Genomic DNA, 144,179 nt, shown 5'->3' on the forward strand with positions numbered 1-144,179 from the left:
AGAAGTGGGATGGTTACGCTGATAATAGCGTTATCGCCGCTCACCATCTGTGTTGATTCCTTAAAGTTGCATAAAACCTCACAAAGGTCAGACATCAATGGCCACTCGTCGCTTGTGAGGAGCGGAAGCTGACTGAAAAGGCGACGACCATGTTGCAGCTGGTATTCCACTACTGCCCTCTGCTGCTCACAAAGCCTGGCCAACATGTGGAACATCAAGTTCCAGCGCGTGCTCATGTCACAACATTCGGTGAGCTGGCAATTGCAAGCGCTGCTGCAGCATTGCCAGACCGACGGAAGCTGTCGATGACTTGGGGAAATGGGCACACACGCGGCCCACCTTCACCAGTAGCTCAGGCAAATTGGGGTATTTTTTTTTAGAAACCGCTGAACCACTAGGTTGAACACGTGGGCTACACATGGTATGTGTGTGAGCTTGCCGAGCTCCAAAGCTGCCACTAAGTTACGGCCATTATCAGACACAACCATGACTAGTTGTAGGTTGAGTGGCGAGAGCCACAGCTCAGTCTGGTCCCTTATTCCCTGCCACAGCTCTGCGGCGGTGTGCTGTTTGTCACCTAAGTAGATCAGTTTAAGCACGGCCTGTTGCTGCTTCCCCACTGCAGTTCTACACTGCTTCCAGCTACTGACTAGTGCTGCAAGATGAAATTACAGAGGTAGAAGTGGAGGAGGAGAAGGGGAGGTTGCAACCACTAACGTAGGGTACGACTCACTCCCAGCCTCCACAATGTTCACCCAGTTTGCCATCAGGGAAATGTAGTGTCCCTGGCCAAAAGCACTTGTCCATGTGTCAGTCGTCAAGTGGATCTTCCCAATAACTGCATTGGTCAGGGCACGGGTGATGTTACGGGACACATGCTGGTGTTAGGCTGGGACTGCACACTGTGAAAAATATTGGTGGCTGGGGACAGAGTACCGTGGGATAGCCGCCACCATCAGGCTGTGGAAAGCCTCAGTGTCCACAAGCCTAAATGGCAACATTTCCAGGGCCAGCAATTTGGAAAGGTGTGCATTTAGTGCTATGGTCTGTGGGTGGTTGGCTGGGTATTTGCGCTTTCGTTCAAAGGCCTGGGGTATAGACATCTGTACGCTGCGCTGGGACACAGAAGTGGATCTGCTAGCTGATGGTTCTTGCAAAGGTCTAGGTGCATGGCAGGAGGCATCCGGGCCTGCATCTTGGACAGGGGATTGGCCAGCATGTAACACAGGGGAAGAGGAGGCAGTGGTGTGACCCGCAGAAACTGGTTGTGGACCCAGGCGTTCGGCCCACCTATTAGGTGCTTTGATGCCATGTGGCAGATCATGCTGGTGGTGGTGAGGCTGCTAGTGTTCACGCCTCTGCTCATTTTGGTACGGCACAGGTTGCAAATGACAATTCTTTTATCATCCGCACTTTCCTCAAAAAAGCGCCAGACTGCGGAACACCTATCTCTTGGCAAGGGAGATTGCCGCAAGGGGGTACTCCGAGGAACAATTGCGGGCCTGTTTGGTGTGGCCCACCTTCTCCCTTTTGCCACCCCACTCCCTCTTTCAGCCTGTTGCAGTGCTGCGAATACCTCCCCTCTGTACTGCTGTCCTCGCTCGGCTTGCCAACTTACCAGGTTGGGTCAGTGACTTTATCGTCCAGCACCTCCTCTTCCACTTCCTCACTCAAATTAAGGAATGGAGATGAAAACAGCACCTCGGGATATCCGAGTGTGGGATCACTTGTTTGCCAAGACTCTCCATGGTGGGTGGAAGGAGTATCAGGGTGAGGATTCTGTTGACCAGACTCTTGACTACTGAGACTGGACTTTGTGGAAGACAGGGTGGTACTTAACCGACTGGAAGCATTATCTGCTGCAATCCAACTTACCACCTGATCACACTTGTCTGCAAACTGGGACATGAAGCTAGGTATCATGGATGAGTGTGTTTCTTGTGCTCTGGCAGCAGGCATAGTTTCACCACTCCCCGGCCTCTGCATGCACCATCAGAAGCACGGCCACTTCCCCGTTCCTTACTGCTCGCCTTGAGCATATTAAATGGTATATATGTTTGCAAGTATGTCACACATACAGTAGCGTAGGTTTTGTAAGTATATGCGCAAATAAAGTACACAGAATGTCACAGATATTTTTAGGATGTGCACATGTTAAACAGGAAGCGCAAATAATGTTATAGTCACCACCGCCTAATAAAAAATTACACTGAATGAATGTCACTGATATTAAGGATGCACAAACGTTATACAGAAGGCAGATGCATTGCTAGGGTCTGAAAACATCCGGGCACAAGCCAACTGTGTTGAAATTGCTCATTAAAGGCATACTTAAAGGGGTGCTCTGTTTTATGCAAATGAAGTGCAGTACAGAAGACTGCAGTCATTATATAATACAACATTTAGTAACTTTCCAATATCTGTTATGTTTCATTTCCTCACCACTGCAGAAATCTTAGCATGGGCCCTTTAATATTGATGGGAGTAAACCCTGGGCAACCCCACAGATCATCCCCCTACCCCCTTGTACTTGTTCTGCTGATCTGCTACTTACGGGCTGCGCAGGCATGAGTTCAGTCACTTCGGTGCGCAATCCTGTCCTGCGGCGCGTGATCCCGCGAGACCCGTGACCTCTCGCGGTGTTTCTCGTGGGATCATGCGCCGCAGGACGGGATTGCGCACCGAAGTGACTGAACTCATGCCCGCGCAGCCCGCAAGTGGCGAATCAGCGGAACAAGTACAAGGGGGGTGGGGGGATGGATCTGTGGTGGGTTGCCCAGGTCCAATCGATATTAAAGGGCCCTGGAAGAGCCAAATAAAAAAAATGCTACCAGGCCAGCGTAACATTCGGGGCAGTGGACAAAACATCCGGGAGTCAAGCCCCGAATGTTTTGACCTAACGATGCGCCTGACAGGAGGTATAGCGCAAGTAATGTCGCTGTCACCAGTGGCTAATAAAAAATGACATTGACGTAATGTCAAACAAACTAACCAGCACCTCCATAAAAGTAAATTTGAGAGCGCAGGTGTACGCTACCTTGGCTGAAACACAATGGAATTAGAACTACAAGTAACAGCACACTGCTAGTCAATTGCACCAAGATATAAGCAAATACTGAATACAGAATTGCTGTTTGGTGGCCATACTTACTGCAAGGGAAGTTAGAAGCTCTTTGTGCATATAATTGATCAAGAATATGTTGGGCCCATCTACCGGACGACAAGGCGTAGTTCTACTAATTCCATTGTGTTTCAGCCAAAGTAGCGTGCACCTGCGCTCTCAAATTTACTTATTATAGAGGTGCTGGTTCGTTTGTTTTTCTTTCCTATTGTCACTGCCACTGGGGGGGTGGGGCCCCCTTGTGGCGAGATTGAACCGTGCACCACCGCCCATTAACCATGTGCTTTTAATTAGATAGATTGTACAGCTGTATTCTACTTTGCCCATATTGCAGGCTGACAGCCTGGGAGAGGCATGTGTAGGATATACAGTTGTGTTCAAAATTATTCAACCCCCCAATGCTGTAAAGGGTTTTAGGGAATTTAGTGTACATTTGTAATTGTATTCAGAATGAAATCTTACAAGGACTTTTTAAAGAACCAAATGCAACTAAAATGACATCAATTGTTTTTGTAATACAGTATTAAATGTTTTTTTTGTGATTTCTTCATTGACACAATTATTCAACCCCTCAAAGACTACCACTCTTAAGAACAGAGGTCCATTCAAGTGTTTTCGATCAGGTATTGAAAACACCTGTGGATGTCAAGGAGCAGCAATCAAGCATAATTAGCACCAATTAGGCAGATTTAAAAGGACTGTGATACTCAGCTCCTTCTAGACATTTACTGGTGTGTTTACAAACATGGTGAAGTCAAGAGAATGGTCCAGGAAGACAAGAGAAGAGGTGATTTCTCTTCACAGGAAGGGCAATGGCTATAAAAAGATTGCAAAGATGTTAAACATACCAAGAGACACCATAGGAAGCATCATTCGCAAATTCAAGGCAAAGGGCACTGTTGAAACGCTACCTGGTCGTGGCAGAAAGAAGATGCTGACTTCGACTGTTGTGCGCTACCTGAAGCGCAAAGTGGAGAAAAGTCCCCATGTGACTGCTGAGGAACTGAAAAATGATTTGTCAGATGTGGGTACTGAAGTTTCAGCTCAGACAATAAGGCGCACACTGCGTAATGAAGGCCTCCATGCCAGAACTCCCAGGCGCACACCCTTGCTGTCTCCAAAGAATAAGAAGAGTCGAATTCAGTATGCCAAAAGTCATGTAGACAAACCACAAAAGTTTTGGGATAGTGTTCTGTGGACTGATGAAACAAAATTAGAACTGTTTGGGCCCATGGATCAACGCTATATTTGGAGGAGGAAGAACAAGGGCTATGAAGAAAATAACACCTTGCCTACTGTGAAGCATGGCGGCGGGTCAATCATGCTTTGGGGCTGTTTTGCTTCTACAGGTACAGGGAAGCTTCAGCGTGTGCAAGGTACCATGAATTCTCTTCAGTACCAGGAGATATTGGATGAAAATGTGATGCAGTCCGTCACAAACCTGAGGCTTGGGAGACGTTGGACCTTTCAACAGGACAATGATCCCAAGCATACCTCCAAGTCCACTAGAGCATGGTTGCAGATTAAAGGCTGGAACATTTTGAAGTGGCCATCGCAGTCACCAGACTTAAATCCGATTGAGAACCTCTGGTGGGACTTAAAGAAAGCAGTTGCAGCGCGCAAACCTAAGAATGTGACTGAACTGGAGGCTTTTGCCCATGAAGAATGGGCGAAGATACCCGTAGATCGCTGCAAGACACTTGTGTCAAGCTATGCTTCACGTTTAAAAGCTGTTATAACTGGAAAAGGATGTTGTACTAAGTACTAAGATTAAATGTCACTAGGGGGTTGAATAAAACTGATAATGATGTGAGCACAGAAAAGACATTTGTGGTTATTTCATTATAAATGTTATGTTATATTTGTCTGACTTACAAGTGCCTCTTTGATTTAATTGTAAACAAGATGACTGAAATGATCAAAAGCAATGTCAAACTGGCCAAAACACTCAATTTCAGTGGGGGTTGAATAATTTTGAACACAACTGTAACTGGGTGCTACTTTGCCCAGATTGTAGGCTGTAAGTCCAGGAGAAGCATGTTAGAGTAGGCCCCATCTGATTAGAAGCCACCTTGTCGTCCGGTAGATCCAGTGGACTGTGGCGATGCAAGACGTCATTAACCCCAGGATTTTCATGGCCATTCTTATAGACCAGACTTCTTTCCGTTGGAATAAAGAAATCTCCTGGTGCATCTTTTGCCTGTTTCTTTATTTGCAGGAATGAACATTGTTTTTCTGAGTCTAATAGGGTGCCTAAGAAAATCTTCCTCGTTTCTGGAATAAGGTTTGATTTTTCTAGGTTTATGATCCATCCCAAGCGGGAGAGACTCGTCAAGGTGAATTTCAGCTGTCTCATTAGAATGGTGGCAGATGGAACTGTCAATAGGAAGTCGTCCAAATAAGGTATAATTATTATAGCCACTTCTTTCCTCAACCAGGACACGACTTCTGCTACTATTTTTGAAAAGATTCTTGGTGCTGAAGATAGGCTGAAGGGTAGACACTGGAACTTGAAATATTGAATGTATGAATCCTTCTGAACTGCAAATCTCAGATATTTTTGATGCTCTGGAAATATTGGGACATGATAATTAGCATCTTTTAAGTCCACTGTGCACATTAGCGTTCCTGGACAAATCAACTGAATAGCGGATTTTATCAATTCCATTTTGAATCTTCGATATTTCACCCACTGATTCAGTATTTTTTGGTTTAGAATGGATCAATATGTCCCATTTGGCTTTTTTACAAAAAAAAAAAAAAAAAACTCTTGAGTAATGTCCCTGACCGATTTCTTTTGGAGGTACTGGCTTGATGGCTTGTAGACTCAATAGTTTTTCCAAATCTAACATTATTGCAGAATTCTGTTCTGGTTGAGCGAAATGTGTCTCAACAAATTTCCGTGGGGAAGGATATAAAAATTCTATTCTGTATCCTTCCTCTATTGTTTTTCAAATCCAAGTATTGTGAGTAAATGTTTTCCACTGTGGAAGGAAGGTTTCCAGTCTTCCTCCCACTGGAAGAACGTCATTGTTTTTGTTGAGTAGTATTGGGATTAAGGAGGAACCCTCTACCCTTACCTCCCTTTTGGGTAATTCCACCTTCCTGATTTACATTTGCTTCTGTAGGACTGAGATGTATATCGGGGTCCTGGCTTCCGAAAGGACTGGGACTTTTTATTTTTATCCTCTGGAAACCCTTTCTTTTTGTCTACCCTTTCTATATGTCTATAAGTACCAGAAAATGGCATAGTACAAAGCTTATTTTTTGACGTAATATCCCCAGACCAAATTTTAAGCCACAACACACATCTGGAGGCATTTGAAAGGGAACTGCCTCTCGCAGCGAATCTAATAGATTCCACCGGAGCATCAGAGACAAACACAGTTGCCATTTTTAAGAGTGGAATGGACTCCAGAATTTCTTCTCTGGAGGTTTTCATCTTTATATGGTTCTCTAGTTGGGAGAGCCATAAAAATAGCGATTGAGACACTGAGGTAGCGGCAATATTTGTAGTGATCAATACAGAAGATACTTGACCAGGATTTTTTTTTAAAGACCATCTATTTTTCTATCTATAGCATTCTTAAGTTGCGAGGAATCCTCTAAGGGCAAGAAGGGTTTTTTTTTAATTTACTTTTGCAATGGGTATATCAATTTTCGGGGCATCCACCCATATTTTGTATATTTTGCATTAAAGGCTTACAAGATATGTAAAGCCTCTTTTATTTTTTGCTTTTAGTCCGCCAAACATCTCGTCCTGTATAGAACGAGGTTGGGCTACTTCCTCTACGTCCATTGTCTAATGCACAGCAGAAATCCTTATTTCCCTCTTCCGCAGTACAAGAAGCAATTTAATCTTCCTCAATATCATCTATTTTCCCTCTGATCTAATGTTACTAGTTGATTCATCCTCTGAATCTGAGTCCATATCAACTCTAGGTCTTATAACTTGAGGCTGCGGAACAGATTTTGGCATTAATTTGACCACTGAGAAGTGTACTTCCTCCTTTATAATCTTCGTAATGTCAGCTAATAAAAATAGCTGTTCTTTTATCAATGCAGGAGCAGCAAAATTGTTTAGAGTAAGACTCTGCCAGCTACTTAGCACAAGTAGATCATCTTTTCACTTTTTTAGGCTCAGAAGGATTTGTATTCACATCATCTTTATTATATTGAAATTACAAAACAAACTGCTAGCTATGCAGAAATCTAAAGTATTATTACAGGGCCAATACAGCACTCCTGACTTGCATGACCCTGGGTAGGAGGTTCTGAACCCGGCACAGACTGACCAGTCACCATACTTTTATAGTCCTGCCACCGCCAGTCTGCTCCTCCATATTCTGGGACTCCATCCTACAGGAGAATCCAGATATGGATAATGCGAGTCCATTCCTAATGGGGACTCCTGCATTGCTAGGCCATCCACACCACACCAGGCATTCCAGCGTGACCTCTTGCGAGAGAACGTCACCCGGCTTGCAGAAGCGCTCCAAAGCAGCCGAAGTGACACTCCTGGGACCGCCTCCAACATGGAACGCCGACGGAGAAGGAGATGCAGTATGGAGCCGTGAGCCTCTCCAGAGAGAGACCCTGCAGCCTCAATGGGACTAGCCGAGCCCTCCGGTTTAGGGATGGAAGGAGAGGCACAACACCACCACCACCACCACCACGGACCTATCCTGGGCTCCTTAGCATAAACTTTTTCCCATAAGGCCTCATGCACACGACCATATGTATTTTGCGGTCCGCAAAAAATATGGATGACGTTCGTGTGCATTCCGTATTTTGCGGAACGGAACAGCTGGCCTCTAATAGAACAGTACAATCCTTGTCCATAGTGCGGACAATAATAGGCCATGCTCTATTTTTTGGGCGGAACGGAAATACGAACATACAGAAATAAATGGTTCCGTATACGGTCCGCAAAAAAAAGCCGAGCGGACACGGAAGGAAAATACGTTTGTGTTCATGAGGCCTAACAGGAATCCTCTGTGTTGGCTGCTGACCTGTAAGGGACAGGAAGAACACTGTAGTTGGGGGGGAGGGAGGGGCTTTTAACCTCTCTGTGCTTCCTGTCCCTTTAGAAGTATTTAAAGAGGACCTTTCACTAGAATAAAACATCTAAACTAACTATACAGACATGGAGAGCGGCGCCCAGGGATCTCCCTGCACTTACTGTTATACCTGGGCACCGCTCCGTTCTAGCCTCCGGTATCTTCGGCGCCCAGGTATAACAGATCCCTGGGCACCGCTCTCCATGTCTGTATAGTTAGTTTAGGTGTTTTATTCTAGTGAAAGGTCCTCTTTAAGGACATCCTCCATGTGTGCTGTCATGGAGGACGTCCTGGAAATGGGGTTTAGTTGCAAAGGAGCAACCAACTCGATATTAATTCCTGTGGGTGTAGAATGGGATGTCATAAAAGCTCATACATCGTAGCTGTAATGTGTAGGTTTCCCAATACTTTTGTCCATATAGTGTATTTAGCATTGCAATGTTGTAAGGGGAGTCCACAACACAAGTGTGAACAAAGCCAAAGGTCACAGAAGAAAGGGAGCTGTATAGCTTAATATGTAATGTAGACAGAAGGTTTATATTTAAAAGGGTTATCTAACATTATATCAGACATCACAGAGGGACCAAAACACGGTGGTGACCCTACTTACCTGGTCCTCGCTGCTGGATTCAGGCTGGTGTCCTGATATTAACATCCTGTTGTCGGGGCTGACACACATGCCCTATGCAGCCAAAATGGTTATGTGACACAAGGCGAGCAGGTCACTGTTACTGCTAAAGATTGAATGCAGAGGGCACGTGCATCCTCCCTTGTCTACAGAACCAGCACATCAAGGAGAGCCGGCCAGAGGCCAGTATGATCGCTGAGGGAGAACTTGGTGAAGTCTGATATATTGGATATCCCCTTTAATGCATTTCTACAAAATATTATGAATCCAGTTGAAAAAGCGGCAGCACACTCTAGTGGCAGACTACAGGTACTGCAATAAATAACTGTTACAGGCATTCATCCTCCGCCATACAAGTTTATTCACACGGGGAGCAGGACGAATGATACTTCAGGGAAATGCTATTATGATGATTTTTTTAAATGTTTGCTGTTAACTTTTACCTCAAGAATGTACAGCAACCTTAAAGGGGTTGTCTCACTTCAGCAAATGAAATTCATCATGTAGGTACAGTTAATACAAGGCACTTACTAACGTATTGTGATTGTCCATATTGCCTCCTTTGCTGGCTGGATTCATTTTTCCATCACATTATACACTGCTCGTATCCAGGGGTTATGACCACCCTGCAGTCCAGCAGCGGTGGCCGTGCTTGCACACTATAGGAAAAAGCTCCAGTCTCACTTTTTTCTATAGTGTGCAAGCACGGCCACCGCTGCTGGATTGCTGGGTGGTCGTACCCATGGAAACAAGCAGTGTATAAAAATGAATCTAGCCAGCACAGGAGGCAATATGGACAATCACAACACATTAGTAAATGCCCTGTATTAACTTTGTCTACATGATGAATGCCATTTGCTGAAGTGAGACAACCCCTTTAACACCTGCGATGATCACACATTAACGGCACATTCTACAGCTATGCCATGAATGTTTAGCCCCACACAATTTAGGAGAAGGGAGCTGAAATCAGGACAATATTCAAAATTAAAGTGCTTTTTTAAAATTCATTTATTTCCGTTTGCAAAAGATCCAGATTATGTTCTGAGAAAACCCCATTGAGTTTGCCACTATGAAATTCACAGGTAAACCATGCATGGTGCCTTGTAGGGCTAGCTAAGCTGAATGTAATGATGCCCTTCACATAGTGATCCACTGCTTTATTCTGAAGTACTTTTAATCAATATGCAAATGAGCAGTAATGTGCACCGAGGGCAAGCCCGAGTCGCTCTGTGCACCTCGGCTCCTCCCTCTCCTTTATTGACAGGTCCAGGCAAGATGACTATGCTTGCACCTGGCCCTCTCAATAAAGGAGAGGGAGTGACAGGAAGAGGAAGCAGGAGGAGTAAAGGTGCACAGAGTGGCTTGGACCCTTCCTCCATGCACTTAATTGCTCATTTGCACGTGGATTAAACAACTTTTTCTCCAGAGTGAAACAATGGATTAGTAAGTGAACGATATTATTACAATTAGCTGAGCTAGCCCTACAAAACACTGTCTGCTTTACAGGGGTTGTCCATTTTTTTTATATTGATGACCTATCCTCAGAATCGGTCAACTATAATCAGACCAGCAGGGGTCTGCCACCTGGAACCCCCGCCGATCAGCAGTTTGAAGAGAAAACAGTGCTCGTACAAGCACTGCCTTCTCTTCACTGTTCATCTGCTCACCGTCACAACTGCAGCAGTGAGCAGGTGTAATTACAACTACGGTGTCCGCATTCACTTCAATGGGATGGCTCCGTCCTATGTAAACAGGAAGGAGCGGTCCATAGAAGTGAATGGGAAGGCTGAGATGTAATTACATCTGCTCACCATTGCAACGGCGCGCAGGTAAACAATGAAGAGTAGGCAGCGCTTGTACGAGCACTGCTGTCTATTTAACCCCTTTCTGACTGCCATACAGCTATATACATGCCCAGTGCAGCTAGCACGTACAGTCAGGTCCATAAATATTGGGACATCGATGCAATTCTAACATTTTTGGTTCTATACACCACCACAATGGATTTGAAATGAAACCAACAAGATGTGCTTTAACTGCAGACTGTCAGCTTTAATTTGAGGGTATTTACATCCAAATCAGATGAACGGTGTAGGAATTACAACAGTTTGCATATGTGCCTCCCACTTATTAAGGGACCAAAAGTAATGGGACAATTGGCTTCTCAGCTGTTCCATAGCGAGGTGTCTGTTATTCCCTCATTATCCCAATTACAATGAGCAGATAAAAGGTCCAGAGTTCATTTCAAGTGTGCTAATTGCATTTGGAATCTGTTGCTGTCAACTCTCAAGATGAGATCCAAAGAGCTGTCACTATCAGTGAAGCAAGCCATCATTAGGCTGAAAAAACACAACAAACCCATCAAACATAGCAAAAACATTAGGCGTGGTTTGTTTTGGAACATTCTTAAAAAGAAGTAACGCACTGGTGAGCTCAGCAACACCAAAAGACCACGGAAAACAACTGTGGTGAATGACCAAAGAATTCTTTCCCTGGTGGAAAAAAAAAAAAAAACCTTCAGTTTGGCCAGATCAACAACACTCTCCAGGAAAAAGGTGTATGATGTGTGTCAAAGTCAACAATCAAGAGAAGACTTCACCAGAGTGACTACACAGGGTTCACCACAAGATGTAAACCATTGGTGAACCTAAAAAAACGGAAGGCCAGATTAGTTTGCCAAACGACATCTAAAAAGGCCTTCACAGTTCAGGAGCAACATCCTATGGACATATGAGACCAAGATCAACTTGTACCAGAGTGATGGGAAGAGAAGAGTATGGAGAAGGAAAGGAACTGCTCATGATCCTAAGCATACCACCTCATCAGTGAAGCATAGTGGTGGTAGTGTCATGGCTGGGCATGTATGGCTGCCAATGGAACTGGTTCTCTTGTATTTCGCATACTGCGAAAGCAACCAAAGGTGTATAGAGCCAAAAATGTTAGAATTGTGTCAATGTCCCAATTTTATGGACCTGACTGTATATACAAGTGCTGGCAGCGCTTTAATCCAGGGCTAATATTAAAGCTCCTGCAATCTAGCAGGAGCAGTTCGGGTCCCAGCCGACAGGCAGAGCGGGGACCCTGAGGAGAAGACAGGAGCGGTTTATTACCGCTTCTGTCTTCTCCTGTGTCGGCAGGAGGATAGCGCTGTTAGTCCCGGTGGTCGTGTGACCGCCAGGCGTGTCTAGAGCAGGGGCAAAGCTGTAGGGTCTAAGGAGACCTTGATCAGCTCTGCCTGTGTGTCATTCCCCCTGTAACTGGGGCTCATATGGTTGCCCCAGTTACAGTGGAAACAGTGAAAAAAAAAAAAGTAAAAATAAAAGTTGGTGTCCTCCAGAGGTCTTTTAATGACCTCCTGGGGGACAGATTATGTGCCAAAAAAAAATTTGTAAAAAAAAAATATTAAAAATGCCGTCGCTAACAGAAACCGTTACCATAGTCGCCCCGTTTTCTCAAACCTATACATGTTATATATGAAAAGGATAGTCACAAAATAGGTAACCCATTGCAATAATTAATTTTTGTCAGTTTAAATATTTAAGAAATAAAAAGCTATAATCATGCTGCCCCATAGGAATGAATGGGTCCGCAATTCCGTTCCACAAAATGCAGAACGAAATTCCGAATGTGTGAATGGAGCCTAACAGCAACTTTACTGAGGACAGACTCCCAAAAGGGCAAGCTATAGATAAGAAGTATTGCCTGGGTAATCTGAAGCTGGGTGTGTTGGGTTTTCCTCTGAAAACATATCAAAGAGCTACAGATGATCTACAGTACTGCACAGAGAAATGAGTGTAAAATTATAAACTGTGTAATTATTAATACAAATAAAATAGACCAAGTCCAATAGGTTTAACATAAAGGTAAAATAAATATTTTATTATCCAGAACCAAAACCTTCTGTAATCCTATATGGTCCTTAAAAAGTTAAAAAAAATTGTGTCAGTCATTCATAGAAAAAAAAAAAATGTGCATGACATGTACTTATATTAACCTGAAATGGACCTTTAAAAAAAAAAAAATGTAAAAAATAGAATAAAAATAAACTATGTACAGTTCTTGAGACCAGTCACAGCTACTTCAAGTTTAAAGACGTTCTCTGGATTGCAGAAAAATCTGACCAGTAGACGGAGAGCAAAGATTAATAATTGTGTTGACCTGGTTGCTAGAGATATCAGGAGACGTAACTAGAAAAGGCCAATAGCCACATTCTGAATGCTGCCCCCTCTGAGAATGAACATTTACTAGCTCCATGTGAAAAGTTGTAGCGGTTTTCTAGTGCTTTACTACCGATGGCCTATCTTTAGGATAGGCCATCAATACATGATGGATGGTGGTTTAACTTCTGGCACCCCCACTGTTCAGCTGTTTGCAGGAGCTGCTGTGCACCAGAAGCAGTCACAGCGCCGTATACGGTGTAGTGGTCATGCCTGGTTACTGCAGCGCTGCTCCCATTCACTTGAAAGATAGGTCATCAATATAAAAGTCACAGAAAACCCCTTTAAAGTTAGTGGCACACCTGGCCAACAAGTTGCACAAAACAAAATACAAGTAAACCATCAAGTGTGTCCTCACCCTTAGGCCTCTTTCACATGTCTGTGTCCATGACACCACCTGTGACAAGATGGGAAGATGTCCGAAAAATTATCCGCGTGCCATTCTATTCTATGTACACTGCTAGGCTGAAAGTTTCCTTCCAGAGCATATCCTAGCTACAATCTGTAAAAAACACATACCAAACACGGATGGCCTGTGTTGTGCCCATGGTTTTCATAGACTATAATGTGCATGAGGGATCCGTAATCACAGACAAAAACAGGGCCTGTGATGTCACCATGGCCCCACCACCCGTGGAGACCCCAGACAGCACACATCTGCTACTAACTGATGTGTGATAGAGGACTTATATGCTGAAGAATAACATAAGCTGCAAAATACCAACATCACTCGGGAGCCTAAATGAATCATACCCCAGGCAACACCTCAAAATTCATTTAGACTTCAGACCCGTTGAGATTGCGGGACCCATAGCAGCTGCCATGGTAGCTACAGCAGTTTGTACATTCTGCTTTCATATGGGATTTCTCACTAGTCTTTTCCAGCTTTCCATATTTATGACCTATCCTTACAGGATCAGTGGTGGTTTGACCCCCTTAACTAGGCAGCCGCTACTAAGAGTCACGGCCACCGGGACAAACACAGTGTACGGAGCCAGAAGCTCTGTGCAGTATGTAGTGGCCATGCCAGGTTAGTGCAGCTCAACTCCCATTTTTGTCAGTGGAAGCTGAGCTCAGTATTAAAACACCTTTAAAAGGAGCTGTGCACACTTACCTGCTTCCCAACGCTGGATCCCGCCTCCTGAGCTCTCCTTCCGGGTTTGACGCTGCTGCAGCCAATCGCTGTGACCTGTCAAATGGTTACATGATGCAAGAGGTGCTGGTCACCGATTGGCCACAGCGGCGTCAAACTGGAAGTTTACATTCAGCGACCTGAGTGGAGCCCGAAGAGGGAAGGAGGTAAGTATGCCTCCCTTTGCAGGTCTGCCCAGGAGGCAGGGTATGCCAACTCCGCCCATCCCCAAATGAGCACAACCCCTTTAAGTGAGGATGCTTCCTGACCATGCGTGGAGAGCATGTTGAAGACCTAGCACATTCAACTACTCCAGGATCTCCTTTCTTTGCTGTACGATCTTCGGTGATGCTTCTTCTCTTTATGATTATGCCTAGTCTTTTCCCTCCCTTTGTTTTTGCTACGTTCTGAGCTGACACTTCTTCTCCGTGGGCTATGATCTCTAGAGGAATGCTTTTTGTGCGACTTCTTCAACTTTCTGTGATCATCCTCCTCTCCACTCAAGTCCCTTTTGTGTTTTGCCTTATACATGTGCACTGTATCCTGAGTGTGGCTATGCTTACTAGCTTTAGACTGTCTATGAGTGTCGTCTATTTTACTAGGACGCGTTTCACTTTCCTTCAACAGTACATCTAGATCTTTATTTCCTGAATTTTCCTGATGCATCTTATTGCCTAGAATGCTGGTGAGTGAATACAGAGGGCGGCCTGGATTCATGATATTCATCTGTTTGTATTCCTGGAGTCGGGCGTCTTCTACACAGGCTCCATTTACTGCATGAAGAGTTGGAGTTGCATAGTGGATATAAGGCCGGAGTGGCTCGTAGTCTGGTAGGGTTTGTGTTGAGGTAGATGTGACATAGTTCATAGCGTCAGGAGGGAGGTTTTCACTGGGGTTGAGAGGGTAAATCTGCTGTGGTTTAGGGTCTTCTTGCATTTGAGAAGCAGAGTACAAGTTCCTGTTGAGTAGACTGTTTAACAATTTTTCTCTCAACTCTCTCTCCTTCCGATGTAAGCTTAGGGTTCGTTGCTTCTCCTCTTCAACTCGCCTAAGTTCTGTCTCCTGTTGCCTTCTCCGTTCTTCCAGCTGCAAGAGACGAATTCTCTCTGCTTGTTTCTCCTCCTGCTCACAAATCTTTGCAGCCTACGAAACAAGGCCAAGATAAAGTCTATTCAATTAATCTGAATGGCTTTCCAGAGTACACAATGTAACTGAAGTGGGGATTATTTCACCTTAAAAGGGTTGTCTCACTTCAGCAAGTAGCATTTATTATGTAGAGAAAGTCAATACAAGGCACTTACTAATGTATTGCGATTGTCCATATTGCTTCCTTTGCTGGCTGGATTCATTTTTGCCATTACATTATACCATGCAATCCGTCAGTGGTGGCTGTGCTTGTGTGAGCTCATATAGGCTGCTGCTTTTTTCTATAGTGTGCAAGCACGACCACTGCTGCTGGATTGCAGGCTGGTCGTAACCATGGAAACAATAACTGTATAATGTGATGGAAAAACAAAGGCAGCCAACAAAGGAAGCAATATGGATAATCACAATACATTAGTAAGTGCCTTGTATTAACTTTCTCTAAATAATAAATGCCATTCGCTGAAGTGAGACAGCCCCTTTACTGGACGATTCTTACTAAATTAACTAGAAAACACGTTCAAATCTAATATAGAAAGTTGAGTGTGTGTGTTTGTGTATTATTTGATGGAAGAGAAGATGGTTTGGATTGGTACCATTTTGGGGCACGTATGAATTTTCAATAGCTTGGTATTACACTTTTTGTTATGTAAGGTGATAAAAAATGGCTCTTTTGGCATTTTCTTTTATGGTGTTCAACAGATGGGTTGGATCACATGCTATTTTTATAGAGCAGGCCGTTACGGACATGACAATATCTTTATTTTATTCAATAAAAGCATGTTTGAAAAAAAAAAAAAAAAAAAAGTACCCTTATCGTTTTTGTGTCTCCATTTTCTGAAAGCCATATTTTATTTTATTTTTTTGGACAATTGGCTTATGTAGGGGCTCATTTTTTGTAGGATGAGGTCACGGTTTAATTGGTGCTAATTTTGGATACATATTACTTTTTTGATCACTTTATACCATTTATTTTTTCTTTTTATGGTGTTTACCATGCGGTAAAAGTAACATGATCATTTTATAGATCAGGTCCTTACGGACGCGGTGATACCAAACATGTTTAGTGTTTTTTTTGTTTTTTTACATTTTTAACCAATTATGTGTGTATATAGAAAGTTTTATTTGTTTTTGTTTTACTTTTTTTGTGCCCAGACCCACTTGAATCTTGAAGATCCAGTGGGTCTGATGGCTTACAATACACTGCAGTACACTATATAGTGTACTGCAGTGTATTGAACTCACACTAAGCCGGATCAGGCTTAGATATACCACAGCAAGCCAGATGCATGTGAAAGCTTCCGGTTGCCATGGTAACCACCGGGATGCTGCCACAACAGTTGTCCCTAAGGACCAAGGCATGGAAGGGGTTAAACGGCCATTTCAAGCAGAGTGTTAGCTGGACAGTACAGCTAACACTCTGCCATCCTGAAAGGGGTAGGGGGTGCTGCGCACTCTGCATCTTTGGAGCCGAGAGAGGAGTGGACGGCGGCGGGGGAACTGTGGCAGGAGCAGACGGCGGCAGGGCAGCCGTGGCGTCGGAGGTATATATGGGCAGTCAGGCTGCAGGGAAACTTGCGTATAGCGCTGTGTCCTGATTGGATGCCACGCATGCCCAGTGCAAAACTGGTGACACACACACTGACACAGCGCACTCACACAGGGATTTTATTATAGATACAGACGTGGACAAAATTGTTGGTACCCTTTGGTCAATGAAAGAAAAAGTCACAATGGTCACAGAAATAACTTTAATCTGACAAAAGTAATAATAAATTAAAATTCTATAAATGTTAACCAATGAAAGTCAGACATTGTTTTTCAACCATGCTTCAACAGAATTATGTAAAAAAATAAACTCATGAAACAGGCATGGACAAAAATGATGGTACCCCTAGAAAACACAGAACATAATGTGACCAAAGGGACATGTTAATTCAAGGTGTGTCCACTAATTAGCATCACAGGTGTCTACAACCTTGTAATCAGCCATTGGGCCTATATATATGGCTCCAGGTAATCACTGTGTTGTTTGGTGATATGGTGTGTACCACACTCGACATGGACCAGAGGAAGCAAAGGAAAGAGCTGTCTCAAGAGATCAGAAAGAAAATTATAGACAAGCATGTTAAAGGTAAAGGCTATAAGACCATCTCCAAGCAACTAGATGTTCCTGTGAGTACAGTTGCACATATTATTCATAAGTTTAAGATCCATGGGACTGTAGCCAACCTCCCTGGACGTGGCCGCAGGAGGAAAATTGATGACAAATCTAAGAGACGGATAATCCGAATGGTAACAAAAGAGCCTAGAAAGACTTCTAAAGAGATTCAAGGTGAACTTCATGCTCAAGGAACATCAGTGTCAGATCGCACCATCCGTCGTTGTTTGAGCCAAAGTGGACTACATGGGAGACGACCAAGGAGGACACCATTGTTGAAAACGAATCATAAAAAAGCAAGACTGGAATATGCCAAACTACATGTTGACAAGCCACAAAGCTTCTGGGAGAATGTCCTGTGGACAGATGAGACAAAAATCGAAGTTTTTGCCAAGGCACATCAGCTGTATGTTCACAGACGAAAAAATGAAGCATATCAAGAAAAGAACACTGTCCCTACTGTGAAACATGGAGGAGGCTCTGTTATGTTCTGGGGCTGCTTTGCTGCGTCTGGCACAGGGTGTCTTGAATCTGTGCAGGGTACAATGAAATCTCAAGACTATCAAGGAATTCTAGAGAGAAATGTACTAGCCAGTGTCAGAAAGCTTGGTCTCAGTCGCAGGTCATGGGTCTTGCAACAGGACAATGACCCAAAACACACCGCTAAAAACACCCAAGAATGGCTAAGAGGAAAAAATTGGACTATTCTAAAGTGGCCTTCTATGAGCCCTGACCTCAATCCTATTGAGCATCTTTGGAAGGAGCTGAAACATGCAGTCTGGAAAAGGCACCCTTCAAACCGGACACAACTGGAGCAGTTTGCTCATGAGGAGTGGGCCAAAATACCTGCTGAGAGGTGCAGATGTCTCATTGACAGTTACAGGAAGCGTTTGATTGCAGTGATTGCCTCAAAAGGTTGCGCAACAAAATATTAAGTTAGGGGTACCATCATTTTTGTCCATGCCTGTTTCATGAGTTTATTTTTTTACATAATTCTGTTGAAGCATGGTTGAAAAACAATGTCTGACTTTCATTGGTTAACATTTATAGAATTTTAATTTATTATTACTTTTGTCAGATTAAAGTTATTTCTGTGACCATTGTGACTTTTTCTTTCATTGACCAAAGGGTACCAACAATTTTGTCCACGTCTGTAGAAGCTTGTATGCCCTTAGTCTCCACATATCATTTTACACCAGGTTTCCATAACAACCCAGCCATTTTTCTTCACTGCTGTAGGTCAGCTTTAAAGGCGTGCCTAATAGCACTTACAATTGCAAGAAAAGGTATGTGAACCCTTTGGAATTATATGGATTTCTGCACAAATTGGTCATAAAATGTGATCTGATCTTCATCCAAGTCACAACAATAGACAATCACAGTCTGCTTAAACTAATAACACACAAAGAATTAAATGTTACCATGTTTTTATTGAACACACCATGTAAACATTCACAGTGCAGGTGGAAAAAGTATGTGAACCCCTAGACTAATGACATCTCCAAGAGCTAATTGGAGTGAGGTATCAGACAACTGGAGTCCAATCAATGAGAGGAGATTGGAGGTGTTGGTTACAGCTGCCCTGCCCTATAAAAAAAAAAAAGAAAAAAACCACACACACACACACACACACACACACACACACCAGTTCTGGGTTTGCTTTTCACAAGGAGCATTGCCTGATGTGAATGATGCCTCGCACAAAAGAGCTCTCAGAAGACCTACAATTAAGAATAGTTGACTTGTATACAGCTGGAAAGGGTTAAAAAATGGATCTCCAAAAGCCTTGCTATTCATCAGTCCACGGTAAGACAAATTGTCTATAAATGAAGAAAGTTCAGCACTGCTGCTATTCTCCCTAGGAGTGGCCGTCCTGTAAGGATGACTGCAAGAGCACAGCGCAGACTGCTCAATGAGGTGAAGAAGAATCCTGGAGTGTCAGCTAAAGACTTACAAAAGTCTCTGGCATATGCTAACATCCCTGTTAGCGAATCTACGACACGTAAAACACTAAGCAAGAATGGATTTCATGGGAGGATACCACAGAGGAAGCCACTGCTGTCCAAAAAAAACCATTGCTGCACGTTTACAGTTTGCACAAGAGCACCTGGATGTTCCACAGCAGTACTGGCAAAATATTCTGTGGACAGATGAAACCAAAGTTGAGTTGTTTGGAAGAAACACACAACACTATGTGTGGAGAAAAAAGAGGCACAGCAACATCAAAACCTCATCCCAACTGTGAAGTATGGTGGTGGGGTCATTATGGTTTGGGGCTGCTTTGCTGCGTCAGGGCCTGGACGGATTGCTATCATCGAAGGAAAAATGAAGTTTATCAAGACATTTTGCAGGAGAACTTAAGGCCATCTGTCCACCAGCTGAAGCACAACAGAATATGGGTGTTGCAACAGGACAACAACCCAAAGCATAGAAGTAAATCAACAACAGAATGGCTTAAACAGAAGAAAATACGCCTGACCTAAACCCGATTGAGATGCTGTGGAATTACCTCAAGAAAGCGATTCACACCAGACATCCCAAAAATATTGCGGAACTGAAACAGTTCTGTAAAGAGGAATAGTCAAGAATTACTCCTGACCGTTGTGCACGTCTGATCTGCAACTACAGGAAACGTTTGGTTGAAGCCATTGCTGCCAAAGGAGGTTCCACCAGTTATTAAATCCAAGAGTTCACATACTTTTTCTGGTGCGTTCAATAAAAACATGGTAACATTTAATTCTTTGTGTGTTATTAGTTTAAGCAGACTGTGATTGTCTATTGTTGTGACTTAGATGAAGATCAGATCACATTTTATGACCAATTTGTGCAGAAATCCATATCATTCCAAAGGGTTCACATACTTTTTCTTGCAACTGTAGTACCTTATTTCCAGATGTGCCTTTGTTCCAGCAATAGGTGTTTTTATCTTCTGAAAATCCAGTTTATTTCATATGCAAATGAGCCAGTAAGGTGCCCAGAGGGGTGTCACTCTTGCAGGAAGTAGCCCAGGCACGCCTCCTGCCACAATGTGTTCACCCACCCCTCCTACATCACATTAAAGCCATAACTCTGCCCCCCTTTTCCCTGCTCCTAGCATGAGGGCGGGCGGGCTTGGGCATTAGCAGGAGGCGTGCCTGGGCTCCTTCCTACAACAGTGATGCCCCTCTGGGCACCTTACTGGCTAATTTGCATATCAAATAAACTGGATTTTCAGAAGATAGAAAACATCTATTGCTGGAACAAAGGCAGATCTAGAAATAAGGTACTAAGTGCTATGGCTTTACTTCAATAGCGATTATCTTGGTGACAGATTTCCTTTAAAGGGGCAGGGAGCTGTGGATGACGCTGTTAAGGGAGCGAAGTGCTGTGGAGCTCACAGTTCAGGGGGCAGGTAGGGTGGCCATTGAGGCGACCCCCAAAAGACAGACTTAAAAACCCTGCCCCAGGTCCCGCTAAGACATGCCCTTTACCCGGTTTGGGCCACCCCAACCCCCCCTACACACACTCCGCAGCCGACAGGGATTGAAAAAATGAAGATAAAAATCAACTTCTGTCAGCTGCAGGGGTGGGAGGGAGGGTGACTTTCTCCCTGCAGCTCAGTGCTGCTGTCTGAGAGTGAGCTGTTTAAAAGGACATCCTTGTCTCTGTCCAGGCCCTGCGCCAGACGGAGGACAGGGAGTCTGAAAGCCAGACTGTCCTGCCTAAAACCGGACCTCTGGCGACCCGGGGCGGCGGGGTGCTGTGGAGGTCACTGTCAAGGGGGCGGCGGGGTGCTGTGGAGGTCACTGTCAAGGGGGCGGCGGGGTGCTGTGGAGGTCACTGTCAAGGGGGCGGCGGGGTGCTGTGGAGGTCACTGTCAAGGGGGCGGCGGGGTGCTGTGGAGGTCACTGTCAAGGGGGCGGCGGGGTGCTGTGGAGGTCACTGTCAAGGGGGCGGCGGGGTGCTGTGGAGGTCACTGTCAAGGGGGCGGCGGGGTGCTGTGGAGGTCACTGTCAAGGGGGCGGCGGGGTGCTGTGGAGGTCACTGTCAAGGGGGCGGCGGGGTGCTGTGGAGGTCACTGTCAAGGGGGCGGCGGGGTGCTGTGGAGGTCACTGTCAAGGGGGCGGCGGGGTGCTGTGGAGGTCACTGTCAAGGGGGCGGCGGGGTGCTGTGGAGGTCACTGTCAAGGGGGCGGCGGGGTGCTGTGGAGGTCACTGTCAAGGGGGCGGCGGGGTGCTGTGGAGGTCACTGTCAAGGGGGCGGCGGGGTGCTGTGGAGGTCACTGTCAAGGGGCCGCGGGGTGCTGTGGAGGTCACTGTCAAGGGGCCGCGGGGTGCTGTGGAGGTCACTGTCAAGGGGCCGCGGGGTGCTGTGGAGGTCACTGTCAAGGGGCCGCGGGGTGCTGTGGAGGTCACTGTCAAGGGGGCGGCGGGGTGCTGTGGAGGTCACTGTCAAGGGGGCGGCGGGGTGTTGTGGAGGTCTCTGTCAAGGGGGCGGCGGGGTGTTGTGGAGGTCTCTGTCAAGGGGGCGGCGGGGTGTTGTGGAGGTCTCTGTCAAGGGGGCCGGGAATGGTGGAGGTAAACGGTTAAGGGAACTGTAATCTATGGTCCTTCCTGTCCCGACTTGGCAGGTGGAAAATGCCAGGAGAGACCCTGCTCAGCCAATTACTGGCTGAGGTAGGTCTTCACTAAGGCCAGCAGTTAGCCGAGTGAGCCTTTCCTGGCATGTCAAGCCAAGACAACTGGAGATCAGTGAGCAACGAAGCAGCCAGAACATCAGCACTGGAGGACTGCTGAGGGTAAGTATTGGTTCTTTCATGTTTTTAAGTCCCTTTGAGCCCAATGCAACCCATTTTTGACTGTAGAACCCCTGTTATGCTGTCTACGTGTCATGTTGGTTTCTGCAGGAGAGACGAGTTTCTTATGGAAAAGTTAGTCACTAGAGAAAGCCCATTACATGAACAGGTGCTCACCTTCACTCTGCTTAGAAGCTCCACAATTAACCTGATGGACTGCAAATTCCTCTGAGCCAGTAAAAGCTTTCTCTCCTCAAATCGGATTTTCTCCTGCAATCTCTTTTGTTCCTCTGCCTGCATTTTTTGTAGTTTTTTCTTATTCTTGCGAGCTTCCCGCTCTCTCTGCTTCTCCTCCTTCTTTTTTATCTTATCCTTCCGTTTTTTCTCTTTCTCCAGCTCCTCCAGTTCTTTTTGCTTGCTTTAAGACAAACAGTGCATGTTAGCAAGACAATCTGTCCATTTAAGTTGTAAATTCACACGAGTGATCTGAGGTGGTCTTACCGTTCCTCCTCCTTTTGTTTCTCTTCAGCTTCCTTCTCTTTTCTCTTCTGCTCCTCTCGCTTCTGCTCTAGTTCCTGTAATTTTTGTCGCTCAAATTGGCGCTTTTTAATAGATGCCTCACTCAGATGCTTGGTTGTGTCGAATGAAACCTTTGAAAGATAATAAATGCCAGATTTTTACCCTCTATGACAGGGGTTAGCTACCTCCAGCATTTCAGCCAACGTGAAACTACAGCTCCCAGCATGTTCCATTCACTTCTAATGGCGTTTCAAGAGCAGCCTATTGAGTGGTCATCATGCTTGGAGTCGTACTTTCACCTTAGGTGTAACGCCAAAAGCTGTTGATCCTTGCACTATGAGAATGCTGGAGAGTAGAAAGAAAATCAAGAAAAAGGGAGAAAATTGGGATTAAGCTTGATAATTGCCCATAAAGGGGTTGTCCACTCCTTTGCAAGTGGATAGGGAGTACTTCCCTCCCTTGCGCAGTGAAAGGAGCTGGTTACTGCTCCCACAGACTTGAACGAGAGTGGACAACCCCTTTAAAGGGATTCTGTCACCAAGTTTTGGGCTATAGAGATGCGGACATGCACGCCTAGATCGCCGCTAGCATGTCCGCAATATATCTGTCCTATAGGACTGTGTGGTTTTAATTTCTTTAAAAAAGGATTTTATAGATATGTAAATGAGTCTTGTATGTGCCCAAGGGGCTGTACTAACCTTCCTGGAGCCCAGCCGTGCCCGCCTGTGAAGGAGCCCGGCACCGCCTATGTCCTCCGAATCTCCTCCTTTCATCAACTATAGATTGCCGTAATCTCGCGATGCGCGAGCTTGAGCATGCGCAGTTCTTTTCCTGAGGCTGATGCCAGCACAGGGAAGGAACACTATACCGGCACTGCGCATCGCGAGATTACGGCAATCTATAGTTGATGAAAGGAGGAGATTCGGAGGACATAGGCGGTGCTGGGCTCCTTCATAGGCGGGCGTGGCTGGGCACGGCTGGGCTCCAAGAAGGTTAGTACAGCCCCTTGGACACATACAAGACTCATTTACATATCTATAAAATCCTTTTTTAAAGAAATTAAAATCACACAGCCCTATAGGACAGATATATTGCGGACATGCTAGCGGCGATCTAGCCGTGCATGTCCGCATCTCTATAGTCAAAAACTTGGTGACAGAATCCCATTAAAGGGGATGTGTCATTACAAGAAATTATCCCCCATCCATAGGATAGGCGATAAGAGTCAGATTGGTGGGGCGTGCCAACATGAAGAAAAGTTCCTTCCTGATGGCACGTGCAGCTGCTCCTCCCCTACACAGAAACCAACTTCTGGAGTGCAGTCATTGGGGTTGGTTGGTCACGCTTTGTATCAGTCACACAATGGATCCCTCACACCATGATGTGGACACACCTTTAAAATACTTAAAGGGGAATTCTCATTTTGGACATTGGGGGCATATTGCTAGAATGGAGCCCGCAAAGTGCCGGAAGGCGCATTGCGCATGAGCGCCGCCCTCCATTCATTCCTATGGGAGCAAGGAAAATAGCCGAGAAGTGAACGGAGCGGTGGCTGCGCGTGTGCGGTGAGCTTCCTATTCATTTCAATGGGACTTGTGAAAATAGCAGAGCGTGCTGCTCAGCTATTTTACACGCTCCCATAGGGATGAAGGGAGGGCGGCCGTGCACGCATGGTGCGTCCTCTAACAGTTTGCGGGCTGCATTCTAATATAGTCAATAACACAATGAGTAATACTCAATTCCTTTTCAAATATTTTAAATTTTATGGAACATTACTAAAATAGTGATTACTTAATAATACTAACAGTAGCGAATCTACTCAATAGGGACAAAATGCAATCACTATTTACAGCTGTATAGTGAAAAAAGGTGCCAAAAATAATAGATAATCCACACCCATTTCATATACAAAGGATGGTACAATATACTAGGTACGTTTATAGATTTATCGGGCCATTACCCAGAATAACAACAGATTTTACCTCGCTAGGGAATACCTTTCGCTGATATAGTTAGATATGGTGACATAAAACAAAAGGCTTTTCTGTTTATAACATACCGAGGTGCAAGATGGTAACTCCATTCTAAGTATAGGTGCAGGTGCCACCTCCTACGGAAATGCCCCCAATGTCCGAGATGGGAATACCCCTTTAATCGTCCCCGGTTGCTGATGCTTGTCTGATTATGTTAGGATTATGCTGCAGTGATTTATCATCCAAACTGCAGCAATGGGAACCTGAGAACAATGGGAAGAATTCTGACTAAGGACGTCCCCTACTGACAAGGGGAGTTCTAACGCCTAGTTTTATTCATGCACTTTCCGGAAAACCAGCTGGATAAGGCTCGTAATGCAGAAATCCATACTACCTGAAATACAGTGTATTAAGAAGTGCATGTTCTGTCACTCCCTTGAGGAACAGTACGATAATTTTCAGATAATGAGTCAGCTTTGCTAATTGGCCCACTAGAGACCTTTGTGTATGAAACCTGTGCCAACGTCTGGGGAGATAGGAACCATAACACTACAGATGGAACACCCAGGCCACCTACCTTTATATTACAAGCCACAGCCTTTCCATCTTCACCTTTATGCATAAGCTTCATACCACGCAAAGCATTCATTGACTTCACAAAGCCAACATACTCCTTGTATTGTACATAAGCCTCAAAGTTCAAGTGGCCACCAAAACTAAACGTATGGAAGTTCCTGCCAGTCATTTCTTCTCTATAGGGGTCAAGCATGGGGATATCCACATTCCTAATGTCACCAAACACACTGAAAACCTTTACAAGGGCTCCTTCTGTAGGTTTCTCAGTGCCAGAATCTTTAGAAGAAAACCACTTGCAAGGAAGGCCTTCTAAATGAATTGTGTCTGGCCTTTCTCCGGGTGAATTTTCATTCATGTCTTCAGCGTCTCGGAAGAAAGAGTCCCAGTCGTGCCTTGTGGGGAAATCTATTTTATATTCGGCAGCTCTGACTTTTAGAATATCAGTGAAGCCACTTAGTTTGATACTTTTACCATCCAGAGCTGCTATGAAAGCTTTGACTAAGCTCTTGTTCTCCACTTCTCCCTCAAACCGTAGGAAGTCAATGGTGCTTTTGGAAATGCGCAATGTGGAGAACTGATGGTTATTCACCATGCCTTTAAGACGCTCCATTACTTCCCAGTTTGAGATGGATTTGCCAGGTTGCTTCAGTTGAGGGAGCGCCACGCTGATGATCAATTTTGAGATGGGCTTTAGATAAAGCCCATGCAGTTGACATAGCTCCACAGCTTCAGATGTATCACGCACTATGGTTGCGGCAGCCATAGTATAGACAGTCCTGTAGAAAATAAGAAACATCATCAAGAACCGAGTTATCCTAGTAAACCAAACATCCTGGCATTTAAAGGAGATGTCCAGGATTAGAAAAACACTAGTGTTGTCTTCAATGCTACACCTGTCTATGAGCTGTGCCTGGTATAATAAATGAATCTGAGCAGCGATACCACACACAGCAAGTTTTTATGAAAATACTAGAAAAATAATTCAGTCGTGAAATCCATTGCTAGAGCATGTGAGAAATGCAGAAGCTGGTGATCTGGAGGTTGTCTCAGATTCCCATATGTCCAAAGAAGGCAAGTGGTAGTCTAAAGTAATGGAGCCATCTGTCCCATAAATAACGCTATCATTGTGCTTTTCAAAGAAATACAGCACCAACCAGATAAGAAACAAAAACCTTTCCCTAAAATCAAAAACCTTTATTCATCCCCGCAGGACCACTAACCCCAAGAAACTAATCTGTCCCTTCCTTTTCCTACCTAAAGCGACATAGCCGCCTATAAAGTCCTTTATAAAAGCCACATACCATGAGTACATGTCATGAAGAAGGACCAAAATTGTTACATGGTCTGAAATGCGTTGACGAAACTGTCCCGTATTTGAAGATTTTCACCGCATGAATAAAGTTTTTCCTGCGATGACGTGGAGCTGGATTAGTCTTTCATTATTTGTCTCAACCGCAACCAGGTGCAGTATCCTTGCTCGTCTAGCAGAGGAATAGGTGAGAGCTGTCTTTACTATTACTGTGAATACCATGAGTACCGTACCGCAGGATCGGTCCACAAACTTCAAGATTAAGGGTCATGATTAAAATCTGTCAAGTTTGATATGTGTGGACCGATCCTGCGGTACGGTACTCATGGTATGTGGCTTTTATAAAGGACTTTATAGGCGGCTATGTCGCTTTAGGTAGGAAAAGGAAGGGACAGATTAGTTTCTTGGGGTTAGTGGTCCTGAGGGGATGAATAAAGGTTTGATTTTAGGGAAGGGTTTTTGTTGTTTCTTATCTGGTTGGTGCTGTATTTCATTGAAAAACTGTGGCCAGAGGATCCTGCTAAGGTCATTAATGTGCACCGTATATTACATGAGCCTAATAATAAGGACATTAATGTGCAGCGTATATTACATGAGCCTATTAATAAGGACATTAATGTGCAGCGTATATTACATGAGCCTAATGATAAGGTCATTAATGTGCAGCGTATATTACATGAGCCTAATAATAAGGACATTAATGTGCAGCGTATATTACATGAGCCTATTAATAAGGACATTAATGTGCAGCGTATATTACATGAGCCTAATAATAAGGACATTAATGTGCAGCGTATATTACATGAGCCTAATGATAAGGTCATTAATGTGCACCGTATATTACATGAGCCTAATAATAAGGACATTAATGTGCAGCGTATATTACATGAGCCTATTAATAAGGACATTAATGTGCAGCGTATATTACATGAGCCTAATGATAAGGTCATTAATGTGCACCGTATATTACATGAGCCTAATAATAAGGACATTAATGTGCAGCGTATATTACATGAGCCTATTAATAAGGACATTAATGTGCAGCGTATATTACATGAGCCTAATGATAAGGTCATTAATGTGCAGCGTATATTACATGAGCCTAATGATAAGGTCATTAATGTGCACCGTATATTACATGAGCCTAATGATAAGGTCATTAATGTGCACCGTATACAGACATCCCAACCTGCAAAAACTCATTTCAGGGAGGTGCACTTCTCATTTCAGGGAGGTTTTTTTTCACGAACTTTTTATTACATTTTCCAAACATATGAAGTATCTGCACACTTTGCTCTATGGTGTGGAGGACCGGGCTCATTACCCTGCCCCAAATTATCATATTTATATATATGATTAAAGCATCCAGGGGGTGTGAATTTAACACTGGGGTAAATAATATAATTAAAATGGAGGGTTAAATGTGTAAATGTATTTAAAAAAAAAATGCATCTCTTTCAATAGTTATATAGCTACTGAATGAGACAGAAGGGATGCCTTTAACATATATATCTCCTTGAGAAGCCAATTTGACCCTAAAGGGTTAATTCAACCTGTAATCTAAACTCTGTCCTGTCACTTCTCTTATCTCTCTGCTCTGCTATATGACTGAGATAAACCTTTCCGGGAGATATCATTTCACATGGGGGGAGCCGCTATCTAATAGCGGGAGACTCCCTGAACCTCCGGGAGAGTTGAGATCCCTGCGTATATTACATGAGACTATTAATAAGGACAATAATGTGCAGCGTATATTACATGAGACTATTAATAAGGTCATTAATGTGCACCGTATATTACATGAGACTATTAATAAGGACAATAATGTGCAGCGTATATTACATGAGACTATTAATAAGGACATTAATGTGCACCGTATATTACATGAGCCTAATGATAAGGTCATTAATGTGCAGCGTATATTACATGAGACTATTAATAAGGACATTAATGTGCAGCGTATATTACATGAGACTATTAATAAGGACATTAATGTGCACCGTATATTACATGAGCCTAATGATAAGGTCATTAATGTGCAGCGTATATTACATGAGACTATTAATAAGGACATTAATGTGCACCGTATATTACATGAGACTAATAAGGTCATTAATGTGCAGCGTATATTACATGAGCCTAATGATAAGGTCATTAATGTGCACCGTATATTACATGAGACTAATAAGGACATTAATGTGCAGCGTATATTACATGAGCCTAATGATAAGGTCATTAATGTGCACCGTATATTACATGAGACTAATAAGGACATTAATGTGCACCGTATATTACATGAGACTAATAAGGACATTAATGTGCAGCGTATATTACATGAGCCTAATGATAAGGTCATTAATGTGCAGCGTATATTACATGAGCCTAATAATAAGGTCATTAATGTGCACCGTATATTACATGAGACTAATAAGGACATTAATGTGCACCGTATATTACATGAGCCTAATAATAAGGACATTAATGTGCACCGTATATTACATGAGACTAATAAGGTCATTAATGTGCAGCGTATATTACATGAGCCTAATGATAAGGTCATTAATGTGCACCGTATATTACATGAGACTAATAAGGACATTAATGTGCAGCGTATATTACATGAGCCTAATGATAAGGTCATTAATGTGCACCGTATATTACATGAGACTAATAAGGTCATTAATGTGCACCGTATATTACATGAGACTAATAAGGACATTAATGTGCACCGTATATTACATGAGCCTAATAATAAGGACATTAATGTGCAGCGTATATTACATGAGACTAATAAGGACATTAATGTGCACCGTATATTACATGAGACTAATAATAAGGACATTAATGTGCACCGTATATTACATGAGACTAATAAGGACATTGATGTGCACCGTATATTACATGAGACTAAAAATATAAGATAAAAAACTCCTGAGTTTTTCTTTTCCCAAGATTACTGATCTTTACTTTACACATCCAGCTGTGGTTTGTGACGCTTCGGCCTGTGTGGCCTTTTTCCAACTGGTGCGGTTGGTGACTGTGGGTATCATAAAGGGAACCTGTCACCTGGATTTTGGGTTTAGAGCTGAGGACATGGGTTGCTAGATGGCCGCTAGCACATCCGCAATATCCAGTCCCCATAGCTCTGTGTGCTTTTATTGTGAAAAAAAAAAAGACAACTTTATAGATATGTAAATTAACCTTAGAGGAGTCCAGCGTTTCCTGACTCTGAGCCCAGCCACGCCCACTGAAGGAGCCCAGCACCACCCCGCATCCTTCAAATCCCTTCCTTGTTCCCCGACGTCAGAAAGCTAGAGCGCCGTAATCTCGCCATGCGTGAGCTAGCGCATGCGCAGTTCGTACCCTGAGGCTGATGCCAGCACAGGGAAGGAACACTATGCAGACACTGCGCATGCGCTAGCTCGTGCATTGCAAGTTTACGGCGCTCTAGCTTTGCGACGTTGGGGAGCAAGGAGGAGATTCGGATGATGCGGGGCGGTGCTGGGCTCCTTCACAGTGGGCGTGGCTGGACTCCAGAAACATTAGTAGCTATATATATATATATATATACACACACACACACACACAATAAAAGCACACAGAGCTATGGGGACTGGGTATTGCGCATGCGCTAGCTCGTGCATCGCAAGATTACAGCGCACTGGCTTTCGGACGTCGGCGAGCTGGGAGGAGATTCTGAGGTTGTGGGGCAGTGCTGGGCTCCTTTACGCTGGACAGGACTCATCTCAGGGTAATCTGCATATGGATCAAATCGGTTTTTTTTTTGCACAATAAAAGCGCACAGAGCTATAGGGACTGGGTATTGCGGATGGTCTAGTGGCCATCTAGCAACCCCTGTTCTCAGCTCCATACACAAAATCCCAGTGACAGGTTCCCTTAAAGAGTGGAGGTGGTGGAGATGCTCAGATCAATGGACGCACATCATCTCCACTCTATGATACCCACAGTCACCAACCGCACCAGTTGGAAAAAGCCCATAGAGGCCGAAACGTCACCAACCACAGCCGGATGTGTAAAGATCAGTAATCTTGAAAAAACCTCAGGAGTTTTCTATCTTCTATTATCTGGGGCGGTAACCGGACTCCAAGAGATAAGGAGCAGAGTGCGCCTAGGGTCTGAGCCTAATAATAAGGTCATGAATCAGCACAAAGGCGACCGCTCCGGGCCCGCACCTACCTCTGCAGCTGCCACCGCCCGCCGTTACCCGCACATTCAGCCAGGAAGTTCACCGAACCGCTAGGCAATCTGGGATGTGGGCGGAGTTAGGGCGCCGGGAACAGCTTCCGGTTCAGATGCTTGGCTTTCACAGTGGTTACCATGGAGACACGTAAAGTAGCCTGCTTTGGAAAAAGGTTATGACTACCGTTTTTAATCGTTTCTTCATTTATAATCATTTTATCTCTCACCACAAACAATCCATTGTGAATATTATTAAAAAATAAAAAAATGAAAGCGAATGCAGCAGTGTTCTGCAGAAAGTTCCTTTCCACGCCCTTTTAGCTACACTTCTGCCAAAAGAGCATCTCCTTCAGTGGTAAACTTGGCAACTTTTGATTATGGCAGGATGCCACCATTTTTCACAAAAAATACCGAGCAGGCTTTGGCTGTGATCACATCACATTAAAGAATATCATTTTTTTCCCCGTGCAAATTTGCATGTGGATTTTTCTGTGCGCAATGAATCCATGGCAAAAATCCATATGTTATCCTCCATGTTACAGATTTTGTTGTAGATTTGCACCAAATGTCATCCTTTTCATTGCAAAGAGCGGCGAGAATAGCATAGTACCGTGTTAGCCAGGAAAAAACTATGTAATGTTGAACACCTTTATGTTAATAAATACAAAAGTATCATAGGAGTGATAATACCTTTATTGGCTAGCCAGAAAAATCCTATTGCAAGCGTTCAGAACACAGGACTCCTTCTTCAGGCACATTACAAATGGAAGACTGAGAAGCAGGCGGCAGAACATTTACAGGACATACAGGGGAGAGAAGGAGCCCTGTGCTCTGAAAGCTTGCAATATGACAGACCTCCCAACTGTCCCTCTTTTGGAGGGACAGTCCCTCTTTTTGACCCAAGTCCCCCTGTCCCTCTTTGGTCCTTAAAGGGTTTCTGTCACCAGATTTAACCCTATTAAGCTAGCTGACATTAGCAATGCGCTAATTTCAGCTAAACCTAACTAGCCTATTCCTATTTTTATCTATGCCCCCAGTTACAACAGAATCTGTCTGCCAGCCCTGTGCTCTGGTAAAATCCCGCGCCATTCGGCGCAGGCGCAGTGAGGGAAAGACGATCGCCGGCTGCCAGCTTCCTCACCGCACCTGCGCCGAATTCTGAACAGCGCGAGATTTCCTGTGCAGTCAATTGCAGCCTGAAGTCTGGAACGCATAGACATCACCAGACGCTGGGTTTCATCCCTGGTGATGCTCTGCCAGGCCTCTACTGCAACTGTCTTCAGTTCCTGCTTGTTCTTGGGGCATTTTCCCTTCAGTTTTGTCTTCAGCAAGTGAAATGCATTCTCAATCGGATTCAGGTCAGGTAAATGACTTGGCTATTGCATAACATTCCACTTTTTTCCCTTAAAAAACTATTTGATTGCTTTTGCAGTATGCTTTGAGTCATTGTCCATCTGCACTGTGAAGCGCCGTCCAATGAGTTGTGAAGCATTTGGCTGAATATGAGCAGATAATATTGCCTGAAACACTTCAGAATTCATCCTGCTGCTTTTGTCAGCAGTCACATCATCAATAAATACAAGAGAACAAGTTCCATTGGCAGCCATACAGGCCCACGCCATGACACTACCACCACCATGCTTCACTGATGAGGTGGTATGATTAGGATCATGAGCAGTTCCTTTCCTTCTCCATGCTCTTCTCTTCCCATCACTCTGGTACAAGTTGATCTTGATCTCATCTGTCCATAGGATGTTCCAGAACTGTGAAGGCTTTTTTAGATGTCATTTAGCAAACTCTAATCGGACCTTCCTGTTGTTGAGGCTCACTAATGGTTTGCATCTTGTGGTGAGGCCTCTGTATTCACGCTGGTGAAGTCTTCTCTTAAATGTTTTCTTTGACACACATACACCTACCTCCTGTGTTGTTTTTTTTTTTTTTTTCAACCTAATGATGGCTTGCTTCACTGATAGTGACAGCTCTTTGGGTCTCATCTTGAGAGTTGACAGCAACAGATTCTAAATGCAAATAGCACACTTTAAATAAACTCTGGACCTTTTATCTACTCATTGTAATTGGGATAATGAGGGAATAACACACACCTGGCCATGGAACAGCTGAGAAGCCATTTGTCCCATAAATTTTTGTTCTTTAACAAGTAGGAGGCACATATGCAAACTGTTGTAATTCTTACACCGTTCAACTGATTTGAATGTAAATACTCTCAAATTAAAGCTGACAGTCTGCAGTTAAAGCACATCTAGTTGGTTTCATTCCAAATCCATTGCAGTGGTGTATAGAGCCAAAAATATTAGAATAGTGTCGATGTCCCAATATTTATGGACCTGACTGTACAGGTCATCAGTATCTGATCGGTGGGGGTCTGACACCTGGGACCTTCACAAATCAGCTTTTTGAGAAGACACCAGCACTCGCAGTAGCGCTGCAGACTTCTTGCAGCTTAGTCTAGGTCAAGTGACCTTACATTCATTGGTCACATGGCCTATTCTCATCTCAGCCACACTGAAGTGAATGGGGATGAGCTGCAATACCAAGCAAAGCCGCTACAAAATGTATGGCACTGTGCTTGGTGAGCACGGAGAAGGCACCAACACTACTGCGAGTGCCTTCTCAAACAGCTAATCGGGGTGTGGGGGTGTCCCGGGTGTCGGACCCCCACTGATCAGATACGAATGACCTTATAAAGAAGATAAGTCATCAGTAAAAAAGTCTTGCAAAACTCCTTTAACTCCTTGATACATCTGAAAAAGACTAATGGTATGGCCGCAGATTCAGATTTCTTGGTGCACTTTTGGAAGCCAAGATCAGGAGTGGATCATAAAATAAGAGAAAGTATAAAGAACCGATTTTTCCTCTTTTTTGCATTCATCCTGGTTTTGGCTCCCAAAACTGCATCACGAAACCTGAACATGTGGCTGTACCTTTTTGAGGTAAACATGTTCTAAAGCAGAAATCGCAAAAATCACCTTAAAACTGACACGTGTAACAACACCTGAACGTGGTCAGTAATGTGTGACGTGTACAGTAGTTCTAATATGATGGAAATGAACTAAATTAAAAGTAATCAAGTAATTTATATATTCTATGTGGTAAAGGTTCTTATGGCTTTAAGTGCCTCATAAGTAGGTCAGACAAGAAAGTCATTGCCTAAGCCCTGCTAAGTCCTCTGTAGTAATACACCTTGAGTTGGAAAGCAGCTTATAAAGCCTGACTGAACTGCAGTCATTCTTATCTTGCCAACATGTGCTCCTCCGAAGAGCTTGCATTTCCCCAAAAGCTTCTTGACTATCAATATGGATTTTTAGTCTCAAAGGTAAGAACCCATTAGCTTTTTTTTGCAGATGTAAATTCTTGCAATTTCATGGAACATCGGTGGTTTCGAAGGTCTGTCTGTGGAAGCTTAAATCTCTGGGAGTTTTTCAGTTTTGACTGTATGAAGACTCAGTTTGAACGTAATATAATGTGATTGTAAGAACCAGCCGGACAGTCCTTATGAACGCTTTAAGAAGTTCAGACTTGACAGTAATGGTTCACATCTAATGAGTTTTATTATGATGCCAAGTAATAGAAATATGATAAAAGTTGAAAAAATGTGACACAAAATAGCATTTTTTTATGTAATTTTGAAGAACACTAATTAGAAATCTTCACTAGTCTTCCCATTTGTCAAATGATTTGTGTCCGGGGTAACTATTTATTTTTTCAAACTTATCTTAAATTTTAATTTGTTGATAGAAAACAATTCAGACAGATCCCATAACCCCTTCCTGCTCTGTGTTATACACCACAGTGAGAAGGTACTTGGTGCTCTTATGGAAGGGCTTTCATAGGAACTTGTGTGTAAAAAAAAAAGCCAAATATATTTTGAAAAATATAAATTAATAAAGAAATATTTGGCGCTTTTTAGTTGAACAAAAAAATCATACTCTCTCCAAAATGGTATCAATAAGACTACAGATTGCCCTGCAAAAGCTGAGCCCTCACAGGGGGTCAGAATAAATGGGGTATCTCTGTAATCATACTGATCTATAGAATGAAGGCGATAAGGTCACTTTTACTGCATAGGTAAAGCCGTAAAAATGAAACACATAAAACTAATTGGCCATGTCACCTCTGAAGCCTGTCATTGGCTGGAGCGGTGAATATGACTATAGTCATGGCCAGTCAGATGTAAATAGTCTGGAGACCGGAAGATGGAGGCAGCGGAGGACCGGAGCAGCATGGAACAGGTGAGCATAAATCTTCTTTTTAAGTATTACATAAAACATAATTATTACCAGAAAAAAACCCTTTAAGGGGGTAATAAAAGGTCTACATAGTACCACTAAGACCAGTCAGTTTTAACATCAGCTTTTGGACCCCCTTACTGTTCTTCTGAAACACACTACTATGGTAGAGTGGGAGAGTCCGAGTGTCGTGGCTACAATGCATCCAGGAAATTGTTAGCACAATTTTTTTTTTCCTTATTTTTACATGAGAATAGTAGTACTAACATGTAGTAAAGATTCTAAAGTAGCTGTCTGCTTTTACCTTGTAGACCATGTTTACAGCATGTGAACTGGGAGTTTTTGATCTCTTACATGAGGTACAGGAACCCATTCCAGCAGCAACCGTTGCTTCTCGCTTGAGCACCAGTGAAGATGGAATGGAGCGCTTGCTTGATGCCTGTGTTGGACTGAAGCTTTTGAAAGTTGACTTGAGAAATAACAAAGGTAACGTAATGTTAAGAATGAAAAGTTTCTACATGTATTTAAATTTGATATCATCACATGAAGTTGTTCTCATGGGTTTGATCACCTGATTTGATAATTACTCATGGTTACGGTAAAGCCAAACAGGCCGGCACTGACACATCTACAACGCAGGACCGCAGTGACACATGGCCGCAGTTTGCAAATTGAATGCTAAATGGATTTTTCCATTTATTGGGAAACTGCGGGTTCATCCACAAAACTGCACTCGGCCAGTACAATGCCCCAGTGGTAGATGAGAGGCTTACATATGCAATACTTATGCGGATAACCCTTAAGAAGCAGGAAATACAGCACCCCTTTTAATGAAGTTTTTCTTTAAACGTCCCAAATGTCTTAAGAAAAGGTTTCCTAATGTATTTTATTTATATATTTAGCATTTTTACTAGAGATACTCCTCCCAAAAGCGCAGATTTCCCTGTGTGCTTTAAATTCACTATTCTCCACATCAGCGGTATACGGAGTACGGACTGTGCATTTTATGAATGGGGCCGCAGCGCAGGGAGTACGGGCAGGAGCACTCATTGCTACTCCTACTCGTGCCCCCCGAGGTTTACTAAATGCTGGCATAGCACATGGGTACTCTGTAACCTTGTGCTATGCCAGGATTAGCTGAGCGCAGCGGGCTCTTGCTTCTGCCTGCTTCACTAAGCAATGTCAGCTTTTAGCTTAGCGAAGGAGGCACAGGCAGGTAGGGTCCCACTCCGCTCAGCTAATCCTGGCATAGCACAGGGTTACTATGCCCGTACCTCATGCGCTGCGGCCCTAGTCCATACTTTGTACACTCCTAAAGTGGACAATAGTAAATTTAAAGTGCACAGGTAAATCTGTGCTTTAGGGGGAATATTTCTAGTAAAATAAAAAATCCATTAATAAAATTCATTAGAAAAATTATTATTACAGTATTTGGGACATTTAAATAAAATTTTTATTAAAAGTGTAATTACTCTTTAAAGGAGTATTTCCTGCTTCTTAAGTGTTATCCGCATAAATATTGTTTTTCTATATATAAGCCTCTCATCTACCACTGGGGCATTGTACTAAAAGTTTAGTTACTCTTTAACTACTGTATCTACCACCTCATCAAATTTTATTTTTATCAATAATCATTAAAATGAACCTTAGGAAGGTGAATGTTTAAAAACTAGTGCACTTTGGAAATGTATCCATTTACATTACAGTGTTCCCACTGTTCCCTCCACAGTTATTATTGTATCAGTTTTCTGTGGATTGATGTACAGATGTAGCACAGCTTAAAGGAATGGTTTACGCCACTTTCTGCATAAGAAGACTACATGGTTCTTACTAATATAGCCTTTGTTTTTATTATGTGCCGTTTGTTATATTTCATAAGCCACGTGCTGTCGGCATAGCGGTCCTGTCTACAAAATGGTTGCCGATGGAGGGTCATGTAACCAGACACATCATTCAGCCTCCTCCACTCAAACACACTGCACCTGCACTAAGCTATCAGCAGTTCAAGATAAAATGGCTTGTGCAGTGTATTTGAATGGAAGAGACTGAGTGATTTGCCTGGTCACATGACCCTTCATCAGTAGCCATTTTATGGACAAGACAGTGTGGACAGCACAAAAGACTAGGCAAACATGGGGGCATAATTTAGGAAATATTGAAAACGGTGCAGAATATCAACAAAGACTATATTATAAATGCCGTAATCATCTTACAAACACATTGTACGGACGTTCCCTCGATATGTGGCAGGAGATCGGTGAGACTGGCAACACGTGGTTTGATCTGACATGTTTTCCGTTTGGATAAAATTACGTCTGTATCGTTTCAAGTGCTTGCCGCACCTTCTTTCCCCAGGTGTGGCTATTAGGGTCATTTAACCTTCTCTATTTATAGTTGCTTCTCCCACAATGCTGTGCGGTTTATAGCTTCTGTTTGGACCTTTGGATAGATTGTGGTTGGATCTCAGCTGAGTTCCTGGTGCTTCCATTGTTCCTTTGAAGCTAAGTCTTTCCTTTCCCTTTTGTATTTTGTTTGGGCTCTGCGTGTTGCATTTCCCTATTGTTTGTATTAGGAGACTCCTGTTCATCCTTCCTTTTGGAGGAACAGGTAGTCTCGTCCCTGCCATTAGTACCAGGGTCCTATAGGGCTTGATAGGACTCTAGGTATTCCTGCATATGAACTCACCTATCTTTCGGGTCTGTTCATACTGGTAGTCAGTCAGTTTTTTTTTTAAGGGTTTTCACTAGGAGGTGTCCATTTTCCTTCCCTAGTTCTCAGGCCCGATTCCCTGTTCCCCCCTTCCCTCCTATGCTCAGTGTGGTGTTTCCCTCCCACACCGAAGCGTGACACACATTGATCAATAGTAGTCAGAAAGTGGCCAACCCTTTAATAAACAATGGCAAGAAAATGTTAACTGACCTTTTGCCTTTCATCAGGAGACAACACTGTGTTACGGTATCTTCACTCGGCAGCTTCTTCACTCGGTAGCTTGGTTGTCTGATCTGGTGGCCGGGTTTCACAGGAGTGAGCATGCACATACTCTTGCACATGTGCAGTCTTTCCTGGCCACCTCGTCAGTGCCCAGCTCCTGCCCCAGCAAGCAGGAAATAGAGGCCCTGAGAGTCGCGATTGAGCTTGAAAATAGCAAGATAGACAACCCCTTTAACCCCTTCAGGACCCTGCCATTTTTTCACCTTAAGGACCAGGCCATTTTTTGCAAATCTGACGTGTCACTTTATGTGGTGATAACTTTAAAATGCTTATATTTATCCAAGCCATTCTGAGATAGTTTTCTCGTCACATATTGTTCTTCATGACAGTGGTAAATTTGGGTCAAAATATTTCATTTTTATTTATAAAAAAATACCAAATTTACCAAAAATTTTGAAAAATTCGCAATTTTCAAAATTTTAATTTCTCTGCTTTTAAAACAGATAGTGATACCCCCTAACATAGTTATTACTTTACTTTTCCCGTATGTCTGAAGTCACTTTGTGAGGCTTACATAATAGAAACCACCCATAAATTGCCCCATTTTAGAAATTACACCCCTCAAGGTATTCAAAACTGATTTTTACAAACTTTGTTAACCCTTTAGGTGTTCCATAAGAATTAAAGGAAAATGTAGATGAAATTTCTGAATTTCACTTTTTTGGCAGATTTTCCATTTTAATCAATTTTTTCCAGTAACAAAGCAAGGCTTAACAGCCAAACAAAACTCAATATTTATTACCCTGATTCTGTAGTTTACAGAAATACCCCATATGTGGTCGTAAACTGCTGTACGGGAACACAGCAGGGCGCAGAAGGAAAGGAACACCATATGGTTTTTGGAGGGCAGATTTCACTGGAATAATTTTAAGTTGCCATGTCACATTGAAGACCCCCTTATGCACCCCTAGAGTAGAAATGCCAAAAAAAGACCCCATTTTGGAAACTACGGAATAAGGTGGAAGTTTTGTTGGTACTATTTTAGGGAACATATGATTTTTGGTTGCTCTATATTACACTTTTTGTGAGGCAAGGTAACCAAAAAAAAGCTGTTTTGGCATTGTTTTTATTTTTGTGTTATTTAGAATGTTTATCTGACAGGTTAGATTATGTGGTATTTTTATAAAGCAGATTGTTATGGACGCGACAATCCCAAATATGACTTGTTTCAGTTTTACATAATAAAGCATTTGATTGCTTGGCGTTGCACTTTTTGTGATGTAAGGTGACAAAAAATGGATTTTTTGACACCCTTTTTTTTTTTTTTTTTAATGGTGTTCATCTGAGGTGTTAGGTCATGTGATATTTTGATACAGCAGGTTCTTACGGACTCGGCGATACCTAATATGTATACTTTTTAAAATTAATTTAAGTTTTACACAATAACAGCATTTTTTAAACAAAAAAAATCATGTTTTAGTGTCTCAATATTCTTAGAGCCATATTTTTTTTTTTTTATGCGATTGTCTTAGGTAGGATCTCATTTTTTGTGGGATGAGATGACCGTTTGATTGGTATGATTTTGGGGTGAAAATGACTTTTTGATTGCTTGGTATTACACTTTTTGTGATGTAAGGTGACCAAAAATGGCTTTTTTAACACGTTTTATATATTTTTTATGGTATTCCCCTGAGGGGTTGGTTTATGTGATATTTTTATACAGCAGGTTCTTACGGACGCGGCGATACCTAACGTGTATACTTTTTTTAATTTATTTAAGTTTTACACAATAACAGCATTTTTAAAACAAAAAAAATCATGTTTCAGTGTCTCCATATTCTGAGAGCCCTATATATATTTTTTGGGCGATTGTCTTAGGCAGGGGCTCATTTTTTGCGGGATGAGGTGACGGTTAGATTGGTATTATTTTGGGGGGCATACATCTTTTTGATCGCTTGGTGTTGCACCTTTAGTGATGCAAGGTGACAACTATTTTTTTAAGCACAGTTTTTCTTTAATTTTTTTGGCAGTGTTCACCTGAGGGGTTAGATCATTTTATATTTTTATAGATCTGGTCGATACGGACGTGGTGATACCTAATTTGTCCAGGGGGCTAGATCTCACAGGCTCTCCCGGAAGGCAGCCACGATGCCTAAGCACGGACGTTTCTTGGACCGGGCGAGCCGGGTGGCCACGCGGGGTGCTGTCAGAAAGGGGGCGCCAGCAGGGTACAGCAGGAGATGAGCGCTGCGCTCTATTGTGGAAGCGCTCACTCATCTCCATAGTCATCTGTATCGCCGTCCTCAGGACAAATGTCTGTGCTGTGGCAGAGAAGGGAGAGGTGTGTCCCCTCCCTGTTCCTCTGATAGGCTGCCAGCACTAGGCCGGCAGCCTATCAGAAGCTTGTGCAGGCGGTGCGATGATGTAATCGCGCCGCCTGAGCCAGCGAGGTACACAGGCCGAAAGAGGCCTGCATCGCATCGGTGGAGGAGGTAAGTATAATATATATTTTTTAAATATATATATATATATATATGTACAAATTACAATACTGGCACATAAGGGGGGCTGCTGGCACATAAGGGGACTACTGGCACATAAGGGGGGCTATTGGCACATAAGGGAGCTACTGGCACATAAGGGGGGCTATTGGCACATCATAGGAGGCTACTGGCACATAAGGGGGACTACTGGCACATAAGGTTGGCTACTGGCACATAAGGGGAGCTACTGGCACATAAGGGGGGGCTACAGGCACATAAGGGGGACTACTGGCACATAAGGGGGCTACTTGCACATAAGGGGGGCTACTGGCACATAAGGGGGGATACTGGCACATAGGGGGCTACTGGCACATGATAGGAGGCTACTGGCACATAAGGGGGACTACTGGCACACAAGGTGGACTACTGGCACATGATAGGAGACTACTGGCACATAAGGGGGGCTACTGGCACATAAGGGGAGCTACTGGCACATAAGGGGGACTACTGGCACATAATAGGAGGCTACTGGCACATAAGGGGACTACTGGCACATAAGGGGGGCTACGGGCACATGATAGGAGGCTACTGGCACATAATGGGGGGATACTGGCACATAAGGGGGGATACTGGCACATAGGGGGGCTACTGGCACCTGATAGGAGGCTACTGGCACATAAGGGGGACTACTGGCACATAAGGGGGGCTACTGGCATTTAAGGTAGGCTACTGGCACATAAGGGGGGCTACTGGCACATAAGGGGGCTACTGGCACATAAGGGGGGCTACTGGCACATAAGGGGAGCTACTGGCACAGAAGGGGGCTACTGGCACATGATAGGAGGCTACTGGCACATAAGGGGACTACTGGCACATAAGGGGGGCTACTGGCACATAAGGGGGGCTACAGGCACATGATAGGAGGCTACTGGCACATAAGGGGGGATACTGGCACATAAGGGGGGATACTGGCACATAGGGGGGCTACTGGCACATGATAGGAGGCTACTGGCACATAAGGGGGGCTACTGCCACATAAGGGGGGCTACTGGCACATGATAGAAGGCTACTGGCACATAAGGGGGACTACTGGGCCATAAGGGGGACTACTGGCACATGATAGGAGACTACTGGCACATAAGGGGGGCTACTGGCACATAAGGGGAGCTACTGGCACATAAGGGGGGCAACTGGCATATAAGGTAGGCTACTGGCACAAAAGGGGGCTACTGGCACATAAGGGGGGCTACTGGCACATGATAGGAGGCTACTGGCACATAAGGGGGGTTACTGGCACATGATAGGGGGGCTACTGGCACATGATGGGGGGGGCTCTTATTACTGGCACATGATTGGGGGGCATCTATGGGGGCTCTTATTACTGGCACATGATTAGGGGGCATCTATGGGGGCACATCTTACTGGCACATGATTGGTGGGCATCTATTGGGGCATTTATTACTGGCACATTATTGGGTGGCACTATAGGGGCATCTACTGAGGCTAAAAAGAAGGGGTATTTTATATGGGGGGTTCTGTATAGGGGCATTTTATACTGGTACACATTATGGTGGGTACTATGGGGAAGGGGGGAGAAGAGCACTATGGGATCATCTACGGGGGCACTGAGAAGGGGTATTTTATATTGGCACATTATGGGAACATTAGCTCAACTGGGGGCATTACAAGGGGGTATGTTTTGCACATTATAAGGAGAATTATTTCTTTAAATATTTATTTATTTATCAATGACTGCCGGACCCCTCCAGCTGATCAGGCAGACACAGCTCCTGCACCTGCCCGATCAGCATGACGTTCATGTACAGTACAGACCAAAAGTTTGGACACACCTTCTCATTCAAAGAGTTTTCTTTATTTTCATGACTATGAAAATTGTAGATTCACACTGAAGGCATCAACACTATGAATTAACACATGTGGAATTATATACTTATCAAAAAAAGTATGAAACAACTAAAAATATGTCATATTCTAGGTAGCCACCTTTTGCTTTGATTACTGCTTTGCACACTCTTGACATTCTCTTGAGCTTCAAGAGGTAGTCACCTGAAATGGTTTTCACTTCACAGGTGTGCCCTGTCAGGTTTAATAAGTGGGATTTCTTGCCTTATAAATGGGGTTGGGACCATCAGTTGCGTTGTGGAGAAGTCAAGTGGATACACAGCTGATAGTCCTACTGAATAGACTGTTAGAATTTGTATTATGGCAAGAAAAAAGCAGCTAAGTAAAGAAAAATGAGTGGCCATCATTACTTTAAGAAATGAAGGTCAGTCAGTCCGAAAAATTGGGAAAACTTTGATAGTGTCCCCAAGTGCAGTCACAAAAACCATCAAGCGCTACAAAGAAACTGTCTCACATGCGGACCAACCCAGGAAAGGAAGACCAAGAGTCACCTTTGCTGCGGAGGATAAGTTCATCTGAGTCACCAGCCTCAGAAATCGCAGGTTAACAGCAGCTCAGATTAGAGACCAGGTCAATGCCACACAGAGTTCTAGCAGCAGACACATCTCTAGAATGTGTGAATCAGGCCTTCATGGTAGAATATCTGCTAGGAAACCACTGCTAAGGACAGGCAACAAGCAGGAGAGACTTGTTTGGGCTAAAGAACACAAGAAATGGACATTATACCAGTGGAAATCTGTGCTTTGGTTTGCTGAGTCCAAATTTGAGATCTTTGGTTCCAACCACCATGTCTTTGTGCAACGCAGAAAAGGTGAACGGATGGACTCTACATGCCTGGTTCCCAACGTGAAGCATGGAGGAGGAGGTGTGATGGTGTGGGGGTGCCTTGCTGGTGACACTGTTGGGGATTTATTCAAAATTGAAGGCATACTGAACCAGCATGGCTACCACAGCATCTTGCAGCGGCATGCTATTCCATCCGGTTTGCATTTAGTTGGACCATCATTTATTTTTCAACAGGACAATGACCCCAAACACACCTCCAGGCTGTGTAAGGGCTATTTGACCATGAAGGAGAGTGATGGGGTGCTGCGCCAGATGACCTGGCCTCCACAGTCACCGGACCTGAAGCCAATCGAGATGGTTTGGGGTGAGCTGGACCGCAGAGTGAAGGCAAAAGGGCCAACAAGTGCTAAGCATCTCTGGGAACTCCTTCAAGACTGTTGGAAGACCATGTCAGGTGACTACCTCTTGAAGCTCATCAAGAGAATGCCAAGAGTGTGCAAAGCAGTAATCAAAGCAAAAGGTGGCTACTTTGAAGAACCTAGAATATGACATATTTTCAGTTGTTTCACACTCTTTTGATAAGTATATAATTCCACATGTGTTAATTCATAGTTTTGATGCCTTCAGTGTGAATCTACAATTTTCATAGTCATGAAAATAAAGAAAACTCTTTGAATATGAAGGTGTGTCCAAACTTTTGGTCTGTACTGCACGTCACTGGTCCTTAAGTCACGGCCAGATATGACATACATGTACATCATGGGTCCTTATGGGGTTAATGACCAGACACTTTTTTTGTTGTAATTTAGTGTCTATTTAATGGTTGTTACCTTTTATTTATTGGGCTACCAGAATCATTTTTGTAACATTTTTTAGTTTTATTTGGGGAAAAATGCAACAAAATGTTTTAAAATCTATAACCGAATAAAAAATTAAAATGAGTTCCCTATTTTGTATCAGTTATTTTGATATACACTCACCTAAAGAATTATTAGGAACACCTGTTCTATTTCTCATTAATGCGATTATCTAGTCAACCAATGACATGGCAGTTGCTTCAATGCATGTAGGGTTGTGGTCCTAGTCAAGACAATCTCCTGAACTCCAAACTGAATGTCAGAATGGGAAAGAAAGGTGGGCTACAACAGCAGAAGACCCCACCGGGTACCACTCATCTCCACTACAAATAGGAAAAAGAGGCTACAATTTGCCCCCGCTCACCAAAATTGGACTGTTAAAGACTTGAAAAATGTTGCCTGGTCTGATGAGTCTCGATTTCTGTTGAGACATTCAAATGGTAGAGTCCGAATTTGGCGTAAACAGAATGAGAACATGTATCCATCATGCCTTGTTACCACTGTGCAGGCTGGTGGTGATGGTGTAATGGTGTGGGGGATGTTTTCTGGGAACACTTTAGGCCCTTTAGTGCCAATTGGCCATCGTTTAAATGCCACGGGCTACCTGAGCATTGTTTCTGACCATGTCCATCCCTTCATGACCACCATGTACCCATCCTCTGATGGCTACTTCCAGCAGGATAATGCACCATGTCACAAAGCTCGAATCATTTCAAACTGGTTTCTTGAACATGACAATGAGTTCACTGTACTAAAATGGCCCCCACAGTCACCAGATCTCAACCCAATATAGCATCTTTGGGATGTGGTAGAAGGGGAGCTTCGTGCCCTGGATGTGCATCCCTCAAATCTCCATCAACTGCAAGATGCTATCCTATCAATATGGGCCAACATTTCTAAAGAATGCTATCAGCACCTTGTTGAATCAATGCTATGTAGAATTAAGGCAGTTCTGAAGGCAAAAGGGGGTCCAACACCGTATTAGTAGTATTAGTGTTCCTAATAATTCTTTAGGTGAGTGTATAATATAGTTTCACATGAATGGGAAGATAATGACGATGGTTTTGATTGGAATGTTTTTTTTTGTATGGGACACTTTCTTTGAAATGTTTTATTTATTTTTTGCACATTTTCCACTGTAGCTGGGGCTTCCAAAGGAGCTCCCTGTGGGGCATTGTACACAGGCTCAGTAATTCAGGGTCTGCTGAGACCCAGCAGCTCCGCTGTCCCTGAGACACTTGGGTATTATGTGGTCACCTGGTCCAATCTATGCTTCCTCTATTCACTGCATTCTGCCTATTGACCATTATGCACCAAGAACAGGTGAATGCATAAGCAGTGATAAACCACAGTCAGTGACAGCTAGAATCCAAGTACAGGAGCTTTCATCTTACACTGTCTAGCGCTTAAGTCATACAACTGATATCCCAGGCAAACGATCAGCGGTGTTTCTGTCCAGCAGGCAAATTGTGGCAACCATGCTTCCATCCCCATGAAGCCTTGCCCCCTTTCTGGTAAACTATGCCCTTTGATGGGCTCTCTCTAAATCTAGATTTAGCAAATTGAACCTAGATTTTTGAAAAATTTTGAAAAAATATGGCATTAGTGGAATGGAATCACATTAGTAAGTGCATTGTTAAGGGTGAGTTCACATCAGTTTGCACTAAAAGTAACAGATCTGTCTTTTCTTGAGCATCAGTAATGATCAATTTGCATCAGTTTGTTACAGATCAGTTATTTTTTACAGGAGAAAACATACTGCATGCAGGACTTTTTCTCCCAACAAAAATAGCTGATCTTTGATAGAAGTGACACAAACTGATAGAAGTGACACAAACTGAGCAAACTGATCACAACTGCTGATCATAACTGATGCTCAAAAAAGACAGATCCAATTTTTTTGCTTTATTTTTTTGTTCTTCCGATGGATCAGAAGAATGGAAAGCTAAACGGTGACATGAACCCGGCCTTATCAGGTTCAGCATGTGAAGACTTCTTTATTTCATATAATATGATCACAGCTCCAGTATTAATTGATACAATTGATATTTACATGGCACATACAATATTTATATGCAGTTGTGTGATAGGGATAATTTATATTTTCTTTTTAAGGTTATTATTCCAATACTGATGTTTCCAACACGTACTTGGTCAAATCCAGTCCCAGGACCCTTTATCATATGATGATGTATTACTCTCAAACCATATATATGTGCTGGCACTTCTTACCGCAGGCTGTAAGGTAGGTCTATTAGAATTTTGTAGAGATGACAATATTGTACATCAAGTCATAATGGTCCTCAGGATAAGCCATTGATATCAGATTGGCAGGAATCCAACACCTTGCACCCCCACTGATGAGATGTTCAATGTCAGGACTACACAGCTTCATCCTTTATGTAGTTGACGGAGCTGCTTACTTTGGCACTGGTCCCATTGAAGTGAATTGGAAAAACTGTCAAACCAGAGAATCATCTGCAGATAGCACTGATTTGAGGTTCTTGTTCTTCTTCAGTTCTTGTCCCTCTTTGCAAAAACTATCTTCACTGAAAGAATTACTATAATGCTTGGATATGAGAAAGAGAAACGTACTGTAATAGTGTACCACAAAAACCACATATCAATGAAAAAGCCTATAATCGCTGCCACGGTACAAGGTTAAAAGCATTAATTTGCTGCAGGACAAAGCCAAACACCAAAGGTATAGGATGGAGGAGCCACAGGTGCAAAATACTGGTAAAGCTTAGTATTCTGAATGCACACAGATAAGGTGCTAGTCACACAGGGTATATTCACACAGCCGTGTGTATTTTGTTGTTTGTAAAACGCATATCCGCAAAATATTGATGACGTCCGTGTGACATTTTTTGCAGACCTTTTGAATTCAGTGGGTCTGTGGCCCACGTTTGCAGCCAAGAATAGGACATGTTCTATCTTTAGCAGAACAGACATACGGATATTGTAGAAAAGAAGAACCCGCGCTGACTTGATTCCTACCTATAAGTATGCTGATAATGTCACACTATATGTAGCATATAATACCATATAGTTTCTAGTGGCTATTTGAGTAACTCTATTCCCGTTAGTTCTTATGGCACCTGATAAATTGGTTCACTTATCCTGTCAAGAGTACATGCGGTAAATGTGGCAAAAAAGTATAATACTATTGCGGTCTATTATGGTAGTGCTACACACTTACTGTTATGTACCCCGCTCGGTCCATTCCTGAAAGTCCGCTGTTGCTGATAATCCTCTTATCTTGTCCTGAGGAAGGAATACGTCTATTCCGAAACGCGTCGGAGGAATTGTGGACCCTAGAGACTTCCGTAGCTTCGGGTGTGACGTCACACTACAGGTTTCCAGGACAACGAACCTGACATGGCTGCTCTTTGCGCGTGCAAGCTACCGTCCGGAGCTGCGCACGCAATACAAAGCAAGCTGAAGACAGAGCTGGACAAGAGGATTATCAGCAACAGCGGACTTTCAGGAACGGACCGAGCGGGGTACATAACAGTAAGTGTGTAGCACTACCATAATAGACCGCAATAGTATTATACTTTTTTGCCACATTTACCGCATGTACTCTTGACAGGATAAGTGAACCAATTTATCAGGTGCCATAAGAACTAACGGGAATAGAGTTACTCAAATAGCCACTAGAAACTATATGGTATTATATGCTACATATAGTGTGACATTATCAGCATACTTATAGTTAGGAATCAAGTCAGCGCGGGTTCTTCTTTTCTACTTTTCAACATTAGGTCTTCTCCTATTCTGTGGGCTGTTTTTGGGCAATTAACCCCATAGTAGAACCCTGCAGCGACGGGGCGCACACATAGTTCGTTTGTGTGAGCTCACCTCCACTCCATTTTATCCAGACGGCAGCGCGAGTGTTTATTCATTGCTTTTAGACATACGGATATATTGAAAGCACACAGAACATATCCATGTGCTTTCCACATCCATTGAAGTTGATGGGTCCACAAATATTTTGGGACATCACTCAGATGATGTCCGTAATTTGAGGATCCTCATTTTGCAGACCTACATGTTGTTGTGTGAATGTACCCTTACATGTAGTGGACCATGCTTGCCTACAGCCTATTATTCACATCCATGCTATTAGATTATATAGGTTGTACACTATCTCTAAGTACACTCCATGAGTCTAATCAAAAGCAATTCACTGAGGAGGATATCATAATTACCATATATGACAGACAAAGGCCATACTCGTTAGTACAAGGTTAGAACATTTTTTGTGCCTTCTTTTGTGGTACCTTCATTTGAAAATATATTCAATAATCATATTGTAGACCTAAATGCCGCAGAAACTGTGCAATTGTAACTAAATATTTTGAGATACTGGGAATGAAAGTGTGATTGCATCTTGGGTTAAAGTCAGGACAGGGTTTGTCAAAGTTGAATAAAAACTCAGGCAGCACCTGTAACTGTTCTTTAAAGCTCACCCGTTTGTGCCATTGTAGCACATGAGAACACTGAGGCCAGTAATTGGCCGCAGTGCTCACAGAACCAAGGACACATCTGGTCCAGCAGAGACTGGAAGGAGACAGAAATGGGGCAGCAGCGCGGGAACAGTGAGACCACAGACAGGTGAATTGTTTTTTCTTTATTTACCACAGGTTATGACTAGAGAGGAGATAATGTCACAAACAGGTAGGCATAAGTGTGGCCCTAACTCCACCCACACCTCTATCCCTACCTACTTGCATGGTCTGTCCTAACCGACAGGGCACAACTGGGCGTCAGTCCCTAGCTTATGTACTTGCAGGGGCCTAAGGAAGGGGAGACACAACACAGGGAGGAAACTATACACAAAGACAGACAACACGGAAGCGAAAGCTTCCCAGGCCAGCCCCAAAATAGCAATAGAATCAATGGAGCAGAAATCAAGAGCCAGGAGATAACGCAGGCACAAAAGGGGTAATAGAACATCGAAGTCAAAACAAGCCAAAGTCAGGACCAAAGATATATCGCGTCAGTACAAGGGGTAACACAAGGTCGAAGTCAAATACAAGCCGAGGTCAAACAAACCGAAGTCACACATGCAGGATATACTAGTGAGGTGATAAGAGCAATCACAGGCAACCTGTGGCCAGCAGTTTACCTGTTTAAATAGGTCCTCTTGATTGGTCACATGACGTGGCCAGTGTAACATGACCCATGTCCAGCATCTCTGTACACCTGAGCGCCAACTCACTAGCACCGTCGCTCAGTTCCCCACCTGCTCGTTGTCTAGGAGATGGAGGAAGCGTGCACACCTGGGTCCTCCCCGCCCCCTTGTCATTGAGGACGCCGGTCACGTCCTCGCTCCTCCTCACAAGCGGGATGCCGGCGGCACTGCAGAGAGAGAGCGCATCGCCGGCTCCCCGTTACAGCTAAGTTTTGAAAAATTTGATTTGGCAGCTTTACAGAAGTTTGACAACAATTTGATTTGTTACGAATTAATTTGTCGCAAATCGCTGTGTTAAAACCCCATAGTTTTTTTCTGTTCTTTCTAAGACAACTCCAGCGCAAGGAAATTCTGCTTAGTTTAGAATAAAAATGTCCTAAAATTCAGACCGAATTCCACTATGGATGCTTCACTTCGCTCAACTCTACTTGTGACTATTGGATTTGTCAGGTCCCTTAAGTTTGTGTGCAAGGATTTTTGTTAAAAAAAATAATTGATATTGAGAATTGATATATGTCAATAAGAATCAAATTTGTCAGGGTGTTTGTTCAGTTTTAAGTTAGGTACTTTAATTTATTTCAGAAGAATAGAATTTGACAGTGTTAAATTGGTTTTAGACTTTGATGTGGTTTCTCAAGTAGAAGTTGAGAATGAAGAGACGCATTGCAGGAGATGTAATACTGCATATATAGGGCTCTATGCCACTCTATATGCATTGAATGTCTTAAGAATTTGTGACTATCGGACAATATCTCCATAGTAGGGTGGGATATTGAGGCACTATACAGAGGTGCCTAAGGCTCTGTACGTTCATACAGGCTACGACTTTGGGTACACTACATACGGTAAGTGTTTTTCACTTTTAAAACCCATTTGGATTTGGGCATTTCAATTGAAGGGGGTGTCCAGCCATTTATATTGATGGATAGGTCACCAAAATCTGATTGGCAGGGGTCCGAGACCCGGGAACCCCATTGATCAGCTATTTGAAGAGGAGGTGGTACTTCCATGTGAGAGCCGCTTCTTCCTTATTACACTGCACTTTGTCTCAGAAGTGAATGTAATGATAAGTACTCGCTCCATTCATTTATATTCAGACTACGCCACCGCTCCATCGGAGACAACGCATAGTGTAAAGACCAGGAAGCTTCGCATGGAGAAAACAGTATCTTTAGAGCAAAATCCTAATATCAGGGCCTAATCAAGTGTCCATATTCTGTGTGTTTCTGTGACATATACTGTCCTGCATCAGAAAACAGTGTCTTTAGAGCAAAATCCTAATATCAGGGCCTAATCTAGTGTCCATATTCTGTGTGTTTCTGTGACATATACTGTCCTGCATCAGAAAACAGTGTCTTTAGAGCAAAATCCTAATATCAGGGCCTAATCAAGTGTCCATATTCTGTGTGTTTCTGTGACATATACTGTCCTGCATCAGAAAACAGTGTCTTTAGAGCAAAATCCTAATATCAGGGCCTAATCTAGTGTCCATATTCTGTGTGTTTCTGTGACATATACTGTTCTGCATCAGAAAACAGTGTCTTTAGAGCAAAATCCTAATATCTGGGCCTAATCTAGTGTCCATATTCTGTGTGTTTCTGTGACATATACTGTCCTGCATCAGAAAAGAGTGTCTTTAGAGCAAAATCCTAATATCTGGGCCTAATCTAGTGTCCATATTCTGTGTGTTTCTGTGACATATACTGTCCTGCATCAGAAAACAGTGTCTTTAGGGCAAAATCCAAAAATCTAGGCCTAATCTAGTGTCCATATTCTGTGTGTTTCTGTGACATATACTGTCCTGCATCAGAAAACAGTGTCTTTAGAGAAAAATCCTAATATCTGGGCCTAATCTAGTGTCCATATTCTGTGTGTGTCTGTGACATATACTGTCTGAACTACTAACTGTTCCCTCCACTAACTATCTTAATTTTAGTGGTCTAACTGTCTCTTTTAGTACCAGATTTTGTTCATTTATTCTGAGGCTCCATATCGTGACCGCATTCCTGATATCCTATATTATTTAATGTCATTTCATGTCCATATATGTGTAATCTGGGCACGCTCACTAAAGGTGAAAGGAAATTCTATGCTAGGCATAATTACATCACAGTAAATAAAACAATTGTAGCAGCATTCCTTGATAGACTGTGCCAACCCCCTCATTAATATGCTAATCGTGTCATCTACATACGGGATGCTGCCGATCCTATACTCAGAACGAGGCACTCAGCTCTAGCTCCAAAGAGAGGCTTCTCCTGGACTCTGGATATGTACTCACAGTTAACTCATAGGGAATGACTCTTCCTGGAGGCTAGAGGTGGCTGCTTGCTTGTCAACTAGCTGAGGCTGATGGCTCAGGCTTGGAATGTTCTCTGGTCTCAACCGAGACAAGGTCCTGGTTTGGGATCCCTATTTTCTGGGAGCTCCAACTTACACAACCTTCCCCTAGCAGGGGTGGCTGGTACACTAACTAGAACTACCTTTGCTCCCAATGAGACAGGATGTGGGAACATTCCACACCTCCTCAAAGAGGGGGGAGCCAGACTGGAATGTACTATTCCAGTCCAGATATGCTAAACTGTCTAAGTCTATGCTAAACACATTGCTGCCACCTGCTGGTGAACATGAACATTACTGCAAAATACATGAAGCAGGCCTAAACAATACATATAATGACAATATAATTACACAATATGACAATGTACATACACCTAACATGTTGTAGCTGAGAGAAAGAGTTTGGTAACATACTCAGGGATGTTACATTCCCCCTTACTTTAAGTTAAGCTGCCCTCGGCATACAAAGTGCTGTGTGAATTACATATAATGACATACTTAGACAAAACACATAACGGCTTTCCCCAGCAGGGGTGTATCTATCACAAGGCAAACAAGGCATTTGCCTAGGGCGGCACTTGCCAATGGGGCGGCAAAATGCCTTGTTTGCTTAGTGATAGTTACACAATATGCAAAATATTTTTTTTGCCCCTTGTCCGATCCGATTCTTCACTATGCGAGCGGCATCACCGGCGCCACATAGTGAAGGAGTTGAAAGACTTACTTCCTCCTCCTCCTGACTTCCTCCCGACCTCCCCTGCCTTTTGCGTCCGCGCTTTAGGGGGATGCCCGAGTTTAGTCTCGCCTAGGGCAGCACAAAACCAAGATACACCACTGTTCCCCAGGTTCCTGCCCGCTAGAGTAAGGTGTCCAACACACAGTTTCCTTCTCTTGGTATAACCAGGTAATCTAAATACTGCACAAAGCAAACATTACTGACTGACTTTGTATGTTCTGGCCCTAAAACATCAAAGAAAGCATGGGGGTGTCTTTACTCCGTAATCCCGCCATTGTGTAATGAAATGCCCGCAAATGGAAGGGTGGCTTTATCCAGTATTCTCTTCCCTGCACCATAGCCTGAGAAATGTGGCTTGTAGCACGATCACTATGATGACTGACGGGAAGCTAAAGTATGGCTCTAAGGCTTGAGGCGCCTTACTTTAGGCAAAAGGCTTAGAAGGGGAGGTATTTATGGTCTTCATATCTTCTGGCACTGTCACAGGAGGAGGGTAGCATAATCCCGTTGCTCTCCTGGAAATAAGACACCTCAGGATGGGAACAATCCTGAACATTTAACAAACAGGAAGGAGCATCCCGAAGCAGCAGGGGTACCTGTGTAGTAACTGGATCTGCCTGGACTTACCACTTGGTCCTACCCTGGGTACCTTTGGGTATATATCACCGGGTGTAGGCCATTCGTTTTCAAGTCCACATGAAGACAGTCCGTATAAAGAGGGGAGAGAATAAGAGCTGTAAAGTTAAGGCACACTTAAGTAAGTTGCTACATTTTTGTTAAGTGCAATGGTAAGTGCAATTATCACAATCAGTGCATAAATTCACATTGTGGCACCTAGAAGGAGAATACACACAATGGGCATGTTATCTTGAACGTTGCATAACATGTAACTGGTACAATAAGTGCAAAATTATTAAATAGTATGAAAATCACAAACAGCTCAGGTATCACATTTGAGTCTTTTCTTTGGGTGCAAGATTTTATGTTGCAATAAAACATTTTATAAAATAGTGCAAATTTTTAATGCAAAATGAGGCTCAATAATAACTTGAGTTCTTTTTCATGGAAATGTTTAAAGTTGTAGAATCCTCTGGAAACGGATAAAAGTTCATTGTAATCCACAGGGTTAAAAGTTAATTGTAATCCAAGGTATAAAATGTCATAAGAGCAACAGGCTAACAAGTAACCTGACAAAGGGGATAAAACACTGAACTTGGACATGAGGGGGTTAAGTGCTTTTGGGGGAGTCCTAACTGAGCATGACTATCAGGGTGAGGACTAAACGGGCAACCTGAAACATAAAACGTTAAAAACACACAAGGCCAACAGGTCCTCACCCGTCAGGAATCAGTCCACGACGTGGCTCCCAAATGTTACTGCTTTTATTTAGAAAGAGGGCATCCAGATCCTCATCGCTACTGGAGCTGCTACAGCGCATAAGAGGGCGCTCCTGCCTCTGATAGCTCATGGTAGCTGCGGTGGTGGTGGGCCACTGCCCTCTGGTGGTAGCTGGTGAGGATGGCTGTGCTGACAGCCTAGAGAACGCTGCAGTAACCTGCTGTAATCCGGAATCCCTAGCCGGAACAGAGGGGCTCAGAACCTCTGGCTGAAGGGGCTCAGGCAGGGACGCAGCAGGTACCTGGGGCTGCTTCCACGGCAGAATGTATGGCTGCACTTTGGGGTTAAATGTTAGGACTGAATTGTTAATATGTCCTACCCTCAGGGTTGGTGGTGCGGCCAGGTCAGGGATGAGAGGTGCAGGCCCTGGCTGGGGTTGCTCCCTGAAATGTAGCCTGCCATCAGGAGTCTCCTGCAAACATCTCACCTTGCCTGCAGAGCCTGGTTCCTCCTGCCAGGTCTCTGGGGTGACTGCAGGGGTGAGTGGCTTGTCCAGCAGGGTCACGCCCGCAGCAAATGGGCCCTGTACGGAGCGCATGGAGGTGTACTCCACCCGGTCTCCTACGTATAAATTGTGACGGGCCTGCAGCAGGTAGTGCCGTTTTACAGAGCGCCAGCCCACGAAAATTTCAGTCCCTGAGTAGTTGTCCTGTAGGAACCCCACTCCCCGTTCTACCGAGAACCACAGGACGGTTCCGGTCCGTCGGATTTGCTTGGGATCCCCTGGCTGGGGGTCATCCACCACCTGCTTCACCCATTCCTCGACAGCGGATTCGTACTCCCAGGCCGTCTGGGCAAAAGCGCTGATTTTGCGGGGCACTTCAGGGTTCAGGCTCCCCGGATGGACGGGAGTGGAGCTGGGCGGCAGAGTGGAAACGCCAGCCGCCTCCGCCGTACCAGAAGGTGACTTCCGCGGAGCAAGCCTGGTGGCAGTAGCTGGGCCCGCAGGATGTGATGCAGGGGCAGATGTGGACTGGGCCGGGGCCTCAGGGAGCGTGGCAGCTCCTACCTGTTGTGGCGGCCGGTTCCGGTGCCTCCTGGTTGCCATCATCGGGTGCCATCTTCATCTGTGATGCAGATTTGTCAATGGCTGGTGTAGCGACATCAGCGGCGTCCTCCGCGGGAGTAGAGACGACGTCAGCGCCCATCTTGACTGGTGCGTCGCCTTCCGCAGTGGCACTTGACGCGGCGGAGGGATCCACAGCCTCCAGGAACTCAATTAAATCCTGGTTCTCTTTAGCAGGGACCAGGACATCGGCGGCGACCTTCTCTGGAACATCAGGTGCTCTGGCCAAGTTAAGCGGCACAGGTTCTTTGGCCACGGAGGGATCCACTGCCTCCGGGCTGGTACCCTGGTACCAAAGATCGAGAGACAGCATCTCATCTCTTTAGTAACTGGGAGACCTGGATCTCCAGCGGGTACTCCTCATACACGTGCTCTCCACCAATGGACATCTGGTTCCACTTGGGACGAGGGTACGCCATCTTTCCTGCCTTCTCGAATAAGCGAACTGCCAGATCTGAGGGTGGAGCCCAGAGGGAGTTTTTATTCCTTCGGCTCACAATAGAAAGTTCACTGGGGGCAGTCTTGAGTTTTTCCGCTTCTAGGGGGGTGTATTCGACATCTTCGTGCTCTTGAAGGGGCGTTACTAAGTTTTCCCGCTTCTGGGGGGCGTATTCGGCATTTTCGCACTCTTGAGAGGGCAATCTTGTCTTTCCCCGCTTCTGGGCAGGAAGAAGAAGCGCCATTTTATGAATATGGCAAATTAACCCTTTGAATGCTGGAGCGCACGTTTTCTGGCACGGCAACAAAGCAATAAAGTAAATTTTCGGGTTTTTTGCACAATCTGTAAATCTTGCAGTATTGTGAACCATGTAGTTGGATCCGGTTAAATACACAATTGGATCCGGTTCTGTTGACAGGGATGGCACACAATTGAATCTGATCCTGTTCGTGACGTCACTTATGCAATGAGCAGGACCGTGGTACGGTGGCCAACTATGCAGTGGGTCAGGATAGATGTATATAAGTCTATGGTTAGTTCGTGACGCCAATTGCAATGTGCGCAGGGTACTGTTGCAGGGCCCTTTAAGATGTAATAACTCACGTACCAGGTGATGACTGTCCTGCATCAGAAAACAGTATCTTTAGAGCAAAATCACCAAATCTGGGCCTAATCTAGTGTCCATATTCTGTGTGTTTCTGTGACATATACTATCCTGCATCAGAAAACAGTGTATTTAGCGCAAAATCCAAATATCTGGGCCTAGTCTAGTGTCCATATTCTGTGTGTTTCTGTGACACATACTGTCCTGCATCAGAAAACAGTGTCTTTAGCGCAAAATCCTAATATCAGGGCCTAATCTAGTGTCCATATTCTGTGTGTTTCTGTGACATATACTGTCCTGCATCAGAAAAGAGTGTCTTTAGAGCAAAATCCTAATATCTGGGCCTAATCTAGTGTCCATATTCTGTGTGTTTCTGTGACATATACTGTCCTGCATCAGATTCATGATATCCAGGCATTATTTTCTTGATTGCGAAAATTCGCATAAAATTTGCATTTAAATTTTCGCATAAAAATTCGCATGAACTGGTATTTTCCCAAAAATCGAATATTCGCAATTACGAATATATTTTGCGATATTCGAAATATTCGCGAATTCTCGAAGTGCCGATATTCGCGATTAAAATTCGCAATTCGAATATTCGTGATCAACACTAGTCTTTAGGGCAAAATCCTAATATCTGGGCCTAATCTAGTGTCCATATTCTGTGTGTGTCTGTGACATATACTGTCTGAACTACTAACTGTTCCCTCCACTAACTATCTTAATTTTAGTGGTCTAACTGTCTCTTTTAGTACCAGATTTTGTTCATTTATTCTGAGGCTCCATATCGTGACCGCATTCCTGATATCCTATATTATTTAATGTCATTTCATGTCCATATATGTGTAATCTGGGCACGCTCACTAAAGGTGAAAGGAAATTCTATGCTAGGCATAATTACATCACAGTAAATAAAACAATTGTAGCAGCATTCCTTGATAGACTGTGCCAACCCCCTCATTAATATGCTAATCGTGTCATCTACATACGGGATGCTGCCGATCCTATACTCAGAACGAGGCACTCAGCTCTAGCTCCAAAGAGAGGCTTGGAGCGCGGAACAGTGATTCTGCACATGCGCGGCGTCCGGAAGACTCCAGTACGCGCGCATTTGAAGCCGACCAGTGGCCATACAGTAGCAGCGGCCGACTCTCCAAAGCAGCAGACAATCTCTGTGCATTAGCTGGATCACAAGCACCGCCCAGACAGTACCAGAAAGCGGCTCCAGGTAAATCCACCAGGGGGGTCCTTCACAGACATCGATAACAGTATATATATAGGTGGACATAGTGAGACCCATCAATTTATGCTATGTGTGATGTTGTTGGCTGTATTGTCTAGTTAATTTTGTTTTGAATTTTGTTGTATATCATTATCTATATGGATATATTATACTTCATAAATACTCAATGGCTCCAGGAATCTATATGTCCCTCATTCATACGAGTTTGATCTTCTTGTTCTTCTGATGACTTTATAAAAGTATAGAAATATATATGTTTTATCATATTTATATTCCTCTGGGTGATACCATAGATACAGATTTGCTTTACTTTTAGACTTTTTGACTTTATTTTGATGTTCACATTATGAGATATGTCTTTGCCTTGACTTTTGGATTGTAGAGATAAGTCTGAATGGCTCCAATCACAGAATTCCGGGATGGAATACACCAGAAGCAATCTTGGTCATGAATTTACAACTATGCATTATTAAGTTCTGCATGAAACCACTTATGTAATTTATTTACCTAGATATAATTTGTAACCTTATTTAATGTTTTTTGTTTTTCTGTATATTACAGTCTGATGAAGGCCTATGTTTATAGCCGAAACGTCACGTGTAAAATTGCCGCACTTCCTATTAAAAAAATCATTCTTTTTGCACCGCATATTGCTGGAGTTTTCTATCATTTGATATACTGTCCTGCATCAGAAAACTGTTTCTTTAGAGCAAAATCCAAATATATGTGCATAATCTAGTGTCCATATTCTGTGTGTTTCTGTGACATATACTGTCCTGCATCAGAAAACAGTGTCTTTAGGGCAAAATCCTTATATCTGGGCCTAATAAACTAGTGTCCATATTCTGTGTGTTTCTGTGACATATACTGTCCTGCATCAGAAAACTGTGTTTTTAGTAGTGATGAGCGGCAGGGGCAATATTCTAATTCGCAATATTTTGCGAATATTTGGGCGAATATTCGCCATATATTTGAGAATTCGCGAATTCATGATATCCAGGCATTATTTTCTTGATTGCGAAAATTCGCATAAAATTTGCATTTAAATTTTCGCATAAAAATTCGCATGAACTGGTATTTTCCCAAAAATCGAATATTCGCAATTACGAATATATTTTGCGATATTCGAAATATTCGCGAATTCTCGAAGTGCCGATATTCGCGAATTAAAATTCGCAATTCGAATATTCGTGATCAACACTAGTCTTTAGGGCAAAATCCTAATATCTGGGCCTAATCTAGTGTCCATATTCTGTGTGTTTCTGTGACATATACTATCCTGCATCTTAAACTGTTTCTTTAGCGGACTGTAAAACAATCTGCGCCACATCTAGTGACAAAACAATTAAAATGAAGAAGGGGAGCACTAAGGGACGGGGAAGTGGGCGTGATGCCGATGGTGCACGCAGAGGCCGTGGCCCTGGGTGCAATGAAGCTGTTCCTGCTGCCAGAGCACCAGAAAAAAATAAAACATCCACTCTACCCAGCTTCATGTCCAACTTAGCTGTGCGGCGCAGGACAACACTGTCCAAGTCGGACCAGTGTGAACAGTTGGTCGGTTGGATTGCTGAAGATAATGCTTTCAGTCAGTTAAGCACCACCCTCTCTTCCTCCAAATCCAGTCTCTGTAGCCAAGAGTCTAGTCAACCGAATACTCTCTCTGATCATCCTTCCTCCCATAATGGAGAGGCCTACCAAACGAGTGATCCCACACTCGAATATTCCAAGGAGCTCTATCCAGTGCCACTATTACATTTGGCCCTTGCACCCAGCACGGTTGAAGAGGGACCTGAGATATTGTGCCCTGATTCCCAACCTCTTGAGCCTTCACAGTCTCAAGAAGATGATGGTGGTAAACGGCAATCATTCGTTCACGAGGTGGATGATGATGAGACACAGTTACCAATCACTGAGGTTGTGGTTAGATCAAGTCAGGAGGATGAGCAGAGTCAGGAAGTGGAAGAGGAGGTGGTTGACGATGAGGTCCCTGACCCAACATGGGAAGGTGAAAAGCCAAGCGAGGACAGCAGTACAGAGGGGGAGGGATCCGCACCACCGCAACAGGCTGCAAGAGGCAGTGGGGTTGCAAAAGGTAGTAGTCGGGCCACACCAAACAGGCCCGCAACCGTTACACTGAGCACCCCCATTCGTAAATCTACCTTACCAAGGGTGTTCCGCAGTATGGCGCTTTTTTGAGGAAAGTGCAGACGACAAAAGAGTGGTAGTTTGCAACCTGTGCGGTACCAAAATTAGACGGGGCGTGAACACTAGCAACCTCCAAGCACCCTAACAAGTGGACCGAACACCTTGGTCAATCTGGGTCTGCGAGTCACACCACTGCCTCCTCTTTCCCTGTGGTACACACTGCTGGCCAATCCTCTGCCGAAGGCGCAAGCCTCGCCCTGTACCTGGATCTTCGCATGAACCATGAGCAACAACATCCACTTCCCTGTCCCAGCGCAGCGTCCAAATTATCCATAACACAATCATTTGAACGCAAGCGCAAATACCTACCCACCCAGAAGGCCATAGCACTAATGCGCAACCTTTTAATATTACTGGCCCTTAAATTGTTGCCATTTAGGCTTGTGGACACTGAGGCCTTCCGCAGCCTGATGTCGGCGGCCGTCCCTCGGTACGCAGTCCCCAGCTGCCATTATTTTTGACGGTGTGCCGTGCCCACCTTACATCAGCATGTGTCCCAGAACATCACCCGTGCAATGACCAACGCAGTTACTGGGAAGGTCCACTTAACCACGGACACATGGACAAGTGCTGTTGGCCAGGAACGCTACATTTCCAAGACCGCACACTGGGTGAATGTTGTGGAGGCCGGGAGTGAGTCATACCCTGGTATGGCACAGGTGCTAGGTGCTACCCACGCCCAGGATTGCTGGCCCTACGTCTATCAGGGTCTCCGCCAGCAGCAATATTACTGCAGCAGTCAGCCATCAGTCACTAGCTGGAAGCAGTGTAGCACTGCTGTGGGTAAGCGTCAACAGGCCGTCCTGAAGTTGATCTGTTTAGGGGACAAACAGCACACCACCGTAGAGCTGTGGCAGGGTATAAGGGACCAAACCGAGCTGTGGCTCTCGCCACTCAACCTACAACCATGGTTGTGTCTGACAATGGCTGTAAATTGGTGGTGGCTTTAAAGCTCGGCAACCTGACACACATCCCATGCCTAGCCCACGTCTTAAACTTAGTGGTTCAGCGGTTTATAAAAACCTACCCCAATTTGCCAGAGCTACTAGCCGCATGTGTGCCCATTTCCGCAAGTCATCCACAGCTTCAGCCGGTCTGTCAACGCTGCAGCAGCTCACCGATTGTTGTACGACGTGAGCACGCGCTGGAACTCTACTTTCCACATGTTGGCCAGGCTTTGTGAGCAGCAGAGGGCAGTTGTGGAATACCAGCTGCAACATGGTCATCGCCTTTCGAGTCAACTGCCACTATTCACAAGCGAGGAGTGGGCATTGATGTCAGACCTCTGTGAGGTTTTAAAAAACTTTGATGAATCAACACAGAGGGGTTAGTGGCGATAACGCTATTATCAGCATAACCATCCCACTGCTGTGTCTACTCAAACGAACCCTGCTCACAATTAAGGACGACGCTCTGAATGTGGCAGATGAGGAAATGGGGGAGGACATTACTTAGGGTGATAGCCAGCCCACCTTCAGTTCGTCTTCTCAGTGCAAATTGGACAATGAAGAGGAGAAGGAGGAGTTGGAGACAGTTGCCTCTGCTACAGAGGGTAGTACCCATGAAACTTTAATTCCATCTGTTTAGCGTGGATGGGCAGAAAAGGAGGAGGAGGATGAGGAGATGGAGAGTCATCCTGATGTCGACATCGACGTCTTGCCTGTTGGTACTCTGGCACACATGGCTGACTTCATGTTAGGCTGCCTTTCCAGCGACCCTCGCGTTATACGCATTTTAGATAATACAGATTACTGGGTGTTCACCCTTCTTGACCCCCTCTACAAAGAGAACTTCTCATCTCTCATTCCTCTGGTGGAGAGGACGAACAAAATGGTGCAATACCAGAAGATCCTTGTTGGAAAATTGCTCCAAAATTTTCCATCTGACAACGCTGTCAGCAGAATCCGTACTTCCTTAGGCAACCGAGGAAGGGAGACAAGGGGAATACACAGCAGTTCCAACAAAGGCAGGGCAACACTCTCCAAGGCATGGGACACTTTCATGACACCCCGCCAGCAATCTCACCCTGAAGCGCGGCCTAGTGGTACAAGGAGGGAAAAGTTTTGGAAGATGGTGAAGGAATACATAGCAGACCGTGTCAGCGTCCTAAATGATCAGACCGGCTGAAGCTGTGGATGACTTGCGGAAATGAGCACACATGTGCCTTACAACTACTGGGTGTCCAAGCTGGACACGAGGCAAGAACTTGCTCTCTACGCCTTGGAGGTGCTGGTCTGCCCTGCCACCCATGTTTTGTCTGAGTGCGTGTATTTAGTGCTGCTGGTGGCATTATAACAGATAAGCGTAGCTACTTGTCTACTAGCAATGCAGACAGGTTGACTGGATTGCCCCTGACTTCTTAACTCCTCCAGAGGAGAGCTGAGCTCATGATGAACATAAAGGCAATTTCAATCTATGATTTATAATGTACCGTACTCAATCTACTGTAGTGTATTCCCATGCACCTTTTCCACCACAAAAAAAGAGTATATGGTTGAATCTTGTTTTCTCGTCCTCCTCCTCCTCATCCAGATTGTCTATATTCCCTCCACTCTAATTTTTTTAATAGGGTCAGCTTAACTGCAGGAAGTTTCGGACTGGGGCGCCTAGGGCCCACCAGTGGAATTGATTTTGGGGGCCCACCCTATAGCTGGAGAATTACTTGTTCATTTTTCAGTCTCGCACACATGAATGTATGCATTTTAGCACACAATACAGTAACAGTATGCTAAACAGAACAGTATTGTGCACTGCACTATATCAAATTGTTTCTCCTTAACCACCTCCGGACCGCCTAACGCAGATGTGCGGTCCGGAGGTGGCAGGGCTGCGCACAGTCACGCATATACGCGTCATCTCGCGAGACGCGAGATGACGCGAGTATGCGCCCGCGCGTGCGCAGTTCGCGCCGGCATTTCATCGAGAGGTATTTCGTCAGCAACCTGCCAGCCAATGATCGTGGCTGGCAGGTTGCTGATTTTTAAAAAATCCAATCAAAGTGCCAGATAGCAGATCATATTTGTAAATATGATCTGTTATATGGCTGCCTGCTCCTCTGCTGGTTCTTTTCGTCGGTTGGATCCAGCAGAGGAGCAGGCTTCACAGTGAGTACACCAAACACTACACTATAGCCCCTGATCACCCCCCTGAACCCCAATTAACCCTTTGATCACCCCTGTCAATCACAAGTGAAAAGAAAAAAGTGATCAGTGCAAACTGTCACTTTTTTTTTTCACTGTTATTGACCGTTAGGTTTTAGGTATAGTTTAGGTCCCTTGGTTAGGTAGTTAGCGATCAGTTAGCGCCCAGCCCACCGCACCGCAGTCCGTTATTCGCTGATTAGCGTATCGCTAATCAGCATTTGTACTTTTATAGAATCTGGAAGTGATCAAAACTGATCACGGTCAGATCTATAATAGTACTAGTGTCACTTTAGTTCGCCCTCCACCCAAAACGCAGTGTTTGCCCGATCAGGCCTGATCGGTCGCCCACACGTGCGTTCGCCCACACCTGCCCCACCGCAGTGACAAAAAAAAAATTTTTTTTTGATCACTGCACATTCACTTTACACGCACTGCGGCGATAAAAAAATCCGTTTTGATATTTTTTATCAACCGCAGCGGCCTCCGGTACTTCGCTAGCCTCCCCTTTGTAAGACAGGCTTGCTTTTTTTTTCTTGGGTAGTCTCAGGGAATACCCCTAAATTTAGTTGCCCACATGTCTAACAGGGGGTATTCTTCTGAAGAGGCCTACAGGCTTCTGACCCAGTCGGATGAGGAGTGGGAACCCTCATCTGATGAATCCAGCGGGTCAGAATACGAACCTGTAGAAAGCAGTGGCTCTCTGACCCAAAGTTCGGACGAGGAGGCTGAGGTCCCTGATACCACCAGGCGTACCCGGCCCCGTGTCGCTAGACCGCAGGTTGCGCAGGATCCGCTTCAAGAGCAGCAGAGTGGGGCTGGTGCTGTCGGATTACGTGGTGAGGCATACACCAGCAGCCCAGCCCTCCCTGGACCTAGTACCAGCACTGCCGTACAACCTGGTGAAGTAGCGAGCACCAGAAGGGCAGTTGAAGCTGGTACGGTGGCACGTGCAGTAGTGACCCTGTCGCAGCCACCGCAAAGACGTGCCCGTAGAGCCCCTAGAATCCCAGAGGTGCTGGCAAACCCTGATTGGCAGTCCCCAACTTCAGCCGCACCTGTAGTTTTCCCTTTCACTGCCCAGTCTGGAGTTCGGGTTGAGACGGCTCAGATCGGTTCGGCCCTGGGATTTTTTGAGCTGTTCTTGACTGCGGAGCTTTTAGACATAGTTGTGGCCGAAACAAACAGGTATGCCACACAATTTATCACCGCTAACCCGGGAAGCTTTTATGCCCAGCCTTTCCGGTGGAAACCAGTCCAAGTTTCCGAACTTAAAACTTTTCTGGGCCTCCTCCTCAACACGGGCCTGACAAAAAAGCATGAATTGCGGTCATATTGGTCCACGAACCCGATTCATCACATGCCCATGTTCTCTGCTGCCATGTCCAGGGCACGTTTTGAGGCCATCCTGCGGTTCCTGCACTTTAGTGACAACACCGCCTCCCGTCCCAGGGGCCACCCTGCTTTTGACCGGCTCCACAAAATTCGGCCCCTCATAGACCATTTCAACCAGAAATTTGCAGATATTTATACCCCAGAGCAAAACATCTGCATAGACGAGTCCCTGATACATTTTACCGGGCGCCTTGGCTTCAAACAATACATCCCAAGCAAGCGCGCCCGGTATGGGGTCAAATTGTATAAGCTCTGTGAAAGGGCCACAGGCTATACCCACAAATTTCGGGTCTATGAGGGAAAAGATCAGACCCTGGAGCCGGTCGGTTGCCCTGACTACCTGGGGAGCAGTGGGAAGACAGTTTGGGACTTGGTGTCACCCTTATTCGGCAAGGGGTACCATCTTTATGTGGACAATTTTTACACAAGTGTGGCCCTCTTTAGGCATTTGTTTCTAGAACGGATTGGCGCCTGTGGTACCGCGCGAACTAGTCGCGCGGGCTTCCCCCAACGGCTCGTTACCACCCGTCTTGCAAGGGGGCAGAGGGCCGCACTGTGTAACGAAGAACTGCTCGCGGTGAAATGGAGAGACAAGCGTGACGTTTACATGCTCTCCTCCATTCACGCAGACACGACAATACAAATTGAGCGAGCAACCCGTGTCATTGAAAAGCCCCTCTCAGTCCACGACTATAACCTCCACATGGGAGGGGTGGACTTCAATGACCAGATGTTGTCTCCGTATTTAGTTTCCCGACGCACCAGACGCTGGTATAAGAAGGTGTCTGTATATTTAATTCAATTGGCTCTGTACAATAGTTTTGTTCTCTACAGTAAGGCTGGGAGAACTGGATCCTTCCTCAAATTTCAGGAAGAGATCATCGAGAACCTCCTGTATCCAGGAGGTTCCGTGGCCCCAACCACCAGTGTAGTTAGCCGTCTACACGAGCGACATTTCCCCAATGTCGTTCCTGGTACCTCAACCCAACAGTCACCCCGAAAAAGATGTCGTGTCTGTAGCAGGAGTGGAATAAGGCGTGACACCCGCTATTTCTGTCCTGACTGTCCGGACCACCCTGCCCTATGCTTTGGAGAGTGTTTCCGGAAGTACCACTCACAGGTACACTATTAGCATAGGGATCATCTCACCAGGACAGGCACACAGGGCTATTAGGGCCCATTCACTCACTGCTGCTGCAAACGTCTCCTTTCACATGGGACAAAGTGCATAACGCGGAAGGTTTGTTCTATAAAGGTAAAAAAACAAAAACAAAAAAAAACACACCGGTAAGCAAACACGTTAATGTTCAGTTAAAAAAGTTAAAGTTACATGTTCTGTTGCAAAGTTAATAAAATTATTGCGTTGCGGCCTGGTTTTTTCTTTTTTTCTTTTTTTACCTTCCAGGTGGACCAACCGATTGACTAGCTGCAGCACCGATGTGCATTCTGACAGAAGCATTGCGCTGCTGTCAGATTACACGCAAGTCGGTGTATGCGGCGCTGCAAGACGGGATTTTCTCCTCTGCAGTGACAGATACGTTTGCCGAGGCATACGAGCTGAGGAGGAGGCGGCGTTCCTATGCTTTGGCAAGCACTTTGTATATATATATAAAAAAAGAAATAAAAAAATCCCGGCAATGATTTATTCATCCACATCGATTGATGTGAATGGAGAAATCTGGTTTGCCAGGGCATACGAGCTAAGTGGGTATGGATGTAGGGCGGAGCTCCTATGTCCTGGCAGACGCCTTTCCCCTCCATTTTTTTTTTTTGGCAGAGATTTTTTCATCCACATTGATCGATGCGAATGAAGAAATCTGTGCCGTTCATTTTTTTCTTTCAGCCCAGAGGCTGAACGGAAAAAAAAATCTCATTACCTGTATGCTCAATATAAGGAGAATAGCAGAAACTCCTAATGCTGGCCATACATGTAATGATTGCGGAGACCCTCAAATGCCAGGGCAGTACAAACACCCCACAACTGACCCCATTTTGGAAAGAAGACACCCCAAGGTATTTGCTGAGGGGCATATTGAGTCCATGAAAGATTTAAATTTTTGTCCTAAGTTAGCGGAAAGTGAGACTTTGTGAGAAAAAAAAAAAAATCAATTTCCGCTAACTTATGCAAAAAAATAAAAAATTCTATGAACTTGCCAGGCCCCTCATTGGATACCTTGGGGTGTCTTCTTTCCAAAGTGGGGTCACATATGGGGTATTTATACTGCCCTGGCTTTTTAGGGGCCCTAAAGCGTGAGAAGAAGTCTGGGATCCAAATGTCTAAAAATGCCCTCCTAAAAGGAATTTGGGACCCTTTGCGCATCTAGGCTGCAAAAAAGTGTCACACATCTGGTATCGCCGTACTCAGGAGAAGTTGGGGAATGTGTTTTGGGGTGTCATTTTACATATACCCATGCTGGGTGAGAAAAATATCTTGGTCAAATGCCAACTTTGTATAAAAAAATGGGAAAAGTTGTCTTTTGCCAAGATATTTCTCTCACCCAGCATGGGTATATGTAAAATGACACCCCAAAACACATTCCCCAACTTCTCCTGAGTACGGCGATACCAGATGTGTGACACTTTTTTGATGCCAAGGTGGGCAAAGGGGCACATATTCCAAAGTGCACCTTTCGGATTTCACCGGTCATTTTTTACAGATTTTGATTGCAAAGTACTTCTCACACATATGGGCCCCTAAATTGCCAGGGCAGTATAACTACGCCACAAGTGACCCCATTTTGGAAATAAGACACCCCAAGGTATTCCGTGAGGGGCATGGTGAGTTCCTAGAATTTTTTATTTTTTGTCGCAAGTTAGTGGAATATGAGACTTTGTAAGAAAAAATAAAAAAAATAAAATCATCATCATTTTCCGCTAACTTGTGACAAAAAATAAAAAGTTCTATGAACTCACTATGCCCCTCACGGAATACCTTGGGGTGTCTTCTTTCCAAAATGGGGTCATTTGTGGGGGTTTTCTACTGTTTGGGCATTGTAGAACCTCAGGAATCATGACAGGTGCTCAGAAAGTCAGAGCTGTTTCAAAAAGCGGAAATTCACATTTTTGTACCATAGTTTGTAAATGCTATAACTTTTACCCAAACCATTTTTGTTTTGCCCAAACATTTTTTTTTTATCAAAGACATGTAGAACAATAAATTTGGCGAAAAATTTATATATGGATGTCGTTTTTTTTGCAAAATTTTACAGCTGAAAGTGAAAAATGTCATTTTTTTGCAAAAAAATCGTTACATTTTGATTAATAACAAAAAAAGTAAAAATGCCAGCAGCAATGAAATACCACCAAATGAAAGCTCTATTAGTGAGAAGAAAAGGAGGTAAAATTCATTTGGGTGGTAAGTTGCATGACCGAGCGATAAACGGTGAAAGTAGTGTAGTGCCGAAGTGTAAAAAGTGCTCTGGTCATGAAGGGGGTTTCACCTAGCGGGGCTGAAGTGGTTAAAGGGGTATTATCATCTTAATGATCACTGTTAAATCTGTTTATGATTTAACAATGATCATTTTTCTAAATATATTTAATTAACAAATCCCCACCCCTTAGAAAAAAATTAACTTATACTTACCTGACTGTTGTCTTCCGTCTCCCCTGGTTACGGCCACCGCTCTTCTCAGGAATCGCGGTGGCTGCGCGTGCGCAAGTATACTATACTGGCCAGGAAGAAGTCACCAGGGCGCATGCGCGGACTCGGCGTGCGCGTTCAGTACAGCGCGCGGCCCGGCCGGGAGAAGACATCAATAAAGATGGAGCCTGCCCCCTGCCGAAACCAGGAAGTGGACAGCGCGCCGGGAGCAGGTAAGTATAAACCTGCGTCTTGAGAAAACCCCTTTAAGCAACTCATTTAGTTGATAACTGTATCTGTTATTTACAGTCAGTAGTTTGGACAGCAGTCACACGTGGACATTCCATGTCCTAGATGAACCACCCAGTCCCCCAGCCAGCCTAAACAATATCCAAAGTGAAGGAAATGTTTCCTGCATATTCAAAAGGATAAGTTTATTGAAGTGATCACAGTAGTGCTCCGACCTCCTCACAGCTCACCAAGCTCAGCGCTGTACATTCTATAGCGGCTGTGCTTGGTATCATGCTCAGCCCCTTTCACTTCTATGGGGCTGAGCTGCTCCTAGGCCACTTGATCAATGATTGTGAAGTCACATGGCCCAGAAAAATCACAGAAAAGGGCACAGAGCTCACAGGAGCCCTAGTGCCTTCTCAAACAGCTGATTGTCAGTGGTCCCAGGTAGGGATCGACCGATTATCGGATTTACCGATATTATCGGACGATATTCAGGATTTTCAAAGTTATCGGTATTAGCATCTAACCTTGCCGATAACGACTCGCAAACATGGATCGCGCTGCTATCAACACGATCAATGTTCCCTCAGCAGCACAGGGGAGAAGGAAGCAGTCCCTCCCCCCTGTGCCGCTGCTGCCGCTGCCACCAGTGAGAGGCAAGAGGGGAAGAGGAGGGGAGGGGCTGTGGCCATTGCACCACCAATTATATTAACTCAGTTATTAATTCAAATATAGGAGGTGGGTGAATCATATAGCTGCACCCGACCTCTATGAGAGGTAGCAGCGATCTGCGGCAGTTAACCCCTGCCGCACCTGAGGGGTTAACTGCCGCGGATCGCAGCTACCTCTCATAGAGGTCAGTTGTCGCTATATTTGAATTAATGGGCAAGTTATCTTCATTGGTGGCAGTGGCAGCTTCTGATCGGAGCCCCAGTAGTGTAATCCTGGGGCTCCGATCAGTTACCATGGCAGCCAGGATGCTACTGAAGCCCTGGCTGCCATAGTCAGCTCCCTGCTGCCATGTGTATTATGCACAGGGCAGCAGGGAGAGTGTGAAGTCCTATTCACCCTAATAGAGCCCTACTAGGGGGAATAGGACAAGGGATTAAAAGATCCCAGGTTATAGCCCCTAAGGGGGAGATAGTTATTAAATAAAATAAATAAAAATCCCCAAATATTAAGTAAAAATATTAAATCTTAGATATATAATGGCATTGCTTCATTTAACAACAGATTTCTGTAGGAATGAAAATGCACAGAATATCGGTATAAATTATCGGCTATCGGCTTGAAAGTTCACAGGTTATCGGTATCGGTTCTAAAAAAATCAATATCGATCGATCCCTAGTCCCGGGTGTCAGACCCCCACCAATCAGATACTGATGACCTATCCACAGTCATATGTGACTGATATCAGCCGCTCCTCATATAACACTCCAGTATGTCGGGGGGTAATAATTCAATTAAGAATTATTAATTATGGTCATAAAAATAATTAACCATAAAAAAATGATATTTATAAAATTTGTCATAAATTCTTAAAATCATGACCTGGTGAATTGTAGACAACCTAATTGATACAATTCACATCTGAGTCCAACTATTTCCTCAGATAAATAAGTTCTTTTGACGTGAGATGATGTTAATGATAAACACGTAGTTCTGCATTATACAATAATACACAGGTTTTATAAAAATATGCAGATTTATTGGTTACAAGGTTATAAACATATATAAGTAAATAATCACAATGAATATATATAGCGTTTATATAAAGCATTACAAGCTTAACAATACATGTGAGTGGAAATAACTTGTCACATTATAACCAAGCTATTATTAGGTTAGGATATCAAAGTAGGAACATAAGTTATATATATTACCACTGTTCAGAGAAAACCTCATGATATCAGGATGGGCATGTCTAATCCTAGACATCAATATAGAATGCTAAATACATTCCACCCCCCTCTAACCAACTACACATCACATGACTTCAGGCATGGGCAAATCCAATCAAGGATACAACTTAGAAGAGATAACTGTATCCTTCCGCCCCATCCTGGACTATTTTCACACATATAACTTTGGTAAGACTATTAAGACAAATAACAGGGATCTAGGATCTTTCCTAGACCATATCTTAAATGGGAAGGACTTGAAATAAGTCTTTCCTGTGGGAATCCATTAATTAGCTTGGCGAAGAATGTTCTATCATATATATGCAATTATTTAATGCTTTGCTAAATTATGAGTCATGATTCTTCTGCAGGTAGAATGAAGCCTCACAATATCCTAAGACTACATCTCAATATGGAGATGATTAATTAATTTAATTATTTATTTATTCGCCAATCTAGATGGTATAATTTCACCCACACTATCAAATTAGTCTTAATAAAATGAAATATCATTTTCTGTGTCTCTTACAAAGTCCTAGTGGAAATCTCACTTCTGCTCTTAGGGAAGCTGGGTGGTCCATCATAGCGCATCTCACCATGGCTTTCATCTTGATAGATCCCTCTAAAGAGCTTAATATCTCTTTCCTCTCTTTCTCCTCTCCTCTCCTCTTTCTTGTGTGTGTGTGTTCCCTTGTGTTCCCTTGTCTCCCTCTGTGTATGGTTTATCATCACAAACTTATCAGTTAGACACACCTTCCTAGTTTGGAACTTTCCAATCATAGTCGGATGGGCGTGATCATTGATAAAAAATGTGACATCGTAACCTTACCCAGAATGCACTTTTGCTACTGTTGTAATGTCAGCTACTGATACCTAGGTGGCACTGCTGTGTAAGCTATTTGCATCATAGTATAAAGGGTTAACTTATGTAAGTCTGAATAAAACGTATTCTATACATTTTGACCTTAAAAGTTTTAATTCAAAGCTATAGGGATTAATTTTGACACTTGTAGCAATTAGAAACAGACCTCTAGGCGTCTCTCTGAATGGCCCTCGCCCATAATGTTTTAGAGGGTCAGCTCAGCAGCAGGTCATCGCATATGATGTTTTAGAGCGTCAGCTTAGCAGCAGGCCTTCGCCCATAATGTTTTAGAGGTTCAGTTCAGCAGCAGGCCCATAATGTTTTAGAGGGTCAGTTTAGCAGCAGGCCCTTGCCCATAATGTTTTAGAGAGTCAGTTCAGCAGCAGGCCCTTGCCCATAATGTTTTAGAGGGTCAGCTCAGCAGCAGGCCCTCGCCCCTAATGTTTTAGAGGGTAAGCTCAGCAGCAGGCCCACACCTAAAATCTTTTACTTGGTCAGCTCACCTGCAGGCCCGCAACTTAATGTGAATGAGGCCCTCCTTTATGTGATATACAGGTTGTATCGTAGTGCCTCTGTCACGGCTGTTTAAGGGTAACAAGAGCATAAACAGTAAAAGAGCTACTGACCGGACCCAAACTAGGGAAGAGAAAGGGTGACCCCTGTCAGACCCTCAACACTCTCCCTATGCTGCTAAAGCACATGCCCGGATCCAAGTGGTGGAACGAGGCATGCCCGCGTACCTAAGACTGATGAGCCCTGTAACCCCTACAATAGTGGAAGGGGCACAGCCACCGATGCCCTGCTCAGAATATGGAGGGAACCGTGGCCACCTCAGATCCAGTCAGAAAATCACCAGGTACACAACAATGTCTGCACACTTAGCTGATGGAGCTGCAACCGCAGAGAAGACGGATCCTAAGGGCCGCTGGCAATATCCGGAGTGCTTGCAGCAACAGAACACAGGTCCAGAGAACTAATAGCTTAATAAGTGAAGATACTCAAGGCAGAGCTACAACTGAAAAGAGAAATATAATCCACGCCCTGCAATAGGAGGAGGGGTGATTTAAAGGCAGGGAAATCAAACGCAGGAGGAACAGCTGGGAGTAATGACCTCATCACAGGGGCGGAGAAACAGAACAGTGAGAACACCTCCAAACTCTAAATGACATCATCACAGGGGTGGAGACACAGAGCTGTGAGAACGTCTCAAAGCTCTGGTAGTGACAGTACCCCCTCTCTACGGGTGGACTCCGGACACCCAGGACCCACCTTCCCAGGATGAGCCCTATGAAATGCCCTGATAAGGCGAGTGGCTTTAATGTCCGACATCGGAACCCACATCCTCTCCTCAGGACCATAACCCTTCCAATGAACGAGGTACTGAAGAGAACCGCGGACAATGCGAGAGTCCACAATTCTGGAAACCTCAAACTCCAGATTGCCATCAACCAAAATCGGAGGAGGAGGCAAAGAGGAGGGTACCGAGGGTTGGACATATGGTTTTAAGAGAGATCTGTGAAAAACATTATGTATCTTCCAAACCCGTGGAAGATCAAGACGGAAGGCAACAGGATTGATGACTGACAACATTTTATAAGGCCCAATAAACTTGGGACCCAATTTCCAGGAGGGAACCTTCAGTTTAATATTTCTTGTAGACAACCACACCAGATCACCCACATTCAGGTCCGGACCAGGCACACGTCTCTTATCAGCCACACGCTTATACTTCTGACTCATCTTTCTGAGATTACTCTGAATCTTTTGCCAAATGGTAGACAAAGACGAGGAAAATCTCTCCTCCTCAGGTAAACCAGAAAGAGCCCCTCCCGAGAATGTCCCAAACTGCGGATGGAACCCATATGCACCAAAAAATGGTGACTTATCAGAAGATTCCTGACGACGGTTGTTCAAAGCAAACTCAGCAAGAGGGAGAAATGAACACCAATCCTCCTGGTTCTCTGCCACAAAACAGCGCAAATATGTCTCCAGATTCTGATTGAGGCGCTCAGTCTGACCATTCGACTGCGGGTGAAAAGCAGAAGAGAAGGACAGCCGAACCCCCAGGCGAGAACAGAAAGCCTTCCAGAACCTGGACACAAACTGCGTGCCTCTATCGGAAACAATATCAGAGGGAATGCCGTGCAATTTAACAATATGGTCGACAAAAGCTTGCGCCAACGTTTTAGCATTGGGTAAACCAGGGAAAGGAACGAAATGAGCCATCTTGCTAAAACGGTCCACGACCACCAGGATCACCGACTTCCCCGAGGAACGAGGAAGATCCGTGATAAAGTCCATGGACAGGTGTGTCCAAGGACGGGAAGGTATGGGTAACAGGAGAAGGGAACCTGAAGGTCGTGAACGAGGGGTATTAAAGGCCGTTTTCCATTCATCCCCCTCTCTGACCCTGACCAGGTTGTACGCGCCTCTCAGATCCAATTTGGAAAACACCTTGGCCCCCACAATTTGGTTGAAGAGGTCCGGGATCAGAGGAAGGGGATAGGGATCGCGAATCGTGATACGGTTCAGCTCCCTAAAATCTAAGCAAGGTCTCAGAGAGCCATCTTTTTTTTTAACAAAAAAAAAACCCAGCGGCAACAGGTGACTTTGACGGACGAATATGCCCCTTCTCGAGACTCTCGGAGATATAGGTTCGCATTGCGAGTCTTTCCGGTTGTGAGAGATTGTAGAGGCGTGCTTTTGGCAGCTTGGCGCCGATAATGAGGTTAATGGGACAGTCAAACTCCCGGTGAGGAGGTAGCTCCTGAACACCGCTCTCGGAAAACACATCCGAGAACTCAGCGAGAAATGATGGCACAGTTTTAGTAGACACCTCTGCAAAAGTCGCTGTGAGACAATTCTCTCTACAAAAGTCACTCCACTCATTTATTTGCCTTCCTTGCCAATCAATAGTGGGGTTATGTCTAGTGAGCCAGGGTAGCCCCAAAACTAGAGGAGAAGGCAATCCGTTAAGGACAAAACAAGATATCTCCTCCACATGAGTGTCACCTACAGCTAGCCGGATATTGTGAACAATGCCGTTCAGAGATCTCTGCGAGAGTGGGGCAGAGTCAATAGCAAAAACAGGTATATCCTTTTCTAATGTACAAACTTGAAAACCATGCAAGGCTACAAATTGAGTGTCAATAAGATTGACGGCCGCTCCACTATCGACAAAAATCTCACAAGGAATGACTTTGCTCTCTAGCGCCACCCTGGCAGACAGGAGAAAACGGGAACTGCAGGTCAGAGGAATAGCATCAATTCCCACATCAACTTTGCCCAAAGTAGCAGATGAAGCAGAACTTGATGATCTACCTCTTGAGGTTTTTCTCTTATTATCGCTCTTAGTACAGTTCAGGAATCTTCTAGACGGACAAACATTTGCCAAATGACCTATGCCCCCACAACAAAAACACACCATATTCTGAGGACTAAATCCTCTTTTATCAGGGGCAAGTCGGCCTAGCTGCATGAGCTCCTCCTCAGAGGGGAGCGAGACAGGATGAGACCCCTGCATACTGAATGAGTCCGCACCATTGCCCCTAGACTGACAATGGCTGGACGGAGAGGTCTTGTTTCTTTCCCTTAGACGCCTGTCAAGGCGTACCGCCAATGACATGGCAGACTCTAAGGACGTTGGTCTCTCATGGAAAGCAAAGGCATCTTTCAAACCCTCTGAGAGACCATGACAGAACTGACTTCGGAGTGCAGCATCATTCCAGCCTGAATCAGCTGCCCATCTTCGAAATTCAGAACAATAAAGCTCCGCAGACAGTTTGTTCTGGCATAAAATACGTAAGTTCGATTCTGCCAGAGCAACACGATCCGGGTCATCATATATCTGTCCCAGGGCCACAAAAAATCTTTCCACGGATCGAAGGGAGGGATCCCCTGATGGCAGCGAAAAAGCCCAAGTCTGAGCATTACCCCTGAGCAGGGAGATGACAATCCTCACCCTCTGTTCCTCATTACCAGAGGAGTGGGGACACAAACAAAAATTGAGTTTACATGCCTCTCTGAAGCGAACAAAATTCTCACTGCCCCGGAGAACGTTTCCGGAAGTGAGACCTTTGGCTCGCAACAGACTCCATGAGCCGGAGCAGAGCCCAATGCTTGTAGCTGAGTCACAGATTGACGGAGATCCACTACTTCCAAAGAAAGACCCTGCATGCGGTCAACCAAGCCAGAAAGCGGATCCATGTCAACAAGGACGGTTTTGGTGGATTATAATGTCACGGCTGTTTAAGGGTAACAAGAGCATAAACAGTAAAAGAGCTACTGACCGGACCCAAACTAGGGAAGAGAAAGGGTGACCCCTGTCAGACCCTCAACACTCTCCCTATGCTGCTAAAGCACATGCCCGGATCCAAGTGGTGGAACGAGGCATGCCCGCGTACCTAAGACTGATGAGCCCTGTAACCCCTACAATAGTAGAAGGGGCACGGCCACCGATGCCCTGCTCAGAATATGGAGGGAACCGTGGCCACCTCAGATCCAGTCAGAAAATCACCAGGTACACAACAATGTCTGCACACTTAGCTGATGGAGCTGCAACCGCAGAGAAGACGGATCCTAAGGGCCGCTGGCAATATCTGGAGTGCTTGCAGCAACAGAACACAGGTCCAGAGAACTAATAGCTTAACAAGTGAAGATACTCAAGGCAGAGCTACAACTGAAAAGAGAAATATAATCCACGCCCTGCAATAGGAGGAGGGGTGATTTAAAGGCAGGGAAATCAAACGCAGGAGGAACAGCTGGGAGTAATGACCTCATCACAGGGGCGGAAAAACAGAACAGTGAGAACACCTCCAAACTCTAAGTGACATCATCACAGGGGTGGAGACACAGAGCTGTGAGAACGTCTCAAAGCTCTGGTAGTGACAGCCTCTTCATTGTCATTTTTGGCAGGACTTGAACTCTATATACAAGTAAATATACAGGAAAAAATGTTTTCAATAAATGTTTGGTTTTGTGCTTAAAACCTTAATTTTATTGTGGGCCTGGTGATCAGTTTAAGCCCTTTTAACCCCTTAAGGACACAGCCTTTTTACACCTTAGGACCAGGCCATTTTTTGCAAATCTGACCAGAGTCACTTTAAGTGCTGATAACTTTAAAACGCTTTGACTTATCCAGGCCGTTCTGAGATTGTTTTTTTGTCACATATTGTACTTCATGACACTGGTAAAATGAAGTAAAAAAAAATATTTTTTTTGCACCAAAAAATACCTAATTTAACAAAAATTTGGAAAAATTTGTAAATTTCAAAGTTTCAGTTTCTCTACTTCTGTAATACATAGTAATACCCCTAAAAATTGTGATGCCTTTACATTCCCCATATGTCTACTTCATGTTTGAATTATTTTGGGAATGATATTTTATTTTTTGGGGATGTTACAAGGTTTAGAAGTTTAGAAGCAAATCTTGAAATTTTTCAGAAATTTACAAAAACCAAATTTTTAGGGACCACTACAGCTCTGAAGTCACTTTGCGAGGCTTACATAATATAAACCACCCAAAAATGACCCCATTCTATAAACTACACCCCTCAAGGTATTCAAAACTGATTTTACAAACTTCGTTAACCCTTTAGGTGTTGCACAAGAGTTATTGGCAAATGGGGATGAAATTTGAGAATTTCATTTTTTTGCCTAATTTTCCATTTTAACCAATTTTTTTCCACTAAAAAAGCAAGGGTTAACAGCCAAACAAGACTGTATCTTTATTGCCCTGACACTGCAGTTTACAGAAACACCCCATATGTGGCCGTAAACTACTGTACGGCCACACAGCGGGGCGTAGAGTGAAAGGTGCGCTGTATGGTTTTTGGAAGGCAGGTTTTGCTGGACAGTTTTTTTGACACCATGTCCCATTTGAAGCCCCCCTGATGCAACCCTAGAGTAGAAACTCCATAAAAGTGACCCCATCTAAGAAACTACACCCCTCAAGGTATTCAAAACTGATTTTACAAAGTTTGTTAACCCTTTAGGTGTTGCACAAGATTTAATGGAAAATAGAGATACAATTTAAAAATTTCACTTTTTTGGCAGATTTTCCATTTTAATATTTTTTTTCCAGTTACAAAGCAAGGGTTAACAGCAAAACAAAACTCATTATTTATGGCCCTGATTCTGTAGTTTACAGAAACCCCCAATATGTGGTCGTAAACTGCTGTACGGGCACACGGCAGGGCACAGAAGGAAAGGAATGCCATACGGTTTTTGGAAGGCAGATTTTGCTGGACTGTTTTTTTTACACCATGTCCCATTTGAAGCCCCCTGATGCAACCCTAGAGTAGAAACTCCATAAAAGTGACCCCATCTAAGAAACTACACCCCTCAAGGTATTCAAAACTGAAGTTACAAAGTTTGTTAACCCTTTAGGTGTTGCACAAGATTTAATGGAAAATAGAGATACAATTTCAAAATTTCACTTTTTTGGCAGATTTTCCATTTTAATATTTTTTTTCCAGTTACAAAGCAAGGGTTAACAGCAAAACAAAACTCATTATTTATGGCCCTGATTCTGTAGTTTACAGAAACACCCCATATGTGGTCGTAAACTGCTGTACGGGCACACGGCAGGGCGCAGAAGGAAAGGAATGCCATATGTTTTTTGGAAGGCAGATTTTGCTGGACTGGTTTTATTGACACCATGTCCCATTTGAAGCCCCCCTGATGCACCCCTAGAGTAGAAACTCCAAAAAAGTGACCCCATTTTAGAAACTACGGGATAAGGTGGCAGTTTTGTTGGTACTAGTTTAGGGTACATATGATTTTTGGTTGCTCTATATTACACTTTTTGTGCGGCAAGGTAACAAGAAATAGCTTTTTTGGCACCGTTTTTTTTTTTGTTATTTACAACATTCATCTGACAGGTTAGATCATGTGGTAATTTTATAGAGCAGGTTGTCACGGACGCGGCGATACCTAATATGTATACAATTTTTTTTATTTATGTAAGTTTTACACAATGAATTAATTTTTAAAACAAAAAAAAGTTTTAGTGTCTCCATAGTCTAAGAGCCATAGTTTTTTCAGTTTTTGGGCGATTATCTCAAGTAGGGTCTCATTTTTTGCGGGATGAGATTACGGTTTTATTGGCACTATTTTGGGGTGCATATGACTTTTTGATCGCTTGCTGTTACACTTTTTGTGAAGTAAGATGACAAAAAATTGCTTTTTTTACACCGTTTTTTTTTTTTTTTTTTACGGTGGTCACCTGAGGGGTTAGGTCATGTGATATTTTTATAGAGCCGGTCGATACGGACGCGGCGATACCTAATATGTATACTTTTTTTTATTTATGTAAGTTTTACACAATGATTTCATTTTTGAAACAAAAAAAATCATGTTTTAGTGTTTCCATAGTCTAAGAGCCATAGTTTTTTCAGTTTTGGGGCGATTATCTTGGGTAGGGTATGATTTTTGCGGGATGAGATGACGGTTTGATTGTTACAATTTTGGAGTACATACAACTTTTTTGATCACTTTTATTAACTTTTTTGGGAAGTAAGGTGGGCAAAATTTCAATTTCATCATAGTTTTTAATTTTTTATTTTTATGGCGTTCACCGTTTGGGTAAAGTAACATGACCGTTTTATAGATCAGGTCGTTACGGACGCGGCGATACCAAACATGTGTAGGGAATTTAATTTTTTTTATTTTTAATCAGTGATAAATGTGTTTTTTGATTTTTACTTTATTTTCACTTTTTTTCACTTTCTTTTTGACCCAGACCCACTTGGTTCTTGAAGATCCAGTGGGTCTGATGTCTGTATAATACAGTACAGTACAATATATAGTACTTTACTGTATTTTACACTTTGTCTGAACAGATCTATGCCTTTCAGCACAGATCTGTTCAGCACCATGGACAGCAGGACGCCTGAGAAGGCGTCCTGTTGCCATGGGAACCTTCCCCGTCTGCTCAGTTATGGTCAGAACTGCGCAGACGGGGAAGGGTAAGGACGGGGCTCTGGGGGGGCTGCCTGGGAGCTCTCTCCCTCTCCATTCGGGGGACTGCAAAGGCACAGCAGCCCCCCGATGGGAGAGGGAGGGAGCTCCCTGCGCTGTTAACCTTTTCCATACAGCGGTCCGTACGGACCGCGGTATGGAAAGGGTTAAACGGCTGACATCGCATCACCGATGTCAGCCGTTTATACCAGGGTGCCAGCAATGTGCTGGCACCCTGGTATACCCACTAGAAACCAACGATTATTCAAGGGGAGGCGGGCGGGGGATCGCGATCCCGCCTACCGCACCGCCCGCCTCCCGCACCGCCCGCACCGCCCGCAACCCTCCCCCTGCACCTCCCACCGTGCTCAAATAACTCAGGGGTGCAGGGGGGAGGGATGCAGGAACATTTTTGGAATCCTAAAGTTTCTGATCCCCGCGGTCAGGGACCGCGGGGATCAGAAACTGCAGAAATCGCAGCAAGCCGCAGGTCTGAATTGACCTGCGGTTTGCCGCGATCGCCGACATGGGGGGGTCACGGGACCCCCCCGCGCATTTAGCCTAGGTGCCTGCTCAATGATTTGAGCAGGCACCGCGTTCCGATCACTGCCAGCCGCACGGCAGTGATCAGAAATACACAGGGCGTACATGTACGCCCTGTGTCCTTAAGTACCAGGGCACAAGGGCGTACCTGTACGCCCTATGTCCTTAAGAGGTTAAGCAGCACAGCATGGTGATAAAAATGAGTGGCAAGATGACATACTGTGGAGATGGCAGCATGAGGAGGCCACATAGTGGCACAATGACAGAGTCTGGAGAAAAGACTAAGGCCACAGATTGCTTAGAAAGTTGCAGATGGAAACAATCTGTGGAGCTGTATCACCGTCACCTGCAGATTAATGCAGCCATCAAATTCAAGTTGGGTTTGTCGGTTCCACCTCAGCTCACCAGCAGGCCAGCATCTAAAATCTTTTACTGGTTCAGTTCACATGCAGGCCTGCGACTTAAATCTTTTACAGGGTCAGCTCACATGCAGGCCAGCAACTCATGCTGCCTTGCTTTGAAGTAGGAGCCGTAGCAGTTTATCAGACTCCCCCTCCGAAATCGAATTATAATTCCCCGTTATCGATGATCACCATGGTAGGCGCATAAAAGAACATCAAAAGTTGATAGAGCAGATATCCAAATGGATCGTGGATGTCACGGGGATGTGCGATCAGGCAGAAGTTATCTAGAGTCAACAAAGCGGCAGCAGGGCCTCTCCTGTATAACGTTTCCTCATCCAAAATACCGCAGTGACATTCCCTGTAATTTTTTATTACTCATTCCAATAACAGGGCATTTTAAGAGTCCTGTATTGTTATTTATCATCACTACCTCCCCGAGTCGGGAGTGGGTAATTACCGCGTGCCTGCTGCCTTCCTTCAATATTTCTTCTTTAATAACATGACCCACCCTCTCCACCCAATCAGATTTCAGCCATTGACCTCCCTTGGATGTTGTATCCCTTTCTCAAGCTCCCTCTCCGGAATGGAACCCTGATTCCCCGTTACCCGTGATCACCATGGTAGGCGCAGAAAGGAACATCGAAAGTTGATAGGGCAGACATCCAAATGGATTGTCGCCGTCACGGGGATGTGCAGCCGCCCAGAGGTTATCTAGAGTCACCAATGCGGCAGCAGGCCCTTGCCCCTAAGGTTTTAGATGGTCAGATTAGCAGGCCCTTGCTCCAAATGTTTTTGAGGGTCACCCGCAGCCCATCAATCATAATTTTTCAAGGGTGTGTATGATGCCCTCCTTTTTGTGTAACAAAGGGTGTATTGTAGTGCCGGTTCCTTGTAATTTTTTGCAGCCCTTTCACTTAGTGCATAGGCTTTATGAGTGTAGAAGTCCCACTACCTGAAGAATTGTACCACTATGTGAATGAGGCCCTTCTTTATGTGATATACAGGCTGTTTCGGAGTGTCTCTTGCTTGTAATTTTATTGCAGCACTTGCACTTTATATACGATTAAATATACAGGAAAGAATGTTTTTCTAACAATTTTTCCTGTAAAATTGATTTTTTGGGGGGGCATTTTGTGCGTATTTTTGTCAGTCTGTAAAAGTGGCGTACAACTCGGACAACATAGTTCCCATCAGCGAACTGGGAGTCCAAGATGCATCCAGACATCCTCCCCATAGTGTTCCCGATCCATTTCGGTGGTGTTTCTGTCACTTTCTCACCTTTTCCAATGGACCAGGCACCCTCCCCTCTTCAGAGCAGGGGGTGCCTGGTTTTCTCCCATTGACTTCCATTATACTCGGGTGCTCGGCTGAGCACACAAATATAGCAATGTGTTCGACCCGAACACCCGAATACTTTGGTACTTGATCATCAATAGAAATGGCAGGATAACCCCTTTAAGGCTACTTTCACACTAGTGTTAATATTATCAATGGGGACAAAACGTAACTGAACAGAACTGAATGCTCCAGCATGCATTCCGTTACGTTCTCATACCGGAGAGCAAACCGCAGCATGCTGCAGTTTGCTTTCTGTCCTGGAATGTGGAGCAAAACAGATCTGTCATGACCCACCATATAAGTCAATGGGGACGTATCCAGATTTTCTCTGACACAATAGAAAACTGATCCATCCCCCATTGACTTTCAGTGGAGTTCATGACGCATCCGTCTTGGCTATGTTAAATATAATACAACTGGATCCGTTCATAACGGATGCAGATGGTTGTATTATCAGTAATGGAAGCATTTTTGCTGATCCCTGCCGGATCCAGTAAAAACGCAAGTGTGAAAGAAGCCTTAATTGAATATGTTTACAATATCAATAACCCATGAACCCAAAAACTAAAATAGTGTACCCTAGGGACAAAATGAGTACAGACATTATCATATTTCACTGTAATTGCTCTGAGATGTTAACATATTAAAGCAAAAATTTTGATTTGCTAAAATCTCTTTTTAAGGTAAACTGATATAAATTTAACATTTTCTTTTATGCCATGTCACAATGGTGTTTGTACCTGAATGGAGATACTAGATAATTGGTCATTAAATGTGATTAATTAAATGTTTTGTCTATTATATAATGTATCTAACCAAATAATGTTCTTTATTCAATTTCAGAGAAGGAAAAAGTCAGTATGAAAAAGCTTTTGGAATACCTTCAAAAGAATTATTTGAAGCCATTTACAGGTAGCTTGCCAATTCAACAATCACTGATTATAAATAATAGAGTATTTCAAATAGATTGAAGTTTAAAGCCCATTTTATATGCCTCACATATTTTGTGGTGTGTAAACATTAAGTAAACATGATTCCATTATGTGAGCATTCTGCTATAACATATTAAAATATAACTGTGTATAGAATCATTTTAGGGAAGTTTTTCAAAACTTTTAAATAATAATTTTATCATAATTTTTAAAGGAATTGCTCATTATAGGGGTTTATTATGGTTCTTAACAGACATGCTTATGTAGTTGCGTACCTCATGCACATCTTCCTCATGCTTTTTATTTCAATTTGGCCTCTGGTTTGTTTACATCCTGTAGGTAGCACGTCCGGTTGATGTACCCAACTAATAAACCCATGATGCACTTCTCCTTTCTCTGCCACAGTTTTAGCACCACCCCTAACAACGCCCAGCTAGTTTATAGCTCCACCCACCCACATAGTTACATAGACACTCCCCTATCACTGCCCCTAACAACGCGCAGCTAGTGTATAGCTTCTCTCACCCAGTTAGTTACATAGACATCCTCTTATCATTGCTACTTCTGCTGTTTTGACATGCCTGTGGACATAACATCACAGGAAATAAAGAGCTGCTTGGACATGGTCATTTGACTACAGCCCAGAATGGAAAACAAAACAAAAATATATTACAAAATTACATCATCAGTGATTATTTTGAAGGATGTTGATGCAAATCAGAAAAATGGAAAATAGAAAGGGTTCTTTTGGACTTTAACATGAACAACCTATCCTTAAAGGCTATGTACATCTTTTGGGGCATTTTTTTATTATTGCATTGTACTCATTTTGAGCTAAAAATAATTTTTTTAATTGGTCTTTTTAAAAAAATATTGCATCCTTTTTTCTGTACAGAGCTGACACGCTGTTGTGGCACCCTTTGGATTTTCTGTCTTTTCCATCAGACCCGGAGCAGACAGACTCCTTATCTCTGCTCTCTAACATTATAGACACTTATTATAGCTCATGCTGGTAAGAAATTAGAATGTGGCTTAAATAAGTATTTATAACCTCTCATTAGTTTAAAGATAAGGTTTATTAGATGACCAGACACAAAGTGAAAGTACCAGTCACACAGCTAGAACAATAGTTAACCTTCTGTGACAGAAGCGCTCAATATTTTTAATAAAGGTCAATTGAAAAAAACGTTTTTTAGCCAAAAATGAGTTACATGCAATCATAAAAAATTGCCTTTAAAAATGTACATAGCCTTTAAGAATAGCCAATAATGTCTGATGGTGGGGGGGGGGGAGGGGATGCCATTGCTCCCTATACTAGTGATAGTACTTGGCCTTACAGCTCATCCCCTTCACCAAATCAAGCCCAGATAAGCTACAGTACTAGGCAAATCAGCTCAAATTGGTTCCACATTAAAGAATGAGGAGAACATCATGTTTACAGTCTGTAGTTTTGTGTTGGACACGGTCCATAGTTTCGTGTTGTACGTACAACTGAAATAGATTCTTGAGACAATTCTTCTAGGAAAGGCAGTCAGGATTCAGAGTAGATAGAAAATTCTAGACTGCAGAAAGCTGGGTGCAGAATGGAATGGAAGAATGGCAACGGTCAAAATGGTCTCAAAATGTTTCTCTCAGACAATGGATTTGTATACCTACTGTATATAATTAACATAGCATAAAATACAGTATACTTAAGTGCATTCACTTCAATGTTTTCATACATTACATCACTACATTAATATTCATTCACATCATCACATTAGAACATTATTAAGCAAGGAAAGTTACACCTGTTGTATATTTCGCAAATTATTGATTGGGCAAAAATGATATGTAATATGACAACTATTAATATGCAACAGATGAGTTTTGCCTCTTCTTATACTTCATGAATCTTAATTGGCTAAAAGTTTTTAACCAGTGCCAGAGGCAGAGTCTGGTAAGTGAGTGTCAATATAAAAACTGACAGCCATCACACCACTAGATCTTCAAGTCCCAAGTAGAAAAATTTGCCTTTTCCCATATTCTCACATTTATAATTGGTTAAAAATTGAAAAAGGTAAACCAAACTACAGATAATTTGTATCAACGCGCCCATAATGGCTTAATCTATGAAAGGGTTATATTACTTATCCCATGCGATCAGCATAAAAAATATTGTATGTACCCAAAATTTGTATCAATAAAAAGAACAGGCCATTCCATAAAAAAACAAGCCCTTACACAGCTACATTGATGGAAAAAAAAGTTATGCAAAAAATGTATATAGAGATTGTTTGAGGGAATAGTAAAGCAATTGAAGGTATTTGCTTAACGCATTTAGTTTAAATGAGCCCTCACACAGCTGTAAACAAAAAACAATTATTTAAAAAAAAAAGTTATGGCTCTTAAAAACCATTTCAGGAAATTCAGAAACTACTCCTTCGCTTCTGAGTGCTGCTTTTCCCCCAAACAGCAGTTTATGATCACATGATTTCTATACTCAGAATAAATGGCGTAACAGATTATTTGGTGCTTTTTCTCCTTTTAAGCCTTGAAAAAATAAAAAAAATGGGCTAAAGCAAAGTACTATAGGAAAAGTTAAAAAAGTCTTTGAAAAACCTGGAAATAAACCTATCACTACATGCCTAGCTGAATTCCTAGTAAGTGTAGTTTTAAAAATGGGTTAATTTATTGAGGTTTTCACTGTACTGGTACTTCAGGGATCTTGCAAGTTTGATAAGGCTCCCAAACCTATTCCAGTAAAATCTGTGTTTCAAAAGCAAAATGGTACATTTTTGAAAAACCTGAGGGCTCAAAATGTTCACTTCACCCCCCAGTATATTAACCTCCTCCCGACCGGCTAACGCAGGGATGCATCCTGCGGGCAGCCGGGTTATTCCTCCTAGACGCATCGGTGCATTATCTCGCGAGAGGCGAGATTTCGCGTGAACGCGCGCGCGCTGGGTGAGAGAAATATCTCTGTAAATTGACAACTTTGTATAAAAAAAAATGTAAAAAGTTGTCATTTAGATATTTCTCACACACAGTATGGGTATATGTAAAAATACACCCCAAAACACATTGCCCTACTTCTCCTGAGTACGGCGATACCACATGTGTGACACTTTTTTGCAGCCTAGGTGCTCAAAGGGGCCCAAATTCCAATAAGTACCTTTTAGGAGGGCATTTTTAGGCATTTGGATTCCAGACTTCTTCTCACGCTTCAGGGCCCCTAAAATGCCAGGGCAATATAAATACCCCACATGTGACCCCATTTTGGAAAGAAGACACCCCAAGGTATTCCGTGAGGGGCAAATTTTATTTTTTGCCACAAGTTAGTGGAATATGAGACTTTGTAAGGGAAAAAATAAAATAAAATCTTTTTCCGCTAACTTGTGACAAAAAATAAAAATGTCCATGAACTCACTATGCCCATCAGCAAATACCTTAGGGTGTCTACTTTCCGAAATGGGGTCATTTGTGGGGTGTTTCTACTGTCTGGGCATTGTAGAACCTCAGGAAACATGACAGGTGCTCAGAAAGTCAAAGTGTGTAAATTAATTTTTTTGCACCATAGTTTGCAAACGCTATAACTTTTACCCAAACCAATAAATATACACTTATTGCATTTTTTTTTATCAAAGACATGTAAAACAATACATTTAGAGAAAAATTTATATAGAAATGTAGTTTTATTTGAAAAATTTTACAACAGAAAATGAAAAATGTCATTTTTTAGCAAAAATTTCGGTCAATTTTTATTAATATAAAAAAAATTAAAAATGTCAGCAGCAATGAAATACCACCAAATGAAAGCCCAATTTGTGAGAAGAAAAGGAGGTAAAATTCATTTGGGTGGTAAGTTGTATGACCGAGCAATAAACCGTGAAAGTAGTGTAGTGCAGAATTGTAAAAAGTGCTCTGGTCATTAAGGCTGAGTTCACACGAGCGTGACGGATTAGGTCCGGATGCGTTCAGGGTGCGTTCAGTTAAACTCGCACCATTTTGCAAGCAAGTTCAGTCAGTTTTGGCTGCAATTGCGTTTAGTTGTTCAGTTTTTTCCTCGCGGGTGCAATGCGTTTTGATGCGTTTTTCACGCGCGTGATAAAAAACTGAAGGTTTACAAACAACATCTCCTAGCAACCATCAGTGAAAAACGCATTGCATCCGCACTTGCTTGCAGATGCAATGCGTTATTAACGCAGCCCCATTCACTTCTATGGAGCCAGGGCTGCGTGAAAAACGCAGAATATAGAACATGCTGCGATTTTAAAGCATTGCAGAAGTGATGCATGAAAAAAAACGCTCATGTGCACAGCCCCATTGAAATGAATGGTTCAGGATTCAGTGCAGGTGCAATGCGTTCACCTACTGCATTGCACCAGCGCGGAAATCTCGCCCGTGTGAACGCAGCCTAAGGGGGTTTAAGCTAGGGGGGCTGAGGTGGTTAATTCCTTGAGAGGTCTACTTTCAAAATGGGGCCTTTGGTGAGTATTTCTTATTTTTTAGCCCCTTAAAGGGGTATTCCTATCAAAATGATCACTGTTAAATCTGTTAATGATTTCAGTGTGATCATTTTTGTAAATACATTTTATTACCCAATTCCCACCCTTTTTGAGAAAATAAGTCCCCTCTTACCTGATTGTCGAATCCCGTGGCCACGTTTGTGCAGAAGACTGAAGAGTTTCTCCCGGCCGGTCCACGCAATGTCCTGAACGCGCACGCTGCTGCTGATGCGCCATGATGACTTCTTCCTGGCCAGTATAGTACAGAGCTGCGAACGTGCACGCCGGCTCTGTACTATACAGGCCAGGAATAAGTCACCATGGTACATGCGCAGGGGCGTGCGCGTTGAAGACAGCGCGCGACGCCCGTCCGGGAGAAGACGTCAATCAAGCTGACTGAGCCCGCCCAGCCGAATCCAGGAAGTGAACGTTGCGCTCGCTGCAGGTAAGCATGAAAGCGGTTGATGGGAATAGCCCTTTAAGGCCTCTGCAACCTAAAATGGTGTCTGAAAAACTTCCTAACAAAATGGAAACCCAAAATCCACAAGGTGCTTCTCTAATTGTTTTTTAGTTAAGTAGCACACTAGGGCCAAATATGGGATATTTAAAAATAAAATTACAGAATCATTTTAAGGCCGAATGCTCACATCCGTGTGCATTCGGCCTAATACGTGTGGAATTTTAGTTCTATTTTATCACCTGCTGTGTTCTAAAAAATTTATAACATTTTGAAAATCTGCAAAAATAAAATACATTTTGCATTCATTCCTATGACACAGCTAAAGGGTTAACAAGCTTCCTAACTACTTGAATACTTTGAGGGTGCACTTTTTTTTTTTAAATGGGTTGATTTATGTTGGGTTTCTAAGGCTACTTTCACACTTGCGTTCAGAGCGGATCCGTCTACGGTCTACCCAGACGAATCCGCTCATATAATGCAGACGATGGGATCCGTTCAGAACGGATCCGTCTGCATTATATTGTAGAAAAAATTCTAAGTGTGAAAGTAGCTTCAGACGGATCCGTCCAGACTTTACATTGAAAGTCAATGGGGGACGGATCCGTTTGAAAATTGAGCCATATTATGTCAAATTCAAACGTATCCGTCCCCATTGACTTACATTGTAAGTCTGGACGGATCCGTTTGCCTCCGCACGGCCAGGCGGACACCCGGACGCTGCAAGCAGCGTTCAGGTGTCCGCCTGCTGAGCGGAGCAGAGGCCAAACGCTGCCAGACTGATGCATTCTGAGCGGATCCGCATCCACTCAGAATGCATTAGGGCTGGACGGATGCGTTCGGGGCCGCTTTTGAGAGCCTTTAAACGGAACTCACAAGCGGAGTCCCGAACGCTAATGTGAAAGTAGCCTAATATGTTAAAAATATATTTAGAAAGCCTGCAAACTCTCACAGGTGATTATCATAAAATTTTACTTTTATTGTGTCCTATTAAAAAATGTACAACTTGTGTCATATCAATAACTTTCATAAAAATACATACAATTAGTGATTGCACCCTCAGTAGTGCTCATATATAGAAAATGCAGCGGACTGGACTCAGCAGAATGAGATATCTGTGCCTGAACCTGCTAAGAGATGCCTGCACCTATGAAACTCTGGGAGGCGATCCAAATGAGAAGTATCTTGGGGAACTGTCAAAGATACTGGGATAAGCCAAGAAAGATTCCATAGTGGGTGAGGAGGAATACAACTTTTTATTTAATAAAAAGAAGACGTTAGCCACTTTCTATAACCTACCAAAAGTCCAAAAAGGACTAAGGCCTCATGCACACGACCGTTGATATAACTGCCTATTCTTGTCCGCAAAACGGACAAGAATAGGACAGGTTATAATTTTTTGCAGACTACGGAACGGGGCAATGGATGCAGACAGCACACTGAGTGCTGTCCGCATCTTTTGCGGTCCCACTGATGAGAATGGGTCTGCATCCAAGCCACAAAAACTGTGGCTCGGATGCGGACTAAGACAACAGTCGTGTGCATGAGGCCTTTGTCCAATAAAAGGCAGGCATGGTCTCAGGCCTTAATAACCCAAGTCAGAACCCAGGTATCTATATCGACAGGATCTTAGCTCCAATTGTAGCCAGCTTACCCACCTACACAAGAAATACCAGAGACCTTCTAAATTGGAAGGGGTGGCTCTGGGGGACAAATCATAGCTGGTATCCATTGATGTTGAGGCGCTATATTCTTCCATTCCACATGAGTGTAGGCCGAGATCAGCAGAGTTTTTTTGAAAGCTACGGGATGTCAATATGGTGCCCATGGCAAGTTCGTCCTTGATCTTTTGGAGTATGTATTATCTCACAATTACTTCATATTTAATGGTTGTTTCTTCTACCAGCTCTGGGGGACTGCAAAGGGTCCGCAAATCGCGTATCCGCAAAACACGGATGGCGTCCGAGCGCGTTCCGCAATTTGCAGAACGGCACGGACAGCTTTCAATATAAATGCCTATTCTTGTCCGCAAAGCGTGGACAAGAATAGGACATGTTATATTTTTTTTGCTGGGCCACGGAATGGAGCAACGGATGCGGACAGCACACAGAGTGCTGTCCGCATCTTTTGCGGCCCCATTGAAGTGAATGGGTCCTCATCCGAGCCGTCAAAACGGCGTCTCTGATGCTGCCCAAAACAACGGCCGTGTGCATGAGGCCTTAATGGTGTAATTTTAGTGCTTTTGTTTTTCAGATTTGTGAAAGGCCCTAGCTGTTTAGTAAATTACTCAAACCATATAACAGGTTAAAGAGGACCTTTCATGTTTTTTTATTAATTGAGATAAATACCTTTACTTGCGGTACCCCCCGCTGATGCTGCCACCCTGCCTGATTTTTTTAAAATATCGCTCCTATGCCCCGCTTTGCCCCCCTGTAGTTTTCCCATTCAGTATGCTAATAGTAAGCATCGGTACAGGGAGGAGATGGGCGGGTTTCTCAATGGGCGTCTCCTTCTCCCTTGGCTGTGCCGCAATCCAATCACAGCAGAGAACATCTCACAGCCAGGGAGATTAGCTTTTTTTTCTCCCTGGCTGTGACGCTCTCTGCTGTGATGGGATCATGGCACAGCCAGGAAGAAGGAGCTACACATTGAGAAACCCTGGTGTCGCCTCCTCCCTGTAACGATGCTCAGTATTAGCGATATTTAAAAAAATCAGGCAGGGTGGCTGCATCAGCGGGGGGTACCCTGCAAGTAAAGGTATTTATCTCAATTAATACAATACCATGAAAGGTGCTCTTTAACATCCTTGAGAATGTCGACTGGTACACTGAATTCACTGCTCTCTCTCCTGTTTATAGTAACATAGTAAAATTGTTTATAAGGCCGAAAAAGGACATCTGACCATCCTGTTTAGCTTGTTATCCTGAATGTTGATTCAGAGGAAGGCAAAAACCCCTGTGAGGTAGAAGCCAATTTTCCCCACTTTAGGGGAAAAAAATTCCTTCCCGAATCCAATCAGGCAATCTGAATTACTTCCCTGGATCAACGACCCCTCTCTAGTAGCTATAGCCTGTAATATTATTACACTCCAGAAATACATCCAGGCCCCTCTTGAATTCCTTTATTGTACTCACCATCACAAACTCCTCAGGCAGAGAGTTCCATAGTCTCACTGCTCTTACCGTAAAGAATCCTCTTCTATGTTTGTGAACAAACCTTCTTTCCTCCAGACGCAGAGGATGTTCCCTCGTCACAGTCACAGACCTGGGGATAAATAGATGATGGGAGAGATCTCTGTACTGACCCCTGATATATTTATACATAGTTATTAGATCTCCCCTCAGTCGTCTTTTTTTAAAACTGAATAACCCTAATTTTGATAATCTTTCTGGGTACTGTATCCACCCATTCCAGTTATTACTTTAGTTACCCTCCTCTGAACCCTCCCCAGCTCTGCTATGTCTACCTTGTTCACAGGAGCCAAGAACTGTACACAGTACTCCATGTGTGGTCTGACTAGTGATTTGTAAAGTGGCAGGACTATGTTCTCATCACGGGCATCTGTGCCCCTTTTGATGCAACCCATTATCTTATTGGCCTTGGCAGCAGCTGCCTGACACTGGTTTTTGCAGCTTAGTTCACTGTTCACTAAAATTCCTTTTTCATGTCAGTGTTACCGAGTGTTTTACCATTTAGTATGTACTGGTGACTTGCATTATTCCTTCCCATGTGCATAACCTTACATTTGTCAGTGTTAAACCTCATCTGCCACTTATCTGCCCAAGCCTCCAATCTATCCAGATCCATCTTTAGCAGTGCTCTGTCCTCTTAGCCTTCTACAAGATCATTTATAAATATATTGAAGAGAATAGGGCCCAATACTGACCTCTGTGGTACCCCACTAGTGACAGTGACCCAATCTGAGTGTGTACCATTAATAACCACCTTCTGTTTTCTATCACTGAGGCAGTTACTTACCCACATATAGAAATTTTCCCCCAGTCCAAGCATTCTCATTTTATATACTAGCCTTTTATGTGGTACAGTGTCAAATGCTTTGGAGAAGTCCAGATATATGACATCCATTGATTCACCGCAGTCAAATCTAGAACTTACCTCCTCATGGAAACTGATTAAATTAGTTTGACATGACCGATCCCTCATGAAGCCATGCTGATATGGCGTTATTTGCTTTTTTTTCATTGAGGTACTCTAAGATAGCATCTCTTAGAAAACAGTTTACCCACGACATATGTTAAAATTACTGGCCTATAGTTTCTGGGATCTTTTTTTTGGACCCTTTTTGAATATTGGAACTACATTTGCTATGCGCCAATCCTGTGGATTACTCCCTATCAGTATAGAGTCTTTAAAGAGGACCTTTCACTAATATCCAAACTAAAAACTAACTCTATCTGTGGGCAGAGCGGCGCCCAGGGGTCCCGCTGCACTTAATAGTATGCCTGGGCGCCGCTCCGTTCGCCCAGTATATGCTCCGGTGTCTCAGCTCTGTCTGTTGTATTAGACGGATTTTTTTGTAGGAGGCGTGTCCCTTGCTGCAGTGCTGGCCAATCGCAGCACACAGCTCATAGCCAGAACTTTTTCCTGGGTCAGACATGGTACTTTTATTGGGGAATTTACTTTTACTAAAATATCTGACAGTTTATTTTCCTCAGTGAATACAGTGGAGAAAAAAGTATTTATTAGCTTTGCTTTCTCCTCATCGCTTTCTGTAACTCCCCCCTCATTACTCTGTAAAGGGACGACACCTTCAGATTTATACTTTTTACCATTTATATAACTGAAGAACATTTTAGGGTAAGTTTAGCTTACTTTTGCTTACTTTGGCAATTAATCTCTCGGTCTCTAGTTTGGCTGCTTTTATTTGTTTTTTACATATTCTATTTTTTCCCTTATAGTTTTTCAATGCTTCCTCACTACCCTCCTGTTTTAGTGATATAAATGCTTTTTTTTGTCGTTTATTAGGGATGAGCGAACTCGAACTGTATAGTTCGGGTTCGTACCGAATTTTGGGGTGTCCGTGACACGGACCCGAACCCGGACATTTTCGTAAAAGTCCGGGTTCGGGTTCGGTGTTCGTCGCTTTCTTCGCGCTTTTGTGACGCTTTCTTGGCGCTTTTTGAAAGGCTGCAAAGCAGCCAATCAACAAGCGTCATACTACTTGCCCCAAGAGGCCATCACAGCCATGCCTACTATTGGCATGGCTGTGATTGGCCAGAGCACCATGTGACCCAGCCTCTATTTAAGCTGGAGTCACATAGCGCCGCCCGTCACTCTGCTCTGATTAGCGTAGGGAGAAGGTTGCGGCTGCGACAGTAGGGCGAGATTAGGCAGATTAACTCCTCCAAAGGACTTGATTAACTGATCGATCTGCAGCTGTGGATCATTGAGCTGCTGATCCTCAATTGCTCACTGTTTTTAGGCTGCCCAGACCGTTTGTCAGTCACATTTTTCTGGGGTGATCGGCGGCCATTTTGTGTCTTGTGGTGCGCCAGCACAAGCTGCGACCAAGTGCATTTAACCCTCAATGGTGTGGTTGTTTTTTGGCTAAAGCCTACATCAGGGTGAAGCTGTCACACCAAGTGCATTTAACCAGCAATAGTCTGTTCATTTTTTGGCCATATACAAAATCAGGGGCAAGCTGCGCCTGTCACCAAGTGCATTTAACCCTCAATGGTGTGGTTGTTTTTTGGCTAAAGCCTACATCAGGGTGAAGCTGTCACACCAAGTGCATTTAACCAGCAATAGTCTGTTCATTTTTGGCCATATACTAAATCAGGGGCAAGCTGCGCCTGTCACCAAGTGCATTTAACCCTCAATGGTGTGGTTGTTTTTTGGCTAAAGCCTACATCAGGGTGAAGCTGTCACACCAAGTGCATTTAACCAGCAATAGTCTGTTTATTTTTTGGCCATATCCCAGTCTAATTCTGTCACTAAATCCATACCGGTCACCCAGCGCCTAAATACTAGGCCTCAAATTTATATCCCGCTAAATCTGTCCTTAGTGCTGTAGCTGGGCGAGTTATTTAGTGTCCGTTCAAGCACATTTCTTGTTCTGGGTTGAAATACAATTCCCAATTTAGCAATTTCATAATTTAGTGGTTTCTGCTATATCAGAGCTATTTGAAATCTATCCCTAAAAGGGTATATAATATTCAAGGTGCACATTGGGTCATTCAGAATAACTTCACACACACCCGCTACTGTGTATTTCCAAGTCTAATTCTGTCACTAAACCCATACCTGTCACCCAGCGCCTAAATACTAGGCCTCAAATTTATATCCCGCTAAATCTGTCCCTAGTGCTGTAGCTGGGCGAGTTATTTAGTGTCCGTTCAAGCACATTTCTTGTTCTGGGTTGAAATACAATTCCCAATTTAGCAATTTCATAATTTAGTGGTTTCTGCTATATCAGAGCTATTTGAAATCTATCCCTAAAAGGGTATATAATATTCAAGGTGCACATTGGGTCATTCAGAATAACTTCACACACACCCGCTACTGTGTATTTCCAAGTCTAATTCTGGCACTAAACCCATACCTGTCACCCAGCGCCTAAATACTAGGCCTCAAATTTATATCCAGCTAAATCTGTCCCTAGTGCTGTAGCTGGGCGAGTTATTTAGTGTCCGTTCAAGCACATTTCTTGTTCTGGGTTGAAATACAATTCCCAATTTAGCAATTTCATAATTTAGTGGTTTCTGCTATATCAGAGCTATTTGAAATCTATCCCTAAAAGGGTATATAATATTCAAGGTGCACATTGGGTCATTCAGAATAACTTCACACACACCCGCTACTGTGTATTTCCAAGTCTAATTCTGTCACTAAACCCATACCTGTCACCCAGCGCCTAAATACTAGGCCTCAAATTTATATCCCGCTAAATCTGTCCCTAGTGCTGTAGCTGGGCGAGTTATTTAGTGTCCGTTCAAGCACATTTCTTGTTCTGGGTTGAAATACAATTCCCAATTTAGCAATTTCATAATTTAGTGGTTTCTGCTATATCAGAGCTATTTGAAATCTATCCCTAAAAGGGTAGATCATATTGAAGGTGCACATAGGGACATTCAGAATAACTTCACACACCCGCTACTGTGCATTTCCAAGTCTAATTCTGTCACTAAACCCATACCTGTCACCCAGCGCCTAAATACTAGGCCTCAAATTTATATCCAGCTAAATCTGTCCTTAGTGCTGTAGCTGGGCGAGTTATTTAGTGTCCGTTCAAGCACATTTCTTGTTCTGGGTTGAAATACAATTCCCAATTTAGCAATTTCATAATTTAGTGGTTTCTGCTATATCAGAGCTATTTGAAATCTATCCCTAAAAGGGTAGATCATATTGAAGGTGCACATAGGGACATTCAGAATAACTTCACACACCCGCTACTGTGCATTTCCAAGTCTAATTCTGTCACTAAACCCATACCTGTCACCCAGCGCCTAAATACTAGGCCTCAAATTTATATCCCGCTAAATCTGTCCTTAGTGCTGTAGCTGGGCGAGTTATTTAGTGTCCGTTCAAGCACATTTCTTGTTCTGGGTTGAAATACAATTCCCAATTTAGCAATTTCATAATTTAGTGGTTTCTGCTATATCAGAGCTATTTGAAATCTATCCCTAAAAGGGTATATAATATTCAAGGTGCACATTGGGTCATTCAGAATAACTTCACACACACCCGCTACTGTGTATTTCCAAGTCTAATTCTGTCACTAAACCCATACCTGTCACCCAGCGCCTAAATACTAGGCCTCAAATTTATATCCCGCTAAATCTGTCCCTAGTGCTGTAGCTGGGCGAGTTATTTAGTGTCCGTTCAAGCACATTTCTTGTTCTGGGTTGAAATACAATTCCCAATTTAGCAATTTCATAATTTAGTGGTTTCTGCTATATCAGAGCTATTTGAAATCTATCCCTAAAAGGGTATATAATATTCAAGGTGCACATTGGGTCATTCAGAATAACTTCACACACACCCGCTACTGTGTATTTCCAAGTCTAATTCTGTCACTAAACCCATACCTGTCACCCAGCGCCTAAATACTAGGCCTCAAATTTATATCCAGCTAAATCTGTCCCTAGTGCTGTAGCTGGGCGAGTTATTTAGTGTCCGTTCAAGCACATTTCTTGTTCTGGGTTGAAATACAATTCCCAATTTAGCAATTTCATAATTTAGTGGTTTCTGCTATATCAGAGCTATTTGAAATCTATCCCTAAAAGGGTATATAATATTCAAGGTGCACATTGGGTCATTCAGAATAACTTCACACACACCCGCTACTATGTATTTCCAAGTCTAATTCTGTCACTAAACCCATACCTGTCACCCAGCGCCTAAATACTAGGCCTCAAATTTATATCCAGCTAAATCTGTCCCTAGTGCTGTAGCTGGGCGAGTTATTTAGTGTCCGTTCAAGCACATTTCTTGTTCTGGGTTGAAATACAATTCCCAATTTAGCAATTTCATAATTTAGTGGTTTCTGCTATATCAGAGCTATTTGAAATCTATCCCTAAAAGGGTATATAATATTCAAGGTGCACATTGGGTCATTCAGAATAACTTCACACACACCCGCTACTGTGTATTTCCAAGTCTAATTCTGTCACTAAACCCATACCTGTCACCCAGCGCCTAAATACTAGGCCTCAAATTTATATCCCGCTAAATCTGTCCCTAGTGCTGTAGCTGGGCGAGTTATTTAGTGTCCGTTCAAGCACATTTCTTGTTCTGGGTTGAAATACAATTCCCAATTTAGCAATTTCATAATTTAGTGGTTTCTGCTATATCAGAGCTATTTGAAATCTATCCCTAAAAGGGTATATAATATTCAAGGTGCACATTGGGTCATTCAGAATAACTTCACACACACCCGCTACTGTGTATTTCCAAGTCTAATTCTGGCACTAAACCCATACCTGTCACCCAGCGCCTAAATACTAGGCCTCAAATTTATATCCAGCTAAATCTGTCCCTAGTGCTGTAGCTGGGCGAGTTATTTAGTGTCCGTTCAAGCACATTTCTTGTTCTGGGTTGAAATACAATTCCCAATTTAGCAATTTCATAATTTAGTGGTTTCTGCTATATCAGAGCTATTTGAAATCTATCCCTAAAAGGGTATATAATATTCAAGGTGCACATTGGGTCATTCAGAATAACTTCACACACACCCGCTACTGTGTATTTCCAAGTCTAATTCTGTCACTAAACCCATACCTGTCACCCAGCGCCTAAATACTAGGCCTCAAATTTATATCCCGCTAAATCTGTCCCTAGTGCTGTAGCTGGGCGAGTTATTTAGTGTCCGTTCAAGCACATTTCTTGTTCTGGGTTGAAATACAATTCCCAATTTAGCAATTTCATAATTTAGTGGTTTCTGCTATATCAGAGCTATTTGAAATCTATCCCTAAAAGGGTAGATCATATTGAAGGTGCACATAGGGACATTCAGAATAACTTCACACACCCGCTACTGTGCATTTCCAAGTCTAATTCTGTCACTAAACCCATACCTGTCACCCAGCGCCTAAATACTAGGCCTCAAATTTATATCCAGCTAAATCTGTCCTTAGTGCTGTAGCTGGGCGAGTTATTTAGTGTCCGTTCAAGCACATTTCTTGTTCTGGGTTGAAATACAATTCCCAATTTAGCAATTTCATAATTTAGTGGTTTCTGCTATATCAGAGCTATTTGAAATCTATCCCTAAAAGGGTAGATCATATTGAAGGTGCACATAGGGACATTCAGAATAACTTCACACACCCGCTACTGTGCATTTCCAAGTCTAATTCTGTCACTAAACCCATACCTGTCACCCAGCGCCTAAATACTAGGCCTCAAATTTATATCCCGCTAAATCTGTCCTTAGTGCTGTAGCTGGGCGAGTTATTTAGTGTCCGTTCAAGCACATTTCTTGTTCTGGGTTGAAATACAATTCCCAATTTAGCAATTTCATAATTTAGTGGTTTCTGCTATATCAGAGCTATTTGAAATCTATCCCTAAAAGGGTATATAATATTCAAGGTGCACATTGGGTCATTCAGAATAACTTCACACACACCCGCTACTGTGTATTTCCAAGTCTAATTCTGTCACTAAACCCATACCTGTCACCCAGCGCCTAAATACTAGGCCTCAAATTTATATCCCGCTAAATCTGTCCCTAGTGCTGTAGCTGGGCGAGTTATTTAGTGTCCGTTCAAGCACATTTCTTGTTCTGGGTTGAAATACAATTCCCAATTTAGCAATTTCATAATTTAGTGGTTTCTGCTATATCAGAGCTATTTGAAATCTATCCCTAAAAGGGTATATAATATTCAAGGTGCACATTGGGTCATTCAGAATAACTTCACACACACCCGCTACTGTGTATTTCCAAGTCTAATTCTGTCACTAAACCCATACCTGTCACCCAGCGCCTAAATACTAGGCCTCAAATTTATATCCAGCTAAATCTGTCCCTAGTGCTGTAGCTGGGCGAGTTATTTAGTGTCCGTTCAAGCACATTTCTTGTTCTGGGTTGAAATACAATTCCCAATTTAGCAATTTCATAATTTAGTGGTTTCTGCTATATCAGAGCTATTTGAAATCTATCCCTAAAAGGGTATATAATATTCAAGGTGCACATTGGGTCATTCAGAATAACTTCACACACACCCGCTACTGTGTATTTCCAAGTCTAATTCTGTCACTAAACCCATACCTGTCACCCAGCGCCTAAATACTAGGCCTCAAATTTATATCCCGCTAAATCTGTCCCTAGTGCTGTAGCTGGGCGAGTTATTTAGTGTCCGTTCAAGCACATTTCTTGTTCTGGGTTGAAATACAATTCCCAATTTAGCAATTTCATAATTTAGTGGTTTCTGCTATATCAGAGCTATTTGAAATCTATCCCTAAAAGGGTATATAATATTCAAGGTGCACATTGGGTCATTCAGAATAACTTCACACACACCCGCTACTGTGTATTTCCAAGTCTAATTCTGGCACTAAACCCATACCTGTCACCCAGCGCCTAAATACTAGGCCTCAAATTTATATCCAGCTAAATCTGTCCCTAGTGCTGTAGCTGGGCGAGTTATTTAGTGTCCGTTCAAGCACATTTCTTGTTCTGGGTTGAAATACAATTCCCAATTTAGCAATTTCATAATTTAGTGGTTTCTGCTATATCAGAGCTATTTGAAATCTATCCCTAAAAGGGTATATAATATTCAAGGTGCACATTGGGTCATTCAGAATAACTTCACACACACCCGCTACTGTGTATTTCCAAGTCTAATTCTGTCACTAAACCCATACCTGTCACCCAGCGCCTAAATACTAGGCCTCAAATTTATATCCCGCTAAATCTGTCCCTAGTGCTGTAGCTGGGCGAGTTATTTAGTGTCCGTTCAAGCACATTTCTTGTTCTGGGTTGAAATACAATTCCCAATTTAGCAATTTCATAATTTAGTGGTTTCTGCTATATCAGAGCTATTTGAAATCTATCCCTAAAAGGGTAGATCATATTGAAGGTGCACATAGGGACATTCAGAATAACTTCACACACCCGCTACTGTGCATTTCCAAGTCTAATTCTGTCACTAAACCCATACCTGTCACCCAGCGCCTAAATACTAGGCCTCAAATTTATATCCAGCTAAATCTGTCCTTAGTGCTGTAGCTGGGCGAGTTATTTAGTGTCCGTTCAAGCACATTTCTTGTTCTGGGTTGAAATACAATTCCCAATTTAGCAATTTCATAATTTAGTGGTTTCTGCTATATCAGAGCTATTTGAAATCTATCCCTAAAAGGGTAGATCATATTGAAGGTGCACATAGGGACATTCAGAATAACTTCACACACCCGCTACTGTGCATTTCCAAGTCTAATTCTGTCACTAAACCCATACCTGTCACCCAGCGCCTAAATACTAGGCCTCAAATTTATATCCCGCTAAATCTGTCCTTAGTGCTGTAGCTGGGCGAGTTATTTAGTGTCCGTTCAAGCACATTTCTTGTTCTGGGTTGAAATACAATTCCCAATTTAGCAATTTCATAATTTAGTGGTTTCTGCTATATCAGAGCTATTTGAAATCTATCCCTAAAAGGGTATATAATATTCAAGGTGCACATTGGGTCATTCAGAATAACTTCACACACACCCGCTACTGTGTATTTCCAAGTCTAATTCTGTCACTAAACCCATACCTGTCACCCAGCGCCTAAATACTAGGCCTCAAATTTATATCCCGCTAAATCTGTCCCTAGTGCTGTAGCTGGGCGAGTTATTTAGTGTCCGTTCAAGCACATTTCTTGTTCTGGGTTGAAATACAATTCCCAATTTAGCAATTTCATAATTTAGTGGTTTCTGCTATATCAGAGCTATTTGAAATCTATCCCTAAAAGGGTATATAATATTCAAGGTGCACATTGGGTCATTCAGAATAACTTCACACACACCCGCTACTGTGTATTTCCAAGTCTAATTCTGTCACTAAACCCATACCTGTCACCCAGCGCCTAAATACTAGGCCTCAAATTTATATCCAGCTAAATCTGTCCCTAGTGCTGTAGCTGGGCGAGTTATTTAGTGTCCGTTCAAGCACATTTCTTGTTCTGGGTTGAAATACAATTCCCAATTTAGCAATTTCATAATTTAGTGGTTTCTGCTATATCAGAGCTATTTGAAATCTATCCCTAAAAGGGTATATAATATTCAAGGTGCACATTGGGTCATTCAGAATAACTTCACACACACCCGCTACTGTGTATTTCCAAGTCTAATTCTGTCACTAAACCCATACCTGTCACCCAGCGCCTAAATACTAGGCCTCAAATTTATATCCTGCTAAATCTCTCGTTAACGCTGTCCTGTTGTGGCTGGGAAAGTTATTTAGTGTCCGTCAAAGCACATTTTTTGTTCTGGGTTTAAATACAATTCCCAATTTAACAATTTCATAATTTAGTGGTTTCTGCTATATCAGAGCTATTTGAAATCTATCCCTAAAAGGGTATATAATATTCAAGGTGCACATTGGGTCATTCAGAATAACTTCACACACACACGCTTCTGTGCATTTCCAAGTCTAATTCTGTCACTAAATCCATACCGGTCACCCAGCGCCTAAATACTAGGCCTCAAATTTATATCCCGCTGAATTTGAATACAATACATTGGGCCAAATAATATATTTGTTGTTGTGGTGAACCATAACAATGAGAAAAACATCTAGTAAGGGACGCGGACGTGGACATGGTCGTGGACATGGTCGGACATGGTGGGTGACGTGAAGCCTCATTCTCTGCTATGACATGCAGACTGATTCTCTGCTGACATGAAGCCAGATTGTCTGTTACGGGACCTCTCTCCTCTGCCTGGGTGCTGGGTAGTGTTGAGCGCGAATATTCGAAAAGCAAATTTTTTTCGCGAATATCGCAACTTCGCGATTTCGCGAATATTTCGAATATAGTGCTATATATTCGTAAAAACGAATATTCGTTTTTTGTTTTTTTCCCCCCCCCCCACAAAATTACAGTACACATATAATTGATTGTTTCCCAAAGGTCCAACAGCTCAGATCTTACTCACATTGCCTAGAAAGTGATTGAGGCGCGAATCTTCGTAAGGCGATTTTATTAGCGCACATGCGAATATCGGCACGTCCCAGAACAGAGGCAAAGGGCTTTGCATTCATACATTAGTGAATTGAGTTGCGAATCTTCGTAAGGCGATTTTATTAGCGCACATGCGAATATCTACACTTGTCCCAGAACAGAGGCAAAGGGCTTTGCATTCATACATTAGTGATTGAATTGAGCTGCGAATCTTCGTAAGGCGATTTTATTAACGCAAATGCAAATATCTACACTTGTCCCCAGAACAGAGAGGCAAAGGCCTGTGCATTCATATAGTATAGCACCATATTCGCGAATACGTAGAACTTCGTAAAATTCGATTAACGAAAATTCGTATTTTTTATTTTACTTTCCACCTTACAGATTACATTGATCTGTACTCTGTCAACTACTGTCATCACCCCCCACTGTATCTCGATTGATTCCCAAAAGTCTCACATTCCCTAGAAAGTGATTGAGGTGCGAATCTTCGTAAGGCGATTTTATTAGCGCACATGCGAATATCTACACTTGTCCCAGAACAGAGGCAAAGGGCATTGCATTCATACATTAGTGATTGAATTGAGTTGCGAATCTTCGTAAGGCGATTTCATTAGCGCACATGTGAATTTTGCATAGCATATGTATTATGCGATGCGAAAATTCGAATTATCGCATATGCGAAATAATAACGAATTTGAATAATCGCGAATATTTTACGAATATTCTTTCGAATATTCACAAAATTTCGCGAATTCGAATATGGGACATGCCGCTCAACACTAGTGCTGGGCCTAAATTTATGACAATGGACTGTTGCAGTGGTGAGTGACGTGAAGCCTGATTCTCTGCTATGACATGCAGACTGATTCTCTGCTGACATGAAGCCAGATTGTCTGTTACGGGACCTCTCTCCTCTGCCTGGGTGCTGGGCCTAAATATATGCCAATGGACTGTTGCAGTGGTGGCTGACGTGAAGCCTCATTCTCTGCTATGACATGCAGACTAATTCTCTGCTGACATGAAGACAGATTCTCTGTTACGGGACCTCTCTCCTCTGCCTGGGTGCCGGGGCCTAAATATCTGAGAATGGACTGTTCCAGTGGTGGGTGACGGGAAGCCAGATTCTCTGCTATGGAACCTCTCTCCAATTGATTTTGGTTAATTTTTATTTATTTAATTTTTATTTTAATTCATTTCCCTATCCACATTTGTTTGCAGGGGATTTACCTACATGTTGCTGCCTTTTGCAGCCCTCTAGCTCTTTCCTGGGCTGTTTTACAGCCTTTTTAGTGCCGAAAAGTTCGGGTCCCCATTGACTTCAATGGGGTTCGGGTTCGGGACGAAGTTCGGATCGGGTTCGGATCCCGAACCCGAACATTTCCGGGATGTTCGGCCGAACTTCTCGAACCCGAACATCCAGGTGTTCGCTCAACTCTATCGTTTATTGCTTTCTGTACATTTCTATTTATCCACTTTTTTTTTCTTGTTCCTTAACCTTTTATTCCTATAAGGTATACCCCTCACACAATTTGATTTGATGCTTTTAAAAATATCCCATTTTGTGGCTTTATTTATATTTTTGAGGACTTTGACCTAGTTAGTTAGGCCTATGGTCTCTCTTAGTTGTCTAAATGTAGCTTTTTTGAAGTTTGGTATTTTTGTTCCTCCCTAAAGAGAAACACTCTTTTGAATGACAATTTGAATGGTAATCTGGAAATATTTGTGCTTGCTGGCAAATAGTTGTATATATTGATGCAGTTGAAGAGAGATAACGTAGGACTTCAGAACTGAATTAGAATTTTTTTTAAATTTTGCAAAATTGCTGCTATACTTATAAGCCCTTTAACATCTCTGAAAAGTAAAGACCGAACAATGATGCCAACATAAAATGGACATATGGTAAATATTAATTATTAAGTATTTTGTGAGCTATAACTGACTTAAAAGAGGAGAAATTCAAATTTGGAAAATGCACATTTTTTACATTTTCATTAAATTAAACAAAATATATCAATCAACAGTTATCACTAACATAAACACAATGTGTCACAAGAAAACAATCCCAGAATCACTTGGATACACTGATGAGCAAAAGGGTAACAATGTTTTGAACTTTTGACTTTCAGGCTCCATATCTCACATCTACCACAGCTTTGAATGTGAGACTACCATCGTTTTATAGACAATCATCTTCGCTGTCTCATACATAAATTGGACTTGCAACAATTTAGCATATGATTAGTTATACAGATTCTTTTCATGTAACTGGATTGTTACTGTTTTGCTACAGGTGGTGGAACAATCTTTTTCTTCTTGTATGCTACAAATTACTACCTGTTTTCCCTAATAGCTCAGTGTGTTATTAGGTTGATTTCCAAGCGAAAGGTCACTGGTTCGAATCGTGGAGCAGCCAAGAAGATTTCCCAAGTAAAGAGAAACAGCATCATTCAGCTCATCGCTAGCGGGTTTTTTGGCAAAGAAAATCGCCAAACTGCATCATGTGAGTGCCATGACAGTTGGAAGAAAATGGAATGACGTTTATCCATCCATTCCAAAGCCAAGAGGTGGACATCCAGGCAAAATATCGGAGTCAGCTAATCACATGGTGTATCAATTCTGGCGCAACAAACATGGCAGTGGAGGGGGCCTGTATGTTTTGTAATAGTTAAATCACAGACGTCCGTGCAAGCACAGTTTGACGCGCAATACACAATTCTGGAATGGTGGCCCAAAAAAAGGTGACGAAGCCTCGACTTTAATATTGCCATAAGAAGTATCAGCTCGAGTTTTCAAAAAAGTACGAACAGTGGACAGTAGAAGATTGGAAGCGGGTAATTTGAAGCGATGAGACAAAAGTCAATAGACTGGGCTCTGATGGGTGCATATGGGTCTGGACGAAACAAGGGAAAAGGGGCTAACGGATCAAGAAATTGAAGGAACTGTCCTGTCCGTCTTCTCTATACTTCATGTCTCCTCATGAATTTTATTCCTACAGAGATTCGCTGAACATCATATTAAACTGTATTCAGGATCATAATCCCTGATCGGCAGACCAGGGAGGAGGAGGAGGAAGTTCTTTAACTCATTGTTTTAAACTAACTCCTCCTGCTGTGTGATTAGGAGACATTTTGTGTGTACTAATAGGACGGCAGACATTTTATTTCTCCTAATGATTGCTCCCTAGACAAAGCAAGCCGTCATAACTAATGAAAGGTATTTGGGAATATTGTTATAATAAAGTAACATTTAAGTATTTTTATTTTCTTAATTCTCAGAGAACCCCTTTAAGGAGTTAATGGCAACACTGAATGCTGAATAGTCTAATAATTTCTAGTGAGCTGAATACTACAGGAGCTTGTAGAGCCGCACAGTTCATGGCCGCCTTATCTGACGTATCCTAAAATACTGTTCCTGTTTTTTTAATGTAACTACTATATTTGTGATTGTGTCACATTAGATCAGAAGAGGAGATGATAAATTTTATGCATCATATGGACTCAACATGGAATCTTTGTGGAAAAGATGTTGTACAAGCTTTTGACTTTTCTGAGTTCCACACAGTCTTTGATCTTGGAGGTAATAATTGTTATAATATTTTATTATAAGACAGGTCCTTGACATGTCTGTTAATTATAATCTATAACCCAGAACCTGATGAGCCCAGAATCTGGTTTGAACCTTGTCTAAGGGAAACAAGTGATAGATCAGTGACATAGAACCTCTGTCCCCTAACTTACACAGAAGAGTCTCAGTTTATGCTATGTGAGGTACCTTCAGTCTGTATCCCTTGTCTCCTGCTTCTGATAGGTTTTTTCCTGGTGCCTATTACAAGCAGAATGTAGGGAGAGCAGTGTGAAGCTGCATCTTCGAGTATCTCATGAAGATTCGGTAAACAGATAGCAAAGGGCAGGCAGTGGGAGTTGGTGGTGGTGGTGGGGGGGTTATAGCTTTGCAGCTAATCATTGGATATACCAGGACTTCTAGATTACGTAGGTCACTTCTTTAAGAAATAGTATATTAAGCAATGTAACCTGCATGATAACAAATACATATATATTGCATAACAAATACATATAAGAATACAAATGCATATAAATACATATATTAGATTTAACTGATTGCATACTTGATTTTGCCTGCAATTTTTAAAGAAAAACATATTATTTTCTCCCATAGGATGTTCAGGAGGTCTTGCGAAACAGTTTGTGTCCACCTACAATAAGTCAACAGTCACTATTATGGACCTGCCAAAGGTTGTCCAAACAGCAAAGAAATATTTTGTAACAGAGCAGAAGCAACAGATACATTTCATTGAAGGTGAATTTGTGTATTGTTTTCCTAACTGTACATTTCCTAACTGTACATCAAAGTGTCTAAGACATAGTATAAATCTCCACTTCCATAACTACATACTTTACTGCTGACTTTTGGATGTGCAAGGCTACTTTCACATTAGCGTTTTCAATTCGGCTATTGAGATCCGTCATAGGATCTCAATAGCGGAAGAAGACGCTTCAGTTTTGTCCTCATTCATTGTCAATGGGGACAAAGCTGAACTGAACTAAACAAAATGCACCAAAATGCTTTCCATACCTTTTGCAAGCAGCGTTTTTCTGTCCGCGATGTGGTGCGGAGCAAGTCAATGTTAGTCAATGGGGACGAATCAGTTTTCTCTGACACAATCTTACATAATAGAAAGGATCCGTCCCCCATTGACTTTTAATGGCACTCAAGACGGATCTGTCATGGCTATAGAACACATAATAACAACCGGATCTGTTCATGATGGATGCAGGCAGTTGTATTATTGTAACAAAAGCGTTTTTGCAGATCCATGACGGATCTGCAAAAAACGCTAATGCGAAAGTGGTAGAGATGGCCCTGTGGTTCGACCGGCAGTCCCTGTGGTTCGAACAGGCGAACATATGGCGAATTCCGCCGGCACCATATTCTTTTGCATTGTGCTGAACTTTGACCCATGACACATTCATCAGGTGAGACAGGACAGCCAATTGAGACATTTCAGCACATGGACACACCCCCTACCCTATAAATAAACGCGATCTGGCTGCCATTTTACATTCTGTTTTTTGCCAGTGTAGGGAGAGGTTGCTGTGTGGAGCAGGGACAGACTGTTAGAGACACCAAACGCTAGCTAATAGAGCTACAAAAGTCCTTTTAAAGACTGGTATACGTGTGCTATCGATAGGTGTGACATACTGAGGGGTGTGATATACTTAAAATATACTTTCTAAAATAGAAAGTATATTATAGTGCATTTGTATTGTGCAGCAGTTGTGTGCGGTTCTGTTGAGATACCGCAGCTATACAGAGGGACAAACACTACTGGAACAACTAATTGCAACTGCTGTAATATACCAGTTGCCCCCCCCAAAAAAAACTGATTAAGACAGGGGTGGGATATACCTATAATACAATTTATATATAGTGCATGTGCAGCATTTGTGTGTGGTTCTGCTGAGATACCGCAGCTATACAGATGAACAAACACTACTGAAACAACTAATTTAGACTGGTGTGATATACCAGTTGCCCCCCAAAAAAACTGATTGAGGCAGGGGTGTGATATACCTAGAATATAATTGATATATAGTGCATTTGTATTGTGCAGCATATGTGTGTGGTTCTGCTGAGATACCGCAGCTATTCAGAGGGACAAACACTATTGGAACAACTAATTGCAACTGCTGTAATATACCAGTTGCACCCCCCAAAAAACTGATTAAGACAGGGGTGGGATATACCTATAATACAATTTATATATAGTGCATGTGCAGCATTTGTGTGCGGTTCTGCTGAGATACCGCAGCTATACAGATGAACAAACACTACTGAAACAACTAATTTAGACTGGTGTGATATACCAGTTGCCCCCCAAAAAAACTGAGTGAGGCAGGGGTGTGATATACCTAAAATAAAATTTCTATATAGTGCATTTGTATTGTGTAGCATTTGTGTGCGGTTCTGCTGAGATTCCACAGCTATACAGAGGAACAAACGCTACTGAAACAACTAATTTCAACTGGTGTGATATACCAGTTGCCCCCTCAAAAAACAGATTGAGGCAGGGGTGTGATATACCTAAAATATAATTTCTATATAGTGCATTTGTATTGTGCAGCATTATGTGTGGTTCTGCTGAGATTCCACAGCTATACAGAGGGACAAACACTATTGGAACAACTAATTGCAACTGGTGTGATATACCTATTGTTGCCCCAAATAAACTGATTAAGGGATTTGATATACCTTCTTCCAGCAAATACTCATTAAGGGGTTCTATATTCCTGCTTCCACAAATACTGCTCTTCTATAGGGACTTTGTCACAGGGTCCTTTTGAAAATGACAGGCAGAGGAAGAGGCAGGCTATTTCGCAGGCGTGGTAGGGCCTAAGTGGGAAGTTAGAGAAGGTGCGTGCGATTACGGCAAAGGAGGCACCAGAGTTGGTTGAGTGGCTCACTCAACCTTCCGCTTCTGCACCCTCCTCATCCTCTGTATCAGCACCCTCCCCACTCTCTGCTGTGTGTACCCTCAAAGACACCACCACCACCATAGCCCCTCCACTTCCCATTAATTCCCAGACCTTACCAATGTACAGCCATTCTTGGCATCGGATGAGGAAGAGGAGGGAGCAACGGCCACCACCCAGCGGTCTGACGACAGTACCCAGATCAGCCCAAGGAGGGTGGTCCCCGCTGTTGCTGCCTACTCCGAGATCTCTAATGTCAGTGGTGGTGAAGGTGTCGAAGGACATCACATGGGTGCCCACAAGAGAGGAAGAGGAGGAAAGTTCAGAGGGAGAGACGGAGCAGCAGATAGGGAGGAGAAGCAAGCAGAACTCGCAGTGCACAGGAGGCAAAAAGCAGATTGCAAATGTATCTGGAGCAAGCCATCCATCATGCACGGTCACATCTGGTGCTTCCAGGATGCCGGCACATGGCTCCGCAGTGTGGGCTTTTTTTTAATGTGTCAGCTGCTGACAATAGTGTTGCCATCTGCAGCCTGTGCTGTCAATGCATAAGTCGCGGTAAGCCCAACACTAACCTAGGGACAACCTCCTTAAGAAGGCACCTGGCCTCCCATGACCAAGCCCAGTGGGAGCAACACCGTCAGAACCCACAAAGCCACATTCTCCTTCTCCTCCCATTTGTCCTCCACTCCACCCTCCACCGTGCCGTTGTCGCGTTCATCTGGCAAAAGGCAGGCTTCCGTGGCCCAAATGTTTGAATGTAAAAAGATGATGACGCCGGATAACCCTCTTGCCCAACGGCTGACCGCCGGCTTGTCGGAACTGCTAGCCCGCCAACTACTGCCATATAAACTGGTGGACTCGGAGTCCTTTAGCAAATTTGTGACCATTGGCACACCGCAATGGAAGGTCCCCGGAAGGAAATATTTCTCCCAGAAGGGCATCCCAGAGCTATATGACCATGTTCAGTGGCAAGTGAATGTATCTCTGGCACACAGTGTCGGTGCCAAAATACATCTGACCACAGACACATGGTCTAGCAAACACGGGCAGGGAAGGTACATAACTTTTACTGCCCACTGGGTGAACCGTCTGACGGCTGTCAAGCATGCAACCCGTGGCACCCATGTGATTTGGTGTTACCGCCAGGGATTGCATGCAGGCATGCCTCTTCTCCTCCTATTCCATCCTCCTACTCCTCCTTTTCCACTGCTACCGCCTCTTCTGCTGCACCCCCCAGCTCCCCAGAATCTATTCGACATGCCAGGTGAGGCGTTGCCATGCTGTTCTGCAGCTGTTGTGCTTGGAAGCCAAGAGCCACACCAGTCCTGCACTGCTTTCAGGTTTGGCGGTAACAGGCCGATCAGTGGCTAGCCCCACTCATTTTGACAGTTGGTAAACTGGTGTGTGACAACAGTGCCAATCTGCTGAGTGTAATGAAATAGAGCAAAATGACAAACATGCCCTGCATGGCACACGTCCTGAACATAGTTGTGCAGCCATTCGTTGCCAAATAGCCTGGGGTATTGGATGTCTTGCGGCAGGCCAGGAAAATCTCTGGCCATTTTAGAAGATCTTACACAGCCATGGATCGCCTTGCTGAGACGTCTGATTTGTGACTGCCCAACGTGCTGGAACTCCACCTTGTATATGCTTGATAGGCTGCTCCAGAAAAAACATGCCATTTACGGCTACTTTTATAATCTCTGCGGCAGGACAGGTTCTGGGAACCTTGTTTTTTTTTCACCGCGCCAGTGGCTGCTCATGCGCGATGCATGCAGACTTCTGCAGCCATTTGATGAGATCACCAAACTGGTCAGTAGACATCGTATCTTACGCCTTCTTTCTGGAGCGTCCATTGTGTCATGTAATTGATCAAGCCGTCAAGGAGCAGGAGCAGGACGATGAGAAAGTCCCAATGCTGAATAAATTCCCATGGGGAGCTACTCCATCTGAGACAAGTTAGCAGGAGTTTGAAGAGGAGTCAGAGGAGGATGGTGCCTGGAGAGAGTAGGATGAGCAAGAAGAGCAGGCTTTAAACTTTTCTTGGATACCTGGTGTTGTCTGTGGATGGGGGGAGTAGACCGAGGACGACATTCTCCTGGGCGATGAGCAGGAGCCAGACTGCTCCACCTCCTCCAATTTAGTGCAAATGGCGGCCTTCATGCTCCAGTGTTTGAAGAGGGACCCTGGTATAAAAAGCATAAAGGGCAAGGACCAGTACTGGGTGGCAACGTACTTAGACCCCCGATACAAACACAAAATAGCGGATATGTTACCAGCATCACAGAGGGCTGTCAGAATGCAGCATTTCCAGGCCTTGCTTCAAGAGATGCTGCATTCTGCTGTTGCTGGTGCTGGCAGAGGAATTTCCACCCACAGAGAAACATAGAAACATCTGCGAGTACCAATCCTACAGCGCATGCAAGAAGAGGGCGGTTTGAAGATGTGTTGGTCACTTCGGATATGAGATCATTTTTGCAGCCAACACATCAACAGCCTCAGGGAACGCCTAGACCGTCAGGTGTCGGACTACATTGGGTTGACTACTGGGTGTACAGGCTTGATCTGTGGCCAGAGGTGGCACAATTTGCCATGGGACTCTTGGCTTGCCCCTCGTCGAGTGTCCTGTCCTAAAGGACGTTCAGCGCAGCAGGGGGGGATTGTGACCTTTAAGTGCACTCGCCTAGCTTACGACAGTGTGGACTACCTCACAGTTCTAAAAATGAATGAAGCATGGCTCTCGGAGGAATTCAATACCTGTGACGACCACGTTTAATTTAATTTCCTCATGCCAGCCCACACATATCTGCCACCACACAGAACAAATTATGGTGTTTGTCTTATGTAAATACAGCGGCATAAAAGGCCTTTTATGTCCGGTGAATTCCTAATGTTTGGGACCTCGGAGGAATTCAACACCTGTGACAACCACGTGTTATCGAATTTCAACTATTATCATTTGGGGTTTTTTCAAGAGGGGGGATTTCATTAGTCATGTTTTTAATCCAATTTTATATTTTTTGTTCTTTTAAAGGGCTTCTGTCATCCCACTAAATGCATTTTTTTTGTCTACTTATAATCCCTATCCTGCCATATTGCCATAGATTATGTTATTAATAATTTTCGTTCAGTAGATTTAGCCAAAAACTTACTTTTATGATATGCTAATTATCTTTCTACCAGCAAGTAGGGCGTCTACTTGCTGGTAGCAGCCACAGAAAACCGCCCCCTCCTTGTGTTGATTGACAGGGCCAGCCGTGATCTCCTCCTCCGGCCGGCCCTGTCTGCTTTTCAAAAATCGCGTGTGTTGATTCAGCGCAGGCGCTCTGAGATAAGGAGGCTCGCCTCCTCAGCACTCCCTCAGTGCGCCTGCTCCGATGACATCACCGAAAGAGAAGACGTCATCGAATCAACACAGGCGCGCAATTTTTGAAAATGCTGACAGGGCCGGCCGGAGGAGGAGATCGCGGCTGTCCCTGTTAATCAACACAAGGAGGGGGCGGTTTTCTGCGGCTGCTACCAGCAAGTAAACGCCCTACTTACTGGTAGAAAGGTAATTAGCATATCGTAAAAGTTAGTTTTTGGCTAAATCTACTGAACGGAAATTATTAATAACATAATGTATGGCAATATGGCAGGATAGGGATTATAAGTAGACAAAAAAAAATAATGCGTTTAGTAGGGTGACAGAAGCCCTTTAAACATATGTATTTAACATGTATTGGTACTGGCCTACAGTAAAATTGATATCCAATGACCGTCTAATATACCTCCAGCCACATAATCACTTGATCTTTTATGTACAGTACATGGCTAATGTTTGGGGCCTGCACGCCCGTGGCCTAAAATAACATTTTTCTAGACTCCAGCAGGCCACATTTTTGACAGTTTCCCTTTAAGATGCATAAAAATGGCCCCTGATTAAAATACATATTTTTTTATGTCACTGTCCATGTTGTCGGACGATTTGTGCACTTCTTGTAAGTATTTGGTGGCTCTAATAATGACCTGAAGGTTTTTCAGGTTCGCCTGCCATTAAAGTGAATGGGGCCCGCCTCGAACTTGCGGTTTGCAAACATTTGATCGCGTTTGCGAATTGTCTCGGGCCGAAGTTCGTCCATCACTAGAAAGTAGCCTAATCTGCAAAGAAAGTTAGATACGCTGTGCATATGACAGCTTTTCAGGTCATCCATCATGTAGCAATAGTATAAATATGTAATAATTTTTATATACACTTTTAATACTGAGGCGGAACTACTGCCATAGCAGCCATAATCATTACTGTGTGTGTGTGTACTGGCAGGTGAGGCCTGGGACATAATGGATGAGAGAAACAGCAGTTGGACTCGGGCACTCTCTCCTCAATCTAGTGATCAGCAAAGGTCTTACCACTCAGAACCCCACCAATCAGAATTTTTACTGTCACTAAAACAGTTAAGTTATTACATAGTTCAGTGCCCCTATATAAAGACACTATAACCCTTTTTGGTGCAATGTTTTTATTATATTTGGGACCTGATAGGTCTAAGTTTATGTACAAAACTAATAAAATGTTGTGAAAATGAAACTGTTTACTTGTAATTAATATGTTCATTTCAGACATTATTTCATGCTCACATTTATCATACATTTTTGTCTATTTTATATGCATTTTGACAATGTATTTACTTCTCTACTAAAGGAGACTTATTTAATGATCCTATACCTGAAGCAGACCTATTTATTATGGCCAGGATTATTCATGACTGGACAGAAGAAAAATGCCTTGTACTGCTGAGGAAGATTTATCAGTCTTGTAGACCTGGTGAGCTCAAAGTCTTCAGGAAAATGAAACAAAATAGTCACCCATAAGTAAGGAGAGGGTGTTCTCATCAAACTCAAAGTGACAGGTGGCCACGCCCCTTTTTCTGCCCTGGCCGCCTGCCACTTTTCCAGCCAGTCCTATTCAGGCTGCGACTTAAGTTTTAAAAATAGCTTGACTTTCTGCGACCTTCACAGACATGACCGGACACATACCTATCTATCTATCTATCTTCGAATTTCTATCTATCTACGCCCTTATTTTTGCCTGCGGGGTCCATTTTGTGAACTGTTGCAGCATGTTGCATGTGTAGTTTATTTAATAAAATCATATCTATTTTATCTATTATCTATCTATCTATTTATCTATCATCTACCTATCTATCAAAAATATAAAATATACAGATATATATATATAGAAATATACTATAAATCTATATAAATATACAGAATATAAATCAAAATATAAATTTCATAGCCGAACCTTTCACAGAAATTCAACATATCTATATGAACAGTTGTTCACAGACATGTCAGGACATGTTCTAATATATTTATATAACTATCTGTATATGAATAAATAAATCAGGGAGCACCGCTGTAAATCAAGCAAATGCTGGAGTGCCAGCGGCTGAAGGGCGATCCCTCAAGCAAAAAAATACAAAAAATAAAGAAACTCTGCGGCACTCGTGAATGTGCATTACCACTGCTTGAGAATAGTCCCACTGAGAGGACTGAAACGTTGCATGATACCGGGTGAATAAACGCACATTCACGGGTGCTGCAGAGTTTCTTTATTTTTTATCTATCTGTATATCTATGTATCTTTCAATCTACCTATTAATTTATCTATCTATCTATCTATCTATCTATCTATCTATCTATCTATCTGTTATCTATCTATTCTATTTATTAATTATCTAGCAATCTATTTATCAATTATCTATCTTTCTATCTACCAATCTATCTATCTAGCGACCTATCTACATATCTTTCTATCTACCTATCTTTCTATCTATCTACCAATTATCTATGTATCTATCTTTCTTTCTATTAATTTATCTATCTATATATCTATTTTTCTATGTATCTATTTATATATCTATCTTTCTATGTATCTATTTATATATCTATCGTTCTATGTATTTATTTATATATCTATCTTTCTATCTATCAATTATCTATGTATCTATCTTTCTATCTACCTATCAATCTATCTATCTATCTATCTATCTATCTACAATACAAAGAAAGAGCAGCAGCACTTGTAGATGTAGTCGGGTGCAGAAATCCTCTGACCTTAGGCAGTTCGGTCAAGTATGGTTGTAGGAATTTCAAAGAAGAGGCAGCACTCCGGAGTATCAGTAAAACGACCCACTTTATTTCCCCTGTGCAACGTTTCAACTGCTCCTTGCAGTCTTTTTCAAGCATCTTGAAAAAGACTGCAAGGAGCAGTTGAAACGTTGCACAGGGGAAATAAAGTGGGTCATTTTACTGATACTCCGGAGTGCTGCCTCTTCTTTGAAATTCCTATCTATCTATCTAGCTATCAATTATCTATCTATTTATCTATCTATCTTTCTATCTATCTTTCTATTTACCTATCAATTTATTTATCTATCTATCTATTTTTCTAGCTATCTTTCTATCTATCTTTCTATTTACCTATCAATTTATTTATCTATCTATCATCTATCTATCTATGAATTTATCTATCTATTATATTTATCTTTCTATCTATCTATTTATCTATCTTTCAATCTTTCTATCTATCTATTTATCTATCATTCAATTTTTCTATATATCAATTTATCTATCTATTCCATTTATCTTTCTATCTATCTATTTATCTATCATTCTATCTGTTGTCTATCAATTTATCTACGTATATATCAATTATCTATGTATCTATCTATCTTTCTATCTATTATATATCTTTCTATCTATTCTAGTAATATTTCTATCTGTCTATCTATCTGTCTTTTTATCTCTCTAGTCTATTTATTCTATCTTATCTATCTTTGTGCCTCCTTTATGTGGCAATGAAAACAAGAATCACATCTACTTTTGTGAGTGCCGGTCTCTGTTCTTTGTATATTGGCGAGACGCCAACCCTAGACACATGCACCGCACAGCGGGAGTGAACAAAGTGCCGACTGTTACTCTGTGGACATGGATATTTATGTCAGCTGTTTGCCCCTACAATTACATATTTATAAAAAACTAGACAGTATGCCCTTTACAATAACGGGTGCTAGAATTGCCGACGCGCAGAGCAAGTGCCGACGCGCAGAGCAATGAACGCCGCCCCACACGCCGCCCGCGCCATTCGTGGGACGCGGTGTGCTGATTGCTCTGTGCGCCGGCCAATTCTAGCGCCCTGTTATTGTAACGGGCATAATGCCTAGTTATTTATAAATATGTAATTGTAGGGACAAACAGCTGACATAAATATCCATGTGTCAGTTATTCATTTATATCTTAATTTCTAGGAAGAAATAAAAGAGGAACAATATAGAGTTCTAAGAAAACATGAGGAATACAAGTATTCAGTAAAAAAGGCACTTCATGAGAGATAACAAGATCTTTTTTAACACAAATTAGCATTTGCAGTCATTTTAGCAACGTTTTTAAGTACCTGCTATCACCGGTATGTCCTAGTGGTTTATGCAATTTTAACTAACCAAGATAGTGTATTTATTGTCAAAAGAAAAAACGACCTACATTTTTATTTGTTTTACATATCGTTATTACAGAAAGTTTGGTTAACATTGTAACTTTAACTTTGAATGTATGTAAAAATGTATTTGTATGTAAACAGTTAGAAACATATATATATATATATATATATATATATATATATATATATAGCTTGATTGATAGAAAGATAGAAAGATAAATAGATAGATAAATAGATAGATGGATAGATAGAAAGTGTAAAGATAGACATTTAGATAAGATAGATAGATATATAATAGATATGTGCTAGATAAATAGCTAAATTGTTAGTTAGATGGATAGATAGAAAGATAGTGGAAAGATAGACAGTTAGATATAAACATGGATAGATAGATAGATAGATAGATAGATAGATAGATAGATAGCTAAATAGCTAAATTGTTAGATAGCTGGTTAGATAGATCGAATGATAGTGGAAATAGATAGATAGAACACCCTCTCCTTACTACTCCCATACAATCAGCCAAACCGAAAGAGTCCACATTTTCTGTTGTAGATTTAGTTTCAGTATTTCTTTGCTCAGCATTTTTTGGGTGAAAATGACAAATATATTTACCAGTCATAAAAAAAACACTGGCAAACCCTGACAAAATGCCACATGTGAAGATACATTTTACTAGTTTGATTTTCTAAAAGACCTTATTAACAACATTTGGTCACCTGTAAAAATTTTGCTATTATCATCTTCCTCTTCCAACTATCTGTACAGTGGCTAATCTCTAAAGTGTAGATTATATATCTGTAAACAGTTTCTTAATATCTTACTTCTGCGCTGAGGTTGCTTTACCTTAAAAAGGCACTTCCCCAAAAACTTTTATGTCCCTCATTTGTAATTTAGCTGTTATGCATACTCGTTTATTTACATATTACATATTGATTTATTGATGTATTTTCAGCCCCCATGATTTTAGAAAATTAGATTATTGACCCCTGATGAAACTTGCAAGCTGCAACAGTGTCTGCTGTGTGGACAGGAGGTCAGGAAATAGAACTATGTAGTTCTGATGCCTATTTCCAGCACCAGAGCTACTACAGAACAGCTCATAGATATCTGGGGGTGCTAAATGTCAGGCCCACGTCAAACAGGTATTGATTACCTAGGCCATCAGTATTAAAATCCCACCAAAAACCTTTAATCTTGACAATAGAACTCTAAATTAAACCGGACCCCTACATTTATCAGACTACAGTTGAGACCCTTATATTAGTGCAGACTCAAGGCTAAACACTTAAAGTAACTCCAGTCCAGACCTCCTAAATTAAAATACACACTGCAGACCAGACCCTTAAATTAATCAGAACTCAGATCAGACAAACAAAATTATTATAATTCAGGGTGGACAGCACAGTGGCTGAGTGGTTAGCGGTGGTGCCTATCAGGGCAGGGGTCCTAGGCTCAAATCTGAGCAAGGTACAAGTAGTTTGTATGTTCTCACTGTTCTCCTCTCGGTATTCTGATCCCCTCCCACACTCCAAAGACATACTGATAGGAAATTAAGATTGTGAGCTCCACTAGGGAAAGCAAGTGATGATATTGTCTGTAAAACGCTGCAGAAAATGGCTCTATACAAGTGAGTAAAATAAATAATAAATCCGCGCTCCAAAGTTAATCAGACCCCAGAATAGACGCCTAAATTCAGACTTCTGGTCAGACAGAAAATAGACTGTCAAGGTTTGGAAGCAGATTCCCACATCACATGTAACTCAGTGAGATGAGCTGCCAACTGGGACACGTACAGGCGAACAGAAGAAACTTTGTAACATATCTTATCAGAGAAAGATGCTTGATTCTCCTCTTATCAGGCTCCTTTCCTGCCCCCCACACCTTGTCTCTAAATGTAAATTCACTGCCTAGATAGGTCAGTGAAGACCATTGAAGACAGGCTGCCTGCTCACTGAAGAATCAAATTATATAGACGTCTATAAAGAGGAAAGGGAGAATGGAGGGGCTTCTGCACACAGGCACTGTCACGGGTAGAGTCATGGGAATAAAGATAGAGTGGAGGTACACCCCCTGAGCTGCCGACAGCCCCTAACCTACTAAGTGCAGGCAGAGAGAAAGAGACAGCAGGGAAGCGGACAGCCACTGAGAAGTAACACTAAGCGGACAAGAGGTAGAACAAAACAGAAGGTGAGGCGAGTCAACTAACCGAGGTCAGTCCAGGAGGTCACGTCAGAACAAGGGAAGAGGCAAAGACAAATCCGTAAACAAGCCGAGGTCAAAATCCGAGAGGAAGCATCAAGGTACAGGGAGCAGGCAGAAGAGGTATCAAGAGGCGGATCGAGGGTCAATTCCAGAGGTCGCTTAATAACAATAAAGTACACAGCCTATAGGACGAAGATCACAGGCAACCTGTAGCCAGCAGGTTGCCTGTATTTATAGTGGGGAGTGAGGGTCATGTGTGACGCGGCCAGCGTCACATGACCGACAGACTGACAAGTCGAGCACCGAGTGATCAGCTCGGCGCTCAAGGCAGACCTAGGAGCAGGGAGCCTCCCAGCTAGCAAAAGCCGCCCTGGGAACGAGGCCGAACACAGAACCTCTCTCCCGAAGCTAAGCAGGTCTGCAGCCTTTGGCGCCCCGTTACAGGCACAAGCAGAAAGACTGAGTAGAGACTTATAGATAATTTACTTATTTCACAACTAAACTGCTAAGTTCTGCTGTTTAATGTCCTCCATTACTTCTGCTTCTGAGCTTGTGTAAGAGTACAGCCACACGATTCTGGATGTAATTTTGGAAACCAAAATCAGGAGTGGATCAAAACTTCTCCTCTATTTTTTTGGTTTTCCAAAATTGCATCCGGAAACTTGATCATGTGGCCATACCCTTTAAACAGTTAGTGAGCAGGTTTTCCTATACATCCATGTTCTTTGTTGTGGCAGATATGATGAACAGCTAGTCTTTAACCAACAGCTCTGAAAAAGTTAGGAATTAGCAACATGTCATATAATGGCCAGAAATAGTGTAATTTCTCATATACACACAGTACACAAAGAATCTTATTCTGCAAAATTACCTGAAAGGACAGTTACACTTTAAAATAGGCTTATTCTCAGACGCACAGAAAATGAGAGCATGAACTGGCTCTTGATTATAAATGTGACAAATAATTGCTATCTATTTTCTCTGTAAATATTAAGGAGGAGGAGTGCTGCTAGTGGAAGTCCTTCTAAATGAAGACAGAAGTGGCCCACTGATGTCCCAGCTGTTCTCACTAAACATGTTGGTCCAGACAGAAGGAAAAGAACGGACACCATCTGAATATACCAAGCTCCTTACGGACTCTGGCTTCAGGGACATTCAAGTCAAAGTAACTGGAAAGATGTATGATGCAATACTGGGAAGAAAGTAGATGATGTGTTATTTTTTATGGATCCAAGTCATACAACTATAATTGATTCAAACAAGTAATTTATTGTGCTAATTTTGGATGTATATTACAAGTAATATTATATTCTTCTATGTGACTGAAACATATTTTAAACATTTTAATGTATTTTTATGATAATAAATTAATTGACAGATATGTTTGAATCTAGATTTTTTCAGACGTCTCAAAGAAAATAACCAGTAGATGTCAAGTGTTTCAAATTTTAGATTAATAAGTAGCTGTTTTTTTATGATTAGTTAAATGTTCAGCGAGCTGCAGGGGAAATCAGAGGGGTGTGGTAGTAGCAATAATGGGACTAGTAGTTACTTACGGTGGTAGCAGTCCTTTTGCTATGTTGCCTCCTTGGGGCTGTGCTGGGAAGGATGCACATTTTCTTCCCTTTGAGACACACCCTGGTCCTGGGGTTCTCTTGTCTGTTGTTGGTTGGGGTAAACTTGGAGGTGACAAATTGTAACGTACAAGACAGGTTCACTTGCATTATTGGAGGCAATGATGAGGTAGGTTTAACAGTAGAATAGTTTTTACTGGCAGATAAGGTTCCATTAGGGTATTGTACTGCCAGATTTTTCGCAGTTTAGCAATTACAGGTTTCAATGGTGCAGAGGTAGTCAATAGGCGAAGATGTTTCTCTGAAGCAAAATGTCCTTTGCTCACTAACTTTAGCATCCAGAAATAGGTATGCAATATATCATTTCCTCTATGCAATATATCATGTTCTCTATGCAGTGCAACCATGGGGAAGCCCCTCTACATGAGAGACTAGGTTCTGTTAAAAAATAGTCCCTTATCGGGGCAGATGGTGTTTTGGGGGAACGGTGTTATAGGAAAAGAAAATGTGGCTTTCTGGGGAGCCAAGCATCCAAAATGTATGCCTTAATGGGGGAAGAATGCTTTCCTGTATTTATATACACACAAGTAATAATTGTCAGAAAAAAAGAGCGTCTCTTTCTGAATGAACCTAGAAAAGATCTCCCATTTAATTGTGAGCAGCAGTACATTGTGCATGTGGAAAGGCTAGGGTAATTGTGACATGTGGCCACAACAGTAGTGGCAGCAGTAGTAATACAGCATGGAACAGACAAGACAATGTATAAGCTGTTTAGGGGTAGTAGTAGTAGAAGTAGTAGTAATAGTGGCTATGGAGTGTTAATCAGGGTCATACATAGAAATCACGGGTCCCCATAGCAAAACTCAGAATTGGGCCCCCCCATAAAAAAGTACATGCAGATGTTGTCATTGGTAGTATATGTGTGTGTGTGTATATATATATATATATATATATATATATATATACTGTATATAACTAACTACCACAAACTGCAGTAATCTTTTCACACACAAAAAAATTTGAAAAATAAAATAAAAAAATAAGCACACTACTGATTGGTGCACAAATCGCATCCGTAAAAAAAGGATGGGGGGACGGGGGTGGGAAGGGACAGGGATGCAGGGATCTGGAACAGCTGAAAATGAAAAAATAAATAAATCTGTGCAGCTATTCCAGATGTTCTTCTTCTTTCTTCTTACTTCTTTTCAGCAGCAAAAAGGTTAAGTTCGCAGTGGTGGTACACCACAAGACCCAGCAAGCCACAGCAGCACAGAACCTCTCTGCATGCAGTCACGAGCTAGAATGGCTACATGCAGGGAAGTTCAGCCTCTTCCTGTGCCGCTATAGCGCTGCCATTGGCTGGAGCGTTGTTCCAGCTAATTGCAGCTCTTGCAGGGGACCCAAAACACTGGTGTCCCCTGCCTCACCTCAGATATGACCGTGCTGACCAGTTCAGCACCGACCACCGTCCTCTGACCTCTTCCCCCCCACCCTGCATCTTCTGACAACTTCCTGCGATGCGATGTGCCGGTCTCATTGATCGGCCAATCGCAGTGCTTGGTGCTGCAGGGGGGCGGATCAGCACCATGCTGCCCTTACCTGGCATGGCTGCCTGCCGGTAAGAGCAGCCATGGTGCCGCGATTCCACCCCGATCTTCCCCCAGAGCCCCGCAGACCTCGTGAAGTACATGTACGTCATGGGTCTTTAAGTCCCGTCCAGATATGAAGTACATGTACGTCATGGGTCCTTAAGGAGTTAAACAGTTCTGCAGCTCAATAAAAGCGTTTAAAGTTTGCACTATATTAAAGCACATTGACAGTCTCTCAGGCAAACAAGTGGGGCTTATTCTCATAAGGCAATGGCACAAAGGATTTTGTATCCTGTTCTTTATATACCGTATTTTTCGCCCTATAGGATGCACCGGCCCATAAGACACATCTAGGTTTTAGAGGAGAACAATAAGAAAAAATATTTTCCATTACACCTCAGGTCAGACCAGCAATCAGACCCCAAAGTTAATCAGACCTCAGCTTACAGCCAAAATCAGACCCCCAATGTCAATCAGAGCTCAGATCAGACCCCCAATGTCAATCAGAGCTCAGATCAGATCCCAAATTCCTCAGATCAACCCCCCCAACCTTCAGCCATCTATCAGCCCGCATATGTCAGCCATCTATCAGCCCCCATATGTCAGCCATCAGCCCCCATATGTCAGCCAGCAGCTCCCATATGTCAGCTATCAGCCCCAAATATTCAGCCATCAGCCCCATATATTCAGCAATCAGCCCCATATATTCAGCCATTATTATTTATTAATAAAGCGCCATTCATTCCATAGCACTGTACATATGAAAAGGGGTATACATATAGTACAGACCAAAAGTTTGGACACACCTTCTCATTCAAAGAGTTTTCTTTATTTTCATGACTATGAAAATTGTAGATTCACACTGAAGGCATCAAAACTATGAATTAACACATGTGGAATTATATACAGAACAAAAAAGTGTGAAACAACTGAAAATATGTCATATTCTAGGTTCTTCAAAGTAGCCACCTTTTGCTTTGATTACTGCTTTGCACACTTTGGCATTCTCTTGATGAGCTTCAAAAGGTAGTCACCTAAAATGGTCTTCAGTCTTGAAGGAGTTCCCAGAGATGCTTAGCACTTGTTGGCCCTTTTCCCTTCACTCTGCGGTCCAGCTCACCCCAAACCATCTTGATTGGGTTCAGGTCCGGTGACTGTGGAGGCCAGGTCATCACTCTCCTTTATGGTCAAATAGCCCTTACACAGCCTGGAGGTGTTTTGGGGGTCATTATCCTGTTGAAAAATAAATGATGGTCCAACTAAACGCAAACCGCATGGAATATCATGCTGCTGCAAGATGCTGTGGTAGCCATGCTGGTTCAGTATGCTTTCAATTTTGAATAAATCCCCAACAGTGTCACCAGCAAAGCACCCCCACACCATCACACCTCCCCCTCCATGCTTCACGGTGGGAACCAGGCATGTACAGTCCATCCGTTCACCTTTTCTGCGTCGCACAAAGACACGGTGGTTGGACCCAAAGATCTCAAATTTGGACTCATCAGACCAAAGCACAGATTTCCACTGGTCTAATGTCCATTCCTTGTGTTCTTTAGCCCAAACAAGTCTCTTCTGCTTGTTGCCTGTCCTTAGCAGTGGTTTCCTAGCAGATATTCTACCATGAAGGCTTGATTCACACAGTCTTCTCTTAACAGTTGTTCCAGAGATGTGTCTGCTGCTAGAACTCTGTGTGGCATTGACCTGGTCTCTAATCTGAGCTGCTGTTAACCTGCGATTTCTGAGGCTGGTGACTCTGATGAACTTATCCTCCGCAGCAGAGGTGACTCTTGGTCTTCCTTTCCTGGGGCGGTCCGCATGTGAGCCAGTTTCTTTTGTAGCGCTTGATGAGTTTTTGTGACTGCACTTGGGGACACTTTCAAAGTTTTCCCAATTTTTCGGACTGACTGACCTTCATTTCTTAAAGTAATGATGGCCACTCGTTTTTCTTTACTTAGCTGCTTTTTTCTTGCCATAATACAAATTCTAATTCTAGTCTATTCAGTAGGACTATCAGCTGTGTATCCACCTGACTTCTCCACAATGCAACTGATGGTCCCAACCCCATTTATAAGGCAAGAAATCCCACTTATTAAACCTGACAGGGCACACCTGTGAAGTGAAAACCATTTCAGGTGACTACCTCTTGAAGCTCATCAAGAGAATGCCAAAGTGTGCAAAGCAGTAATCAAAGCAAAAGGTGGCTACTTTGAAGAACCTAGAATATGACATATTTTCAGTTGTTTCACACTTTTTTATGTATATAATTCCACATGTGTTAATTCATAGTTTTTATGCCTTTAGTGTGAATCTACAATTTTCATAGTCATGAAAATAAAGAAAACTCTTTGAATGAGAAGGTGTGTCCAAACTTTTGGTCTGTACTGTACATAATACAGACAATTGCACTAAGCATAACCAAGATGATTTACAAACTGGTACAGAAAGAGAGAGGGCCCTGCCAGTGAGTGTTTACAATCTACATGGTATGAGAGAAGGACACAGTAGGTGAGGGTGAAGTTGGTAATGGCGATATAGAGGCAGCAGGGTCACTGGTTGTAGGCTTGTCTGAAGAGGTGGGTTTTCAGGTTTCTTTTGAAGGATTCCATTGTAGGTGAGAGTCTGATATGTTGAGGTAGTGAGTTCCAGAGTGTGGGGGATACACGAGAGAAATCTTGGAGGCGATTGTGTGAAGTGGTGATAAGAGGAGAGGAGAGAAGGAGGTCTTGTGAGGATTGGAGATTGCGTGTGGGGATGTATCGGGAAAGTAGCTCAGAAATGTAGGGAGGGGACAGGTTGTGGACGGCCTTGTATGTATTTGTTAGTACTTTGAACTGATATCACTGGGCAATGGGGAGCCAGTGAAGGCATTGGCAGAGGGGAGAGGCAGAGGAATAAAAGGGTGAGAGGTGTATTAGTCGGGCAGCAGAGTTGAGGATAGATTGGAGGGGTGTGAGAGTGCTAGATGGAAGGCCACAGAGGAGAGTGTTGCAGTAGTCTAGGCGGGAGATGATGAGGGCATGCACAAGCATTTTTACAGATTCAAAGTTAAGGAAAGCGCGGATGCGGGAGAAGTTTTTGAGTTGAAGGCGGCAGGTGGTGGAAAGGGCTTGGATGTGTGGTTGGAAGTCAGCGGACTTGTTTGACCGGGGAGAGTTTGCAGCCATTGATCATGATAGATAGGTCTGTTGGGGGGGATTGAGCAAAATGGGGTAAATATGATGAATTCTGTTTTATCCATGTTAAGTTTTAGAAAGCAAGAGGAGAAGAAGGATGATATAGTAGATAGACATTGAGGGATTCTGGATAATAGGGTGGTGATGTCTGGACCAGAGAGGTAGATTTGTGTGTCATCAGCATAAGGCTTCATTCACACGTCCTCAAATGGGTCTGCATCCGTTCCGCAATTTTGCGGAACGGGTGCGGACCCATTCATTCTCTATGGGGACAGAATGGTTGCGGACAGCACAATGGTTGCGGACAGCTCCGCAAAGGATAGAATATGTCCTATTCTTGTCCGCAGCTGCGGACAAGAATAGGCATTTCTATAGGGGGTGCCGGCTGGGTGTGTTGCGGATCCACAATTTGCGGGTCCGCAACACACTACGGATATGTGAATGCACCCTAAGAGTGTTACTGAAAGCCATGGGACTTTGTGAGATGTCTCAGGCAAAAAGTGTAAAAAGAGAAGAGCAGGGGTCCTAGGAAAGAGCCTTGCGGGACAACAACAGAGAGGGAATGAGACAAGGAGGTGGTGTGAGAGTGGGAGACGCTAAACGTCCGGTTTGTGAGGTATGATGTGATCCAGGAGAGGCCCAGGTCAGTGATGCCAAGAGACGAGAGAGTTTGCAACAGAAGGGAGTGGTCGACAGTGTCACAGGCAGATGACAGGTCAAAGAGAAGGAGAACAGAGTAATGTTTTTTGATTTTGGCTTTTAGTTGGTCATTGATGACTTTGATAAGGGCAGTCTCAGTCGAGTGGTGGGGTCAGAAGCCAGATTGTAGCTGGTCAAAGAGGGAGCAGGAGAAGAGGTGAGAGGAGAGTTCCGAATAGACATATTGTTCAAGTAGCTTTGAGGCATTACGAAGAAGTGATATGGGGCGATAACTGGACAAAGAAGATGGCTTTTTGAGGATGGGTGTAATTGTAGCATGTTTAAAAGCAGAGGGGAAGACAGCAGAGGTTAGTGATAGGTTGAAGAGATGAGTTAGGGCTGGAATAAACACTGTGGTGAGGTTAGGGATAAGGTGGGATTAGATTGGGTCAATTGCAAAGGTGAGATGTGATCTGGAGAGTAGAGTGAAGAGTTTTTCTTCTGCAATGGTGGAGAAGTGGGTTTTGGGAGAAGAGGACCGAGCAGTTGTGTAGAGGGTCTCAGCGGACTGTGTACTAAAGCTTACTCTGATGTTGACTATCTTTTGTTTGAAGTATCTGGCAAAGTCCTTAGCTGAGATGAAAGAAGAGGGTGGGGGCGCTAGGGGACGGAGAAGGGAGTTAAAAGTGTTAAAAAGTTGCTTAGGGCTGTGGGCCAGGAAATATAGAGAGATGAGAAGTAGGCCTGTTTTGCATCAGCAAATAAGAATTTGAATATGAGGAGGGATTGCTTGTATACGTTGTATTGATCTTTAGAATGGGATTTCTTCCATCGCTGCTCAGCAGCCCGGGAAACTTGTCTAAGTTTTTTGGTCAGTTTGGTGTGCCAGGGTTGTCTATTTTTTGGGGTTTTATTGTGTGCGAGGAGGGCATCAGCGTTCAGAGCTGCACTTATTGTGGTGTTATATAGGGTGGTGGCAGCATCTGGGTCTTGGAGAGAACAGATGGTAGAGAGTGGAAGAAGAGAGTCAAAAAGCAAGTCAAAGTCCAGATTTTTAGGTTCCTGTGGGGGTGTGCTAGTGTGTGGACCGGGGGAGCAGCAGAAGAGATCAATGAAGAGAAGTTGAGTAGGTTGTGGTCAGATGGGGGAGAGGTGAATTAGAAAGGTTAGATAGGGAGCAGAGGCGGGTAAAGATAAGATCCAGAGTGTGACTATATCTGTAGGTAGGAGCTGAAGACCACTGTGAGGCCAAAGGAGGAAGAGAGTGATAGGAGTTTAGAGGAGGCTGAGTGGCAGGTGTCAATAGGGATGTTGAATTCACCCATGATGATAGTGGGGATGTCGACAGAACGTGTAGTAGCCAGGTGTTAAAGTGGTCAAGAAAGATGGTGGCTATGTCTGGGGGGTGTTAAATGACAGCTTCTTGAAGGTTGGAGGGATAGTAGATGCGAACAGAGTGTACTTCAAATGATGTGAGAGTAATGGAGGGTGGCAGTGAAGTTGGGCTGTAAGAGTAGGTGTCTGATAAGAGAAGACAAACTCGTTCATCATTTTTTCAGTCGGGACAGGGGTGTGTGAGTGAAATGAAGTCCACTATATGAGAGTGCAGCAGGGGAGGACGTGTCAGCCATGTTTCTGTGAGACCCAGAAAGGAAAGTTTTTGAGAGATGAAAATATCATGAATATAGGACAGTTTGTTACAGACAGAGCGTGCATTCCATAATGCTCCTACAAGGAAAGCAAAGGAGCAGGGGTCAGAGGAATGGTTTTAGGTTTAAGGGGTTGCAGAAATTTGTAGAAGGAGATTTGTACTGGGACATGGAGGTGATAGTGGGTATTTGCTGAGGGGGGACTGGATTTGGAGAGATATCACCAGCAGAAAGGAAAATCACAGAAAAAGTTAATAGATGAGAATAAGAGAGGACAGTAGGTATCTGTGTGTGTTTGGGAAGGAAGTGTTTTACGTTGCCAAACAGGTTTATGCAAGCGGTCAGATGAGAAGGTTTGATGGAGTGTCGGGTATATAAAGCAAATGCTTTATATAAATATTTAAAAAAAATATCGGGTGAAAAGAAAAATTATGCAAACTATATTGACCCGTGAGATGGACATAAACATCTCAAAAAGAGTTCAATCAGTAAAACAGGGTACAAGCGTCTATGCAAAAATATAAATGGTTTATTATACGTAATAGGTTAAAATACAAACAAAAATGAATCAACATAAATTTCAATAATATATAATGATATGCAGTACCCAGAATTCACCACTATATGATACCAACAAAACACTACTCAACCAACACAAGAATATGAGGCAATACAGCTTTAAATTTTGTGAGATATATACAATCAATGGATTATGCGGAAAACTCAATCAAGAAGATGACAGATATGAGCCCTTGCTCAACCCAAAAATGATGACCACTCTCAGATAATGGTAGTATTGCAACAAAACTTATAAATTATTGGCTTGATATCAAAATAGGGAATACAAAGATTCTCAACAAAGAGTTTCTCCAATATTATCCCCTTTTTTCAGTTGCATCGTAACTGAAATCAGAGAAAATACTGATGTAGCAACTAACGTTACACATCCGCAAATGAGTGGGTATCTGGCTAAGTATCAAGTCAATTAATTTAGATCAATACTACATAAAAACAAAAATATACATTACCCAAGGGTCAAGTGATGTGCAGAGTCTTGGGGCAGCCAGCTCTCAAGAGTTTTTCCCGATAATTCAAATGATTCTCCAGAGATCTATAATCCAAATGTTTGTTTCTCTTTTTTTTCTTTTTCTCCCTCCTTTTTTTTTTTCTTCGTATCTGGTTTCTTAACCCAAAACTTATCAGATGAACACGCCCTCCGAATTTGGAACTTTCTAATCATTGTTGGATGGGTGTGTGCATTGATAAGGAGCATGATGTAATAATACTACCCAGAATGAATTTTGCTACTGATTTAGTATTAACTGCTCATATCTAGGTGGCACTGTTGTATAAGCAATAAGAATCATACCATTAAGGGTTAACTCATACATGCCTGATATTTTCAATACTTCACACCTCTGACATCTGGAGGTCTTGTCTCAGGGCTGAGGGACAAACTTTGATATATGAATATATACTTTGAGGAACATCTAGACAATTCTCACACTGTGGAATTCATGTTCAGATAGGAAAAACAATGAAGCCTCAGAATCTACAGGTGCGGTGTATCTTCTAACTTTCTAAATGTATAATATATTGTTACAATAACACTAGCTTTTGAACGGCACAGTAATCTTCTCATCGACTTACTTCGGCCTACATGAAAATCCATACAAAATAGTGACTATAAATCAACATTGCTCTTAAAGCGAACCTTTCACCTCATTTTCACTTTTTAAACTATCAACAGTAGGTTATAGATTACCTTTAGTGTGTTGTTATCCATGTTAGGTGCGCTTTCCTGCGCTCTTTATTCATCCAGAAATCGGCTTATAAAGTTCACATTTTGTGCTGTAACAGTCAAGCAACAAGTCAAGGGGGTAGCCCTTTCCTCTCCTCTGGCCGTACCGCCCCTGCCCTAACGCCGCCTCTATGCCATGTAATTGACAGCAGGCTCACTCGCAGGGACGGCGCTTCTGAATCCTGCGCATGCGCCATCCTCCTCATTTGCCGCTCGCTCCCGTCTTTCTTGCGGACACAAGCGCGACCATGTAAGAGAATAGCGCATGCGCCGTACGCGATTCCTGCCTGCTTCTCTTCTCTACCGCCCGTGCGCGCGCTCCACTATCTTCATGCTCCAAGTGCCCCACGTGATCACTGTAGACGGGAGCGAGCGGCGAATGAGGAGGACGGCGCATGCGCAGGATTCAGAAGCGCCGTCCCTGCGAGTGAGCCTGCTGTCAATTACATGGCATAGAGGCGGCGTTAGGGCAGGGGCGGTACGGCCAGAGGAGAGGAAAGGGCTACCCCCTTGACTTGTTGCTTGACTGTTACAGCACAAAATGTGAACTTTATAAGCCGATTTCTGGATGAATAAAGAGCGCAGGAAAGCGCACCTAACATGGATAACAACACACTAAAGGTAATCTATAACCTACTGTTGATAGTTTAAAAAGTGAAAATGAGGTGAAAGGTTCGCTTTAAAGGCAATGAATACCCATTATAACTAAAATAAGTAGATATAACTGTTTTAACTTATGAAAAAGCACAACAAATCCCCCTTCATTACAATGTAATCCAATAGAGAAGTTGGATTACATTGGAATGTCACAAAGGGCTTTTCATTCGGATTCTTCAAGAACCCGGGTGCGCAGATTCGGTTTGTAATGTTCCAACCAAAGCTTTGCTAAAGTTTTTCTGAAGAACTTTATCCAACGCACCACTTGGATGGTCAGGAAACTTAACCATCCCAGAATGATGATCAGCACACCCCATACATAATCCGCCCCCCATGTCCAAACGGAGGGATTTAATATATCATTGTCCGAGACAGAATACTGTAACGTGTCCATGGTGACGTTATCCTTCCTGATTACCATGCGGACTGTGTGGCTAGGCTTGTTGTCTAGCAGAAATTTTCAATCTGGATTTATGGTAATCTCTTGGTTTTGGAAGGCATCAATACTCTCCACTTCCCCCTCAACATCCCCTATGTCGACCGGATATAGAGTACGGTTTCCAATCATAATCTTGGAATTACGGGGCACTTTTACAATGGAGACACGAGAAGGTAGGGCAATGACTTTCACCATCACATGATCATTTGAAAAAACAGTCATATCTGGTAAACGGGTACTAACAAGTCTTGTATCAAAACAGCGTTTACTACCTTATCCTCCTCGATTTTAGACAGGGTCATCTGGTACTTTTCTGATCCATGTTTCTCATATTCAAGACCACACAACGCGTTAGTTGCGTCATAATTGAAAGGATCGCCTTCGCACTGGAAATTGTTGTCCTGGAATGTTACGAAATTGTCTAGAATTGGGACAGAAAGCCAGTTCGGTTCCCAGGGCTGATAGGCTACAATGTCAGGAGTTTAAATCCTAACGTGGATATTGTCTTTCCAAGTGCCCACATTATGAACTCTTTTCATTTGGAACACATTATTTGTAGAAACAACGGGAATTGACAGAAGAAAACAGATTTGAATGTTTATAGGATCAATATACAACGGTATGGCAATCCCCATGTTGAACGCTAAGTTCAGTTGAAAGTCCTCTACTTTCTCTTCACTGACCTGTTGTAGCATTTTACAAATGATATCATAAGAAACAAAATATAGGGGAATGCGTCCTTCCCTTAAGTCCTGCATCCCACTTCGTACTTCATCATGATAGACTTGAGTATGGAAGTCAATGCGTTCTTTTAGGGAAATAAGTTCTTGTTTAAACTGTTCATTACTCTCATGAAGATTTATTGAATGAGTCAATAATTTTGAGTGTAAGTTGGTGGTAACGACAGTATCCTCTACAACGGAATATAAGTCTGATAAATGTTTTTTCTGATTCTCCATCTCTGCATGAATACTCATTAGGTTCCTTTTCAGTGAACCGATCTCGAAATGTTGAACTGTCTCTCGACGAAGACACGTGGATCCAAACTGACGTAGATCTTTTGGGATAGAATCCTCTTATTCGTCAAGATGAATCCCGCAGTATCCTGTAGGATAATCCCAGATGAAGGGCCTGGTACAGCAATCGGCTCGGCCTGGAACTCCTTCCCCAAGATCAGGATGATGTAGATAACAGCAACAACCCTCTGTGCCATTTTGCGCCTGTAATATATTGTATGACAAATATAAGTACATACATCTTCCACTTTTTATCACTCCTGCAAGAAAAGAGTTAATACTACCATACATCTTTGATTTGGCATCATTTATTTTCTTGGATAGAGCAAGTTCTTGATACAAAAGTGAGTCAAGAGATAATTAGTTACAGAGGAAAATACATGAGGATAGGTTAGTACATTTGTATGTTCATACTATACCAATCCTGGGTTTCCGTCTTTAGCTGGAACCTTGTTATCTCTTTACTCTTCATCATCCGGCAAGCCTTCCATTTGGCGAAGTTGTGACCTAGGATGACAAACACGTAATTGATTAATATGCACCCATTTCTCTATAAATTCATCCCCCTTGCAACGTGTAGGTTAGTTTCCCCACAGTCGTAAGAATCCTTAGCAAACATGTCCTGGAATTCGGCGAAGAGCCCCTTTAGCTGTTGACACTCCAACTCCTCAGAACATGCATCAGCCACAGAGATTTGCTCTTCCACCCGTTCCTGAAATTCTGGAAAGATTTCAGGTTGACTTAACTCATAAGCTTCTTCAAGCTCACTAGTTAAATCGTTTTGAGTATTGCGTACCTTATCCTTTCCTGGTTGGCATGACTCGTACTCCTTCTCATCGATCTCATGGTTGAAAATCAATGATGATTCTTCAATGTGGCATGTACCTTCTCCAGAGCTGAAAGGATAAACAGAGTGGATATTAAATAACACCTCAGGTGTTGAGGAAAAATGTTGCTCCACTACCTGATCTTCTGTCAGGTATTCATCAGCAATCAGTCCAATAACATAATTTTGGAAACCAAAAGTGTAATACTCCGAATCCATAGCCAGACCAATGATAGTGTCTTTTCGCAGAGATATACTATGGGGAGCCATGTTATGAATTACCATATGCAATGGATCCTGATGGATGTTTATCATAGGAGTTGGCTTTACCTTCAGGCCGAGTTGCTGCATCCGGTTGGACAAACAGATCAAAGCATCTGCATTCTTCAGTTTTTGTCCATTCTTTATTTGAATAGGAAGAAGAAATGGTTTACAGCCTTCAGGGATTTTAACCTCGTCTGCAACCATGATACTCATGGCATAGGGCATCTGTTGTCCCCATCTCAAGGCTTGCTCTTCATCCTGGAATCCCTCCGGGTTCCCAGGTAATCTGGACCATAGAGTATTGTTGACCAGATCAATCTGCACGACAAATCGTGTAGAAGGTCATTACTTATTTACAGCTGGTACCGTGGTTCATTCAACACAATGAATAAATGTTCTGTGGTTTTATCTCCTATGGAAATAGACAAAAGACATCTTGCAATCACATTATGACTCTGAGAATCTCTATCCAGATCATAAACCCATTGGTCCTGTGGAGAGGAAACTTTAATCATTTTAGGATTAGCGATCTGTTTCAATAGACTTAAGCTTATGTAACTTGCTTCGGATTTCAGATCCATCTTGGCGTATTTCACCCGGGCCATATTGTTCACCCGTACGGGAATCAATAAGTTATCATTAACCTTCTCAATCCTTACCATGGATTGAGTATGCCTGGTCAGGTCCACGACTTCGTAACTTCTCCCTTTAAGAGAAATAGTTAATGCATCCACATCCAGAGTTACCTTTTCAATTCTGTCCTTCTGGATGGTTATGGTATGTGCGGCACCGCTGACGGCTTCCTCAGGCTTACCATTTTTCAGGATCGTGACATCCGGCGTTTGATTGTTCCTAAAATGAACTTCAACAGAGTTAAACCTTTCCTCAATCACATGACAATTACATTGGGATTGTGCATTGCAAGAGTGCCTTCATCTGAGTCCAGACGGCTTCATTGATGAAGTCTACTATGGAACTCAGTCTTCTCAGGAGGTCAATTCCTATGATCAGTCAATCATAGGGAAGGTCCACGATCAGTGTGGGATGTCTAATTATCTTCTTGCCAATTTTGAATTTTAGCCATGATGTACCTTTTACCTGCAAAGCATCTCCGCCAACACTTATCAAAGAGCCATCAAACGATTTCAGTTTCAGCTTCTTTGCTGTCATCTCCAATACCTGTTGGAAATAACTATATGACAAAATAGTGGCTTGTGATCCTGTGTCAAGTAAACCCCTGATTGGTCCGATGAGTTCATTTTGGAGATAGGAATCAAGAAAATATCGGCCTTCTATCTGAAACAAATCACATAAAAAATTAGGGTGATTACTTATTTGACATTTGTTAAGGATTTGACCTTTCTGCAGCGTTGTGACCTCTGATGAATTCTTGGAATTCCTGCTGCTCGCCGGCAGCAGCAGCAGCCCCCACCTTCGGAGAACACTGGATCACATCACAGCTTACATACGGAAGCTCGCAGGTTGACGCTGAGATGATAGGATCACTCACTGGAGAAGACACATTAGTGCAGGAATAATCATGATTAGACTGTAATATAGACAACATGTTAGACATCTCCTCCTTGGCCTCAATTTTAGGGACAAGAACCCTGCAAGGCAAAGTAGGATTAGAAATCACATTAGATTATTTTACAACCATCTCAGTAGCCTTGCATCGGCCTGGGCTCTGACCCTGTCCTGCCTGCATTATGGGGCTGAGCTGGGTCCTGCAGTTGCCCCTAAAAAAAACTCAGGCTGTTTTCCAGTTGACACCTGGGACATTTTATTAATGATCTCCTGTAATTTGGCCACTTGATCTGCCAACTGATCCAAACGATTGTTCGGTTTGCGCACAGTTTGGACTTCTGGTGTGCCCATATTAGAAGTGGGTGACCGACTTCTAGGTGAGGTAGGGGATTCAGGCCTATTTTCCTTCTGTTGTCTGGGCCTGTTGTTCCAGCGCCTGTATCCCTGGGGACCCCATTGTAATATTAGGGACGGTAATTAAACCTCCCAGCACTGGAGTTATCCCCCTCTGGCCCATTGGGGCTCTGAGGTCTCGCTTGCTTGGGTCCTACCTGTTGTCGCTGGGTTTGTTGGACAGGTCCTGTAGACTGAGGGTATTTACGTGGCTGCGTTTCAAATTTGAAGCTAGGGTTTGTGATTGGTCAGCGCTGCTGTCAGGGGGAAGGACAGACACTGGCGTCTCCTCCTCCTTGCTCTGAATGTTGAAATTACCGGGGACCACAGCGGGTGAACTGAGCGGCGCCCAGGACTAATAGTAAGTGCACTTAGATCCCTGGGCGTCGCTCTATGCAGCCTGCTACTAATAAGTTAATATTTGTACCCATGAAAGGTCCTCTTTAACTCCTGTCGGCAGCGGTATAACAGACCCGGCACCCGGCCTCAATAACAGGGCATGTGATCTGTGGCACCTGAGGGGTTAATTACCGCAGATCGCATGCCCTGTTATGGAGGCCGGGTGCCGGGTCTGTGATACCGCTGCCTATACTTGTACATGTTTTACAATCATTGGTGGTGCAGTGGGGACAGCTCCTCCCCTCCTCCTCCCTGCTATCTGCCCATTGGTGGTAGTGGCAGCCGCGTCACAGTGGAGAGGGAGGGACTCCTTCCTTCTCCACTGACTGTGCTGTGCTACTGAAGAGAACATAGGCTGCGCAGGATCGCGGCGGTACAGTCGCAAATGGCGACAAGACTAAAAAGTCTTGTGCCATCTGCAAATTTTAAGGCGCATTGGCGACCTTTTTGGTCGCCATCTGGAGCCCTGCTGTAGCATGGTATTCACTAATATTATACAGTGAGGTGGCAGCCGTCACTAACCTGTCCAAGGGAACTTTGATATCAAGATCTCTAGCCAAGCTAAGTTTAATTTGCATGGACATTGCATCATAAAACAGCTGTTTGAACTCCTCAGACTCCCAGTTTGGGGATCTATACGCCAACCCATAGGTATTTTTAAGGATGGGGAGGAATTCTCGGGGACTCTGATTGGGTCTACATGTGAGTTTATAGAGATCATGTTTTGCAGCAGTCACAGTATGGTAAGGGCCGAATTCTAATTTGACCTCATGCAAAACATCTTGCCAATCCTGAATTCCTCTCTCCCTAAATGAAATAAAGTAGTGGCGATATTTACCATCAAATGCCCATGGTAGGAATCTGATCCTGTCCACATCAGAATACAATTTTAAAGAATCCATGGTGGACTGGTACAGTTCTAAGTGATTGGCAATTTCAGGAGAACCTTTTTAGAGAATTTGGGCACAGTGACATTTAGAAACGTAATAATACTCGAGGAGTTCTGATCCTTTTCTGAACACTGAATATTTTTCTTTCTCGAGACCACCTCAGCATATGTTGGTCATCTGAAACTCTCATCCCCTTGATGGGCAATCTTATGCCTGCGTGGTAGGGAATGGATCACATGCTTTCCCACATCACTGTCACAATCACTCATGCTCCGCTCACTTCCATCAGACCCACTTGGCACAGACCCACTTGGCACACTTAACCCTAACCTTCCTCTCTAGAGGAGGACGTGGAGGGGCACTTCTGCGGCCTTTTGCGTCACTAGCGCCTAGTAAGGCAGTTACAGCTTGACACGCCTGACTTAATTGGGTTAAGGCCTCCTGTGCAATCATGCCATCACCCTCAGGGGGCTTAACGTCTCGGATGGATTGCGCTTTAAGAGCACGTTATGATGACATATCTACATTTTGGGGTGTGAGGATTAGAGGGTCTGGATATCCCTCATGATCAGACAGATCACTTTGAACATTAGCTACAGTTTGGCTTAGTTCATTTGTTTGCTGCAGACTGCTATAACGGATGTGCAGCTCCTCTGCCTCACTTTTTAATTTGTGATAGGCAGCATGGCTGTGAGTACTCAATCAATGCCTTTGCAGATTCTAATCTTTTTTCCATATGGGATATATATGCTTTCATTTTCGTTATATGCATATGTCTACTCTCTGAGAAAATGCTGACCTCTAATAATGCATACAGAATTGATGGCAACTTCTTTAAGAGGTGTTGGTTTTTACCGGCAGTATTTTTAAGCACATCAAAATAAGTTAGTTGTCTCCTGACTGTGCCAAGTGGTGTCCTTACATCCACACATTCTCTCTTGGCTTCTGCCTGCAACTCACTTATCCATGCAGCCACATCATGATCCAAAGCTAAATGTGAATTTACATATTCAACAACATTATGGATTAACTGCTCCGGGCTAGATCTCCTGTTGCAACATCACAACCGGTTTCACTACCGGCTGCACTCATTTTCTTACAATAAAGTTATACGCAGATCTACGAATAATCTGGTTAGCCAAGAAAGGTATGGAACGGTTTTCTATTTGCACAAATAATCAAAGAATTGACTCGATCTCACTGGGGCCTCCATTTTATGTCGGGTATATAAAGCAGATGCTTTATATAAATATAAAAAAAAATTATCGGGTCAAAAGAAAAATTATGCAAACTATATTGACCCGTGAGATGGACATAAACATCTCAAAAAGAGTTCAATCGAGAACCTGATTATTTTGTCCAATCAGTAATACAGGGTACTAGCGTCTATGCAAAAATATAAATCGTTTATTATACAATAGGTTAAAATACAAACAAAAATGAATCAACATAAATTTCAATAATATACAATGATATGCAGTACCCAGAATTCACCACTATATGATACCAACAAAACACTACTCAACCAACACAAGAATATGATGCAATACAGCTTTAAATTTTGTGAGAGATATACAAATCAATGGATTATGCGGAAAACTCAATCAAGAAGATGATAGATACGAGCCCTTGCTCCGCCCAAAAATGATGACTACTCTCTCAGATAATGGTAGTATTGCAACAAAACGTATCAATTATTGGCTTAAAATCAAACTAGGGAATACAAAGATTCCCAACAAAGAGTTTCTCCAATATTATCCCCTTTTTTCAGTTATATGCATCGTAACTGAAATCAGAGAAAATACTGATTTAGCAACTAACGTTACACATCCGCAAATGAGCGGGTATCTGGCTAAGTATCAAGTCAATTAATTTAGATCAATACTAGATAAAAATAAAAATATACATTACCCAAGGGTCAAGTGATGTGCAGAGTCTTGGGGCAGCCAGCTCTCAAGAGTTTTTTCATATAATCCAAATGATTATCCAGAGATCTATAATCCAAATGTTTGTTTCTCTTTTTTTTTCTTTTTCTCCCTCCTATTTTTTTCTTCGTATCTGGTTTCTTAACCTAAAACTTAACAGATGAACATGCCCTCCGAATTTGGAACTTTCCAATCATTGTGTGCATTGATAAGGAGCATGACGTCATAATACTACCCAGAATGCAATTTTGCTACTGATGTAGTATTAACTGCTCATATCTAGGTGGCACTGTTGTATAAGCAATAGGCATCATACCATTAAGGGTTAACTCATACATGCCTGATATTTTCAATACTTCACACCTCTGACATCTAGAGGCCTTGTCTCAGGGCTGAGGGACAAACTTTGATACATGAATATATACTTTGAGGAACATCTAGACAATTCTCACACTGTGGAATTCATGTCTGCGGAGCAGCAGAAGAGACCAATGAAGAGAAGGTGAGTAGGTTGTGGTAGGATAGGGGAAGAGGTGAATTTGAAACATTAGATAGGGAGCAGAGGCGTGTAAAGATAAGATCCAGAGTGTGACCATGTCTGTGGGTAGGAGCTGAAGACCACTGTGAGGCCAAAGGAGGAAGAGAGTGATAGGCGATTAGAGGAGGCTGAGTGGCAGGTGTCAATAGGGATGTTGAAGTCACCCATGATGATAGTGGGGATGTCGACATAACGTGTAGTAGCCAGGTGTTAAAGTGGTCAAGAAAGATGGTGGCTTTGTCTGTGGGGTGTTAAATGACAGCTACTTGAAGATTAGAGTGATAGTAGATGCGAACAGATTGTACTTCAAATGATTTGAGAGTAATGGAGGGTGGCAGTGAAGTTGGGCTGTAAGAGTAGTTTCTGATAAGAGAAGACAAACTCGTCTATCATGTTTGCAGCTGGGACGATGGTTGTGAGTTAAATGAAGTCCACTATATGAGAGTGAAGCAGGGGAGGAGGTGTCAGCCATGAATCTGTGAGACCCAGAAAGGAAAGTTTTTGAGAGATAAAAAGATCATGAATGTAGGACAGTTTGTTACAGACAGAGCGTGCATTCCATAATGCTCCTGCAAGGGAACCAAAGGAGCAGGGGTCAGAGGAAAGGTTATTAGGTTTAAGGGGTTGCAGAAATTTGTAGAATGAAATTTGTACTGGGACATGGAGGTGATAGTGGGTATTTGCTGAGGGGGGCATGGATTTGGACAGATATCACTAGCAGTAAGGAGAATCAGAGAAAATGTTAATAGATGAGAATAATAGAAGACAGTAGGTATCTGTGTGTGTTTGGGAACGAAATGTTTTACGTTGCCAAACAGGTTTCTGGAAGCGGACAGATGAGAAGGTAAGATGGAGGAAGAGATGAATAGTTCCTTGCTGGGTGAATAGATGTGGGGGTATTTCAGGAGGTTGTGGAAAAGTGGGAAGAGTAAGATAAAAAAGTGAAACATTGTTTGCATTATCTATTTCTGTAATTACCTGTTGTCCCGTTCTGGTCCAATTTAGGTATAATTTGGTGTGCCAGGGTTGTCTGTTGATTTTTCTGATTTTATTGTGTGCGAGGAGGGCAACAGTGTCCAGAGCTTTACTTATTGTTGTGTTATATAGGGTGGTGGCAGCATCTGGGTCTTCGAGAGAACAGATGGTAGAGAGTGGAAGAAGAGAGTCAAAAAGCAGTGGAGTTGGGCTATAGGAGTAGGTGTCTGATAAGTGAAGACAAACTCGTCCATTATATTTGCAGCCTGGACGTGGGGTGTGAGTGAAATGAAGTCCACTATATGAGAGTGCTGCAGGGGAGGAGGTGTCAGCCATGTTTCTGTGAGACCTAGAAATGAAAAGTTTTTGAGAGATGAAAAGATCATGAATGTAGGACAGTTTGTTACAGACAGAGCGTGCATTCCATAATGCTCCTGCAAGGGAACCAAAGGAGCATTAGTCAGAGGAATGGTTATTAGGTTTAAGGGGTTGCAGAAATTTGTAGAAGGAGATTTGTACTGAGACATGGAAGTGATAGTGGGTATTTGCTGAGGGGGGCATGGATTTGGAGAGATATCACCAGCAGTAAGGAGAATCAGAGAAAATGTTAATAGATGAGAATAAGAGAAGACAGTAGGTATCTGTGTGTGTTTGGGAAGGAAATGTTTTATGTTGCCAAACAGGTTTCTGGAAGCGGTCAGATGAGAAGGTAAGATGGAGGAAGAGATGAATAGTTCCTTGCTGGGTGAATAGATGTGGGGGTATTTCAGAAGGTTGTGGAAAAGTGGGAAGAGTAAGATGAAAAAGTGAAACATTGTTTGCATTATCTATTTCTGTAATTACCTGTTGTCCCGTTCTGGTCCAATTTAGGTATAATTTGGTGTGCCAGGGTTGTCTGTTGATTTTTCTGATTTTATTGTGTGCGAGGAGGGCAACAGTGTCCAGAGCTTTACTTATTGTTGTGTTATATAGCATGGTGGCAGCATCTGGGTCTTGGAGAGAACAGATGGTAGAGAGTGGAAGAAGTAAGTCAAAAAGCAGTGGAGTTGGGCTATAGGAGTAGGTGTCTGATAAGTGACGACAAACTCGTCCATCATATTTGCAGCCGGGACGGGGTGTGTGAGTGAAATGAAGTCCACTATATGAGAGTGCAGCAGGGGAGGAGGTGTCAGCCATGTTTCTGTGAGACCTAGAAATGAAAAGTTTTTGAGAGATGAAAAGATCATGAATGTAGGACAGTTTGTTACAGACAGAGCGTGCATTCCATAATGCTCCTGCAAGGGAACCAAAGGAGCATTAGTCAGAGGAATGGTTATTAGGTTTAAGGGGTTGCAGAAATTTGTAGAAGGAGATTTGTACTAGGACATGGATGTGATAGTGGGTATTTGCTGAGGGGGCCTGGATTTGGAGAGATATCACCAGCAGTAAGGAAAATCAGAGAAAAAGGTTAATAGATAAGAATAAGACAGGACAGTAGGTATCTGTGTGTGTGTTTGGGAAGGAAGTGTTTTATCTTGCCAAACAGGTTTCTGTAAGCGGTCAGATGAGAAGGTTTGATGGAGTAAGAGATGAATGGTTCCTTGCTGGGTGAATAGATGTGGGGGTATTTCAGGAGGTTGTGGAAAAGTGGGAAAAGTAAGATGAAAAAATAAAACATTGTTTGCATTGCCTATTTCTGTAATTACTTGTCCCCTTATGGTCCAATTCGGGTATAATTTGGTGTGCCAGGGTTGTCTGTTGATTTTTCAGATTTTAATGTGTGCGATGAGGGCAACAGTGTCCAGAGCTGTACTTATTGTGGTGTTATATAGGGTGGTGGCACATCTGTGTCTTGGAGAGAACAGATGGTAGAGAGTGGAAGAAGAGAGTCAAAAAGCAAGTCAAAGTCCAGGTTTTTAGGTTCCTATGGAGGTGTGCTAGTGTGTGGACCGGGGGAGCAGCATTAGAGATCTACCAAGAGAAGGTGAGTAGGTTGTGGTCAGATGGGGAGAGGTGAATTAGAAAGGTTAGATAGGGAGCAGAGGCGGGTAAAGATAAGATCCAGAGTGTGACCATATCTGTAGGTAGGAGCTGAAGACCACTGTGAGGCCAAAGGAGGAAGAGAGTGATAGGAGTTTAGAGGAGGCTGAGTGGAAGGTGTAAATAGGGATATTGAAATCACCCATGATGATAGTGGGGATGTCGGCAGAAAGTGTAGTAGCCAGTTGTTAAAGTGGTCAAGAAAGATGGTTGCTGGGTCTGAGGGGTGTTAAATGACAGATACTTGAAGGTTGGAGGGAGAGTAGATGCGAACAGAGTGTACTTCAAATGATGTGAGAATAATGGAGGGTGGCAGTTAAGCTGGGCTGTAGGATTAGGTGTCTGATAAGAAAAGACAAACTTGTCCATCATGTTTGCAGCCAGGACGGAGGGGGGGGGGGGGTGTAAGTGAAATGAAGTCCACTATATGGGAGTATAACAGGGAAGGAGGTGTCAGCCATGTTTCTGTGAGACCAAGAAAGAAAAGTTTTTGAGAGATTAAAAGATCATGAATGTAGGACAGTTTGTTATAGACAGAGCATGCATTCCATAATGCTCCTGCAAGGGAACCAAAGGAGTAGGGGGTCAGAGGAATGGTTATTAGGTTTAAGAGGTTGCAGAAATTTGTTGAAGGAGATTTGTACTGGGACATGAAGGTGATATTGGGTATTTGCTAAGGGGGGGCCTGTATTTGAAGACTAATCACCAGAAGTAAGGAGAATCAGAGAAAACGTTAATAGATGAGAATAAGAGAGGACAGTAGGTACCTGTGTGTGTTTGAGAAGGAAGTGTTTTAACCACTTCAACCCCGCTAGCTGAAACCCCCTTAATTACCAGGTCACTTTTTACACTTCTGCACAACACTACTTTCACCGTTTATCGCTCGGTCATGCAACTTACCACCGAAATGAATTTTACCTCCTTTTCTTCTCACTAATAGAGCTTTCATTTGGTGGTATTCTATTGCTGCTGACATTTTTTAGTTTTTTTGTTATTAATCGAAATGTAACGATTTTTTTGCAAAAAAAAGAAATTTTTCACTTTCAGCTGTAAAATTTTGCAAAAAAAACGACATCCATATATACATTTTTCGCAAAATTTATTGTTCTACATGTCTTGATTAACCCCTTAGGGACCCATGACGTATCGGTACGGCATGATTCCCGAATCCTTAAGGATCCATGACGTACCGGTACGTCATGGCTTTAATTCGCGATTCCGGCGCCGCGGGGGTTAATCGGAACGGGATGCCGGCTGAAATCATTCAGCCGGCATCCCGTAACAACGCAGGGGGGGGTCATTTGACCCCCCCGTATAGACAATCGCAGAAAACCGCAGGTCCATTCAGACCTGCGGTTTTCTGCGTTTCCGGTCCATTCAGGTGTCCTGTGACCCGATGAACCGGAAAAAGACTGCGATCGGTGGCGTAATTTTACACCACCAATCGCAGTCCGAGGATTTGAGGAGGCGGTGCTGGCCCTGGTGCTGAACACTGCTGTCATGGGTGCTGATTGGTGCAGGGGAGAGAGGCGCGAGATTCAAACTTCCTGCGCTCCTCTCTCCCCTCCTCTTCCTGTCCAGCACCCTGACCGTGCAGCATCGTCCAGCACCAGCTCCTGTGTCCCCCTAATCGGCATCCATCACCCTCCTGCACCCATCGCCACCCAGGTAGGTTAGGGTCAGTGAGGGAGAGGCACCATTAGGAAGGGAAAGAAGGGAAAAGTTAGTTAGGAAAAAGAAAAAAAGAACTTTTACACAAAACTTTTTTGATCCATCTATCAGACCCCAGACTCCCCCCTGCCACTTGCCCCCCCCTACCAGCCCCCCACCACCACCAGCCCCCCCCACCCCCCCACCCATTTTGGCTAGACCCGGTGGCTGGACGCCGGTCAGTGCAGCCGAAATGAGGACATTTTGGGGCCTCGTGCTGCATATGGGTCTAGTCCAAAAACCCAGTGTCAGGCAATACTGGAGTGGGGACGTCCTATACCAGACCCCACTGTACAGTATGGCCATGACACGTCCCCGGTTTGAGGCCATCCGGAAATGTCTGCATTATTCCGATAATGCAGCATGTCCACTCCGAGGTGATCCTGCCTATGACCGGCTGTATAAGATACGGCCGGTCATCGATCACTTTGGGGCCAAATTTGAACAGGCCTACGTACCTGGAAGGGAGGTCACTGTTGATGAGTCTCTCGTTGCGTTCAAGGGGAGACTCAGTTTCCGCCAATACATTCCCACAAAGCGGGCGAGGTATGGCGTGAAGCTATACAAAATTTGTGAGAGTACCTCAGGGTACACTTACAAATTTCGTGTGTACGAGGGGCGAGATTCCCGTATTCAACCCCCAGAATGTCCCCCCACTCTGGGTGTTAGCGGGAAACTCGTGTGGGACCTTATGCACCCACTGCTGGATAAGGGTTACCACTTGTACGTGGATAACTTTTATACCAGCATTCCCTTGTTCAGGTCCCTTGCCGCCAGATCCACGTTCGCTTGTGGGACCGTGCGGAAAAATCAGCGCGGCCTCCCTGCCCACCCCCTCCAGGTACCTATCCCCAGGGGTGAGACCCGTGCACTTACCAGTGGAAACCTGTTGCTGGTCAGGTATAAGGACAAGAGGGATGTCCTTATGCTGTCCACAATCCACGGTAACAGCACCACCCCAGTCTCTGTGCGAGGTACCACGGCAACGGTCCTCAAGCCCGATTGTATCGTCGACTACAATCGGTATATGGGAGGAGTTGATCTCTCTGATCAAGTCCTCACGCCATATAATGCCATGCGCAAAACCCGGGCATGGTACAAAAAAGTTGCGGTCTACTTGGTGCAGGTTGCCATGTACAACTCTTTTGTACTATCCCGAAGCGCTGGCAGCACAGGGACATTCCTCCAATTCTATGAGGCAGTCCTCAAAGACCTGATCTTTTCGGACCGGGAAAGAGCAGGCCGGAGTACCTCGGGAACTGGAGGTGCCCGGATTGTTCCTGGCCAACACTTTCCAGGTGTGGTCCCCCATACTGGAAAGAAGGGACGAACCCCAAAAAGATGCAGAGTGTGTCACAAGAGGGGGATACGGAAGGACACCACCACTCAATTTGACACGTGCCCCGATCATCCGGGCCTCTGCATTATCGATTGCTTCAGGGAGTATCACACTTCCATGGAGTACTACATTTTTATAATCCCCAACAGTCCACTAGAGAACATAAAACACTATGGCTCTTAGACTTTGGAGACACAGAAATATTTTTTTTTCCCCAAAAAAATATTAGTTTTAGAGCATGCCCAGACAACCTACAGCCATCAGCAGGGCATGGTGGGAATTGTAGTTTTACAACATCTGGAGGGCCGCAGTTTTTAGGATGCCTGCTTAGTGTCTCCAAAGTCTGAGAGCCATACATATTGGGCATCGTCGCGTGCGTAAAAGTCGTCGCTATAAAAATAACATTTGACCAAACGCCTCGAATGAACGGTGTTAAAAATATAAAACAAAAACGGTGCCAAAACACCCATTTTTGGGCAAAATTTCAATTTGAATCCCTTTTGCCGGTAATAAAGCAAGGGTTAACAGCCAAACAAAACTCAATATTTATGGCCCTGATTCTGTAGTTTGCAGAAACACCCCATATGTGGTCGTAAATGGCTATATAGCCGCACGGCAGGGCATAGAACGAAGGGAACTCCATACGGTTTCTGGAAGGCAGATTTTGATGGACAGTTTTTTTTTTGGACACCATGTCCCATTAGAAGCCCCCCTGATGTAGCCTAGACTAGAAACTCCAAAAAAGTGACCCCATCTAAGAAACTACACCCCTCAAGGTATTCAAAAGTTACTTTACAAACTATGTTAACCCTTTAGGTGTTCCACAAAACTAAATAGCGAATGTAGAAACATTTTTAGAATTTAATTTTTTTGTTACATTGCCTCAAAAAAGAGTAATATAGAGCAACCAAAAATCATATTTACCCCTAAAATAGTCCCAAAACAACAACCACCTTATCCCGTAGTTTCCTAGATGGGGTCACTTTTATGGAGTTTCTACTCTAGGGGTGCATCAGGGTTCTTGAAAGGGTACATGGTGTAAATAAACCAGTCCAGCAAAATCTGCCTTCCAAAAACCATATGACGTTCCCCTCCTTCTATGTCCTGCCGTTTGGCCAAACAGTAGTTTACGACCACATATGGGGTGTTTCTGCAAACTACAGAATCAGGGCAGCCCATTTTGAGTTTTGTTTGGCAGTTAACCCTTGTTTTACTCCTGGAAAAAATTGATTATATTGGAAAATTTTCCAAAAAATAGAAATTTCTAAATTGTTTCTCCATATGCCATTAACTCTTGTGGAACACCTAAAGGGTTAACAAAGTTTGTAAACCCAGTTTTGAATACCTTGAGGGGTGTACTTTCTTAGATGGAGTCACTTTTTTGACATTTCTATTCTAGGGGTGCAACAGGGGGCTTCAAATGGGACATGGTATAAACAAAACCAGTCCTGCAAAATCTGCCTTCCAAAACCCATATGGTGTTCCCCTCCTTCTATGTCCTGCCGTTTGGCCAAACAGTAGTTTACGACCACATATGGGGTGTTTCTGCAAACTACAGAATCAGGACCACCCATTTTGAGTTTTGTTTGGCAGTTAACCCTTGTTTTACTCCTGGAAAAAATTTATTATATTGGAAAATTTTCCAAAAAATAGAAATTTCAAAATTGTTTCTCCATCTGCCATTAACTCTTGTGGAAGACCTAAAGGGTTAATAAAGTTTAAAAAACAGTTTTGAATACCTTGAGGGGTGTAGTTTCTAGAATGGGGTCATTTTTGGGAGGTTTCTATTATCTAAGCCTCACAATATGACTGCAAACCTGAACTGGTCCATAAAAAGTGGGATTTTGAAGACTTCTGAAAAATTTCAAAATTTGCTTCTAAACTTCTAAGCCTTGTAACATCCCCAAAAAATAAAATATCATTCCCAAAATGCTACACACATGAAGTAGACATATGGGAAATGTAAAGCCATCACAATTTTTGGGGGTATTACTATGTATTACAGAAGTAGAGAAACTGAAACTTTGAAATTTGCTAATTTTTCAAAAAAATTGGTAAAAAAATTATTTTTTTGTGCAAAAAAATTAACTTTTTTGACCCAATTTTAGCAGTGTCATGAAGTACAATATGTGACGAAAAAACAATCTCACAACGGCCTGGGTAAGTCAAAGCGTTTTAAAGTTATGAGCACTTAAAGGGACACTGGCCAGATTTGCAAAAAATGGCCAAGTCCTTAAGGTGAAATAGGGCTGAGTCCTTAAGGGGTTAAAAAAAATGTTTGGGCAAAAAAAAAATGGAATGGGTAAAAGTTATAGCGTTTACAAACTATGGTACAAAAATGTGAATTTCCGCTTTTTGAAGCAGCTCTGACTTTCTGAGCACCTGTCATGTTTCCTGAGGTTCTACAATGCCCAAACAGTAGAAAAACCCCACAAATGACCCCATTTCGGAAAGTAGACACCCTAAGGTATTTGCTGATGGGCATAGTGAGTTCATAGAACTTTTTATTTTTTGTCACAAGTTAACG

General features: G+C 43.1%; 2 protein-coding genes across 2 annotated transcripts; one reads left to right on the plus strand and one right to left on the minus strand.

The window, feature by feature from the left end:
* Nucleotides 1–11,607: 11,607 nt before the first annotated feature.
* AKAP17A (A-kinase anchoring protein 17A) lies at nt 11,608–30,881 on the minus strand. Its single transcript, XM_044287199.1, has 5 exons — nt 30,814–30,881; nt 25,309–26,083; nt 22,741–22,889; nt 22,417–22,657; nt 11,608–15,304 (listed from the first exon to the last, which is right to left on the minus strand). The coding sequence occupies exons 2-5, from the start codon at nt 26,068–26,070 to the stop codon at nt 14,465–14,467; spliced, it is 1,992 nt and encodes a 663-aa protein (XP_044143134.1). The 5' UTR covers nt 26,071–26,083; nt 30,814–30,881; the 3' UTR covers nt 11,608–14,464.
* A 3,197-nt stretch (nt 30,882–34,078) lies between these two features.
* LOC122933182 (acetylserotonin O-methyltransferase-like) lies at nt 34,079–117,539 on the plus strand. Its single transcript, XM_044288023.1, has 8 exons — nt 34,079–34,150; nt 35,375–35,549; nt 46,159–46,288; nt 81,477–81,545; nt 103,589–103,707; nt 104,308–104,448; nt 111,307–111,429; nt 117,306–117,539. The coding sequence occupies exons 1-8, from the start codon at nt 34,079–34,081 to the stop codon at nt 117,515–117,517; spliced, it is 1,041 nt and encodes a 346-aa protein (XP_044143958.1). The 3' UTR covers nt 117,518–117,539.
* The last annotated feature ends 26,640 nt before the right edge of the window (nt 117,540–144,179 follow it).

The sequence above is a fragment of the Bufo gargarizans genome, chromosome 3 (genome assembly GCF_014858855.1).
Source record: "Bufo gargarizans isolate SCDJY-AF-19 chromosome 3, ASM1485885v1, whole genome shotgun sequence".
Taxonomy (NCBI): domain Eukaryota; kingdom Metazoa; phylum Chordata; class Amphibia; order Anura; family Bufonidae; genus Bufo; species Bufo gargarizans.

Coding starts and splice junctions, on each gene's coding strand:
- AKAP17A (XM_044287199.1), bottom strand. CDS start 26,070: ATGGCTGCCGCAACCATAGTGCGTGATACATCTGAAGCTGTGGAGCTA. Junction 22,890..25,308: donor CTGTGGCTTGTAATATAAAG/GTAGGTGGCCTG, acceptor TATCTTTCAAAG/GTTTCATTCGACACAACCAA. Junction 15,305..22,416: donor AGCTTCTAAGCAGAGTGAAG/GTGAGCACCTGT, acceptor CTTGTTTCGTAG/GCTGCAAAGATTTGTGAGCA.
- LOC122933182 (XM_044288023.1), top strand. CDS start 34,079: ATGTGCTCCTCCGAAGAGCTTGCATTTCCCCAAAAGCTTCTTGACTAT. Junction 46,289..81,476: donor TTCTTACCGCAGGCTGTAAG/GTAGGTCTATTA, acceptor ATTCAATTTCAG/AGAAGGAAAAAGTCAGTATG. Junction 103,708..104,307: donor CACAGTCTTTGATCTTGGAG/GTAATAATTGTT, acceptor TTTCTCCCATAG/GATGTTCAGGAGGTCTTGCG.